General features: G+C 43.5%; 1 protein-coding gene across 1 annotated transcript; it reads right to left on the bottom strand.

The window, feature by feature from the left end:
* Positions 1-9,039: 9,039 nt before the first annotated feature.
* On the bottom strand, positions 9,040-103,511 carry AFF1 (AF4/FMR2 family member 1). The gene is made up of 21 exons (XM_030492946.1): positions 103,389-103,511; positions 73,924-74,044; positions 72,499-73,407; positions 50,942-50,986; positions 49,250-49,336; positions 48,480-48,516; positions 48,056-48,107; positions 40,254-40,308; positions 36,945-36,982; positions 28,682-28,826; positions 25,339-26,242; positions 22,761-22,851; positions 19,061-19,304; positions 17,861-17,952; positions 16,754-16,823; positions 15,872-16,002; positions 14,606-14,677; positions 13,899-13,992; positions 13,759-13,796; positions 12,159-12,379; positions 9,040-9,475 (listed from the first exon to the last, which is right to left on the bottom strand). Exons 1-21 carry the CDS (start codon positions 103,403-103,405, stop codon positions 9,354-9,356), a joined length of 3,585 nt encoding a protein of 1,194 aa, XP_030348806.1. The 5' UTR covers positions 103,406-103,511; the 3' UTR covers positions 9,040-9,353.
* Between the last annotated feature and the right edge of the window lie 9,267 nt (positions 103,512-112,778).

Raw genomic sequence — 112,778 nt, 5'->3', positions numbered from 1 at the left:
TACTACCCTGCCACTGTGGCTCTTGATCTGACTAGTAGGGGTGGTAAGAAAAGGTGCAAGTTCCCTCTGTGGAACTGAACAAGTTCTGCTGTGGATGTCCTGGCTAATGAGAAAACTTAGAAACAAAGAAAAAGACAGAGTAACACTGACTGTGAAACCCAGTGCTGCTTGCCAGCTGATGCGTTCCTCCTCCTGGGGGGGAAGTGCCAGCACCCATGGGTGCAGCCTGGAACTCACGCATCCGGGCCACGCCGGTGCCTGCAAGGTGCTTGCTGTCAGAGGGAGATGCGTGTGTTCAGCCGGGAGATAAAGCCACAGCCAATGCACTGGGATGCTGTACTGGTGGGAGGCGCGCTGCTGCGGGCCCTTTAGCTGGAAGGCAAATGGTGCTGAGTGATCCCGACCAAGAGACAGACATTTCAGTTTGCATCCCCTGCACCCCAACATCACCTGTGCTCAGGCTTCTAGAGGCACGTCTTTAAGGGCTGGCAGGAAAACTGCAGAAAGGTTTACACGGAACAGCCCTGTTGCCAGCAGAGCGGTGTCCACGTTATTAAACTTAGACGGCACCAGAACTACACACACTTTGTGCAGAACTGTTTTTAGAAACGCTATTGCTGGAAATGTGATAGTGATGTTAAAAGCACAGGGTTACTGTGGTAACCAACTGTAATGACTTAGCTGTGTCTGAACCTGTTCTGACAGCAAACTCGTTTTAATTCTTCCAGTACCGGCAAGAGGATGGTGATAAAGTAACACACAGACCCGCTCTGTGCTGAGGGAACACTGCAGCCTGCCCTGGTTCGCCGTGGTGAGGCAGCCCCCCAGCGGCAGCAGGCCCGAACTCCCACCACATCTAATTTAAACTTGGGACTTGTGATAGCAAAGTCTTGAACACGCAGGGTCATGAAACCCTTGCATCTAAATGTGATGCACATCCTAATGTGGAATAGACTCACAGAACGGTTTGGGTTGGAAGGGACCTTCAAAGCTCATCTAGTCCAACCCCCCTGCAATGAGCAGGGACATCTTCGACTAGATCAGCAGAAATTGTTGCTGCTTCTGTTAATGATGTTCTTCCTGCATCTAAAAGCCTTGACCTTGCCCGTAAAAATCATAGGCCCCAAGATGTCTACCATCCATTAATCACAGAGACAAAAATCATTTTGGAAGAATCAAGTGTGGTCCCGGTTACTCACATCAAAGTTTCCAGCCTGCCGATTAGAACCACGTGATGGGCTTCCAAAATGAGCAAGACCAGGCTCTGGACCACTCCTGACCAGCCCCCTTGGCCACATATCTCCAGTTGCCAGTGTTTCAGAGCCCTGCTGCTGCCCCAGCTTCTGGGACGTGCCCCCTCCCTGCCACAGCTCTCCTGCTGCCCCCAGCAGCCCTCATGCACACACTGCTTCTTGCCTCGGGACTCCAACTGTGGCTTCGCAATTCCTCCCGAACCACATCACTGCCAAGGGCAGCGCATCATCTGTGCCACCCAGCCAAAAGCAAAGCAAGCACGGCTCTGTGAGGATTAGGCATCCTGCTGCAGCATTCAGATGTGGACAGAAGACTTCAGAAGGTGATGCACACGCTACTTGCATAGTTTAAAATGGAAACAAAATATATGCATGCACTGTTAGTTGCATCGGGAAGAGCGCACACTCCTCCTGTTTGAGCACCAGCTGAGAGGAAATGGTCTGGCTGAAATGTCGCCTGTAGAGGGAGATGCAGCCCTGCACATAACCAAGCCTCCGCACCGGGCTTTGCGCACCGTATTTATGCATCGGAACCAACAGGCCATCGCCAACAGGCTGCTGCATGGAAGCAGGGGGTAACAATGATCCCAGCCAGGCACCGGTTTGCCTAATCCAAACAGCTGTGCCGCAAGCACGGCTCTATTCGGAATGAGCTGCCTTTGGGGAAGAGCAACATTAAAAAGTATTCAAAGCTGTGAAAGCACAGCCAAATTCTCAGAATCCCCTTTGAATGCAAATAGTAAGGTATGATTGCGGCTGGGGAGGGGGCAGTTTCTTGTGCAAAAGACAAGTGCTGGAGGTGCAGACAGTCCAGCAGCAGTAAGGCCAGCAAAGCCTCAGGGAATTTGATGAGGTTGCTTTGCTGCTCTGACCTTGTGAGCGCACTCACCTATAGCCAGGCTGCTTTCCTGCGGCCCGGCTGCACGACCTCAGCTCTGTGCCTTACCTCCACCTGCAGCCACAGTCTGACTCTGGAGTGATTCCATCTCTTGCAGGAGTTGGAAGCGAGCTGCATGGGAAAATTCAGGTCAACAGGCAAAAGCATCTACAAACGCAAACACTGAGGAATGTTGGGCAGGGAATCCTCAGGGAAACTCCTAGGTTTAGTCAAGATAAAACTGAGTGCTCAGAACACAACGCTGACTGCGCAGCTCCCCGACACCTCCAGCCCCACGTAACTGCCCCGAAACCACGACGAGGAACACAAGGGGTTGTGCTCACCTCGGCTGCTGCGTGCCTGCTCTGTCAGCTGAGGCAGCTGCAGGATGCTCAGCATGATCTTGTGTGACGGGAGCACCAAATGGCAGAGATTCATTTTACAAGTTGTCATCGGGTGATAAGAGTTCAACCAATTAACCTGTTCAGGCTTAATGAGAACAAATGGCTGGGAAGCCAGTAACTCCCACAGTTAACTCCAGATTACTCCCACAGTTCAATGGGGCTTTCTATCTTAATTCAGGCTGAAACTGCTTTCAAAACTCTTCTCAACACTGCTGCAGTGCATAGTTTTGCAAACCCAAGTAGTTTATTCCAGATGCTCCACTTAAATTTTTTGCTGGCTGCTTTTACCACATCTGTATTTGTTTTCTGAACCTCTGCATGTTCTCTCAACTGGAGCTGGCAGCAGATAAAGCACTTCTAGCCAAGAGATGACACTTAGATTTGCAATTCTTTTCTGGCTCTGGCAGCAAGGTTGGTGGTGTTGCTGCCACTTCGTGGCATTTCAACACAATTCCTTGGATTCCAGACTGTTTCATTTCAAAGCAGTTCCAGCACAAGGAAAGTCAACAGGAAGCTATGTGATTTCTGCCATCTGACTTGCCTGGTGTGCAGGGGTTGTCGCGTTCCATCACTTCAAGCAAAAAGCCCATGCCAATCCATACCTGACGCCAGTTTTCCACCAGAACAGTGGCTCAGGCTTCCAGTGAGCGCACACAACCTATGTCAGGTGGGGCAGCAGTGTCCTCACAGAGATCAGACACACACGTGCTGGGCTGTGCTGGAGAGAATGCACGTGTGCCTGCAGCTGCCTGCCTGGCTTCTGCACCACAGAACGGTTTGGGTTGGAAGGGACCTTCAAAGCTCACCCAGTCCAACCCCCCTGCAATGAGCAGGGGCACCTTCAACTAGATCTGGCTGCTCAGAACCACATCCAGCCTGGCCTGGAATGTTTCCAGGGATGACACATCCACCACAGCATCCCATGGGCACATTTCTTCCAGTCCCTGTCTCTGCGTTCTGTGACCTGGGCAGTGTGGCTGGAGCTCTTGCCAGTGAAGACTCAGGCAAAAGTCATTGAGTTCCTGGGCCTTCTCCATGTCCCAGGTCTCCCCTTTCCTTCTGGAGGGGAACCACATATTCCCTTGTCTTCCTTTTATCATTGACATACCTGTAGATGTGTTTCTTTTTGCCCTTAATGTCCTTGGTCAGATTGAGTTCTGTCAGGGCTTTGGCTTTCCTAACCTGATCCCTGGCTGCTCTGACTCTTTCTCTGTATTCCTCCCAGGCTACCTGTCCTGGATGACAGGGAACAACATTGCCAAATTGCTACAATACGAAACACTGCACCCAAAGAAAACCTTAACCTCAGCTATACAGAGTAGGAGAGGAAGAAAACCCAGTGGGAATTCCAGGAATCCCGTACCTTGACTAAACACATCACAAACCAGCAGTGCTTGTACGCTGCTGTTGTAACACGCCCAAGTCCTCATTTCAGAAGGCGATGGCCCAGGAACACTGCTGGTTTCGGGTAGTGATGGGTTACTAAAAGTGCCATTAGCATAAAGAAAGCACAGGCTGCCAACAGGCTATTTTAGTGTTTGGAGAGCAGCACAGGGCTGAGAAACTGCAGTCAACTTTAACACAGCTGCTTTGCCAAAAGTAACATTTGTCTTTGAAAAGGGTAAGCCAAGCCAAAGCAAGAGAGTTTATGGTATATAACAAATCTCAAAATAAATTAAACACAGTTGCAAAATTCAGTTTAGTCAATAAAGGCTCAATAAATAAACAAACAACAGCAAAATCTTATTGGAGAACAACCCCAAAGTATTTTTGGCTGTTTTAGCTGGGGATGGGGCCACTGCCATGGGCAGAGAGCCGAGCAGGGCCATGGAGGCTTGCTGCAGCCCCACAGCCTCCTGCTCCCCCTTTGCCCTCCCTGGCTTTTAGATGGCCTCCCTGCTGGCACACCACACCACCTCCTTCTGCATCCCTCCTTCCACTCCCCATCTCCATCTCACCTCCAAAATGAACCCTCCTTGCTTTAGCCCCAAGCAAAGAGTGTAGCAAACATACACACCTTTTGGGGTGCGAGGGGTAGGGAAATGATGGGACAGAGGATATGACACAGGAAAAGCAGCTCCCCCCTGGCCAGCAGACAGGACGGCTGGTGTTCAACTAACAAAATCCACACACGTATGGCCACAACCACAAGCTCCCTTCCCATGCTCCTCTTCTGACCTTCCGTGCATCTTGCAACCAGCCTGGGGCCGACCTGGTGTCACACCGCTTGAAACACTAACTGACTGCAGTGAACGAGCCCCAGTCCCACCTTGCCTGAGTAAATGCACCACCAAGCTCCTCCCGTCTAAGTCTGTAACCAAAATTCCCACCAGATGCTCACGTGGGGATGCTTCACATCCCTTTTGTTTTTACTAATGAGATATTTTTTTTTCCTTTACTCTTACTTCAATACCAGTTTTGTCATTGGGATTTTACGTGTGCGGTGAAAAAGTGCACTGACATACCCCCCCCAAAGTGTACATTTTATACAACATCTGTAACAGCAACATACCTAGTGGGTATTACAACAGGTTTCAGTATCCTCTACAATTTACATACCACATTAGGAAACCACATCCATTGTTAGCACACATCTTAGGAGCAGTGTCTGACGCAGAAAGGACCTGAATTATACACATGAATTATACCCCAATAATGCATAGAGAGATGCAGAAATCATTCTTCCAAGGAACAGTTACATTGCCCAACATAAAACAAAATAATGGGAAAAGCCCAAAACAAGAAGTGTAAGGCCACTGCAAAGAGCTCACCTTGCACAACCAACAAGAACCAGAGCTACCATGGGGCATGGAATCCTGTGGTATTCCCTGAGGAATCTATCAGCGAGCGCTCAGAGCCAGGCTCTGCTGGCTGTCAGTGGCTGACTACAGCACAGTCTTCCCTGAGTCCATTTTGGGAGGATAGCAGGCTGATGCCTTGAATTGTGACCCTCCTGCCACTCTGAGCACCTAGATTTGCACCCATTCTTGCTCCTAAAGTAAAGGGCAAGGGGTGACAAACATGGGAGCAACTGAAACAGAGACTTCTTGTACCTAAATTCGTACTTAAACCTCATTCAGAAGGGAAACACTAAGACCATTCAGAGAGAAAAGGCAAACTGCAATTTCTCTACAAGAACCTGAGAACATGAAGACACTTTCAACAACTCATAACAAATAGGCTACTTCATTTATTGTTTATTTCCCCACATGAATGAATCGACCATCTCGGAAACTCCATCACACACAGGGCAGAAAACATTATTTACAAGAGGGACATACGTCCCCAAAATAAGTTTAAGATGTACAGATTTATAATGGGAACCAAGAGGGAAGGGAGAGGACAAAACAAAACCAAGGACATCGCAGTCAGACTTTGACCTTAATTTACAGAAGAGATCTCTATCTCCATGTAAGTGGGGTTTTCAACTATTAAATAAATGGCATCTTAAAAATAGAACATTTGACAATTTTGACACATGTATTATTTCTTCTAAATAAATATTGCATGGAAATGATTCCGTTTTGCTACCATAGCTGCCTCCTTTCCTTATGGGACTTCACCATCACCTCTGTTTTAACTTGGATTCATGATTTTGTTCCTTAATGGCGAACGTTATTTCCTCCACTATTATGTGTTTTGGTTTTATTTATTCATTCATTCATTCATTCACATTTGTTAAGGCCCGAACAGGCCCGAGTGAAAATGATGAGCATCTTTCCTAACCCTTCACAGGCCTCTGACCTAGCTCGAGGTTGAAACATGATGGCTTTTAAAAGAACTATTATTTAAACAGTATTCTCCATGACCTGAAACAAAGCATAGCTTCCTATGTAGCTTGGTGCTGATGCTTCCTCAGATTGCTTTTGAAATGAAAGCCCCCAAATACTGCCCTGCATACCTGTGACATGAGTTGCCCGTGATCTCGTTTCCTCCAACCCCAGGGGAGTTTGCCCTGGGAGTGGGAGCAGCCCTTGCATGACCACTGCCACACGGCAGCAGAGCACATGCTGCCCTTTCCCAGTTGTAAAGAGGCAAATGCCAGTGCATCTGCCTCCACCAGGCGTCTTCTTACCGACTCTGCTCACGCCATGCACTTGCATGAGCTTTCCAGGCCAACAGATGATCACTATCTGGGCAGCAAAGTGCCTAAAGGGCAGGCAAGGAAAGGACCTGGTGCACCCATGGGTGGCAGCAGGCAGTTCCCTTGGGGTGGGCAAGTGGCTCTGGAACAGGAACCCGGTCTGGCAGCAGGGAGCGAGATGGGTGTATGCAAAATTACAGTACCAAGGGGACCTGTGTCCCTGCTTCACCTTATGCTTACCCATAACTGACACTCTGCTAAGGTTCTTGCAGACTCCCACAGTGGTTTTCAGATTCAATAAAGCTTCCTTCCTTCCTCCTCCTCAGCTGGTGATCCTAAAAATAGCTAAATTGCTTTGAAGACAAAGTCAGAAGAAGGCATCGACCCCCTAGTCTGGAATCGAGCTCCAAAGTGCATGTCAAGCCTTCAGGCTGGCCGGCCATCCCCATGCTTCCTGAGAACAAAACAGTTAATGTTGAGCCCCTCTGTGTCCCTGGCTCACTCAGAGCAGCCCAGGGAGGAGGAGTGCAAGTGAAGTTTGATAGGTAAAACGGCGCAGGGGGGACATGGACCTTCCCTTCCACTGGTTAGGACAGCTTATCCCTGAAATGCACTAAGGCTTTTAATAAAGTGAACATAAGACGACAGTCCCTTGAAGGTGCAGGAAGACCCAGCCAGGATCCCGGCAGTCCCGCACTGCCAGGGGAGGCGAGAGGACTCCAGGCTTCCCTGTGGCAGAGGCCATTTCTACAGGAACTACTTTTGGAAATGCAGACCTTTTGCTGTCCATTTTCGTGATCATCAAAACTACGAGCAGGTATTTTACAAAATACTGCTGCACACACGCAGACCTGTTCCTCCATCCTGAAATCGTGTGGAAAAGGGAGCTAATCCTTTCCTATAAGTACAATATTTTAGGAAACTATTCTTCATCACTCCCACAGGTCTGTCAGAGATAGGGCAAGGGATGCGAGAGGGGACCAGAGGGCTAAGGCACACTATTAGATATGAGGAGAGCAGGATGCTGCTGTCACACAACAGGAAATCTTTGGGTAAAGAAGGGTGTCCTCCTACTGAACACACGAGTGCCGCAGATGCTGCCTTCATGGTTACTGTCATCTGCAAAATCACATTTTCAAAATGCAGCTCCTGACAAGGAAAAAATGTTTGCGAACAGCTAATTATTCCCTTTGGTGTTCCCTTGACAAATTCCTAAGTTGCTGGGCCCACCCTATAGTTTGGTTGAGAAAGAGCACGAGTTACCTCTCATATGAAGGATGTCCTACTTTGGTACCAAATCCTGCTTTTAGATATTCACTGACACCAACTATGGTTACAGGCAGATATCCAAACACAAAATTTGTCTTATGTTCCACATTCAACCACTTAGTCCCTCCTTAAAGTGATTCCTCCCATGTAAGCTCTCAGACCCAGAACAATGTCCAAGCAATCACAGTGACCCAGTACAAGCCCAGTACCCCCTGGACAAGGAGTCCTCAGTGTCAGTGATGTCCCTTCACCACAGGAGAGAGGCAGAGCTGTTTCCAACCACACTTGGTCATTTTGCCACCCCAACTGCATTTGGCTTACGAGGTTTAAACCAAACACAACCCTAAGTAACATAGTTCAAGTGCTAAGAGCATGTGTGCGCGGCAAGGAGGACCAAAGCAGCGATGACTTGAGTGAACTTGCAGCACAGAAGGCAGTGGCTTTCCCCCAATTCTCAGGACAGCAGCTGGCTGACAAATGCAAAGGGGTGAGGTCGGAAAGCAGGCAAGGCAGTAATTTTTGTGGTTTTTATTATAACATAACGCTGTCTGGTGCTGATGAGGTTGTTACTTGCCAATGGAGAGGTAAAGACACCAAAGATTGCACCCGTGCTTGCAATAACACTTCATTCAGATGTCTTCTGGGCAAACAGCTGTTGCAAACTGTGGGATGTTGCATAATAACCTCTGGAGGCAGATTTCCTTCTTGACGGCACTTCTTCATGTGTGATTATTGTTCTGCTGGTTATTCATCATAGAAATGTTTGTAGACCATCAATACATTGAGCCATTCAGACAATTCATTGCACTTCGTTGTTTTAAAGGAAGGTGCCATCAACGCTGTGGCTTTCCTCCTGAAAACAGTTCAAAGTTTTTCCAGTGTATCCAGATCCATCCCACGATGACTTCTTTTCCTTTGCAGGTGCTTTGTAGCCAACAATTCTACAGTTCAACAATTGAACAATCTAATAATTCAATAAAGTTAGGCTGTTTGAGGCTTTGAAAGTGCAACAAAAAAACAAAAAAACAAAAAAAAACCCCAAGGGGAGTGGAAAAAAAAAAAAAGAGATAATAATAATAATAAAAATAATAATAATAATAATAATAATTAAAAAAAAAAAAAAAAGAAAGAGAAGAAGAAGTAGTTCCAGGTACTTAAGAAGAAGTTGTTGTTCCAGGTACTTAAGAAGTAGTTATTGTTCCAGGTACTTTAGAAGAAGAAGTTGTTCCAGGTACTTAAGAAGTTGTTCCAGGTACTTAAGAAGTTGTTCCAGGTACTTAAGAAGAAGTTCCAGGTACTTAAGAAGAAGTTCCAGGTACTTAAGAAGAAGAAGAAGTTCCAGGTACTTAAGAAGAAGAAAAAGTTCCAGGTACTTAAGAAGAAATTTCAGGTACTTAAGAAGAAATTTCAGGTACTTAAGAAGAAGAAGAAGTTCCAGGTACTTAACTAACTAACTTGAGCACCAGTTAAGGCATTTTTGTTTCCAGTCTCAGCCAGCATAAACCTTGCCTAACGTAGTGGACCAGTCTGATCAAGCTACTGGTCAGTGACAGCTCGTCCGACGCTGCGTCGAGATCTTCAAAAAACTCTGGAAAAAAGGGGGGGGGGGGAAAAGAGAGAAAACATTTGGTTGGTTTCACACAAGAGGCGCAGGGGGACAACAGCAGCACACTGTCAGTTGGGACACCCCGTTAAACACACTGTTAGTACAGAGCGCCCAGTGGCATTAGAAGGCTGGGAAGTGTAACAAGCACGCGAGGCAGGGCGTGTGAGAGGAAAAGGCACTCATGCGTGCATACACACTGAAGCACCTCCCCAGTGCTGGCTGTAAAAGGGCATTAAAACTCCACGGTAGTGGGCAAAAGACTGGGTGTTCACACCCCAGTCCCTGCCATGTGCTCCTCCAGATGTTACACAGGCCAGATTTGACTGTCTTTCTGAATGATGCCCAGATGCACACACAGCTGTCAGAACGGTCCCTTCATCCATCCTCAAACTTTGGAGCCACCATGATTTCTCAGCTGAACAGGTTTAAACAGTTCTATAGCTTGACAGGCCATACAGCTCTGATTTGAGTTGCTTAGAGCTGGGCATATGAGGCAGGTTTAAGACAGTCCTCCTATCGTCCCACCAACTTCAGGCACCATGCTGCTCCTCCTGCACAGGCAGGAGATGGCTCTTGTAGCCTATCTGAGCCTACTGGGAGGTGCTGTCAGGCTGCACGCCCTGCTCTGTGCTGCCAATCTTCTGTGCAAGTGACAGCAAGTTACGGGAAATTAGCACACCTATTCCTTTCCAGTCATGTTTCCAAGACATTCCTGCATGACCTGCCTTCCAGTCACATGGGCTCATCCCAGTCCCTCAGTCCCTCCACTCTCGATCATGTTGCAGAGCACCTTTCAGCTCTCCTTTTTTACACACAAAGATTGGAGGCTGAAAACTTCTGCCTGGCTGTGTAAGGAACATTTCAGAAGCAGAAAGCACAATGCTTTAATTCTAACACTTTCCAGTTCAGGAGCAGAGAACATATTTCCCCTGATCTTCCTGCTTTTGTTTACAAAATGGATATCCATTCCCTCCATTGGGAACACAACGGCTGCAAGCAGAGGCAAAGAGTCCAAACCCCCTGCCTGAGTAAATAGAAGATAATATGATCTGTGACCACAGCACTGTGTGAAAGGAGAGTGACTTCACATGCAGGAATGCAACCTCAGCTTGCCCTCACTGCGGAAGATCAGAGGCTGGAAGATGATCTGTTACAGCATCATGATCCATGGTGCTGCTCTGAATTACAGTGAGGAGCTGGGTCCTGCACCTGGTTGTGGACCCTGCAGAAAGCACGTCAGCTCTGCACAAGTGACTCAGACATCAGTTACAACTGCCTGCTTTCCACTAACTTATGACTTCCTTGTGTAAGGGAACTCAATAGCTGAAGACCACTGCTCTTTTCTTCTTATGCCCTATGAATTGCATAAAAGAATCGAGGATGTGGTCTTTTTAGTTTTATGTACTTACTCTGTACCTCTTAGCCTCTGTACTGAATACCAACAAGTTCCAGTTCTGAAACTTCTCCACTGACTTGAACAGTGACAACAACCTCCCGGCCTACGAGAGTATTTACTGTTCTCCTGCACACATCCACTTCCTTAGGAGTATTTACTACCCCAGTTATCAATCCCCTACACTGAAACAGCAACACAGAGCAGGTTTGAATTTAGTCTCGACTGATGCAAGATTGTGCTCAGGTCGCCTTCTCCACAAGTTTTCCTCCACGACTCATTCCTTTGGCTTACCAGCAGCATCCACCGCTCCTTTTATGTCACAGTCTTTTATCAACCTTTTGAGGATCTAATCCAAAACACTACACATGAATTGCTGCTGCAGGCAGAGATTTACTCAGAGGACAGCCAACAGCTGGAGTTACTTCATTCAAAGGTGACTTGCAAAGCCTTTTGAATTTCAGCCACTGCCTCATTAGTGTATTTTTACAACCTTCCAACAATTGAGCCAGGCACATTGGTCTTTTTTGTGAGTTTGCCAACACATTGTGGCTATACATCCCTTCACCCACAGCAGCTCAGAAAACTGTGGTTTATGGAAAATGGCAGTGCAAATGCCACGTGGAATGGCAGGTTACAGACTGAACTGCACCCAATCTAGGGCTTTTGCTTATTCACCACTGCTTGTACCACAGGATGGTACAATACTTTTAACAACAAAACTGTAAAATACAAGAAGTAGCAGCAATGTTAGGAAATGCTACTGGCAAATACTGATCATGTGCCCCGGAAGAACTCCCATTCAAGTGCCGCTCAGCCTCTCTGTTACAGAGGGAGGCCAGCCCACTGTTTTCAAAACAAAACTACCTGAAAGATTGACAAACAAAAGCACAAGGCTGCAGGCCAAAATGTTTCTAATGAAAGTGAACCCACTCAGCAAAGCTAAGCATCCTGAAGGGGAAAATAAACAGCAAAAAACTCCTTATGCTTCTTGTGTTACCATGAAATGTGAATTGGCTGGTTTCCTGCACTTGATACCCTGACCCCTTAGCTCTTAAACATTTGAGGATGCCAAGCCAACCTTTTAATTGGAACACTCATCAATATATCATCATCAAGTGTCTCTGCCAATAACCTGCCAATATGCCGTAGCTGTCTATATGTAATGCTTTGATCTTCAGGTATCGTGTTTGCTACACTGTTAGGATTTAAGCATGCACATACTCATAAACACAACACATAAGACAGAAAAGCCAGAGGGCAAAAACTTACTCTTATGCTTCAGGATCAGTGCATCAGCTTGTTCCCAATTAGCAAGTGCAGAGAGGACATAGGAAGTGATGGTGACGTAGGAATGGGTGATGTCTGGGATATTACAGGAGACAGTGCTTGGAGAGCACATGCTGTTGCCACTGTAGTTGCTAGCATTTGATCCTGGCTGAGAACTGGCAGGAGAGGGCATTGGAGAAAAAGGAGAAGCCATGCCTGTGCTTCTGCAGGAGAAAGAAACACCATCATGAACATTTAACTTCAGAGTTTAAAACCTTGCCACAGACTATCTTATGCCAGGAGCTATCCGGTATCATCCAAGCTTGCAGAATGGAGCAGGGTGTTGAAAACTGAGATGTGCTCAGCTATGTAGCTAATTATTGTCCTTTGAGTGCAAGGCCAAGGTTTTTGAAGTGATTTGCAACTCTAAGGACTCCTCTTGACAAAAGAAAATGCAGGACCAGGTATCAGGAAGGGCTATACATTCACCTTCCAAAATCTACACCTACTTTTGGAGGCCTTCAACAGATTATCTAAGTACTTTTTCCTAATGACTTCCATTTCAGGCACGCTGAAGCTCCCCACCTATGGAGGCTGGAGTTTTCTGACAGCCAGTCAAAGCAGCCAGGTCAGCCTACACGCACTTATTTATAGACCTAGAGAAGCTAAATGCAGTCAGCTGCCCGCCTTCCAGACACAGGCTGGCTTCATCACATTGCTTCACCTCCACCACTTCAACCAACCTAATATTAGTCACTGGTATGACGGGGCTTCCACCACTGCTCCTGGGAGACCATGTACTTCCCCATAAACTATACTGTGCAAGGTGGCAGAAAAATAACTGGAATTTCAGCATCACTATTAAAGACCAAACAACCCTATTGCAACTGCAGAGTTTAAAAGGGACAGATGTGGAGCCGAGTAGCTATCTGCCAAATGCAATTACTACACCACACAGAGAAACTCCTTCTAACTTATTGTCATTAAACCACAGGCCTGGTCTGCTGGGCATTGGGTCAAACACTGTTAGGTGGCAGCCTGCCTTTTGCTTTTGCTGCCACATACACAGCAACATTGCTGCAGATACCTAGAAAGGACAATGTGCTCTGTAACTCACAAATTACAAAATGAGTTTCTTAATTGGTGACTGAGCTAAAGAGACAAGTATTAACGTACCGCCTCAAAGTTATGCTGCCACAGGGTGAAGTCATAACGCTACCGGGCAGCAGCCAGGGAGATAGGGATGGTATCCTGCTAAGTCTCAAAGGATCTCTAACAGAACAAAGATGACAACAAGGGCTTTGAAACAGCATAGTGATGATACCTTCTTTGCTCCTCTGACCACTTCTCTGGTAGAGAACTGCTCTGCTTGATACACAGTAACTCTGCACCTCGTAACAAAAAAAAGCCTCATCCCAACGAGAAGAGATGGGAAAGAGAGAGAAGAAACATACTCATGCCCCCTAACAGTATGATTTCAGGTGGCAAGAAAGAGCAAATGGTGGGGCACTCTCAAATGCAGCTTGCAACTCAAATACTCCAGCTACTGTTTTCACTCACACCCTTACAGGCACATTATAACATACGTATTTTTAAATCTTACCTTGCAACAAACGGAGAAAGTGCTTTTGTGGAAAATCTCTGCAGCAAGAAATAGAACTCTTGTTAGATTTGGGCTGTTCAGCTGACATCAGTAACTACTGCAGCCATTCATCTGGCAGCTCAGTTACACATGTGCCCTACCTTGAAGTGGTCATTCAGAATCCTGGAATACTTTACTGCAATCTCTTTTTTGTCACGGAACATTGCCATCTGCAGAAGGGACTGGCAGCGCATGCTGTGAACGGAAACACACCCAAGCTTGGTCAATATTCATGCTCGCTGCTGCCTGCTCAGCAGTCACCAGCCTTGTGGGACGCACGCAGGCACGCCTCAGCTCTACTGCAAAGTCAAGAAAGCTCAGGATTTCTCCTCCTTCTGCTCATCTTTAAAAAAGTCACTGTGAAATAATCACAAGGTGAAAAAAACCAAACGAGGATAGGTCTGGTCTTTCATATAAACAGGTGCCCAGCCTCTTAGAGGTGCCACAGGCTCAGTAAGCCTCCATCCAGCTATGTGCCTCAGCTACGTTCAAGCTACAGCTTCAGTTACATGGCTCCAACATGGGCGGCCAAATTGCATTCTTTCACCTTAGGTGAAAGCCCTTACGTGCTCTCAGGTTACCAGCAGATCAAATTTTAGAGCCAGTGCCTTCCACGTGTGGCCCCTTGTGATATACCAGCTCATTTTAGAGATGTTCCAGTTCATTCTGGATTTTATATTGTGAGGTTTTCTTCCTTGCAGAACTCTGATTCCCATTTCACTTATTCCTTTTCCCCTGAAAGTAATGAGTCTTCCACTTGATCAAGTCTAAAAACAGAGTATGAAGGCACAGAAACACAGTTACGCACCATAACACGGCAAAGATTTCCTCATGTGGAGATGCTGAGGAGCTCATACAGTATTTCAATGTCATGATGAATCTAAGGAAACAAAATAAGGAGAAGCTTGTCAGCCATCAGTGATCTGATGGCCCACTCTTTATGAAAAAACAGTGCATGCCGTTATCTCAAACACTGGTCCAAAAGTCAGGAAACCTGCCCTGAGGTCTTAGTCCTGGCACCAAGTGTTTTGTATGATCTTGAGCAGAGGACTGTCTCAAAATGCCTTGTCTTCCACGCACCAGGACCAGATATAGCCCCTTATGTGACTCGCTCTCCTTTTACACCAATTAACAGGCAGCGTCCCTCCAAGCAGATGTTCCCCATGGGCCACCTACAGGCCTGGGGCCCAGAAGACATGCCCTCCAGTACTGAAGGTGAAATACTAATTCAAGTGTTTCTGGACAAGACAGAAATCTTAGGGGAAATGTTTCTTTTGGCAAAAACCAACTAAGCAAATCTCCTTTTTGAAAGCAAAGCAACATTAGCATCTTGGAAATACAGTCCATCAAGACCAGAAAGCAAACAATTACTTCAAGAAGTTTAAAGTCTATGACAGAAAAACCCCTGAAGTGGTTTCAGCTCTAAGGCAAGGCATCATCAAATCAACTCTCAAACACTCTCATACATCCAGTCACTTCAATATGAATAAACTGATACCTGTCTCTCTCCTATCCAACACATGGTTGCTCAGGTTGTGCTGCCTGTATATGTCATACTACCTGCATATATCTACTATGGCTGTGAAACTAAATGGGGAAGGTTGCTAAAAGAAACCCCAATAAAGTGCACTGGTAGAAAAACACATGGCAGAAACCAGTAAAATCTGCTTCCAATCAAGTTGCAAGACTTCTGGGGCATTAACTGCTCTTCCACGTGCTGTACTGTTGCTTTGCTTTTTAAAACTGAAATACTACTGAGCTCACATGCAAAAGCAACTTTGGACCTGGATAAAGTAAAAACCCCTTCATGTCCTTTCTTGTCATAACCAGTGTTCTCTGGTGTACCTCAGCTGCAAGGCTCAAATACTCAGGAGGACATGGTGCCTACTTCTTCTGATAAGCAATGCTGAAACATTTCAAAGGATATGTCTCTGGTGCCTCTGGATGGTCTGTCTCGTGCTTATACAGCAACCTGAACTCTGCTCCACGGCGGGAACCCAGAGCTGCCACAGTTGCAAACAAGCAGTGCAACTAACCCTTCCCCTCCAAACATGTTGATTTGAAAACTGCTTACTTGATGAAATCTATGGTCTCCTGGAATATTCTGTAAGCGGAGTTCTGTGCATCTGATTCCAAGGCAATTCCATACTCAATGAAGAAAAGGGCAGATTCTAGGTACCGAAAGGCCTTTGCAGTCTTGTCAGTCTATTGGGAAGAAAATTCTCATTTTTAGACTAAGACAAAAACTACTTCTCTCAAGTATACCCGAATTCCTTTTTAGTCCCTATTTAGTCAGGATTTGAAGAAAGAAAAAGATGCAGGCCCGGCCTCCAGGTGACAGTTAATGTGATCTTTGTGTGCTCTGGCTATTTGTATCTTTTCCTCTTGATCAATGGTTTTGGATATTATTGTCTGGTGTTGGAGGCCTGCCTCGTGAAAGGCAGATTCCCTCACTTCAATTTTCACAGGTAAACGGCCAGTAGCATACGTTAAATTATCTGACTGAGCCATAACTAGCAAAAACTATGTTAATTTATGCACACTGTTAAACTGCACATAGAGGAGAAGGCTGGTTACATCTGCAAAGGGCACTTCCAAGTCCTGTCCACCAGCAACACAATTACTGTCAGGATCCTGACATTTCAGAGTAAACTGTCCTAAAACTGTTCTGACAAGGGCTTTGTCACAGCTCTGCAAAGCAAAGAGGCCTGCTAACCTCAGACAATGTCTGCTCTGAATCCTGGTCTTGAGGCATATTCTCTAGGTGTGTTTATAACAAAGGGAAATGTCTGAACATTTGGGAAATAAAGACAGCATTCCCACATATAACTTGAACATACTCCAAACTTGGAGTATGGAAGTAATTTTAGCTAGTGAATCCTTATTCACATGCACACAAATATTGGCTCCGAAGGCATGAGCTGGTTTACATTTCTAGCATAGAGCCAAAACTTACCATTGCATCAGCTTTGTGTTTCAGCCTCCTGGCCTCTTCTAGGTAGTATTCTGCTGGATACTTCAGATGTCTGAATTGGGGACAGAGAGAAGAAAAACAGAAAATAGAGAAAAAGAATAGGACTATTATCAATTTTACCTTCATATCTAGAGGATGCTCCGAGTACAAACATCCTTTTCGGTAAGCCTGTTTATAGCCTTATCAAACATGTTACAATTATGATAGTCACTAAATAAGTGTTGTCTGCATGTTCAGAAACACACAGCAGCTGAATGCAACATTTGTTGATTGCTTGATTAAATCAACTTGATAAAATTAATTTATTTCTTAAAAAAAAAAAATCTATCTTACAATTTGAAAAGTTACATTTAGAAATTAAAAAAACCCCAGAGATTAGGCTATTATGAGGCCAAGTTTACTTCTTCACTCCCATGGAAAGATAATAGTAATCTTCTATCTTTCCTCAAGTACAATACCACAAATATATTTTTATTGAAAGGTACAGTAAACTTTGCAGTACCACGCACTTATCTCAGACCAAAAGACCTTGCATTCAACTTATCTGCTTACAATAGATATGGCCACCGAGGCTTCTACTGGTCTTGGTCTCAATCAACACATAAACAATGATGAAGTTGGAACACACACATTTCTGTGCAGTGGGATAATCTATTCACTGTGCAAGTGGCACACAACCATCTGTGCATTAACAAAATGAGCAAGTAAAGAGTCATGCCCTCTCAGAAAAAGTTACTTGCCTGCCCAGCACCTTGTCAGAGAGTAGTTCACCACTTGTCAAGAATCGGACAAATCAAAATCTATCATTTCTAGGCAGGCACAAGAGATACCTCCTCTCAGAGTTAAAAAGTAACTAATTTCTAGAGTAGTGGTTCTAGTATGAGAACTGTTGTAATTAGACCTTTGCTTTCAGTAGGTGGGGTAAGTCCCAGACATGAGAAGACAGTACAGGGCAAGTCACAGACACCTCTCCTCTCTTTCCTCCCCAAAGAAGTGCTTATTAAGAAGCAGAAGCCAGGGTGGCTGCAGGGCCAGCCTGGCCTGGTGTCTTTAGAAAGTACAGATGAGGGGTGTGAAACAAAAACTTACCTTTTAAACTTGAGTCGAGGTCTCTTTGGCTTGAACGTACCATTTGGCAAAGAAGGCACTGGGAAAGGTTTTGTGACATGTCCGGCAGATCCCTGAAAAATCACAGAGCACAGATAAATCTGGTTAGAGATATGTCTAAAACAATTCCAAAGCCTGGCTTTCCTAAATTTCAATAGAAAATATTTATTTGTCCCATGCATAGTCTATCTTCCAGGCTCTACCTGTCTTCTTACCTTCTTCCTCAGCACCCCCTCCAATAATGGAAATGGAAACCTGGCTTCTTACCTGACTGCTAGTAAGGCTTAATACCATTCAAACTTTTCCCAAGCATGGAGAAATTAAGTAGAAGGCTTCCTTGCACAATGGCTAAGATAGCAGTAAGGCTGCAAGCAGGAATGGGTAATATCCATTCACACTTATTTCCAGCTTAACCACACAATTGTTGATTCCTTATTACTAACTACATTATAAGGAAAAAGTAAGCAGTTAGAAGCCAGCTAATAGAGGGAGCACAGTCTGGCTTGACTCACACTACATACTAGACCACACACACCCAGCCACTAGTAAATAGCAATATAATTGAGTTTTATAACCCAAAAATGCAAAGATCCAGCTGCAAGGATCGTTAACTATTTTATAAGCAAACTATAAAACAAACTTAAACAGGGGACATTTAGGTTAGATAGAACGAGGAATTTCTTTACGGTGAGGGTGGTGAGGCACTGAAACAGGTTGCCCAAAGAAGTGGTAAATGCTCCATCCCAACCCAACCCATTCTATGATACTATGAAAACCTTATACCAGGTTGTATGTTTCTTATTTTTAAGCAGTCCACTTTTTCTTTTTGTAAACATCCTTATTTTACACCAATATTGTACTTGCGCTTGCCTACAGTCAGAAACAGTTACTACCATAAACATGACGCCTTTGGTTTTTACATGGGCACCCCTTCTCACTGTGCTTCACTAGTGAGATGAAAACAAATGACAGCAAATCAGCAGAGAAGTTACAATGCAGGCTTTCGGGCTAGCAACATATGGTTACAGCCAGCCATGAAAGGGGCAAAATGCTTCAAAGAGCTTTCTTGGTGGCTGGTTTATCTTCTTTCCTTTTATATATCCTCAGAGCATGTTTCTAAAGAGAATCACACAGCATCCACGGGTTGCAGGAAGCTTCCTGTCAGTTATAATAGATACCTACTTTGATATCCTTTGACAGTTCAGCTTGATTACTCTCCACTTTGCGGTGCTTGGAGATCAAAGGATCCTTGTCATTGCTCTTATTCTTGGCAGTGTTATCCATGGCAGTTGGCTGGTCACTCTCATTTCGGGGTCTCTTTTGGGCCACCTTGGTTGACTTTGGTGCAGGATGTGCAGGAGACACTGGTGATGGGGGTAGAAGATCTTTCTTCTGGGCTTCAGGTGAAGCTTTTGATTTTGATGCTCTGGAGATGGGAAGAGAATTCAGCAATTGCGATGAATACGGTGCCCATATAATGTAGTGATTTTTTAAAAACTTAGTTGCATCATGCACCAATTATGTTTAAATTTCTCTGGAAGTGAAGATGACACTAAGAATCCATCAAAAGCAAAATGAAACTTCAGGGACTTCATTGTGCATTAGATAGCACATCTTCAGCTGCTAACAACATACAAGCAAGTTGCTTTTCAAGTAGAATTAAGCCTCAGGAGTTGTCCTTGGAATAAAAACTTGTAACCAGGATATCAGGATGTTGCAAAAAAGGCATCCCTCCAACACAGCCCCTTTTCACTTAAAGAGGGAGAGAGGCAATTCCCTGGGACAAATAACCCAACAAGGCAAATAAACTGCAGCACTGCCTCTCTTTCCCCATTATGGTAAAAGGTACCTTCTGTGGTTAGAGATACTCACCCTGACACTTGATCCTGTATATACTTTGACAGAATTAAACTGAGTTGTTCCTTTAAGACTTGCCAGCTCAACTAGACAACATTTACAAAACTGAGGGGGTTCGAGTGAGAGAGACTTAAAATGCTGTGCTTTTAAATGGCAGGGACTATCATATTTAATAATATGGTGGCATATCAGATTTCTGATCATCTGAAGTTAGAAATACAAGGGAACTCCGGCAGCTTTAAGCAGCACCAAATAACTCTAAACCTTGTTTCACTACTGCTCATTCACACCATTTTTACTTAGCTTCTCAAAGCTTCCACAAAAACGCTGAGCAGTGCATTCCAACTCATGGACTGCAACATCAGAAGCAGGAAATTAAGCTAAACCCAGTGAAAAGACTGAAGTATAATGTTGCACATCTGGCTTCATTCTGCTGTGCATGGGACAGTCCTCTCCCCTGTTCCACAACCCACTTTTCCCATGGTACAGTCCCTACTAGTCACTGCACACATGCTCCCTAGCTTCACTTCCTTGGTACAGCTCCAGAGAGGATTATTTTACACAGAGCACAGTAGCACCCTCTGACCTGATGAAGCGCCCTCTCTCACCCAAAATGCATCTTCTCCTTTCACTCCAAAAGCGAGAACATGGGGTTTGTTTTCACTGAGAAAAAGGGAGGAATGAACCCCAGAGTCAAAGCCCTTCCATTATTACCACAGAGGAAATATTGCCCAATTAAATGTCAGCCCCAACATTTCGGTACTTTAAGAGTATGTCTGTATTTTCTCTGCAGAAAAGCCGTTTACTCGTATTTTCAGGCCACAAGCCTCAACACTATGTACCAATCCAAGTCAATGCCTCAAATTCAAGCCACAAGCAAGCAGGAACTGAATGTAGTAGCCCACGACTGATGCGCAAGCTTCCCATTTGAAGACATGCTCCTGGAAGCATTTGCTCTAGCAAAGATCTAGCCAAAATGCTGTCAGCACAAATTATGCAAATTATGGGGGAAACTGCAGTGCATCTATTAGAAGCATTGCAAATGTTATGCTGGAATAAAGGAGAAATTCCTGGCCACAAAGGCCAGCCGAAATTCCAGACAGAGTCATGATTCAAAAGACACATTTGTATGTCTGTTAAGTCACACACACAAAAAGACAAAAACAAGAAGATGATTTCAGTGGAGAAGGGAAATGCTCTCTACCTGCCTATACATACAAATCTGTTTTCTGCAGCGGGCTTTGCACATTTCATCCCTATACAAATTTGGGTCAGTCAAAGTGAAAAGCCTACTGGCACTGCAGCATCTTGGTTTGGTTAGATGTGCTTCCGGAGCATCCTGGTTCAGCAGCCTCACATGGCAGCAAAGTGAGAAAGCAGCTCTGCAATATCCATCACATTCACCTCTGTGTTCTGAGCTGCGAGAAGACAGGTCCCACCCAGCACAGGCACCGCGGGCACCAGCAGCCAGCCCTAAGAGCTATTCAAAGCCTATAACCAGTGACAGCACAAGCAGCTGAGGCAGCAGACAGCATCAGCATTAACACCCAACTGATTTCTTTCATAGGTACTGTCCAATTAATAAAACAGCAAGGATCACCAAGTCAAAATTTATGGACGTAAGAGTTACACTAAGTACAATATCTTTTCCCAAGAGGCTGCCAGAACTGTGTCTCTGCTGTGGACCTGATTGCTCAGCTACAGGAACAAGAACCATGACTTCCAGACCACACTTTTCAGCTATTTCACCTATTTGCAGCAGGAGCCTGAGCAACCAACTCAATTTGTCTGCATTTCGGTTGCTCCACATGCAAAATGCATTCACATCACCTTCTCAGCTTACAAAGACTGAGAGCTTTAACTGCACATGAAGTACCATGAATCTGACAAAAAGCTTTCTGCTGCTTTCCATGCAGTAAGAGCACAAACTTCCCCAAAATAAACACGACAGCAGAAGCCAAAATGAGGAAGATAGGGCAATGAAAAAGAAGTTCACAGAATTATTTGGAAGGGACCTTTAAAGATCATCTAGTCCAACTCCCTTTTTAAAAGTATTTTAAGGCTAGTTCTGTTTCTCATGAAAGCAGAAATAATGAACTCTCTGAGAGTTCAAATATCACAGAATAGAATAATAGAATAGTTTGGTTTGGAAGGGACCTTTAATGGTTGTCTAGTCCAAGTCCTCTGCAATAAGCAGGGACATCTTCAACTAGATGGCAAGTTCTCTTGCCATCCCCTGAAATGCCTCAACTATCATGCAGAACAAGCATATGCTACTCCCCATAGAACAGCTGCCACCTCCCAGATCATCTAGAGCAATCATCTGCTGACAGACTGCCTCCACTGAGGTTTGGAGAAGGGGAATGACTCCAGCATCCCAGGAGGCAGGCAGTCTACCACACTGCAACTCAACCAACAATTTTTTTTTGCACAGATTTGTCTCCTGCATCTGATCCAAAAGACAGCAGTGCAAATGGTTGCCTGCCAGCTTAAAAGCACAAGTAGTATGGGCACAACTGGCAATTAAATTTCCTGCAGCGTAAACAGATTTCCTGAGCTATGTGTAATATATGGATCAGAGCATGCAGCGATGTAAGGTGCCGGATGGACAAGTGTTTAAAATGGTCAAGTCTTCATGTCCATCTCAAAGGTTAGAAATTTGGACAAATACCACAACACTGAACACGTGGGCAGCAGTGTAAACCCAGAATGAGAGGATGACCAGCCACTGAAACATCAGCTTATTCTTGAATGATTAGAACCATAATCCTCAGCATTAAGAAGGGAGCAGAAACAGGTGACACCCAAGTATCACTTCACATCTGCAACAAATAAAAAGGTGAATAAATTACATTCCCACAGCCACATGGTCGGTTCCAGGATTTAAAGACAAATCTGCAGCAGATTAAGCTTCACAAGGCACATTACGTTATAAGCAAATGTATAAGGACAGAAGATACAGTTCCTTTTTTAAGAAAGACTTGCTTATGTGCATCTTCCTGCCATCCCACCACAGTATACTCACTTCAATTTATTGGAGTCTTTCTTAGCTGAAGATTTCAATGATTTTGTCTCTTTCTCTGATTTCACTTTCTTCCTATTCATCTCCTCCTCCTCTGCTTTCCTCTAACAGGAAGAAAGAAAACCAAATCACTCAGGTTTTTAAAGTTCATGTGAAGTATAAACCAACACAGCTAAGTTTGATCAATTCTTGTTAAAAATACTGAAATGATATTGGAACCGACAAAGCGGAAATCCCGAGCACAGCAGATACAGATTTCAGGCTCACTGACCAGTACTGTAAAATGACATTTTATCTACTTCTGCTTGGATATTTTGTAGTGGCAGGGATGGAACTCCTAAACCTCTTGTTGCTAATAGTAATCAAAATTAAGGCACTCCGTTGCTGAAAATAAGCATTGCATCTGTTCTGGATGGGCTTTTTTTCTCCTACTTGGTATGAATTATACAGAAATGTATTCAGATTCCTCCTGATAAAGTCATGAACTGCAAATGATTGTGGGTTTTGATACACCTTCTCAAAGGGAAGGAAAACACTGCATTCAGATGTGCACGGGTTTTGGGGTTTGTTAACAAAAATATGATACAGATAAAATTTTAAGAGTCAGTTAAAATTGCTGCCATTGTCTTCCAGAACAGGAACCATTAAGGCAGAGAGGTAATAAATAATACTTTTCAATTACACTCCATAGATGGAAAAGTACAATAGAAGATGTGAAAAATCATCAGCTCACATGAATGAAAACCTTCAGAATAATTTGCTACAAGCCAAGAAAATGTAAAAGAAACTGCACTTGTCAGTCAGCATTTTGGCTGTCAGTAGCCAAAAGCATTCTAGGACTTTGTGTCCCTCCCAAGAGTACGTCCAGGTTTATGTCACTATGACAGAGCTCAGGGGGTTGTGTGCAGCACTGAGTCTACCTCTGGCAGTGCGCTCAGGCCAAGGCTCCAGATCATGACCTTAAACTGTCTCTCAGGTCGAGCTCCACACTGCTGCAAAAGACGCCTGACAGCTGTACTGACCTAGCTGGCTGCGATGAGCCCCCAAGGACGCTGATGCATGCTGACATAATACAGAGAGTGAGGCTCTGAGGTGGGTTTTCCTGCAATCAGACACTCAGACTGCAAGGCAAGACATATTTAAGATCAAACAGCTCCTCCCTTGGGTCTTCTGAGGCAACAGGAGAAGTGTCAGATTTACTGCCTGTTTACTTTCCTCCCACTGCTCTGCACGAAGGGGACTGCTGGGGTCTCTCAAATTTCTCCACCATTTCCCTGCCCTGCTCAATTCTCCCCTACAACTATGGGAAGTTCAGAAAATGACAAGACTAAATGAAACCCACATGGGAACCAGGCTTATTCACCCACACATGCTAAGCTACCTGCTTGGTGAGGACCACCCAAAAGGTATACAGGCACAGAAATATCCACACTGAATACTTGTCCACCATAAGGCTTGCAGCCAACTTTCTGTGCAGCTGGCTAGAAGTTTATTCACAGTCGCCTTTGGGAGATAGCTTTCCAAAAACCACTTGTGAGCAATTACTATCTCAGCTAAATATAGGGCTGCCTTTAATTCAAAGGAAAGCAACTGTTACAGCTGAAGGACTCTGCAAAGGTGTCTCTGGAAAGCCCCTTATTAGACACATGCATCTTTTAAGCCTCAGCATTACTGCTAGAACCACAGCAGCCCCAGGGAAAGCCAAAGAAACTTTCTATGTATTTATCCAAGCACTGAGATCCAAAGCAGGGTTTAGGGATAGTTGTTACTATCAGCGAACCTGGTTCAGTTAAAAGTCTGCATTTATGGAAAAGCAAAAGGCATGGAGCTTCTGCCATCACCTCTAAGTAACAACGCAGTTCACACCTGCAGAATTCATTCCTCTTTGTGTAAGCAAGCAATCACAACTGTTTCATGGGAATAAACTACTCCACACAGGAAAGGCTACGCTACTCGGACTGATGTTACTTGGATAATGGCAGCAGAAGGTGCAGACATGGGCAAAACTGAAAACCACAGACTGGGATGGCTGGGTTAGTTCTCCTTCTGGGCACCCCCACAAACTGCAGGCAAGGTGCTCTCCCACAACAGACATTAAATGGATAGCACAAATGACTGCACAGTCTAGGAGGCACTTCAGATACTGTGCTGCTTTTAAATGGGTTGCAGGGAGAAGGGGTACTACAGCCCCAAAAAGCTCTGCTGGAGAAACCCAAAAATGCTACTGGGGAGGCTGGCCAGCCACATGCCAACACAGCCTGCTGCCCAAAGCTCCTCCAACACAGGAGAGCTGGGGTTTTGCTGTCTGTGAAAACTAGTCTTTCAAGAACACACAGCAAAAAAAGCATTTTAAAACACCAAAGCATTTGTTAGCTTACAGGGATTTTCATTTGCTCAGCAGGGGATTAGTGACCAACAAGAAAGATCAGTGGACAGTTTTGATTTACATTCCTTTTAGTAGTTTGATAACACTTTTACAGGAGAAGCATAATGGTTCAACTCCCAACCTATAAAGCAGAAATGAACTCTCCACATGGGTGTTTCAAACACCACCTTGGCCCTTGTACAAACCAACCTCCACCACTCACCTTCTTCTTCTGAAGGGATTTGTTGGGAGTGTCTGTGATTTTCCTCTCCAAGTCCTGGTTCCTTGCACCAGGGACTTCCTTAGCCTCTGCTGTCTTCTGCTGACTGCCTTCCCCAGGGGGCTGGGGGACTCTTGACAGGAACGGGAGCTTTATTTTCACTACAAGGTCAGGGGAGTCCTTCACTGGCGAGAGTGACTTCTTGAGAGGCAAGGGAAGTTTCTCCTTGTCAGAATCCTTTTTAGCCGCGACAGCAGGCTTGTGGCTACTAGTGCTGGTGGGGGTTGTGCCCTGGCTTTGAGGAGGGGGTTTGAAAGCAACATGCTCCTGGCCACTGCCAGGCAAAATGTCTCTCCTGAGCTTGGGGTCCCAGAAGGGTTTGGCGGTGGCCTTGTGAGAGGTATTGTGCTTTTCGTTCTCGTGGTCCTGTTGCAGTCCTGGCTTCAGGTCTTTTCTGTCACTGGATTTTGGCTTCTCTTTTGGTTTGGCTTCTGGCTTGTCTCTGGAAGACTGGTCTCTGACCTTGAAAGGATCAGGGCCACACTTCACCTTCAGGCCTCCCTCGGGCTCCTTGTGCACCAGGGCCTTGCTGAGCTTTTTGATACCCAGTGTCTGCCTGAGCGAGGTTTCCTCAGCGCACACGGAAGACTTCTGGCAGTTCTGTTTGCTTGGAAGACGAGTGTCCTGAGGAGCCCTGGCCACTTGGCCAGAGCTCTTGTGATTGGGCTCCCTTGGCTTAGCATGCTGGTGGGAGGAATTGCTGCTGATTCCCTGCTCCTTGCTCTTCTCATGTCTATCCCCGTGGGCAATTTCACGGAGACTCTCTGTTGGCACTGCTGGTGGGTTCACCTTGGTTAGCCAGTTGTCAAGCTGCCACTTACTGGAAGTTGGTGGGTCAGGCTGCAGACAAAAAGAGAAAGGAGAGATGCAAGACTGAGGTCTTTATGGGCTATTTCCATTCTAGCACAGATTACCAGAACCCAGTAAAATTTCCTCTTTTAACAGTTTAAAAGAGCTTGAAAGTGAGAGACCACGAGACAGTGGGGATGCTCTAGCACGTGCACATCAACATCTGCTTCAGAAACACAGACCCCATTTTTGCACAGGATCAGTCAAATGTGTTGCACAGCACTCCTGGATCACTGCTAGCCCTACCTGTCACTCAGTAAGAGACCAGTCTACATGAAAGCTTCATCTTGGTTTGCCACTAACCAACACTGCTGCACAATGAGAAAACATATATAAAAAGCATCAATTGTAAAAACCGATTAGGTGCTGTCCTCACAACACTTTTGCAAAATTTTCTGCACACAGCACTGCTTTCCAACTGACAAGGAGCTGTGTCAGCTATCACATCTCACTGAAGTCTGACAGATAGGCTGTCAGGCTCCTGTGGTTCAACCATGAGGAAACCATTTACCAGAATAGTATAGCACATCAAGTCCAGCCTCTTCCGAGTCCTCTGCCTACACAACCCAACACTCACTTCCCTCCAGGTCAAGCAAGGCATAAGCAATGACTGAGGTCTGAAGGCCTCCCAAGTCAGCCAGATAACAGAATGTGATTGCTACAAGCCCTGCCTAATCTAACAGTAGTCTGACATACTACAATAAAACCAAACTAACCCTAAAACAGACAACAGAAGCTGCAAATCAGACACGATTCTCTGGGACCCATTCTAAAAATACCATGTGTGTGTCAGCATCACTCCAATGTGTAGCTCATTGTCTGGACACCAGAGCACAGCTATGCTCCTGCCCACATCAATTCTCCTCAGTCACAACTCTGCTTCCAAGAAGAACCACAATTCTTCTCCAAAAAGAGAAAGTCTAGTACATGAAAGGTTTTCCAAGACTCCTGGGTCCCTTCCATTGTGATTTTCTTCTCTATCCAGATTCAACTCACTGTAGAACATGTGGATAAACAAGACATCCTCAACTTTGTTTGAGTGAATCTATCTAGAAAACTGGTTTAAAAACCAGTTTGTTTTCCCATGGATTTAGGGGTTTTCCTTAGGTTTTCCAAACAAGCAAGAGACTTTTTTTTCTGTTTAAAAAGAAGAAGGAACTATTGCCTATAGGTCAAAGTCTGTGCTTTTACATGGGAAGAACTAACTATAAACAAACAGGCCATGTGCACTAACTTGCTCCTCAAGCACCACGGATGAACAGTTTCCTGTATAAAAAAAGGATAAATGATCAGTGGCAAATAGCTGATCATTGGCAAACAGCGGCAAATAACTTCACTAGAGCAAGAAGGGTCTTACAATGTAGTATTCTCAGGACAAACCAGGCAGGATTTGGTAAAAGAAGAGAAGCATAACATCTGTTTCCTTCCAAAGACACCCAAGTTGCAAAGGACAAAGTCTGTAACTGAACGGCTGGATGGGAAAGTGCGTAGATGCAAGATGAAAAAGATGCTCCTTTTCAAAGCCTGTTTTCTGCACGTAAAATTTTCCCTGTTGATGTGCTTCTAAGGTAAAAGAAAGGAAAGCTAGGGCTGGGGAACAGGGAAAGAAATAAATTACAGGGTTTCTGGGCTTTGTGAGAGTACCTCAAAACTGTCAGCAGACTGGTTTACATTAGCTGTGGTCCATAGGATATAACCATGCACTCCTCTTCCCAGTGGCCTGAGAATGTTTTGTAAGCTGGAGGAACTGTTTGAAACCATGGGACACGAGCACTTCTGCAGCAGATTTTTAGAAAATGCATGGTCTCAATTATGAAACTTTAAGGCACCACATTCTGTTTGTCTGCTTTTCCCAATAAAAGCCTCAGAAATGCCAGTGCAGCACTATCTGAGCCAAATCCAACAGAAGCAAGTCTAAGCACATTCCAGCCCTTCCTGCAGGTCTGATCACTTCAGCTGCAATCTGGGAGAAGCTGAATCTGTCACTAATGCACAGGAGCTGCAGTGAGAGAGTGTCTCCTCTTAACCTATTAGGAAACTGGTCTTATCCTGAAGCAGTCCATAGCTTTGGCACCCAGAAAAGCTGTGTGAGCAGAGGCGGGTCCCAAACACCCCAGACAAGCTGTGCTTCTCATCTGCACCTTCCTTATGTTTTGCCAATGAAGTTACTAATTCTTCAAGGAGTGCTACACAAACACTTCAAGGTTGAGCAGGTAAAACTCTAATTATGCTGTAACTAAGGGTTATTTAATTGACAAACTCTAGAAGGGGAGCAAAAGGCAGGAAAAGTCTGATGATGCAGCATAGATGTCACAGGGACACCTGAACCATGACAGTATTTCAGGTCTCCTGTCCTGACTGCATTCAGACAGCAGGGAGTCTGAGGCAAGAGGCTGTATTAGGCAGCCTCTGCATTTTATCTGCATTCACCTCAGGCGATGATGCTCTCGAAGGTTCCTTGGCTTCACTGTCGCTTGACTCTGAGTCTGAAGAGCTGTCTGAGTCACTGGTGCTCCCTGACTCCGAGCTGCTGGAATGTGCTGACGCCACAGTCTTGGGCTGGGACTGTTGGGCACTGCAAGGCCACCACGAGATAAAATTAGAAAGCAGCATAGGTGAAGTTTCTTATTATACTGACATGGCAAGACACAAAAATAAAAGTGAAACCCTGAGTTTTGGCACTAAAAGGAGAAGGCCCAAGGAATGCAGTGCCATACTCAAAAGATAAAGCACTGGAACAAAAAAACCTCTGGAAGTAATAAAACCTCCAACTCTATAACCAGGTCAGACAAATATGTAAGCAGGACTGCTACAGTGTGAAGCTGCATTGAGCCAACCAAAGCTTAAAAAACAACCAAAACTGACAAGTGCTTTTCTGAAAGCCACAACCCTCAAAAGAACAGGCTGCCACGAAGGCTAACAACATAGACACAAACATTCCAGGAAGGTTTCTCTTTTCTGTGTTCTCCCCCTGGAGTTGTCAGTTCATCTGTGTTACTTGGTCAAGGTGCTGTAACTGTTTCGTTAACAGCCATGTCAGGCAGCAGTATGTTCTGCAATACCCTCCTCTAATCAAAAGTGTTTTCCTCCAGCACTGACAATGGGAGTGGATGGAACTGAGGAAGAGACATGACTTTTATGCACAGCCTCTTTTGTTTGGAAATGGGCTTATGATTTATTTTTTGTAACTTGGATAATTGTTCCATACATCAGAATCAACACATTTGTATGATCTGGAGGCAAGTTTCTTGCTGATCCAGACTGATATCCTAAGAAAGCTATTTTAAGAGCTTGCAGAGACACAGATTATGCCAAGAATCGGCGTGCCCTTCTGCAAATCTGACTTTGTAGACCATTACCCTGTGACTGAACAGTACACGGATCAGGCCAAAAGTGTATGTCAGTGCTCTCCTATAGGAAAAATTCTGAGCTTCTCCACCCTTCCTCCTTTAATACTGGCATTTGGCCTGTAGGTCTACCTTAAATATTGCTTCTGACTACCAACACGTGGCAGGATCTACTCAGAATCAGCTGCCTCCTCAGGAGGAGCTGAAACAGCCTCAGTGAGTCTACCCAACCCTTTTCTGTTCTTCACCTGCTTGGCTGTTTTGGGCTTCCTTCTGAATCAAAACTGGACTCACACCTCACCCACCACTACTACAACTGAGAAGCCCATTAGCTCCAGTGTGATCTACATATACACTGCTGGAGGGGAAGAGGAGTTGGGGAAATCTAATTCTGGTTCATAGATAATTCTGGATTATTCATTTCTAATTGGAGCTTTCTGTAAAACCCCACACAACTAAAGCCAATTGTCAACAGCAGCTTCGGGCTGCTGGAAACCAAAGCCTGTAGCTACACGAGAACCCAGGAACCCTTACCCATCCACACCATATATTAAAAAGAAGTTTTAGGTTTCCTCCTTACTTAGTCTAGCTATTAGTTTGAGAACAAATCTGTACCTTAGAGAAGCAAGTGAAGCAGGTGGATTGTCAGCAACCTGTTTTGTTCACAAAAAACAAAGAGGAGAAGGGGAGGAAAGGTTAGCTTAAGGGACTCTGAACAACGCAACAAGGCGTGCTGATTTAAAGGGATGTCTGTGTGCCTAGTGTATAAAGCATCTAAAACTGACTTGGTCGTCACCACTCTCTTCACTATCACTGAGCTGCAGGTCTTCCTGGAGCAGCACTCTGAAAGACAACCAGAAGATAAACGTCAGCCAAGGCAGACACACTTTCAAACAGCAGACCCTAGAAAGACTTGGTTTGTGCTTGCCAAAGCAAACCAACCTCCCACATTCTTTATGAACGTTTGGCAAGCTCAGTCTGCTAAACCCTGTCATTACCTGAATGAATGATAAAATGATAAAACCCAATCTAGGAGCTTTTTACTGTACTTTTCAACTGATCTCAGGACATTTTGAAAGGATGTCGGTATCACTGGCTGCCATCTACAGACAACAAAGCTGAAGTTCTGTGAGGGGAGTGCTCCTCGTTTAAGGTTCTCTAGCACACTAACACAGCAGAGCAGGGTGGAAGAAGTCTGACCCTTGGACAGTAAGAGACGAGCACGCTATCAGCCTGCACTGGCTCCTCAAGGGGCAGAAAGCACCATGTGTGCACCAGGAGCTGTGCACGCTCTCTGCTCTCAGGGCTGCAAATATTTCTTCTGTCACAGGGGTTTTCTCTTTGCTGCTGAAATGTTCTACCATCTGTACGTAAGTAAATGCCAGCGTCAAGTCTCCCTCCTATTTCTTCTCTACACAATGAACTTGATGCTACTGCACACCTCAGCAGTAACCATAACATGAAGCAGTTCAGATACTCAAAGTAGTTTCCAAGTGGGGGGCCACATACTCTGTTTTATTATCGCCAGAGAGCGGGCTGCCTCCAATGTTTCTAAAAGCATAATTTAGTCCTCTGCCTGCAGGGGGTAACTACTGCTTGCAGTTTCAATCTATTACTGACGTCCTCAAAAGGCTGGAAGGGAAGGATTTGTGGGCAGGGACCCAAGGTTCTCCCAAACTGTTATCCCCCTCTGGAAATCACACAGACATCCCAAAAGGAGCAGGGAGACACACAGGTAAAACTTCCGCTATTCGAAAGTACGGTGATTCAAATCGTGAAACCAGCTGGAGACAGGTTCCTCAACCCAGAGAATTACACAAGTGTCATTTGAAAATGGGATAAAAAGCTTGGGGACTGACACAGGGATTTTGGTCAATCAGTCAAAGCTGTGCTCATTTCAACCTCATTTCAAAGCAAGGGCTTTCTGTGAGAAATTTCTCTCATGCCCAAATAAAAAAAGCAAGCCTCCGAACCCTCATGACAACACATTTTATAGCAAGAAAACAAGTATGAAAGATTCCCAGTGAACCACACACCTTGGGAAAGTGGGGAGAGAGTTTGTGTTCCTCAGACTTGTTGGGAAAAGGAAAACTACACAAAACTTCATACTCTTTCAAGCCTTCATGTCAAATTATGAACAAAGCAAAATACATTTACAGCTCTGGAGGTCACCTGAGGTGACCTTTGCTTTCCCGATTCTGTGACAACAAAGGAGTGAAAACCTTGAATAAAAAAGTGATTCCCTTATTCAAGCTCAATTCCCACAACTAGACACATTATTTTACAGTCATACCAAAGCAGTCGCCATGCATGGAGATACTCTCGTTGAAATAGGACCACATTTACTGCCAAAGCTGGCCACGGACTCACAACAAACAATTCCACAAAGCAGATGTGACAACTCCACTCTTGCCCAGGGAGCAGGACAGCATGAGGAAACACCAAAGGTCTCCTGTGTCTACCAGGACAGAGCCAACCCTTCCCACACAGACGATGCCTGGTGCAAACCCCGCAGTCCCCGAGTACCTCACACTAACGCAGAAGAGGTTCTTGGTGCACAAGGACTCTGATTACACTCAAAGATGTACCGCGCTCTCTTTGCATTCTGCCTCTGCCATTGCCCTGTGACTGTCCTTCTCCATCCCCTAGTCACCTCTGCCTCATTTCCTCACACACCTTCTCGGTGGAAATCACCTCTTGCCTCCTCTTTTAGAGTAAACACTGAAGGGAAGCACTATGAGACACCACCTTGGAAAACGAGGCCCCTGAACTTCCTACAGAAGGCAAATGGCACACAGGCTGCAGCAACCCTGCACACTCCAGCTTCACATGGGGGCTGGAGCCGAAGCTCACTGCCAGTCCACCGAGGCACAAAAAGGAAAAAGGAAGAATAGCAACAATACGGCCACTTCTGGGCAGTTTGGCCAAATGGCTACTGGCATCTCTAGGAATTCTTTTTCTTTACTTTTCCGACTCGTTAAGGGAAATAGTTCTTCAAAATGATAATGAATAAACTTCCAGGGATACTGAAAAGTTCTGAGACTGATTTTGGTTTCTTTTAAGAATTGTGGGCTACACATGTATTTCCCTTAGAGGTAGGAGGATAATACAAAGAAATGTTACCTAGATCTTCTTTTAAATCTGACTTAACTGTTCGTAATAAAAAAGACTGCCTCTTCACCTGAGCTGCTGGTAAATAAAACGCATCGGCATAAAAGAACATTGCAACTACTTCAGTTCAATTTAGGATCAAGGAAGAACACTAAAACTTTGAATAAGCCATACTTCTGCAAGGACGGACAAAGCCAGTTTCCACAAAACAAGGTTTCAACAAATTGTTAAATAGCCTAGTTAAAGAAAATAAATCTGCTTCAACAATTATAATGCCCTAATTAGCTCCTGAGTTAATAGATGCCAAGGTTTCATTTGCAGGACCTGTTCTTTCGCAGCTTATATACACACCATCAATCTCCCTGTAACACTATTTAAAAAGAGCGCTCTCAGTGAGAGAAGCAGCACTAACATCAGTATCGCTTGCGAAACAACCCCAGTGAAAGCAAAGGCTGGTCCTTCTCTGCCAGCTGGGTTAAAGATGCATCACCACAAACGAGCGTGGCATTTCCCCTTTGAAAAGAAGGGCTCCTTCCATTCCAGCACAGCCAGGTGCTAACTTCGGGCTGTATTCAAGAATGAAAGCCATCTGGGAAACCCTTGCATGCTCTGTAAAGCTGAATGCTTAATTTGGGCACACAAACACACTGGGATTTCAACTTCTAATTAACCAGCACAAGCGCTGTTTGTTTTCAGCCAGCTACACTTTGTAACGAGAGCTACTCCAGGCAGCTGAATTTTCAGACAGTCACATGTGCTTTAAACAGCAGAGAAAGCAAGCCCTGTTGTGCAAGTGAAAACAAATACAAAACAAAGGAGAAGGGATGCATCAGTTCAAGGGGAAGATGGAGAGCAAGTCCCTGGGGAAATCTGTCTTGACTCCATTTCGGACACCAGCCTAAGCCGCCCCGTTCCTCCTGCTTCAACTGTCTTTGCTGACTGCGGGTACACCGGCTCTAAAGTGCCTGCAGGAACGCTGAGCAGAGAGGGGATGTTGCCTAAGGACAGAGCTAGGTACCATGCCAAATTTACAATTCTGGCCCTCTGGGCTGAGAAAGGAGTATCTTCAGATTCTTGTCTACAGTGGATCTCTTTCTCTGTCGCCTGAAAACTGACTAAAGCGCTAGAGGGATTTTTACAGGCAAATGAGAAGTGCTGAAAAAGATTAAAGGAGTAGCTGACTGCTCAGTAAGACACTATCCCACACTAGCAGCCAGTGAAGGCTCCTTTCTCTGCATGAGGTTGGAACAGTACGAAAAGGGTTGTTTTTTACAGATCTTACAGAGCTTGAGTGCGAGACTCTACAATCTCAACCAAGCTCAGGAGGTGCTCTTCCTTACTTGTGACTTGCTCAGCTTTGTTTGGGGTTTTTTTAAATTAAATTGTTCACGATAAGGAAGAGGAAAACAAGCTTTGTAGCCTTCCTTTGTAGGAAGGCTGGAGCTTGCAGCCTTCCATGGAACAACATATCATGGAGTAATACAAGACCTTTACATATCACATGAACTGATGGGCACTTAATGGTTCAGCAATTACGTTGCACACAGGCCCCTTAGCCTTCCAGACATGCAAAGATTTCGGTTTGTTACTCGAGTCTCAGAACCTATCAGTGCTGCCATCTGGACAGGTTAATCCTGAAAGATTAATGGCAGCCCACACAAGACTACTTTCAAGCCATTTCTCCAATTAACCTAATTAATAGATAACCACTTTCACCTACAAGGACAATACCAAGTTACTTATCCACCAACTTCAAATTTTCTATTGGAGCAATTAATTAATTACTCAGCACTCCTTCCCAGCCTTGTAAAACTTTTGGAGCCACTAGGCAGAAACATCTTACACTGAGACTCAAATTTTCAGAAGCCTTCTCCTAAGGGAAAACATGACAGGACAACGAAGAACTATGTAAAGAAAAGTAGAAATATATACATTCTATTAAAAAAAGCTATAGAAAAAACCTATAGGTCAAATAGCAAGCAGTAAGCGTGACAAGACGTTAAGTAGATGCAGATTAAAAGCAAAAAAAACCACCCTTCAATCTGGTACATTAATAGTTGGTGGTTTTGTGTTGTTTTTAATACAGTCATTATAATCATGACATGGTGTAGTCGCGGGCTTCGCAGAGTTAGGTTAATGGTTGGACTTGATCTAAAAGGTCTTTTCCAACCAAAACAATTCTATGATTCTATCATGAAACAGTAATGTTTCTGTTGGTGAAAAATTCCCTGCATTGAAATCTTCTTGAAAAATCAGACTGATAAAACCTTAATCTACCCAACCCTTTCTGTTCTTCACCTGCTTGGCTGTTTTGGGCTTCCTTCCGAATCAAAACTGGACTCACACCTCACCCACCACTACTACAACTGAGAAGCCCATTAGCTCCAGTGTGATTGACATATACACTGCTGGAGGGGAAGAGGAGTTGGGGAAATGTAATTCTGGTTCATAGATAATTCTGGATTATTCATTTCTAATTGGAGCTTTCTGTAAAACCCCACACAACTAAAGCCAATTGCCAACAGCAGCTTCGGGCTGCTGGAAACCAAAGTCTGTAGCTACATGAGAACCCAGGAACCCTTACCCATCCACCCCATATATTAAAAAGAAGTTTTGTTTTTCCTCCTTACTTAGTCTAGCTATTAGTTTGAGAACAAATCTGTACCTTGGAGGAGCAAGTGAAACAGGTGGATTGTCAGCAACCTGTTTTGTTCACAAAAAACAAAGAGGAGAAGGGGAGGAAAGGTTAGCTTAAGGGACTCCGAACAACGCAACAAGGCGTGCTGATTTAAAGGGATGTCTGTGTGCCTAGTGTATAAAGCATCTAAAACTGACTTGGTCGTCACCACTCTCTTCACTATCACTGAGCTGCAGGTCTTCCTGGAGCAGCACTCTGAAAGACAACCAGAAGATAAGTATCAGATTCAAAAATAAAACTGAAACCCTGGCACTAAAAGGAGAAGGGACAAGGCCCAAGGAATACAGTGCCATACTCAAAAGATAAAGCACTGGAACAAAAAAACCTCTGGAAGTAATGAAACCTCCAACTCTATAACCAGGTCAGACAAATATGTAAGCAGGACTGCTACAGTGTGAAGCTGCACTGAGCCAACCAAAGTTTAAAAAACAACCAAAAATGACAAGTGCTTTTATAAGAGCCTCCACCCTCAAAAGAACAGGTTGCCATAAAGACTAACAACACAGACACATACATTCCAGGATGGCTTCTCTTTTCTGTATTCTCCCCCTGGAGTTTTCAGTTCATCTGTGTTACTTGGTCAAGGTGCTGTAACTGTTTCGTTAACAGCCATGTCAGGCAGCAGTATGTTATGCAATACCCTCCTCTAATCAAAAGTGTTTTCCTCCAGCACTGACAATGGGAGTGGATGGAACTGAGGAAGAGCCATGACTTTTATGCATCTTTTTGTTTGGAAATGGGCTTATGATTTATTTTTTTGTAACTTGGATAACTGTTCCATACATCAGAATCAACACATGTGTATGATCTGGAGGCAAGTTTCTTGCTGATCCAGACTGATATCCTAAGAAAGCTATTTTAAGAGCTTGCAGAGACACAGATTATGCCAAGAATTGGCGTGCCCTTCTGCAAATCTGACTTTGTAAACCATTAACCTGTGACTGAACAGTACATGGATCAGGCCAAAAGTGTATGTCAGTGCTCTCCTATACAAAAAATTCTGAGCTTCTCCACCTTTCCTCCTTTAATACTGGCATGTGGCCTGTAGGTCTACCTTAAATATTGCTTCTGACTAACACCACGTGGCAGGATCTACTTAGTCTCACCTGCCTTATGGGGAGGAGTTGAAACAGCCTCAGTGAGTCTACCCAACCCTCTTCTGTTCTTCACCTGCTTGGCTGTTATGGGCTTCCTTCTGAATCAAAACTAGACCCACACCTCACCCACCACTACTACAACTGAGAAGCCCATTAGCTCCAGTGTGATCGACATATACACTGCTGGAGGGGAAGAGGAGTTGGGGAAATGTAATTCTGGTTCACAGATAATTCTGGATTAATCATTTCTAATTGGAGCTTTCTGTAAAACCCCACACAACTAAAGCCAATTGTCAACAGCACCTTCAAGCAGCTGGAAACGAAAGCCTGTAGCTACATGAGAACCCAGGAACCCTTACCCATCCACGCCAAATGTTAAAAAGAAGTTTTGATTTTCCTCCTTACTTAGTCTAGCTATTAGTTTGAGAACAAATCTGTACCTTGGAGGAGCAAGTGAAGCAGGTGGATTGTCAGCAACCTGTTTTGTTCACAAAAAACAAAGAGGAGAAGGGGAGGAAAGGTTAGCTTAAGGGACTCCGAACAACGCAACAAGGCGTGCTGATTTAAAGGGATGTCTGTGTGCCTAGTGTATAAAGCATCTAAAACTGACTTGGTCGTCACCACTCTCTTCACTATCACTGAGCTGCAGGTCTTCCTGGAGCAGTCTGAAAGACAACCAGAAGATAAGTATCAGATTCAAAAATAAAAGTGAACCCCGGAGTTTTGGCACTAAAAGGAGAAGGGACAAGGCCCAAGGAATACAGTGCCATACTCAAAAGATAAAGCACTGGAACAAAAAAACCTCTGGGAGTAATAAAACCTCCAACTCTATAACCAGGTCAGACAAATATGTAAGCAGGACTGCTACAGGTTGAAGCTGCACTGAGCCAACCAAACTTTAAAAAACAACCAAAACTGACAAGTGCTTTTATAAGAGCCTCAACTCTCAAAAGAAAAGGTTGCCATAAAGACTAACAGCACAGAAATATACATTCCAGGATGGTTTCTGTTTTCTGTATTCTCCCCCTGGAGTTTTCAGTTCATCTGTGTTACTTGGTCAAGGTGCTGTAACACTTTCGTTAACAGCCACGTCAAGCAGCAGTATGTTCTGCAATACTCTCCTCTAATCAAAAGTGTTTTCCTCCAGCACTGACAATGGGAGTGGATGGAACTGAGGAAGAGCCATGACTTTTATGCACAGCCTCTTTTTGTTTGGAAATGGGCTTATGATTTATTTTTTTGTAACTTGGATAACTGTTCCATACATCAGAATCAACACATTTGTATGATCTGGAGGCAAGTTTCTTGCTGATCCAGACTGATATCCTAAGAAAGCTATTTTAAGAGCTTGCAGAGACACAGATTATGCCAAGAATTGGCGTGCCCTTCTGCAAATCTGACTTTGTAGACCATTACCCTGTGACTGAACAGTACACGGATCAGGCCAAAAGTGTATGTCAGTGCTCTCCTATACAAAAAATTCTGAGCTTCTCAACCTTTCCTCCTTTAATACTGGCATGTGGCCTGTAGGTCTACCTTAAATATTGCTTCTGACTAACAACAAGTGGCAGGATCTACTTAGTCTCAGCTGCCTTATGGGGAGGAGTTGAAACAGCCTCAGTGAGTCTACCCAACCCTTTTCTGTTCTTCACCTGCTTGGCTGTTTTGGGCTTCCTTCCAAATCAAAACTGGGCTCACACCTCACCCACCACTACTACAACTGAGAAGCCCATTAGCTCCAGTGTGATCAACATATACACTGCTGGAGGGGAAGAGGAGTTGGGGAAATGTAATTCTGGTTCATAGATAATTCTGGATTATTCATTTCTAATTGGAGCTTTCTGTAAAACCCCACACAACTAAAGCCAATTGTGAGCTTTTGGCTGCTGGAAACCAAAGCCTGTAGCTACATGAGAAACCAGGAACCCTGACCAATCCACGCCATATATTGAAAATAAGTTTTGTTTTTCTCCTTATTTACTCTAGCTATTACTTTGAGAACAAATCTGTACCTTAGAGAAGCAAGTGAAGCAGGTGGATTGTCAGCAACCTGTTTAGTTCACAAAAAGCAAAGAGGAGAAGGGGAGGAAAGGTTAGCTTAAGGGACTCCGAACAACGCAACAAGGCGTGCTGATTTAAAGGGATGTCTGTGTGCCTAGTGTATAAAGCATCTAAAACTGACTTGGTCGTCACCACTCTCTTCACTATCACTGAGCTGCAGGTCTTCCTGGAGCAGTCTGAAAGACAACCAGAAGGTAAGCATCAGATTCAAAAATAAAACTGAAACCCTGAGTTTTGGCACTAAAAGGAGAAGGCCCAAGGAATGCAGTGCCATACTCAAAAGATAAAGCTCTGGAACAGAAAAACCCCTGGAAGTAATAAAACCTCCAACTCTATAACCAGGTCAGACAAATATGTAAGCAGGACTGCTACAGTGTGAAGCTGCACTGAGCCAACCAAAGTTTAAAAAACAACCAAAACTGACAAGTGCTTCTCTGAAAGACTCAACCCTCAAAAGAACAGGCTGCCATGAAGGCTAACAACACAGACACATACATTCCAGGATGGTTCCTCTTTTCTGTATTCTCCCCCTGGAGTTTTCAGTTCATCTGTGTTACTTGGTCAAGGTGCTGTAACACTTTCGTTAACAGCCATGTCAAGCAGCAGTATGTTCTGCAATACTCTCCTCTAATCAAAAGTGTTTTCCTCCAGCACTGACAATGGGAGTGGATGGAACTGAGGAAGAGCCATGACTTTTATGCATCTTTTTGTTTGGAAATGGGCTTATGATTTATTTTATTGTAACTTGGATAACTGTTCCATACATCAGAATCAACACATTTGTATGATCTGGAGGCAAGTTTCTTGCTGATCCAGACTGATATCCTAAGAAAGCTATTTTAAGAGCTTGCAGAGACACAGATTATGCCAAGAATTGGCGTGCCCTTCTGCAAATCTGACTTTGTAGACCATTACCCTGTGACTGAACAGTACACGGATCAGGCCAAAAGTGTATGTCAGTGCTCTCCTATAGGAAAAATTCTGAGCTTCTCCACCTTTCTTCCTTTAATACTGGCATGTGGCCTGTAGGTCTACCTTAAATATTGCTTCTGACTAACAACAAGTGGCAGGATCTACTCAGAATCAGCTGCCTCCTCGGGAGCAGCTGAAACAGCCTCAGTGAGTCTACCCAACCCTCTTCTGTTCTTCACCTGCTTGGCTGTTTTGGGCTTCCTTCTGAATCAAAACTGGACCCACACCTCACCCACCACTACTACAACTGAGAAGCCCATTAGCTCCAGTGTGATCGACATATACACTGCTGGAGGGGAAGAGGAGTTGGGGAAATGTAATTCTGGTTCACAGATAATTCTGGATTATTCATTTCTAATTGGAGCTTTCTGTAAAACCCCACACAACTAAAGCCAATTGTCAACAGCAGCTTCGGGCTGCTGGAAACCAAAGCCTGTAGCTACACGAGAACCCAGGAACCCTTACCCATCCACACCATATATTAAAAAGAAGTTTTAGGTTTCCTCCTTACTTAGTCTAGCTATTAGTTTGAGAACAAATCTGTACCTTAGAGAAGCAAGTGAAGCAGGTGGATTGTCAGCAACCTGTTTTGTTCACAAAAAGCAAAGAGGAGAAGGGGAGGAAAGGTTAGCTTAAGGGACTCCGAACAACGCAACAAGGCGTGCTGATTTAAAGGGATGTCTGTGTGCCTAGTGTATAAAGCATCTAAAACTGACTTGGTCGTCACCACTCTCTTCACTATCACTGAGCTGCAGGTCTTCCTGGAGCAGTCTGAAAGACAACCAGAAGATAAGCATCAGATTCAAAAATAAAACTGAAACCCTGAGTTTTGGCACTAAAAGGAGAAGGGAGAAGGCCCAAGGAATACAGTGCCATACTCAAAGCACCGGAATAAAAAACCTCTGGAAGTAATAAAAGCTCCAACTCTATAACCAGGTCAGACAAATATGTAAGCAGGACTGCTACAGTGTGAAGCTGTGCTGAGCCAACCAAAGTTTAAAAAACAAGCAAAACTGACAAGTGCTTCTCTGAAAGACTCAACCCTCAAAAGAACAGGCTGCCATAAAGACTAACAACACAGACACATACATTCCAGGATGGTTCCTCTTTTCTGTATTCTCCCCCTGGAGTTGTCAGTTCATCTGTGTTACTTGGTCAAGGTGCTGTAACACTTTCGTTAACAGCCATGTCAAGCAGCAGTATGTTCTGGAATACCCTCCTCTAATCAAAAGTGTTTTCCTCCAGCACTGACAATGGGAGTGGATGGAACAGAGGAAGAGCCATGACTTTTATGCACAGCCTCTTTTGTTTGGAAATGGGTTTATGATTTAGTTTCTGTAACTTGGATAACTGTTCCATACATCAGAATCAACACATTTGTTATGATCTGGAGGCAAGTTTCTTGCTGATCCAGACTGATATCCTAAGAAAGCTATTTTAAGAGCTTGCAGAGACACAGATTATGCCAAGAATCGGCGTGCCCTTCTGCAAGTCTGACTTAGTAGACCATTACCGTGTGCTTGAACAGTACACGTATAAAGCCAAAAGTGTATGTCAGTGCTCTCCTATAGGAAAAATTCTGGGCTTCTTCACCTTTCCCCCTTTAATACTGGCATGTAGCCTGTAGGTCTACCTTAAATATTGCTTCTGACTAACACCACGTGGCAGGATCTATTTAGTATCAGCTGCCTTATGGGGAGGAGCTGAAACAGCCTCAGTGAGTCTACCCAACCCTCTTCTGTTCTTCACCTGCTTGGCTGTTTTGGGCTTCCTTCTGAATCAAAACTGGGCTCACACCTCACCCACCACTACTACAACTGAGAAGCCCATTAGCTCCAGTGTGATCAACATATACACTGCTGGAGGAGAAAAGGAGTTGGGGAAATGTAATTCTGGTTCATAGATAATTCTGGATTATTCATTTCTAATTGGAGCTTTCTGTAAAACCCCACACAACTAAAGCCAATTGTCAACAGCAGCTTCGGGCTGCTGGAAACCAAAGCTGTATCTACACGATAAAACCAGGAACCCTTACCCATCCACGCCATATATTAAAAAGAAGTTTTGTTTTTCCTCCTTACTTAGTCTAGCTATTACTTTGAGAACAAATCTGTACCTTAGAGAAGCAAGTGAAGCAGGTGGATTGTCAGCAACCTGTTTTGTTCACAAAAAACAAAGAGGAGAAGGGGAGGAAAGGTTAGCCTAAGGGACTCCAAACAACGCAACAAGGCGTGCAGATTTAAAGGGATGTCTGTGTGCCTAGTGTATAAAGCATCTAAAACTGACTTGGTCGTCACCACTCTCATCACTATCACTGAGCTGTAGGTCTTCCTGGAGCAGTCTGAAAGACAACCAGAAGATAAGCATCAGATTCAAAAATAAAACTGAAACCCTGAGTTTTGGCACTAAAAGGAGAAGGCCCAAGGAATGCAGTGCCATACTCAAAAGATAAAGCTCTGGAACAGAAAAACCCCTGGAAGTAATAAAACCTCCAACTCTATAACCAGGTCAGACAAATATGTAAGCAGGACTGCTACAGGTTGAAGCTGCACTGAGCCAACCAAAGTTTAAAAAACAACCAAAACTGACAAGTGCTTTTCTGAAAGCCACAACCCTCAAAAGAACAGGCTGCCACGAACGCTAACAACACAGACACAAACATTCCAGGATGGTTCCTCTTTTCTGTATTCTCCCCCTGGAGTTTTCAGTTCATCTGTGTTACTTGGTCAAGGTGCTGTAACTGTCTCGTTAACAGCCACGTCAAGCAGCAGTATGTTCTGCAATACTCTCCTCTAATCAAAAGTGTTTTCCTCCAGCGCTGACAATGGGAGTGGATGGAACAGAGGAAGAGCCATGACTTTTATGCACAGCCTCTTTTTGTTTGGAAATGGGCTTATGATTTATTTTTTTGTAACTTGGATAACTGTTCCATACATCAGAATCAACACATTTGTATGATCTGGAGGCAAGTTTCTTGCTGATCCAGACTGATATCCTAAGAAAGCTATTTTAAGAGCTTGCAGAGACACAGATTATGCCAAGAATCAGCGTGCCCTTCTGCAAGTCTGACTTAGTAGACCATTACCATGTGCTTGAACAGTACACGTATAAAGCCAAAAGTGTATGTCAGTGCTCTCCTATAGGAAAAATTCTGGGCTTCTTCACCTTTCCCCCTTTAATACTGGTATGTGGCCTGTAGGTCTACCTTAAATATTGCTTCTGACTAACACCACGTGGCAGGATCTACTTAGTATCAGCTGCCTTATGGGGAGGAGTTGAAACAGCCTCAGTGAGTCTACCCAACCCTCTTCTGTTCTTCACCTGCTTGGCTGTTTTGGGCTTCCTTCCAAATCAAAACTGGACTCACACCTCTCCCACCACTACTACAACTGAGAAGCCCATTAGCTCCAGTGTGATCTACATATACACTGCTGGAGGGGAAGAGGAGTTGGGGAAATGTAATTCTGGTTCATAGATAATTCTGGATTATTCATTTCTAATTGGAGCTTTCTGTAAAACCCCACACAACTAAAGCCAATTGTCAACAGCAGCTTCGGGCTGCTGGAAACCAAAGCCTGTAGCTACAGGAGAACCCAGGAACCTTGACCAATCCACCCCATATATTAAAAAGAAGTTTTAGGTTTCCTCCTTACTTAGTCTAGCTATTAGTTTGAGAACAAATCTGTACCTTAGAGAAGCAAGTGAAGCAGGTGGATTGTCAGCAACCTGTTTTGTTCACAAAAAGCAAAGAGGAGAAGGGGAGGAAAGGTTAGCTTAAGGGACTCTGAACAACGCAACAAGGCGTGCTGATTTAAAGGGATGTCTCTGTGCCTAGTGTATAAAGCATCTAAAACTGACTTGGTCGTCACCACTCTCTTCACTATCACTGATCTGTAGGTCTTCATGAAGTACTCTGAAAGACAACCAGAAGATAAACGTCAGCCAAGGCAGACACACTTTCAAACAGCAGACCCTAGAAAGACTTGGTTTGTGCTTGCCAAAGCAAACCAACCTCCCACATTCTTTATGAACGTTTGGCAAGCTCAGTCTGCTAAACCCTGTCATTACCTGAATGAATGATAAAATGATAAAACCCAATCTAGGAGCTTTTTACTGTACTTTTCAACTGATCTCAGGACATTTTGAAAGGATGTCAGTATCACTGGCTGCCATCTACAGACAACAAAGCTGAAGTTCTGTGAGGGGAGTGCTCCTCGTTTAAGGTTCTCTAGCACACTAACACAGCAGAGCAGGGTGGAAGAAGTCTGACCCTTGGACAGTAAGAGACGAGCACGCTATCAGCCTGCACTGGCTCCTCAAGGGGCAGAAAGCACCATGTGTGCACCAGGAGCTGTGCACGCTCTCTGCTCTCAGGGCTGCAAATATTTCTTCTGTCACAGGGGTTTTCTCTTTGCTGCTGAAGTGTTCTACCATCTGTACGTAAGTAAATGCCAGCGTCAAGCCTCCCTCCTATTTCTTCTCTACACAATGAACTTGATGCTACTGCACACCTCAGCAGTAACCATAACATGAAGCAGTTCAGATTCTCAAAGCAGTTTCCAAGTGGGGAGCCACATACTCTGTTTTACTATCGCCAGAGAGCGGGCTGCCGGCAAATGTTTCTAAAAGCATAATTTAGTCCTCTGCCTGCAGGGGGTAACTACTGCTTGCAGTCTCAATGTATTACTGACGTCCTCAAAAGGCTGGAAGGGAAGGATTTGTGGGCAGGGACCCAAGGTTCTCCCAAACTGTTATCTCCCTCTGGAAATCACACAGACATCCCAAAAGGAGCAGGGAGACACACAGGTAAAACTTCCGCTATTCGAAAGTACGGTGATTCAAATCGTGAAACCAGCTGGAGACAGATTCCTCAACCCAGAGAATTACACAAGTGTCATTTGAAAACGGGATAAAAAGCTTGGGGACTGACACAGGGATTTTGGTCAATCAGTCAAAGCTGTGCTCATTTCAACCTCATTTCAAAGCAAGGGCTTTCTGTGAGAAATTTCTCTCATGCCCAAATAAAAAAAGCAAGCCTCCGAACCCTCATGACAACACATTTTATAGCAAGAAAACAAGTATGAAAGATTCCCAGTGAACCACACCACCTTGGGAAAGTGGGGAGAGAGTTTGTGTTCCTCAGACTTGTTGGGAAAAGGAAAACTACACAAAACTTCATACTCTTTCAAGCCTTCATGTCAAATTATGAACAAAGCAAAATACATTTACAGCTCTGGAGGTCACCTGAGGTGACCTTTGCTTTCCCGATTCTGTGACAACAAAGGAGTGAAAACCTTGAATAAAAAAGTGATTCCCTTATTCAAGCTCAATTCCCACAACTAGACACATTATTTTACAGTCATACCAAAGCAGTTGCCATGCATGGAGATACTCTCCTTGAAATAGGACCACATTTACTGCCAAAGCTGGCCACGGACTCACAACAAACAATTCCACAAAGCAGATGTGACAACTCCACTCTTGCCCAGGGAGCAGGACAGCATGAGGAAACACCAAAGGTCTCCTGTGTCTACCAGGACAGAGCCAACCCTTCCCACACAGACGATGCCTGGTGCAAACCCCGCAGTCCCCGAGTACCTCACACTAACGCAGAAGAGGTTCTTGGTGCACAAGGACTCTGATTACACTCAAAGATGTACCGCGCTCTCTTTGCATTCTGCCTCTGCCATTGCCCTGTGACTGTCCTTCTCCATCCCCTAGTCACCTCTGCCTCATTTCCTCACACACCTTCTCGGTGGAAATCACCTCTTGCCTCCTCTTTTAGAGTAAACACTGAAGGGAAGCACTATGAGACACCACCTTGGAAAACGAGGCCCCTGAACTTCCTACAGAAGGCAAATGGCACACAGGCTGCAGCAACCCTGCACACTCCAGCTTCACACGGGGGCTGGAGCCGAAGCTCACTGCCAGTCCACCGAGGCACAAAAAGGAAAAAGGAAGAATAGCAACAATACGGCCACTTCTGGGCAGTTTGGCCAAATGGCTACTGGCATCTCTAGGAATTCTTTTTCTTTACTTTTCCGACTCGTTAAGGGAAATAGTTCTTCAAAATGATAATGAATAAACTTCCAGGGATACTGAAAAGTTCTGAGACTGATTTTGGTTTCTTTTAAGAATTGTGGGCTACACATGTATTTCCCTTAGAGGTAGGAGGATAATACAAAGAAATGTTACCTAGATCTTCTTTTAAATCTGACTTAACTGTTCGTAATAAAAAAGACTGCCTCTTCACCTGAGCTGCTGGTAAATAAAACGCATCGGCATAAAAGAACATTGCAACTACTTCAGTTCAATTTAGGATCAAGGAAGAACACTAAAACTTTGAATAAGCCATACTTCTGCAAGGACGGACAAAGCCAGTTTCCACAAAACAAGGTTTCAACAAATTGTTAAATAGCCTAGTTAAAGAAAATAAATCTGCTTCAACAATTATAATGCCCTAATTAGCTCCTGAGTTAATAGATGCCAAGGTTTCATTTGCAGGACCTGTTCTTTTGCAGCTTATATACACACCATCAATCTCCCTGTAACACTATTTAAAAAGAGCGCTCTCAGTGAGAGAAGCAGCACTAACATCAGTATCGCTTGCGAAACAACCCCAGTGAAAGCAAAGGCTGGTCCTTCTCTGCCAGCTGGGTTAAAGATGCATCACCACAAACGAGCGTGGCATTTCCCCTTTGAAAAGAAGGGCTCCTTCCATTCCAGCACAGCCAGGTGCTAGCTTCGGGCTGTATTCAAGAATGAAAGCCATCTGGGAAACCCTTGCATGCTCTGTAAAGCTGAATGCTTAATTTGGGCACACAAACACACTGGGATTTCAACTTCTAATTAACCAGCACAAGCGCTGTTTGTTTTCAGCCAGCTACACTTTGTAACGAGAGCTACTCCAGGCAGCTGAATTTTCAGACAGTCACATGTGCTTTAAACAGCAGAGAAAGCAAGCCCTGTTGTGCAAGTGAAAACAAATACAAAACAAAAGAGAAGGGATGCATCAGTTCAAGGGGAAGATGGAGAGCAAGTCCCTGGGGAAACCTTTCTTGACTCCATTTTGGACACCAGCCTAAGCCGCCCCGTTCCTCCTGCTTCAACTGTCTTTGCTGACTGCGGGTACACCGGCTCTGAAGCGCCCACAGGAACGCTGAGCAGAGAGGGGATGTTGCCTAAGGACAGAGCTAGGTACCATGCCAAATTTACAATTCTGGCCCTCTGGGCTGAGAAGGGATTATCTTCAGATTCTTGTCTACAGTGGATGTCTCTCTCTGTGTTGCCTGAAACCTGGCTAAAGCGCTAGAGGGATTTTTACAGGCAAATGAGAAGTGCTGAAAAAGATTAAAGGAGTAGCTGACTGCTCAGTAAGACACTATCCCACACTAGCAGCCAGTGAAGGCTTCTTTCTCTGCATGAGGTTGGAACAGTACGAAAAGGGTTGTTTTTTTACAGATCTTACAGAGCTTGAGTGCGAGACTCTACAATCTCAACCAAGCTCAGGAGGTGCTCTTCCTTACTTGTGACTTGCTCAGCTTTGTTTGGGGTTTTTTTAAATTAAATTGTTCACGATAAGGAAGAGGAAAACAAGCTTTGTAGCCTTCCTTTGTAGGAAGGCTGGAGCTTGCAGCCTTCCATGGAACAACATATCATGGAGTAATACAAGACCTTTACATATCACATGAACTGATGGGCACTTAATGGTTCAGCAATTACGTTGCACACAGGCCCCTTAGCCTTCCAGACATGCAAAGATTTTGGTTTGTTACTCGAGTCTCAGAACCTATCAGTGCTGCCATCTGGACAGGTTAATCCTGAAAGATTAATGGCAGCCCACACAAGACTACTTTCAAGCCATTTCTCCAATTAACCTAATTAATAGATAACCACTTTCACCTACAAGGACAATACCAAGTTACTTATCCACCAACTTCAAATTTTCTATTGGAGCAATTAATTAATTACTCAGCACTCCTTCCCAGCCTTGTAAAACTTTTGGAGCCACTAGGCAGAAACATCTTACACTGAGACTCAAATTTTCAGAAGCCTTCTCCTAAGGGAAAACATGACAGGACAAAGAAGAACTATGTAAAGAAAAGTACAAATATATACATTCTCAAATAGCAAGCAGTAAACGTGACAAGATGTTAAGTAGATGCAGATTAAGAGCAAAAAAACCCCTTGAATCTGGTACATTAATAACTGGCGGTTTTGTTTTGGTTTTAACACAGTCATTATAATCATGACATGGCATAGTGGCGGACTTGGCAGAGTTAGGTTAATGGTTGGACTTGATCTGAAAGGACTTTTCCAACCAAAAAAATTCTATGATTCTATCATGAAACAGTAATGTTTCTGTTGGTGAAAAATTCCCTGCATTGAATCTTCTTGGAAAAATGAGACTGATAAAACCTTAATCTTTGGAATCATCAAGTAAAGCAGACTTTAACTAAGTTTCAGGGTTTTTTAAGTAACTGCACAGTAGATATGGTAACTGAGTCTGGTTACTCACGATATTGTTGTCTGAGGACGAGGCAACGTATCTGAAGGTGCATCATAGTGTTCTGTAAATCAAAAATGAATCAGTTGGGTTTATTTGCCTCACTTGTAGCGTATTTTACCCTATGGTCTCTGAGCATCAGATTAGAAAGTCCCTTTCTTCCAAGACACAACTGATTGCCATTGAGAGTATTTATCACTCCAGATGGGGTTTCCTAATGAAATACTGTTTGTTCTCTGCTGAACTGCTGCCTTAATTTCTAGGTAATCAATGTATACTATCTCTTTAGGATCTTCTAGATTCATCAATGTTTAACAAAGCACAGGAAATCATGTCCCTTAATCAATGTAAACATTTGATGTTCTCAATGTATAACACACAAAACTTTCTGACAATATGCACATAACAGTGTGCTTTCTTTAGGGTTTCTACTTACTCTGATTCTGTGCTACAGATCCAACATTCTGTGATTCCTAGAAAGAAAGGACAAAGTGCAAATTGAGAATAAAATAAATCATCTCTCAATAGCAGTATATCAGTGATCTGATTTCCATGCGTTTGTTACTGTAATAAATACTTCGAGCAACTTGTCAAAGAGTGACTCTGAAGTGTCCAATAGTCTAAGCTGGCCTGACGTGGCTTAGCGTGGACAGAAATGATATGTGCTACTGCTGCTAGCACATTTGTGGTATGTGCATTTTTGAAGAAATATAAAAAGTAAATCAAAAGAGCTACCAAACACTTCTGTTGAACACAGTGAATATTTTTGTTAACGATAAAATGCTTTTTTCGTTAACAAAATGAGATGCTTAAAATACTTCTGAAAAGCAGTCACATTTGAAGCCCACGATTATGTAAGTCATTGAAACATCATTTATTCATCCCCCCTCAAACATCTTACAAGTCTAAAAATATGAAGCTTGCTCAAAAAATAAGAAAGAGGAAAGATAATTATGCTACCATATAGCCCACTCGAAAACAATTACTCAGAAGCAAAATCTCATCTCTCAAGTAAAATGATGCATTGCAAGTAACCGTTATACAATTCAAAATCCATTGTGCTTTAATTTATCTGACTTCTAAAGATAATCTCTCCTAAAAGCCTTTATCTATGAAGGGAGGACAAAATCAGATGAAAATACATGCAAGAGCTGTAAAGCTCTCCTCTAATTTATCGAAAGCCTTGGCAAAAAGAGAGTGTTCTACCTCTGTTGGTAATGGAAATTTGGAAGGCTCTGCTGTAGGAGATGGAGGAATATCTGTCAGGAGAGGTGGCCATGATTGGGTCATTTCCTGCAAAGAGAATGAGAGAAGTGGGTTACAGTATTTTTGCTGATACAGGCAGCTGAAGTTTTACATTTAAGAGATTTATATGGATGTACCAAAAAAGTTGACCTGATCGTAAACCCAAGAGACAATACTGCAGCAAGAAGCCCTCCTTTGAGCTCAGCAAGCCAGACCATGATGAGGACTTGCTCCTTTTCTCTAATCATACCTGCATTGCCCAATTAAGCAGCAGTCTCAGTGAAGCTTGTAGAAAGTTAAATACTTACTATGTTTGCAGGATTAGGCTATCACAGTCAATCAAGGGAAAAGTAAATAAAACCTGTATATGAGTAGTTCTGGACTTATTCAGAGTTCAGGAGCTTCCACTTATGGGAAGTTCTTATATCCCCTTACAGCAACAACATTCTGATAGGCTTTTCAAAACTCAAGGAGGTCAGCCAGGGACCTCTGACTGCCAGCCATTCCTCATGCTATTCTCCCTGAAACACTGGCTTTTGCTCTGACTGACCAAGATGTCTTTGACGCAGAGCTTCAGGACATGGTTTCAAACCAAACAGAGAGACTGCCTGATGTGCTATGTCTTTAGGAGTCTTTCTGCCCTGTTGCCCTGCCCTAACTCTCACCCAGGTACCAGCTTGTTGGGCTAAGTCATGGTCCTGGTGAAAGCAGAGCACACAGACCACAGCCATAGGATAGGGATCAGCCTCCAACCTGCCTCTTCTGGCACCACAGCTGGACACAAATGAGTGTGCTAAAGCTTTGGCTTGCGCTGCAACAAACACATGAAAAGCCTAGCATAGACAAGGATCTTTGTCTTGAACATACGCTAAAATACTTTAATGGGGGTTAATCTAGACAAGGCCTCTGGGGAAGCTGGGGCTCGGAAATTCAGAACCACTTTGTTCAAATCACACAAGACAGACTTTTCTTGTCTCCCAATTAAGTTTAAATCCTGAAGAGTGTAATAGTCACTCCCAGAAATTAATGAATTCATATGGCCTGCCACCCTCACTGCCTTTCCTGGAACAGTTATCTTATTTTCACTCTGTGCTCAGTGAAAGGGTCACACATACTCAGGCCCAGCTACTGGGAGCCTGTGCACTGCCCACAAAGCCATCTCTGACACAGGTTACAGAGACAGTTTCGCGTTAGAGCTGGCTTAGCTTTGCACAAATGGACTATAATTACAGTGAAGGAGAAGCATCCCAGCAGCAGTGCCATGCACAGGCAGGTGCATGTTCCTGTTCGGGGCCACGCTGCTGGGGCTGGCATCATGGGCAGGAGGGAGCATGTCCAGCACTCTTGGAGGAAGTGCACTCAGTTAACGGACTTGATGGAGCAGCAGCTCTTGTTGTTTTGGATGACTTGTCAGTCTTGCTCTTGTACTACATTGGCCTGTATTACACTTACATGCTGATAGAAAGACTGGCCTTCCAACTCCAGCTGTATCCGAGGCTAACTATTATCTTTACTTCTCCACAACATAGATCAAAACACACTTTCAGTGACTGCAACAGCCACTGACAGAATCAGAGTGATATTTCACACACACACACAACTTTAATGTGTACAAAATACAAAAACGGAGATCTATTATTTAAGAGCACCTACCTTCAAAATTTCATCAACAGTGTGGACATCACAGGGGAAGGTTTGCTACAAGGAAAAAGAAGAAGGAAGCAGCATGAGTTTGTTTGTTTGGTTTTTTACCAACTGACGTGAGACAAACAGATGCACTCGTCAAACATTTGCTTATCAACAGTTCTACAAATGCCATAAAAGTCCATTAATAATAAAAGGCTAAAAAGCCCCATCAGAAGGGCAGTTTATTCTACAAAGCCTGTTGTTTTCAAGTCTTTAGTAGAAGATCTATTCTAATAAATATGAGAAAGCATGAAAGTGAAAGAGAGCTCATTAAACAGTGGTGTTTGTTCAGCTGTCAGGATTCCCCTTGTTTCATAACTTGTGCTCTTCTGTGCACCCATGTGCACTCAGCAGAATAAGAAGCCAGCCTAAAGCCCTAAGCTTGGAGAAGGCAAAGTAGATGTGGCTGTAAGTGGAGGAATCACCCACCACACTCTTAAATGCCAGTTCTTGGACTCAAGGGAATACCAGCTGTGATTAGAAAAGTTGAAAAGCAGTATGACTGTAAGTTAAGTTGTGCAGTTGAGAATAAAACCTTGCATGCAGCACTGGGTTAGAGTGACATGATGATTTTCTTTAAAAGCCTGCAGATGACCTGAATCTGCACTGATGCACTGCCTGTGTACCTCCCCAACCCATTTTGCTGGAGCCCAGGCAGTGAACACCACATGCCCGCCTGGCCGGGACTGGGGTTCCCCAGTGCAAGCATGGTGAGGACCTTCGGTGGTGTGCTGGCACTCCACCACCACCACCTGAAGGGTAGCAGGAAGCAGCCACAGCAGCTGCCTTCAACTAGGCTCACAAGCCCAGGCACGACGAAGCTCTGGGGAAGAGTACAAAGCGAAAGCAATGCTAGTATTTACCAGTTCCATAACAAACAGCAGGCACTGCAGCCTGTGCAAACACATAAACATGCTTTTAATGTATCAGCAAAACCACTGAGCACTCCCAGCAGGACAAGCCCCTGCACACATGCGACACCACGCACCAGCGGCGTGGGTACCACTAGGCAAGGGGCTGGGACAAGCGCAGCGAATGCCTCCTGCTCCCCAGGCATCTACATGAACATGAGAAGCCCTAGAAATCATGAGGAACTAGTATGCCTTTACTACAATAGCACAAATGCACAGGTGCACATACCCACAAAAGAAGAAAAGGAGTTCTTAATTTAGAAAACAATTTAAAAACCGCACAGGCATTCTATTCGAGCTGCATAGCAACTGTGTGACAAAACTCTCACAAATACCTCCGAGTCCTCACTTCATGGGCAATTCCAAAAAACCCACACACTTGCATAAGCACATGCCCTGCGGCTTACACAGCTCTGTTAGACACACTAGAGAGAGATGAACGAGGAACTCGGGATAGTAAGAATCACCCAAAACCAGGCTAAATTGCTTGAGGAACCACCTGGTACACAAATGAGATGCCCCACCGGGCACAATATGTGGGTGAGACACCCTCCCATCAACCAGAAGCAGTGCAGTGCCCCAACCAGACAGCAACTCAAGACAGGGACACCATCAACCTGCCTGGCACTGTGCTCTTTTCTGGCAGACACAGTTACACCCACCAGACTGTCACAGCAGGAGGGACCAGTAGCCTGCTCCTTGGTCTCAGTGTGATGGCTGGAGGGGGAAGGGGAACGCAAGAGAAACATTGAAAGAATATTTGCAAAAGCCCAGCTTTCTCCTCTCTGCACAACGCAGTCAACACTGGCCAAAGCTGGGAAACTAAGAAACAGGGCATCTTATTGAAAATAAGGTTTTGCCATAGATACTACAAGGAATAAGCAGTGCTTTGTTTTTTGGGGGTTTTTTTTTTGGTAATGAAGATGGGGTTGAAGAGCTTTTAAGGTTGCTTCTTTTTATAAAAGGTATTGCATTAAAAGTTACAGCACACATTTTTATTCCACTCTGCCACATGTGCCAAATAGAGCTGAAGGACCACACAGCTCTTGCGCATGGTGGAAGTAGGGGGCTGAAGCTTTCTCCCTGATTTTTAAATAGCTTGCCTCGTCAGGAGGCTGTAGCAGAATGGTTTCAAGCAGGCTGTCACAAAAATCATCCCCAAGAGAGAGTTGGCCATGCATTATTTCAGAAGTTGCCAAGCAGCACCACTGAGATGTGTGAGCTCAACCAAGGTCAGTGGTTGAGCTAACACATATGCTAACAGCATATAGATTGTGCAAAGATGAGGGCAGGAGGTCTGGAAGCAGATATTAACTGGAATGGACAAGGGCTGCGTTTCAAGCAAGCATTAAGGTGCTGCAGACCTTTCTGTTCCTTCTCATCTCAGTAATTTCCACTTGACTGCTTATCTGCCTGCCTCTGTTGTCACAGCTCATGTAGAGCTGCCCCTCTGACACAAACGAGCCCTGTGATTCTTGGTCTCTTTCACCTCAGGTGAAACTGGTGCCTGTAGATATGCAGGCAGTGTAAGTGAAGAATAGCTAGAGCACACATGCATTTCATATGTTGCCTGGTATCTCCTCCTAATCAAAATGGACTTGCAATGTGTGCGTGTGGCTCAAGAATGCCAGCTACTGCTCTTTGCCTGGTTTCAGGCTAAATTATTAGTGCCAAGGAAACCCAAGTGAGCAGTGCAGCAAGGATAAGAAAAGCCAGTTCCATGCCCTTCATTATGTTATCAGTTTTCTTTGCTTCCTAATGAGAGCTTTGCCACTGCAACTATCAACTACCAGCAAAGGTCATCTCTTCAAGCTGCTAAAAACATTTCACATTTACAGCTGCTTCCAATTTAATACTATATTTTAATATAAATATTTGGTTATAAATCTATTTTTTCATGTCAACTGCATAGGCTTTTGCCACTTGAATGCAATGGGGATCACAAAACTGCATATGCGTGAAGGGTTAGTTTGAAAACAACAGGCAGCGTGAGATCAGACCAAAACCTACCATCCTGTCCTCACTTCACCCGTACGTGCTTCACTAGCTCAGAGCAGGAGTAGATCTTGCATATTAGATGGACTCTCTACTCGCACACAAGTCACGCTAGGAATAACGCGCTAACTTACCCTTCAAAGTGATTTTTCACCTGCATTTTTGTGTTAAAATCTACCCTCTCCACACTATAGATAGATGCAAGAGGCACACCCATAGAGCATGTTTCCAAAATGACCCAGCCAACAAAAGAGAATGTATGTATTTTAACCAAGCCTCTACTAATCTTGATTATGGATGCAATAATGTTCTGCTGTGTATTGAAAAAGCCTGCCAAAATTTGAAGCTAGAATGAACTTGATCAAAACAAACAACAAAACACAGAAATCCATAAAGGTTTTTGCATGCTATCTTAAGGAACACCAGACACCAAAGCACATTCTCTGCCAAGGATTTTTAAGTGTTCCATGATCACTATAGGGATTATAATACATCTCTGATAGAAAGACAGGTCCAACGATCTGAAACCTGGCTTACTCCATCCACCTTTTTTTAGAGGATGTGGTGACAAAGCTGCTTTTGGGGAAAGCTGAAGCAACCATTCCTAGTTACCTATTCAGGCGAACACTTATTGCAAAAATATGAAGACTGTGTGAATACATCTGTGATTAAAATGATTTCTAGCCAGACAGGCACCATCCCGCAAGCAAACTATCAGCATGGGTGGTCCTTAAGCATGTTTTTAAAAGATGATTATAGCTTGCTGCAGACACAGTCCACTTATTCAACAGATCTCTTTCTTTCATCCACTTACCGATTCCCAGAAGTGCTTGATGCATGGGGAATGTCCACCCTTTCTTAAGAGGGCAAACAAAAAGTTTTTCCAACTCAACTAGCTAATGGTTTATTTTGCAGGCAGATAGGTTCCTTTTACAACCCTTCAAACAGTACCCACTCAATTCGACATAACTGCCTTCCCATGAATAACAATTGTTAAGATATGCTAGGAAAAAAAAGGGGGATACACACAGAGAAATATAAACCAAGATTAATTAGATAGCAATGCTAACAACATTATCATGCCTGTGAGCTTTACATTTAAATTCATCTTGTATTGATTTCAGCCAGCATTAAGCATGAACCTTACAGTGAGTAACGCTCTGTTTTAATAGAAATGAATCTCAGATAGAAAGCACAAAAGGAAGTGCTATAAAGTAATCCCACCTAAACCAGCAGCCTCAAGGTAAACACTCAGCCCCACAAGTCTTCCAGTGATCGAGTCAGCCGCCAGCAGAATCACTGAAAGCAGGACTCTGCTTTTGAGCTTTTTGCTTCGAGTGGGAACCAGGGAGGAGAAGAGGAGTCAAAGCAAAAATAATTCTGAAGCAGAAATAGCTCTGAGGCTGAAGGGTGAGGTTTGACAGCACAGGGAAGGCAATGCAGCCCTCAGTGGCTGCCAGGATAAGTAACTGTGCAGTCGTTGGCCACAGGCACCTGTCTGCCACCCTGCCCTTCCCCTGGCACTGGTCTGAGGCTGCACTGAGACAGTCCAGGACTTAACCTGGCAGTCATTCCTTTTCTGTTGATCCAGCTCCTTTGATCACCTGGCCACAGCACCAGATGAATACCAGAAGTGGTGCAGCTGAGGATGGAGAGTGCATTCTCACAAATGCTTAGCACACCTGGAGGGAACAAAGGTCTTAATTTTACACAGCTTCCAAAGTTTGGTAAACCCTTTGGATCCAGAGCCAACCACCTATGGTCAAAATTATCTCTGGAAGCACACAGTTCACAGCTCAAACCTGCTCCTACAGTGGTAAAAGTCCCATGAACTGCAGTGGAAAATGTTACAATTCTTTGCATTTTACAAAAGTGAAGTGCCTCTTATATACCTGCATAACTTGAACATAATAATTTAAAGTATTTCCAAACTGGGTATTTTAGATTTTCAAAAGGACACAAAGAAAACATGCAATCAATGTATGTTTTGCTACCAGCAAATTTTCTTTTCCCTAGAAAGCACTCAAACAGGTAAGATTGTGTCATGACACTCCACTTTCTCGCATACACTAACCTAGTCCAAGACACTGTTTTTGCCTCAGTACTCTTAACTATGGAGCAGGGGGGGTTAATTGCTTACAGCTAAACAGATTGGAAACAAAAGAAAGTGACGATTTGTTTTTGAAGTGCAGAACATGCTGGTGGAACTTATTAACCTCAACAGCTCTCTGGGGCATAAACCCACATTTTCATTTCCAACCCACAGGTTTTACCAGAATCCACCCCTTCTAAGAGAATGCAACTTGTTCAGATCTGGCACCACCAAGCACTTAGGTGAACCTGGTTTCACCTACCGAGGGAGAAACCAAACAGCTATCGTCTGCTACCATGCCAACCTCCCTGCCCACAGGTGGGTTCCTTCAGAACAACCTGAAGTCAAAAGCAAACCTTGCACCAATGTCGCTGGTGAGGATGCAGGAACAAGCAGGGGAAGCCAGTTCCAAGGTTGACCCAAACCACACATATATGAAAGCCAAAATGATTCAGATAAGTCATCTGCATGTGTAAACGTGTGGTTCCACAAGAATACACGAAGGGAAGACATTGCTATGGCAGCTGCTGGAGTAAAAAAGACCCCTGCAAACCACAGGAGAACTGACTACACAGGGGAAACTGCAACACTGGTGAAGAGCAAACAAAAGCAGCAAAATTGCATCAAATAAGAGAGGTGCAGGGAGGTACTTAATACAGGATTTTATCTTGATTTCTGTCAGGTTCAGGAATTGTAGGGGTTGAGTTTTTCATTTGTTTCTTTTTTAAAGTTCCTACAAAAAGAATTATTATAATTTTTAAAAGGAAAAATATAGAATTTGATCTGAAGCTTACTGAGTCTTTGCACTGTTGCCTGTGGGCTTTGCATTAAGCCAACAACAAATCAGATACAGTGTGCAAAGGCTTTGAAACAAGCTGTATTTTAAGGATGAGTATCCCTTCCCTGACTTCAGTGTGGGAATACTTGCATACACTTAGGTTTCCCTTGGTGCTATTTTTGTATTAAGCTCAAAAACATTTAAATCAGAAGCTTAAAAAGGGACTTTTATTATCTAGTCACGAAATCTTTGTTGATATAATTTGTTTAAAATCTCAAATTGCACAGAGCTAAATATGTCTTTGATGGCTGCTTCATAAATTATAGCTACAGATTTTAAAGGCCATTTTGTTATGTGGAACATTGCCTGAGGTTTCATTACTACTGCAAAATAATGTACAGATACGATTTGGCAGCAGAGTCCCTGTAACAGCAGCTTAAGCTGTTCTAGGAAATTGGGGAAGCTGCTGTCAGAGAATAACAAACCCATGAGCAAAGAAGGCAATTTTCTGAGCAGATTACCTAAGACTAGGATTAATTTTCACAGAGGGTTAAAAATCACCACAAGACACATCATTTTTAGCACAGAAAACTCACCTCATTTCATCAAAAACACAACGACCACAACAAATAAGACAAAAGGCGGAAGAGAGAAGAACCAAAAGGCAAAATGAAACACAAAGAAAACCGAAACAGAAAACCAACTTTAAAAAAACCTTGTTATCAGACTATCTTTGTGGAAAGAGAAGAAACTTGGCTCCAGTGCAGTACTAACAAGGCACTGCACACTGCAGCAGCTGTAAAATGTACGTTTGGGGATGCACTTGTTCAAGTTTTGTTCTAGCTTCAGCTTCAGGTAGCCAGCTGGGTGGGCTTAGCAGTGCAGGATGAGCAGAAACAAGCAACACATGCTATGTCTCCCCTCTCACCGACTTAATTCTTGACCGTAATGGAGCGAGACTGGAATAATTCCAGCAAAGCAAAGCAGATCTGCTTGCCATTGCTTCCAGCACTAAGTTTCACTTCTATATTTCATGAAAAACAAAAACCACGTTATACTTTTTGCTTTATGCACACTAAAGCAATACTGAGGCACCACAGAAATGTACAGAAGGGCTCTGCCTCTGTACATCCAGCAAGACAGAAGTCTTCAAAATTGCATTAAAATCTACTTGTTCTCATATTTGTGTTTATGCTGCTTGCTTGTTTTTGACACACAAGACTTCATGTCAGACTACAAATCAAATCCACCAGTCTCAAAGTCCACAAGAGCCTTCTAAAATAATTTATCTGGGTGCTATTTCAGGTGCTCTGTGAGCCCCAGTTTAACCAGCAGTTTGCATGTAGCCAAGTCCCCTGTGGACAGTTTCACAAGCACACTTAACCCATTTGAGTCCACTCCTCTCCTTTCCAAGGCAAGCTGAAGTTATGTCACTGAAGCAATGCCACACCACCAAGCACTCTCCTGCTTCTGCCCCAGCGCCAACCCAGAAGCCCCGCTCACAAGAGGAGACAGCAGCTCCAGCCTGCCACTGCCCTCATTGCAGGTTTGAAAACAAATCAAACCATTTCCATGAACTTCCACTCTTGCTTTCTTCAGCTGACACTGAAGGATCCTGGCAATTGAAACATTTTACATCAAAATGCTCAGTAAACAATAGTTGCACTGTCCTGTTCCTGCATGGGTGCCTGGAGGAAATAAAACATTCTTGAAAGATTTTACACGCTTTTCTAACTCTGAGATGGATTATTTTACTCAATCTAAAAATAAATGCATGGACCTCCTTCTTGTGTTCAAAGAGCTTAAAAGAAAAAAAAGAAATCACTGTTTTGTCTTCCTTTGTCTGAAGGAGCAATGGGGTTTGTGTTCTGGGGGAACAGACTGTTGGTATGTTCTAATAAAGGATTCTTTAAAAATCTGGAGTTGCTGAAAGCAATTCCTTGGTAGCCTTCATCTAATAATAGTATAATTGAAATCCAAACAAACGAAACATGAAAATTAAATACAGCATCACCTGCATATAGTCATGTAGACCAGAACGCCAGCCAAAGCTGATTATTTCACTAGTAAATTGCTCTAGATGAAGAGCCTCTAGACAAAAGCACCTCCCCATTGTAACTACCATCTGTACAGTACCTCTCAATTGTCTAATTCTGACCCCTTAATCCAGCAAAATTTTCTTACCTCCTGCCCCCTTTAAGTCTCTCCAGTAAATAATTAATACTGCTTAATGCGAATTTATAAGCATTATGTCAATAACAGGCTGAGTCTGTGTCCTTTTATTCCCTTCAGAACAAGCACAAGGGGTTTTTCAATATGTGTTGAAGGTATGAAAAGCATTTGACTGAGAGCAGTAAACCATGATTTCAGGTATCTTCTAATTTCTGATACCACCTTGTCAATTGGGTAGATACTTTTTACAGTATTTTGAATAGCCTGACTCCTTGCCCACTCCAGGAAAAAAAAAGCTGCTCACTGTAACTGATACAGATAAAGCTGTACAAGTAGCAGAGCTAAAGAGAACTCATGTCACAGGAGATTTCTGTTGATAATATCTATCAGCTTAATAAATAAATCTGTGCTCTGCTGACATAAGTGAATTTACATATGAATTTTTGGTAATATAAAATAATCACAAGGAAGGAGTAGGGCAGGAGGAGAAATCACAGCTTTGATATTATTCGAGGGGCTGGAGGGGAAAACAACTCAGGCAGCTCAGTAGAAAGATAATTATTTTAATGCTTTTCTAAAGAAAAAGAGCATGAAATCATGCATTAGGGTGTATCAAAGTTATCTGCAAAATTTCATATGATCATTAGTAGGAATGTTTTTAAGACTAATACATACATATGCATAAGTGATATATCCACTGCAGCAAAGCTATTTGAAAACCACAGAGTGCCAGAATTAAATAAATATGCAGCACAAGTTAGGAGATTCAAATTATGGGGTATATACTTCAGAGGTTTCAAGTTTCTCAGAAGCTCTAGCTGTACTTCCTAAAGTGATTTAACCACCTGAGGGTTTATGTTTTGCTGGAGGTCAGCAGGAATTGGGCTATTAAAAGCAAATGGCATTTTTGCAAATAAATCCTATTCATTTATGATCCAAACTGAGCATAGCTACTGTTTGGTTGGGTTTAGTTTGTGTCTTTTGCTTGTTTGTTTTTAAATCTGTCCATTAAGGTGCTTGTTAACAATACAAGTGAGTACAAAGGATACACTTTGGTTCTCAAATCAACTGGTTTCACCAAAGGAAAAAATAATCTAGCAACACTTGAAAACCTACACATTCTTCCTACACTCCCACTCTTTCCCATCCCATTCCTGACTCCCACTGTGCATCTTATGGACACTCAGTGCCAGTATTACAACCCCTATGTATTCATACTGGAAGTAACTTCCAATCACATAGGAACTACAGTCTTCAAGGAGGCTGACTTCTGATGTCAGCAATAACTCTGGCACTAGCATGGGTTTCCTTCCATGAAAACTGTAATGTAGTAAGCATTATTTTATTACAGCTAGTATACTTCATTTCTAAATTCCCTGATGTGAGCTTGAGATGATGGTAAATCATAATTGCATCTGAGTTCAACAAAAAGGTAAGAAAAGAGTAACTGCATTTGTTAAGACCATCAAGGAAAAAGGGTTTTTAGTGGTGAGAGGTGTCCTGTGGTTCTGGGGATCACCTCAGATGATTAACTGCTGACATCTCTCAGCAGTGAGCCTAGTTAGATTTATGATGGCAGTGGTGACACTTGGTACACTTAATGACTTGGCAAACACGACTTAGAGATGCAGGCTTTTGCACTGTTTTAGTACTTAACAGGACTCCTCTTCTGACAGAGACCTTTTATTTAAGTGTCTGTTTTGAAGAGCGCTACTGCATGCCACCTCTCTGCATTGCCACCACCGAAAATACAAATCTGGAAAACAAAGGAATTAAAGAGGCAGGCTGGAGCCTGGAGCAGCATCACCAGCTCTGTGCTGCTGCCTGGGACACACCACACAACTTGGAGGGGAGCTGGAAGGCATCAGCCACCAGCGTATCAACAGAATACAGGAGGGAAGCAAATAAAGGGATCTTGCTATTGGGTCCAAGAATAGCATTCCCAAAGGAAAAAAAGAAAGAAGAAAACACATGTGCTGAGAGGACTGGGGTTTTACCTCATTCTTTTAAGAAAGCAAAGTTCTTAACTGAGAAAGAGTGTAGGTGCTATTTTTAAACCTTAGTGGAAATTTAAGAAATATTTTTAAATGCTTCCAAACCAAGGAACTTGACCTTGGGAACAAAATAGCAGGATATCCTTTTGCTTGTAAAGGCAACTTTGGCCATTGTTTTACAACTGACCTACATGCAAACAAAATATTTCTAGATTTGATGTTTTGGGGTTGGGACAAAGTGCCTTATTACTATTAAGCAGTGTACGCTGAGCTTATGTCCCTGGCTGGCATTTGAGAAGTGATCTCGAAGTCAGGTGTGTTAGGAAGGCTATGAGCCAGCAGCCTCCCAGCTGTCAGAAAACAAAGCAATGCTGAGAGGACAGGAGAGGGTCAGTTCACTGTTTCTTTCCTTGTCTGTGTAATCTGGAGGGAAGAGGCAGCTTTTTTGCTATTTAACACACTATGTTAATGGCTTATAATTAAAATCCAGCCAAGAGGAGATGATTACCAGAATTACCATGACACCAGCCAACCTTTGCCTAAGGAAAAGCTTTCTGCATCTTTCCCTGAAGCAGCTTTTAGGGGCAACAAACTGGAGAAGACTTAATTACTTGTGGTTCTCGTCCACTACGCCCATTTCCAGATTTTCTGTATTACTGTTTCATTTGCTATATATTCCTTCATACAAAATTGCCTATATGATGGCAATATTTGTGTGAAAAGTTTCCATGAACCACTGGCAAATTACTCAAATTTGAAATACTTCCGGGATGTGAGCAGAAAGGTTCATAATTAGCAGTCATATGATCGACCAGGCTCGATACCTTGTGTACTGCAATTTGTTCTTTATGCCCTCTCAGGCAAAGTCTCTACATCAGGATAGTTTTGCATGCACTCCCCAGGCAAGCTCCTGCAAGCCGGACAAGTTGTTCCCCTACATGCACACCTCAGAAGGCTGTGGGCTGTAAGACTCTGAGGAAATGTCTAAGGAAACAGTAGGACATACCCAAGGGGTTACTGCTACCATAGCAAACAGAAAAATAAGTACCACACTGCTTCTCTTCTTGCTTTCATTATTGAAATATGTGTAGTATTACTGTGGTTAAATGAAGGCTGTATTAGCAGAGAGAGGAAGGAATGGAGCTGATGCTGCTCTGCAGTGCAGCAGACCAAGGAGGCAAGGGAAGTCAGTCTGTCCTCTGCACTGGTTAAGTGGAGATGGTATTCTTTCAGCACATCCAGCCAAGGATTAACAAAGCAAAACTGCAAATAGACAAGCAACATCACAGCCAAGAGCACCTTTAACAAAACGCTTACTTCAAGTGAAAACATTCAGGTTGAAAATACTGCACCTTCCATCTTTAGTGAACAGATGGCATCCAACCAAGTCTGAATTACAACTTAGTGCAATGAGCTGACAGGCTGATGAAAGAAACCAAAATATTCCTTGTGTAAGGAGAAGTAGGTTGGTAGGATCCAAATCTGACATAACTTTATCTCCTGTTAGGTGAATTCACCCTCCATCTTCCAAAACCTACAGCATTCTTCCTAAGCTACTGCTGTTCAAAATGCAATGTGCATAAGGCATATTTAAAAAAAAAAAAAGTTTTTTTTATTTTTGTTAAAGAAAAAACCCCAAATCCAACAAAACTACAAGCTTTAAAAGAAATACATACCACTGTTAACAAGGAATCACTCCACACATTGTTTTAAAATAGACTTAAAAAGTCACCCCACCAGTGCGTGCATTCTAGAGACACAGAAAAACAGTTGTAAATATATACAGCAGTTAGCCTCAGAAAATGTGGGAAGTGCTCACTCAAAATTTTCTGCATTTCTGCGGGTTTGATCTCTAAACTTAAGGAATTTCTCCCCTTGGCGGTGCTTTGTTTATTGAATTCAATAGTGCATTAAAACAAATACTTGGATTTAGGCTCTGATTCAAAAGGAATAAATGATCTCAAAATTATGCTAGTACAGAAAATTTTCTCAACATATCTCAAGGAAAACGTGCTATGTTGTTGCTCTCCTTTCCAAATTCAAGCAGTTGAAGAGGAAAAGAGATCCGAAAACTTTATGTTCTTCTTCTTAATGGACACATTTTTCTTTTGACTTAATGAAGTTTAATAAGCCAGCCAAGATAATATTTTTGGCTGTGGCACGATCTAAGCTATGCAACAATATATTGAAAGCAGTAGTTACTATTTATCTTGAAAGGAAAGTGCACATCTGGATAAGTCACCCAAAGTGGAGTTTCTGTAAGTAATGGGAGGTTAGGGGAAGTTTCACTTTTTACAGATATCGCAGGTGACTAACTGGTTAAAAATTAGTCCACAAGCCCAATACTATTGAGCTCTATTTCCTTAGCAGCCAAGGCAAACACCACACTTGTTCTGTCCTCCTTTGATTCAAGGAAAGCTCCATCTTAAGAATAGGCAGAAAGGCCGAAGTGATTAAATTCAGTATCCCAGAGAAGCAGGACTCAGAAAGCAGTAATGCCTTTTATTAGATGAAGGTAGCTGCAGAGACGGGAGGGGGCAGAGGACACTCAGCAGCATCAAGCCCTTACCTTACCTTACCAACACTGAGTCATGTCTTTAGGCAGCTGCAGTTTGCTTGCCAAAGGTACATGCAAAGGCAGCTGGGCTGACAGCAGAGCCTCTCTGGGAAACACACCCAGACCTTTTGCTCAGAGCAGGATGGACTGCCAAGATCATGTCTCACACTGTTTGCTACACCTGACAGCATGCAAAAAGAGCACTCTGTATCTAGTGACATTTATGAACCGCTTGAGCAATTGAACAATTTGGCAAGAAAATGTAACGCTGCTAACGCAATTTATAAAGAAATTAGTGTGTTGAAAAGCAGATTAAAAAGGTAGGAATATCACCTTTTCCAATTTAGAATTAAAATACTCCACCTCTTAAAACAATTAAGCACAACAGAGAACAAGAAGCAAGAGCAGTACCACCAGAATCATCATAACACACTCTGCTGTCCTAATGCAGATGATGCCTATGGAGCATCCTTAAGCTGCAAAAAGCTACTTCCGTTGTGGTTCACTGGTGTCCCACAGTGAACCTGTGAAATTCACTGTTCACTTCCGTGAGGTAAGAAAACACAAAGCATGTGCTCACCATTTCCTGTCACTCAAGTAATGCAAAGAATCAGATCAAAGAACAGAAGGTGCTCAAAATAGCATTAGGAGAGTATTAACATGAGGCCCAATGGAGGAAGACAAATCTGTGTTTTATTCCTGAAAACACACCTCTTGAAAAAGACACCAGAGGCGTATTGCCAAAATAATTCAGAGACTTCAAACAGGCAAATTCACTTTCTGAGGAAACATCTGCAGTGGCATTCAGGACCACCAGGAGGATGACCTCCAGCCTGGCACTTAGCTATGAAGTGCTGCCTCGTGGGAAGGAGTGCAACTATACAGAGGTAGCTCTTTCACCCTTCAGTAACTAGAGAAGTTAATTTACATGAGCCAGCCTGTAATTACAGGACTCACTGAAAACAGCCCTCTGGTCCCGCCAGGCCTTCCCCTTCAGCAACCTGCTCTCAGCCAGATGTGAAAGCTGGACCCAGGCAGTGCCCCCCTAGCTTCACAGGGTTCGGCTGCCTGCCTGGGTTTCACCTTCTCCCAGTGAAGCCAGCGCTGGCATCGCCCTGGCAGAGGCAGCTTAGTGCCGAGCCACATCTGTGTGGTGCACTTACCTCTGTGAACATGCCTTACTGCCTTCCTACATGGCAGGGGAGATTTCCTGTTTTCATCCATTCCCTTGTCAGCCCTAATCAGTGTCAAATAGGTTATGGTGTCCTTTGTGCTGGCGGCGGCAGCCCTGACAGGAAAGAACTTTTAATCTCTTCCCTCGCACCAAGCCATGAGAAGCTGTGAGCGCTCCCAGGCATAACTCCCTTGGCTCCTCTCCGAAAAACGCTCTCTCAAGCACACGGTTGCTTAGCAATATTTGCCTTCCCCCTGTATGGTTCAAATTGGCAACATCTGTCCCTTTGGCACTTTCCACTTGTGCAAGAAACAGCGCAGAGAGTTTCCAAAAATCTACAAACAGGTGGAGGATGTTTCGCGTGAGCTATTAGAGCTGCTTTGGCATTTTATTGCTGGTTTATTTCCAGCCTCGATAAAATGTGTGGCTTCTTCCAAAGGAAAGACACACAAGGGAAAAAGTGTCTTTCACATCCAGTGGGACTCACCCATTAAATCAAATACAAGTAGCTTTTTCTGTGTACATAATTACACCTGCATGCTATGGCTCAGTCCAGAAGAACAAAAAAACACCCAACAAACCAAAACACAGCACTGCCATATAATTCTCCCCTGTCCACTGGGATTGACTTTGACTCCCCCTAAGATACTGCATGCACATCAAGAGAGAGAAAAAAGGAAGCCAAAATCTGTATTTAAGAATGCAAAAGCTGTATGCAATCCTGACCTCGTAACCAGAAGTGTTCAGTCAAACTGCTTGTGTCTATGAAACCACCCCAAGCAGCAGTGGTCAGGGTCAGTGCCTCTGGATGTACCTGCAATACAGCTGCTACAGCCAATGAGGGGAAAAAGAAATAAAATTTATGTAAGAGCATAAAAGGTACCAACTGCTTTCACTTCTGAGAGCCAAAACGGGCCATGCAGGCCACCACAGTGACCTCCTCCTCAGAGATAAATGTCTGGCTTTACTTTTGAAACCGGCAGCGATAAGCTGTCAGTGGCTGTGTTTAAGCTCATTAACGTGCATGTCGCCTGCCACCTCTCCCTCCTTCAGTGCTTCCTTTGAAGTTGCCTTGTTGGAAGGTTTGGCTGTCATCTGCTCTTAGCCTTCTCCTCAGGCTTTCCAGATCACTTTGCTTGTTTATTAGTCATAATATTAGACAGTAACAACCATCATATTAGCAGCGTGAAATGACTCTTGTAATGCTTCTGCTGCTAATCACAACCTTCTTGGATTTTATTCATGAGGAGAACCCCACAAGCAAGGAACCCCACTTCCTTTTTCACTTGCTGTTTCTTGCCCACAATTCCTTGAGATGCAACCACACGACAACAGAGCTGCATACCAGCAGACACCACACAAGACCCATATGAACAAAGACACAGTTTCCTTGTTTCCACAGAGATTTTTAGGAGTGTCAGGCTATTACTACAAACTATCAACTATCCACACAAAAGCTTGAAAACAACCACTACAGCTTAACAAAAACAGTGAAAACCAACCAACCCCTTGCTGACACACTACCCCAGCAGCTGGTAGTTAATTTTCTCCCTTGCAAACTTACTATCCCAAATAAGCTGCATCACAAACCAGTAATGCTGATGCAACTGCAGTGTCTACTTGACAGTCAGGAAACACCGTTTCCATTCCCAAACTATTTAACAATTATTTATCTGCAGTCTACTCCCTTCACTGAATTTTGCTTTCCTTAAGTTGCTGTCGAAGCAACTAAGCTTCGCCTCCAAAGGCAGATGCTGCCTCTGCATTAAAAAGATTTGCGCAGAAAGTGTATTAGCTTAAAAAGTGAGAAATAATAGTTCCCAAAATTCTTCTAAGCCAGTTCTAGAGAAGCAGTAACATTCGTCATTCACCCAACTAAAATTAGTCTCCTTGCTATTCAGAAGTAAAAAAGCTGGCTATAATGCAACCACCTGCAAGGTGCAGTTAGATGCTTGGCTTTGAATTCAGAATACTGTTCAGGGTCAGGTAATTCATGCTGGCCTCCAGACCGGGTCCTGCTGCCAAGATTTAACTTTTCCTAAGTTTGCAAGGGGCTTTACCATCATCACCATGGGGGGAGGAAGGCAGCACAGGTTTAAGTAGTGACAGCAATGGTTAAGCCTTCAAGGTAGAAGATGGGACTCTTCTGGAAGAGCCAAAAATAATCTTTCAGAGGAAGGAAAAGAGCCTCAAGTAACTGCAGCCCCAGTGGCACATGCTACCTTCCTCTCGCTCTTGTGTACAAACTCACACAGCTGGCACTAGACAATCATGGCTTGAAAAAGAGTTAGGAAACCCGAGAGATCCAGCAAAACCATTTCTCTGACATTTTCCACACGGGCTCACAAGCCAGCATTCCTGCTGCCCTGCATTTCGAGAATATTAGCTTGATCATGTCAAGCAATCAGGAGTAATATGAGAATTTGTGTCATACAGACGTTTTGCCATTTGCTGTGTGAGACAGATGGAGCTCTACAGAGCAGCTTATAGCACTTGCTGGTTTTCCTCTCACTTCCAAACGATTGCTTCTTGCTGGACTTACCAGAGTCCACTACTAACACCGTGCTTTGAAGACAGGGTTATCTATTTCATTTTGATACCTTCTCAACAGTACTATATCTGAGCGTTTCTATGCATGTTTATTCACGCACCTTCATAAAACTTGTGGTTTAGTCCCTATAGTACAAGATGAAGGTTTGGGAAATTACTCAAACCCACAACTGCAGGGTATTAATTTTACTCAGTAACATACAGCCATTGACAGAAAACGGGTTAGTACACAAAAGAAGTAGCTGTTTACACACATAACATTTAACAAACACTGATTTTGATCTGCACAGCAATGGTAACTAAACCAGAAGAGCTCTTAAGTTCTCTGTCCATTCAGCTTGTTGGCTCCTGACTTTGCAAACTACAGAGGACCACAGGATTCTTTCCTTTTTTCCATGTTTGTTTTTTTGTTTGGTTGGGTTTTGTCCCTCCTTTTTAAACACAGCACTCTTTACAGTTGCCAATGAGAAAGGCAATGGTCTAAATGCTGTGCTGGAATCATAACTGATTCCAGTAAGGATGGCTGATCACAAGGCCTTCCTAAGAAGAAAAGAAGCAAAAAAGCCTCAACCAAAAAACCTCCCAGTGATTAATATGCTACGACAGCTCGTTTAAGCCCGAGCTTCCCACAGCAGTCTGGATGAGACACCGGCTCCTGAGTCATCTGGAAAGATGCAACACAGTTTATGGAAATTATTGCCTGACCTTATCTATCCTGCTCTTGCTTTCTGCAGGACTCACAAATCCCCACCTAACTACTCTTTCTCAGTCTCTCACTGCTTTGCAAAGTGGCGGATTTAGCAACCAAATTTGAACAAATGTTCTGCAATGGTGTCTAGAGACACTCTATGGAAAGAAGTCAGGTTTGGTGTAAGCCAAAGATCTAAAAGTCCATCCATACCTGATGGCAGAAGCTGGCAAGGACTCAACTGCTCTCTCAGAAACACTGTTTCTTGGCACCCTCTCTGTTCCCTCTTTGCCACACGCTCCAGGCAGATGCAGGATAGAATCATAGAATAGAATGCCTGGTCCTTTCCCTGCAGTGATACTCCCAATTGGGCTTCCAACCAGCAAGAACAAACACTAGCTATTGCTGGTGGCCTGGTTGCAGCACTATGCTTTTTTTGCCCCTCCTCCCTCCCCTTTAAAACAAACCAATTCCCCTATGATTTGGTATTCTGAAAAAAAGCCAAGCCCAGACCCCGGAGCCAAGCGAACAAACAAGGATCTCAAAATTTGAAAAGCCCTGCAGCTCAGAGTTGGTAGTTGAACACTGGGCCTGAGTGTACCTTCTCCAGTCATCAAAGAGGAAGATGAACAAGAGTACTTCTAATTTATGACCTCTGCAGTCTGACACATGAACTTTGAACATCAGAGTCTGGTTAAACTGAAGTAACAACACAAAATGTCCTTTTGGCTTTTGAATCAACCACCTGCTCCTTTCCCCACATGCCCCCACCCTCCAGCTTTTCCAGAGCACTCTTTGTTACAGAGACCATAAGCAAACATTTAAAAGATCTAGTAGTAACAATTGTCATTCCTGCTTGATCTGCTTCTTCAGCAGTCACACACCAACAAAAAGACAAATTTACACAATGCTTGTGGTGAAGCACGGACTCACCTTCTCCAATCACATTAGGCATAAAAGAGGGCAGCAGAAGAGACACACGTTACACCTTGTTACTTACCTCTCTGGGTGCAAAGCCGGGGCGAAGAAAGAAATAACAATAATAAAAAAGGAATACAAAGGGGAGAGGGGAAATAAAAGCCCAATCTCTCTTCTATTAATGATAATATATGATAAATTATATGAATAAATGTAATAAAGGATAATAAATATAATGTTGGTAGAAAGACAACAATTTAGCTTAATGCTAAATAGTCAGTATTCATTAGGGAAGACCAAATAACAGTGCTATATATATTTGTTAAGATTTTCATTTTTAAAGGATGCATTTTTAAAGGATGCTTTATATATTATAAAGCAATATATTTATTTCTAGTTTACAGGGCTCACCCGTCTGACCACTCTGGCCAGTAGACAAGCTTGCTTGCCACTGAGAGAAGTCAGAAGTTACTTATCTAGAATGGACTTTATTTTTGTCATCCAAGCTTCTTTCTAGGTATTCAGTCATTACTATATACTAAGCAACAATCATGTTTTAACTGGTGACTGTTCATAAATGAGGTGAACAGAACTCTACAGCAGCAATCCCATTTTGAACACAGAGATCTTTGTGTGTACCTTGAGCTTCAAGGATAATACAATTACCAGAAAGACTTCACATGTATGGGCTTCTTCATTGTTCGTTGCTGTTTTGTTTTTTTAAATGGGTTGCTTCCCAGTTTGCAGGTGAAAGAGGAGAGTCCAGTGAGGTCTCATTACATGAGATAAAAAGGAGCTACTCCCTAACATTTACAAAATTGACAGGAAAACAAAGCCAAATCTCCAGTGAGCATCAAGTGCTATACATTCCTCCAGACACTGTGCCCGACTGAGAATTTATAAACACTCTCTCTCAAACCAGCCTCACTGCTTCTTGGCCCTGCTGTCAAGCCAATTCCCTTTAAGACATCACAGTCTTTGTCAACGGAGGTAATACAAGGGTCTCTGTTGGTGCTGTGCGCTTCTAAAGACATGAAAAGAAAGAACGGCTTTAAAAGCATCTTTGTTTAGATGCTGGGGGAAGAGGTAAAACCTGGCACATTAGCTGAAGGGATACATCTAGGCTTCACGTATGCTATATTTTTAAGTCTTCTCACAGTAAATCTGGAAAGATGCCTTAAGGAGATGTTTGAAAGTAAAGTTTTTTATTTGGGGAAGGGGGGAAAGAGCTGTTCAGTTTCTTTATGTGAATGCAGAGTGAGTCACTGCACAGTTATCCACTGTGGATTAATTCACTCTGCAGTGAATCTGCTTGTCTATTCAGACTGGAAGGCTTAACTTGTCAGTGTTGCTATGAACAGAAGCTGTCAATAGTGAATTCACAGCTGCAGGTGACACATGCCTTAGAAATTCAATTAGCCAAAAAACATAAGGTAGAGGAAATAGTTTTCCTAAATGATGTCAAGACAGATGACAGGAAAAACTGTATTTGGCATGTGGCTGTTCAGTACAACTGGGGACAAGCAGTTTAAATGAAATTTGTAAAACCATGCTCCCCAGTTGCTGGAAGAGGGCAGAAGAGCAGAGTTTCTGCTCGTCTAGACCTATTCACTGTCAGGGTCAGGGGAGGGCAGGAGCCTCCCTGGAGCTCCTGTTTCACCAAAAACAAAAGGGAAGGCCAACCTTTCAGCCAAGGGACTCCCTCTACAGCCTTCCCAAGATCCTTTCTTTGGGCAGATCTTTCACCTGCAAACGTAACTCACTGGATGTTTCCTAAAAGCAAATCAGCCCAGCTCTGTTCCTCAGTCACCTCTTTTTACTGTACATCCAGCACACAGGAAATATATCCAGGGGTGCAACCACACTGTTTCTTCCTCTTCACTCTCCAGCCTTCAGCACTGAAAGACTGTATCATCAGATATAGGTTGATCATTGAAATCAAAAAGAGTAAATACTACAATGACAAGCCTGAAACAAGCAGAAATTGATGCAATGGATTTTTCACTAGAGCTTACAGAGCCGTTATCCAAAATGCTTATACACAGGACAGAGTCAGAGGTCACAGCCTAAAGATACTTACCTCAAATGAGGATCATTCCAGCATATTCACGAAAGGTTTCATCTGTCAGCTTCAAAATGGACTAAGCATATAAGGAAACCGAGGGGTTTGGTTTGTGCAGACCCATTTCTTTGTCTTGAAATCCCTTTTTATTATGTTCTTACTCTGCTACGGATCTGATAGCACTCTTGCACCAGCATGAGTAATGCTACTCGTGTTCTGGCAGCTGTAGGATTTTTATAGGCATTTGTATTCAGAGTAATGTGCTCAGTGGAAAGGGAGAAAGAAGCTTCATTCAGCATATGGCATCATAGATAATGCTGCCCTATCTAAAATCGTATAAACCCATAAATGCTCTGGGCAGTGCTGAAGGTAAGGCCCTGCACTGCTTTACTTCTCACCCAGGAGTAAAACGTCCAGTCAAGCAAATAATGAAAGGTAGACCACACTGCACTTCCTATTTTGAGGTATGATGTGCACTGCCAAGCCTACTTTGAAGCAAATAAAGTCTCTCAGCATGAAAGTATTTTCACAACTTCTCAACAATGTCATTTTGCCAATTTCCTCTCATTTTCCACAAGAAATTGCCTACGGCCCTTTGCAGCTGATCAACACCCTCTTCCACGAAAAGCAGACCGCACCCACACCCTCCCTTTTTATTACAAAGGCAAAATACAACCCGAAAACTATCTCCCTAGCTCTCCTTGCCCAACTGCCTTAGGTCTCAGCCCTTGGCAGAGAAAGGACAAGTGTAGTGACTAGAATGAAGGTATGCTCGAGCTTGCTGCCCAGGCTGCCTTCTGCTGACAAGAGCAAACACACAGCAGAGTTCTGCTCCTTTTGCTCATAGTTGGGGGACAAGAAAGAGAGTACAGTCTTTCCCTGAATGCAGAATTTTACAGGGCTTTCAGGATCTTGCTCGTGATTTAGAATTCCACTTCTGCACTAAATTGACTTAAAGAAGTTGCTCAAAAAGCATTTGATGAAGCGGGACACAGAATGGTGTCATGCTTCCCAAGGGCTAAGTCCATCTGGCAGAAATCTTCAGGATATTTTTTGTTTACATTAATACTTTCCTGAGGGTCTACAGTGAGATCTTACAAACTTACTTAGGAGAACCCTGTGGTGTTCACAGTCAATTACCCAAAACCCCAAAAAAACCCCAAACTCTTCAACCTACCAGGTGACCATAGAACTCACTGCACAATCAGCTGCCCCAGTATTCAGTGAAGATGTGAGACTTCTCACCAGCACTCAGACTGAGTACTGATGCTCCGCATGTACTAACTGCAGGTGCATCACCCCTTGACCTTCTCAGCATATCATTTCCCCCTTCTTCTTTTCAATAATCTTCACAGGCAAAGCAAAAATCATAGCAACAGAAGCAGTCTCTCTAACCATAAGGCCTGCTGCAGCCTCACTGAAAGACACAGAATCCCGGCAAGAGCTGCATTTTCACCATCCAGGTATCTCACCCAGATATTTTGGCAAAAGGCAATCTCAAGATACACCTTCTAAACACAATGATGTGTGCACAGCCATCAATGCTGCTTGTAGTCTCTGGCCTTTGGTGATGTGTCCTCCCACAGCTGAGCTTACCCTGCCAGCAAGAGAGCCCCCAAACAACGACACTCACCTTTATGGGCTCAGAAGGGATTTCCGATTTGGAGAGTTTGGCTCTGGCATTCACCTTCGAATCTGAGGATTTTTCAAAGGGTTCTCTATGGTATTCCTCCAGGAGAGGTTTGAGATCCGGTGATTCCTCTGGCGGCTGATCTTGGCCATCCATTGGTTTGACATAGGCAGTTGGTTTCTGCTGCATCGCATTGGTTTGTGATGGCAAAGCTGAGGGAAAAGTCTGAGAAGAAGGCCAACTGATGCTGTTTGGGTTAATGCCTGAGCTGTCCTGACTTTCCTCTTTCTCTGATCCTGTCCCTAGGTTCTGAAATGATTTTGTTTGACTGTAGGTCAGCTCATGACTTTTGTTGCTGTTTCCTGACTTAGAGCTGACATGCTGGTTGGAACGCTGAGGTGACAGAGGTTCCAGTGGAGAAGGCAAAGGTGTCAGAAGTGAAGAAAATGTGAAAATGGAGTAGTCCCGTTCATTAGCATGACCTTCACCAGCTGCACGCCTGTCACTGCCCTTGTGATGAAAACCTTCATAACTTTGCTTGTCAGCACAACTGCGTTCTTGACTTTGGCTCTGACTGTTGGATAAGCTGTGACTCTTGGCATGCAAACTTGGAGCTGGTTTTGTTCTTGATTGTGCCATTTCGTAGGGAGCTGAGTGGCGAGGAGGAGGAGGAGTTACAGCCGTAGGTCCCATGGGTGGTCGGTGGGTTGTGTGGTGGAATGAAGATGGTAATGTATGGCTGGTATTTTCAGGGAAGTATGGGCAACCAGGTGCTTCTTCTGGGATCAGAGGAAGAACTTCTTGAAGCCCTAGGAAATCCCTTTGGGTTCTGGCACCGATGAGCTCCTTGACCTCCTCATAATTGCCCAGCATGTTCTGAATTCGGTTTGACAAGTCATCTCCTTTATTAGTCTGCAACAGAAGAACAGAGAGGCAGAAATTGAAAAAGCATCTTAATTTCACCCCCATGTATCACCACAAGCAAAGTTATGCAAGCTCATCTTGATCCTGCATGCAGTCTCTCCAAAGCAGGTGGGACTGCTCTAGTCAGTGTTAGTTCTTCTGAGCCAAGCTTGTAGGTGTGCCTGCAGTCTTCAGGAACACTAACTAACATCAGACCCGTTTGTTTCTATCGCAGCTGCACACAGACAGGCAGCCAAGCTGCTCTTGAGCACTCTCTCTCAAACTCCCAAACTATAGGAAGCAGCCCTCAAATGAACCTGCCCAACCCAAAGACCTTACTGTGCTTGCACCATCTACAGAGCTTTAAACACATACTCTGATGAGTTTAAGTTCAGCAGATGGGAAGATGCTGGTTCTGCACCTATCATACTCGAGTCTGCCACACCGTATGCAGAAGCCACAGCTCTGCTCTTCCACTCCAACCATCTTTCCTCCTCTCCCCCCACTACACCCCCCCACCATTACCTTATAGGGTGCTGCAAAGAGGGGAGGCTTCTCAGGGAGCTTGTTTTTCTCCTGCTGAGCCTCCCTATTTCGTCTCTCTCTCTCTCGAGCACGCAGCAGGTTTCTCTCCTCATTGTACAAGCTTCAGGAAAGAGAGAAAGAAAGAATGGTTAACACTTTACACCACTGTTATCAACAAGTATCTACCTTGTGCAGAAGCAGTGTTTTTCAGACAACAGTTTATGTCCAGCATGAAAGTAATTTTGAACAGAATGCTTATAGCTGACAAATCAGTTATGTCATGTTATCGCATGGTAATATAATACATACAAGGTACAGCAAGCATCCTTCTCAGTGGTTTCTACTCTTGATCCCACACATCAAGAAAGGTGGGAAGGGAAAAACTATCCATTCACTGAATTGTGAAACACTGGTTCCAGACTCTTTTCAGTGGTGCCCAGCGACAGGACGAGGAGCAACGGTCATAAACTAAAACACAAGAAGTTTGCTTCACCTCAACATGAGGAAGAACTTCTTTACGTTGAGGGTGGCAGAGCACCGGAACAAACTGCCCACGAGGGTCGTGGCGTCCTCCTCTCTGGAGACATTCAAAACCTGTCTGGGCATGTTCTGTGTAACCTGCTCTAGGTGGCCCTGCCTTGGCGGGGGGGTGGACTAGATGATCTCCAGAGGTCCCTTCCAACCCTAATGATTCTGTGTAACTCTTCACCTGAGAGTAAAAAAGAATCTACTATTTTGAGGGTGTTGCCACTTTCGGAGATTGAACTTTGCCAGCTTTATAAACAGGCTTGAAAACTTAATCTCTACTTTAAATGGGCAGTCAGAAAGCTGCTCAACTGCCAAACCATGCAGTTGCATTTAAAGCAATCATGTAAATGTATTTAAAATGGTGGTCTCAGAAATTTGGAAAGCACCAGGTCAAATCCCCCTGTTCCTCCTCAACCACATGTGCATACACTCAATTCCACCAGCCCCACATCAAAACAGCAATAAAGCTGTGTCACGTGCACAGCAGAATAACTTCATGGAAAACCAGATCCTTTAAACTACACCACCTCTGTGAAGTACTAGTGCAAAATAGGGGAATATGTACGGACATTTGTGAAGCAGCAGCATGTAGGCACAATATGTAGATGCAGGTATTTGCCTCCTCTCCTATTTCCTCTCTACTCACAGGCATAATATGTGGATGCATGTTTTCCTCTCCTCTTTCCACTCCACTGCACAGTCTACTGCATACATACAATTCCTATATTCTTCTTAGTACAGTCAACTTCTCGAGCGTCTCAGTTTGGAAGGGAAGAGCCTTGTCTTCCCCACCAGTGACATCTTCTCAAATACCACACCAATGATCATCTACTGAAAGTCAAGCTAGAGGACTGGCTTTGCAGAAACAGTTAATCAAGAGGTCCAATTACTGCAGAAGTGGTTTCCTGACACAATGTGAGCTACGGAAAACTATGCTGTCTGATGGTAAACTTCTGTTTATGGAACTTCTGCAGCAAGGATGTACTGTGCCACTAAGACTGAAAAACATATTCAGGGTTAGACTGTGCACATTTAAAATAGTTTCTTTGTTACTGCTGAGCTGTTTCCAAACATAGCAAAACAGAAGTGTCCAGTAAGCTCTTGCGTACCTCACTTCTGCAAACAAAAGAAGGAATCACAGATCCCTGATTCAGTAAATATACACTAACAAATATAAATCCTTTGTTACAAACAACATATAAGAAGCATTTCCTCTGTGCATCTAAGGTCATTTTGCATGTGAGCAATTTCATTTATATAATCAGTTAGTTGATCATTTGCCCCGTGTGTGCCAGGAAAGCTTTGTGCTGCCAGATATGGCAGGTACCAACTGCACAAGTCAAAAACTTAAGAAGAATTATAAGGCAAACTAGAAGGAATCTTGGTTACATCTACTACTTGAAAATGTACATGCACGAATGGTTTTTTAAGTGAATGCATTTCAAGTTGACCACATTTTTTTTAATATATCTGAGTTATCTGTAAAATTTTTCCTGAATGAAACACCATTTTCCAGTCATTCCAGGAAGTGAAAAATTATTCTGTAAACGATGGTTGGACTTGATGATCTTAAAGGTCTTTTCCAACCTTGTTGATTCTATGATTCTAATTTAACCGGGATCAATAAGCTCCTCTTCCCTCACCAGTTCCCAGTCCATTTCCCCCGTGGCTGCACAAGCACTCGAGCCAGCACAGTGGAGAGAGCAAGCAGCAGTTCTTGCTTCTTGCCAGCCTCTTTGTCCTGCGGTCAGTACCTTAACAAATTATACAACTCTCTTGCAAGGAGCTCTTCTGATGCGTTTGGACTAAACAAGACTTACTGCAACAAGGTGCTCAGCTCCAGCTCCCTCCCGCCGCCCCGACTTGTTCTTTTGAAGCTACCACCAAGTATGCTTTTGAGCCCAATGATAGCATTCAGTGCAATGGGGATGGCACAAAAGGACAATTCCTCCTCCTTGAGCATCAGCTGTTTTCCCTGTCATTTTTCCCCCTGTCAGTTCTTCAGCCATAATTTTCATCGCTTGATAGAGGAACATACAGGAAATTAAAAGACATGGTGGGGATCTACTTGTGTGACCTTATCACTTTAACATCACCCCATCTCTTTAACACACTGTGTTAAAGAGAGCAAAGCTCCTTCTCTCACTAGATGGCTTCTGCTACATGTACACATTTTGGTCAGCACAACGCTGCTGACGTCTCAGCCCGCCCTGTGACTATTTCTGTCTTGATCCACACCATGAATGCCAAATACACAGACCTACACAGTACTTTTCAATACAACTGCAACATTAAATACACATACTTGTTTGTTTTCTCCCCAGTACTTATTAAGCTACTCATGGTGTTGGCTGGAGTACACAGCACACACAGATATTATACGCTAGCTTTCCCCCAAATACATTTTGTTACTGCAGTTTGCAGATTGTTGCGGCACCCTTCAGATCCAGGCCTCCTGCAGACAAGCTGTTCCACTGGCATAGCTCTCTGCTGAAGCCCAAGATGATAAGAAATGAAAGCAATTTTAAATGCTCATCTAAACAATACATAAAGCCGCAGCCAATCCATCTCTTTTTAAACCAGATTGTTTTAAAATAAGCCAATCTCATTTTTATCTTTCCAGTTAAGAGATGGTTTGCCTCTTTCAGAGGGGACAGAGAAAGACCCAAAAGCCATGAGGTTGAACAGAAGTCTCTTGGGGAACACTGTCAAGGCTAAGAGAGTAACTTCTCTTCTACAAGACTTATTCCCAGCCTTCCTAACAATCTCGGTTACCTTTCAAAAACTCTTTAACTTCCATCACTTTATAATCTGCATGATTATTTAGTAAGGCACATGCAATAGGACTGGAATACTTGAGGTCTTTCAAGGTGCACGCTGGTAGTAGTGGCCATTCCTATAAAGCACTGAGGACTTTGAGCAACAGCCTCAGCATGCTACTAGTCATCCATCTTATCTTGTAATGACTTCACTACCCCCTACTTTTTTAGCTTTCAACAGTAACCTAAAATTTGTTTCCCTGATCAGCTTCTTCACATAAAATTTATTGGCAAGGAGATAATGTAGATCAACTTTCTTGAACAAACAACAAATACATACAATACTTCAGATGGATCTGGTTAACAAGGTGGGTATAATTTCCACACACCAGATGGCTGATGTTGGGAGTCAGTGGGGATCCACGTGTTTATCTGTGTTCTCCCTTTGCATGATAAAACTACACAGAACGTGACTTGGTATTAACTGGTTTGGTTTTTTTTTTCCTATGCTTGCTGGATTAAAAGGGCAGGAGCTGTAAACTATTCAGATTACTATTCTTGCAGGAAAATACAAAACAGCATGCCACTATCAGCAGTAAACCTAGACTGAAAATCATTAGGGACGATCCACAAATATTGGCATAACCACGTGGGTATCTCCCTGGCTGGAAGAGCACTGAGAGGCTGGACCACTACACAGTGAGACTCTGCTGAGAAACAAGCAAGTGGAAATTCTGACCAAGAGGTTTTGTGTTTTGTTTGGTTGTTTCAATTTGCAGATCAGGAGGGTGAGCCAAAGCTCACTGAAATTGCCAAAAAAATTATCGGTTTCAACGAGCCTTGTGTTAGGCAATGAGAGCTCATTCTTCAGTCGTGCAAAACAGGCCTGACCTCCGGCACACATGAGCAAACCTCCAGCAAAATGAAGGGAAGCCATCATTTGGACACCATACACCAGCTCACAAGGTTCATCTTCTGCACCTTTCAGAAAAACCCCAAAAAACAACCAACCCACCAAAAAACCAGCAACCCATAAACTACTAAACCAAAACACCCCAAACAACAACAAAAAAAATCAAACCAAAACCTACAAAAAAACCCCACAACTCCCTCCAAAAAAACCAAACAGCCCTCATATATTACAAGTTTATCCAAGTTCATAAATGTTAATCATAAACCAAAGCGTTAGCACAGCTATTCATATTTCATCCTCTTTACCACAATTTCCCTTAACAATAACATGAAGTCTTAATTAGTAAGACAAAACAGAACATGTATTGCACATACAGGCACGAGCACAGCAAAATGTTGCTGGAAAGAAGGCAAGCAGGACATCATTCTGACACGTTGGAAGACCCATGGAAAACCTTGTGCGCTGTTTGTATTTGTTCTCCCAGGCTAAGATCTGCTGTCAGCTCAGGTTCTTGTTTTCCATTATGCCTTGCTGTGAACATCCCACTAGATCTCAACTTAGAGCAAGAGTTTAAAAACTAACAGAAAAAAAACCCAAACCAAAACCCACCCCAAACAGACACCAAAAAAAACCACCACGCATTATGACCCTGCAAATTGTTCTCTACTAAAATATTGTGCTACGTCCATGTGAATTAGGGATATCCGTCTATTTCTAGGCTGGCAGGCATCCAAATTCAGAGCAATCAAGCTGTTTTGCTCAGACATTCTGATTAAAACAAAAGGAAAACCCTAAACAACTGTAACTTGTGTCTCTTGCAACAATAATATTTACAATGAGAAGTAGCTATCTTTCCTATAGGTATCCCAACACTGAAATTAGAACATCTTACATGCTGCTTGCTGCAAAAACAGCAGCTGTAATATCTCTAAAGGCCTTTTCTTTCCCTGAACCTTCCCTGACCCCAAGCTCTCTTCCCAGCAATAAATTCTTTTTAAAGAGTGTGTGAAGAGAAAGGGAGGAGGGATGGAGGGGAGGGGAAGGGACGCCGCCTTTTTGCCATAATGCCAGTTCCTGTGAGTTGAAAAGAGGATGAACGTGCCTGCTCTGGGACAGCCCGGCAGACACGGGTGCTCTCACACGTACGGGACTCCGGGGCATTGCTCAGCACGGTCAGTCACGTGTTGCTACTACTGCAGATCTCTCCTTGTAGTCACGGTGACTAGTGGCCCAGGCTGCTGGCCATGCACAGCCGACATTCCCTGCCACGTTTTGCTGTTCAGGATCACTATCCACCCTGCCTCCCCTTCTGAAATGCATCAGACCAACTTTCATTCCGAGTTTTCCTCCAACTTCAGTGTACAGAAGGAGGTGCAGAGTTTTAAAAGCAGAAGGATATGGGAATAAACACTGAGTAGCTGCTTATTTAATCATGCAGTTGAGAGCACCATCCCTTCCACCTGTAAGTTACAAACTACCTGAAGACAACAGCTAAAGCTCATTTCAATTTGTATATTTTATCATGCAGGTGTCAAGCTTCCATGCACACAGTCTCATCGCATACTGAGGGGCTTTTATTTAAAAACTAGTTGTATTGCACTAGATGGCATTCCTAATTTAGAGCAGAAGCAGCTGCTGTCTACTGAAATGTACACTTTTTTTATATAAGCTTGTAGTTATCCTAGTCCCAACATCTGTGGAGACACCATTTCTGTCCACCATTAACCTGACCATTCAGGGTATGTGTCAATATGCTCTTCACAGCTTTTGAAAACCTGGGCTACGCTGTAACTCATAACACTGCCCAGTTTCCCCACATCAGTGTTAGGAAGCCAGGCAGAAAGCACTGGAGCACCACAGCCAGCTCAGGCCTGCATGGGCCTGTGCCAAGAGGAAAGGAGGCCTCTATGGCCTGCCAGGCGCCGTCAGAGGAAACCCTGCCAGGCTCCAGTGAGGTGTCCCTCACACATCCCCACTACTGCCAAAGCTGCAGGGTAAACCCTGTTCTTCTCCACATTAGCAGCTCTGATATTTAGATTTTCCTAAAGTGGGAACTCAAAAACCCTCAAAAAGGCCCGCACAAGCTCTTCCTTACTCATTTGTGGAAAAGCTTTGGGAAACTGCATCTCCAGGCTTAGCATTCACATGCCAAGAACATGGGGACTCCAGGGTCCCATCCTGCCTGTCTTCATGGGGGAAACCATTCAAAATCTGAGTAAAGAAACAGTGATGCACTCTCTGCAGCTGGGCTACGTGTCACCAAGAAAACCCAAACACCCTGTACGTTCAAACAGGCAGGTGAGACTGTCTGCCCTGAAGCATTTGTTCAGTCTTGATCTTCAGACATGCTCCACAAGAAGTAAACATGCACAAACCCACCCCCCAAAATACGCAGATCATGTTTTGCTACACACTGAAGCAGTAAAATACTTCTCCATGGTAGAGAAGGTAGTCCACTGATTCCAGTAATAAGATACTCGGTTCACAGAGCTCAGCAAAGTACACGCCCTGACCCATGACATCATGTAGGCTCGGGTCTGTAACAGAAACCATGGAAATACCAACGTGCTCTGAAGCCACTCTCAGTGACAATCCTTACTCCAGCGTTTCAAACACTGCTGGTATGTGACAATCCAGCCCAGGACAACGTTTTCAAAAAACAGACTGGTGCGGGAAGAAATTCCACCTCTCCTCCTGTCCTGCGTGTTCTCCGAATGAAAATTAAATCAAAATAAAGATCTCCTTTGGTTTTAATCGTAATAAGATCTGTTGCTGGCTCCCTAAAGGAATTATTCCAGCAGCAGGGAAGGGAGCATAGAAAGGCTAAAAAGCAAACACATAAATGACACTCGCTTCCTTCTGAGTGCACAGAACCTCTTCCTTCGAAACTACTTCGAGACAGAACATTTCCTTTCAGTACCCTGCAGGAAATCACACATTTATTGAAGCTGTTTTGTCATTAAAATGTATTCTTTTTATCCTGAGAAGCTGCTGACCAACATTTCTCAAGGCTGAGACACATTCTTGTTTAATTTCAAGGCAAGACACATTGCCCCCAGAAAATGGTTCAACACAAATCACATGAATGCACTGAAATAGCCCTGCTGTAGTGCCCCAGCCTTGCTGCTTTAAAAGTCTCCATAGAAGAATTGCCACGAGTTTATACAGCCAGGATCACATCTACAAAGTTTAAATATGCAGTCTCATTCATCAGCCCCTTGAAAAGAAACGTGGATAAACGCATAGCACAAAATTAACGAGCATCCCAGATGTGCTCAGCTCTCACACTGTACCACCTAAGCAGCTTGCAACAAGCAGATGAAAGGACAACATTAAAGTTAACACCAAACAGCATCAAAAATGCCACATCTCAACCTCTGCTTCCTCTTCTTTATGGAAACATCATCAACTTGTGACTTGTTGGATATTTTTAAGTTCTGTTTCACATCAACCACTTTCACAGAACATAGACAGTTTGAACAGAAACATGGTAAAAGAAAAACAGATGGCAGAAGCGCAACAGATGGTACAGCTAGTCAATTATTTTCTGCATCATCATCAACCAGCTTTGGTACATGCTCTCCAAAAATACATATCTTCACACTGGAGAAATATGAGATGAATTTGTTCTTCAAGTTTTTCTTCCTCTAGTTCCTCCAACTCATCAAGTCTATTCACCCCTGCTTACTAACTGTATGATAGCATTACACTGCTGAGCAAGAGATCAAGGCCTCACAGCCCATCTCTACTTCCACAATGGTTGTAAGAAACCTGGCAGATATTTTTGAACAAAAATAATGTTCGAGAAAATCCAGTACTGCTGCAAGCTTTCCTTCAAACCAGATGGAAAAATTGAATACACCTCTTCCTATGTTTTAAAAACACAGCCCTCCAAGTAACACCAAAAAAACTGAAGTGGAGAATGGATGGAATGTTATAACAGGCAGCAGGGAACTGCCAGTTTGCTTAAGTAGAAGCTAAGTTGGCTTTTGCCAGAAAAAAGATCAGTTCTACCTACGTAATATTAAGCATCTTCTCACTGTGCCTCTTCTATGGTAATCTTTGGATTCAAACTTTTACTGATTTGTTTCCTGTTGCTGTCACCAAGTTTAAAAATATATTAATTACTCAGCTATTAAAAGGTTTTTGCTTCCTTTCAGCATCAATAAGCCTTTCTTCATCAAGCAGTTCCCAGGAGTAAGCCTGAACATTTCCTGAGAAGAGCTGAGCCCTGCAGTGCCCTGTGACTGGCAGGAATGGAGAACTCTCAGATATTCTTCAAACATGATAAAACCTTCACAGAATTGAGCCTAAACCCTCCAAATCCTCAAATGGCTATGCACTTAAAAAACACACCCGAGATTCAGAATACTATTTCTCAGCCTATGGTCTATGATCCACTGAAAGCTCAGAAGAGGAAAAAGATTTGTGAAAATATGCAAATAATTGATGGTAACAATCTCCACCTGCTCAAAAAAGGCTAACAAAAGGTTTATGGCTTGGATTTCCCCTCAGGCACCAAAATGTTTAAAATCTAACCTTTACTTAGTCGTAAATGAAAGCCATTATTGCAATATTGCATTAGACAGGCCTTGGATACCTTCAAAAAAGGTGTGATGCTCTCCAGCTGAAAGTGCTTCCACTAGGAGTGCTCCAAGCTGCAGCACTCTCCTGAGCAGCAGGGCACCCTATTTCTCCTCCCCTCCACAGTGACAGGAGCTTTCATGCTCGAATCAACCAATCCTCAGTCTCCACAGACACACACATTTACCCTATGAGCAGAAAGCTTTTGATTGCAAGGGGTAAGAAAGCCTCATGATGACTATATAACACGAACAACCTGCTCCCAAAATGGTGAACCCTTGAGAGGTCAGAATACAGCCTGCAAACAGTCAGAGCCTGTTAGCAGAAAGATGCTCCCGACAAAAAGCAGGAGCTCACGCTGAAGGCCAGCCTCACGTAACAGTTGCACACAACAGCAGCTTAGAAAATTTGGAGAAATGTGACAATGACTTCACTTTATACAATCTTCACTTAATCATCTTCAGTAACAGCACCTAACTCTGTTGCCATAGTGGAAGCACCTGAACAAACCAAGAGGCAGCCTCTTCGCTGCAGAAATCAAGCCTCTAAAGAAACCCAGGCTTTCAACCTCACCCCACATAGGCTGATGTTAATAGAACAGTGTCAGAAAAGGTGTTAATTATAAGTTAGACAGGGAATACGAAAGCTGTTGTTCTCCATCTAAATGCAAATATATTAGAAGGGCTTCTAAGAAGGTGTGGATGCATGAAGTGTAATTACAAAGACAAGCAGACAAGGCGTTGGAACAATGATGAATTCAAGGCTTTGTTTGATCTGGATGTGGCAGGCGAAGGAGGAAACGTGAAAAATTTAAATCACCAGGTACGTGCAATGAAAAATCCCAAGCACTTCACCTCTTAGAAGTGAGGCATTCTGTATACAGCAGCCTAACTCATCAGGCACACATCTTGGGATTTCCCCAAACTAAGTGGTCCAACTGCCTTTCAGCCCTGAAGGCAACTATGTCTTTTTGGGTAGGTGAGTAAAGAGCTGCAACTCGAGTGCTATTGCAGTAATTGAGTATGCACAGAAAGATTCAGATAAAGCTGCTCGTGCCTCGGCTGCAGCACTGATGGAGCAGCTCTAGATGTGTGGTCTAGGATGGGACATGAGTCCAGGACTACTTCCTAGGCTCAAGAGCCCCCTTTCAGCTGCACACCAAGTATCTTTGATTGTGGTGACCCAACTGTGACAAGACTGAGCTTACATGTGAGCAGCTTTTGCAGGCAAGAGGAGCCTATCCATGCCTCTTCTCGCTTCATCAACAAGGATTGAAAAGTTAGCCTAGTCAGGATGCAGACAGACACATGCCCAAATGAGTGGGCTTAAACCACGACAGTGAGGTTACTTTGCAGAGGAAACGCTGAAGAATTAATTCTTCTAAACTTCACTCTATCAAAACAGGAGACTTGAGTTTGCCACTAACACAGTTACACTCCTCTGTTGCACAGTTAGGCATTTTCACACAGACCAAAATGCCTCCAGAGGTGCTCCCACAGCACACTCTCAGACCCAAGAACAATCTAGTGAAGCTCAGCTGGTACTCTGAGAAATGCACACCCAGACCCCTCTGACAGCGTGTGACATCCTGGCTTTGAGAATTGGTCTGTTTGGAGAAATGGCATTCCCTGCTGAGCAGACCCTGCTCTGACGGGGAGGGGACCCATGATCACCCCGAGACCTGTCTGCAAAAGGGTCTGAGGAAACAATCGCACAAACAGAAAAGACATTTACCCTTCAAAGGTACTTACATCATGCCTTTCTAGATCAAAGGCTGATGGAAGTAAATACAAAGCCTTGGCACTATCAACAAACATATAGGGTGTAGCCGTTCTACCAGAAAGTAAACCTTGGGTCTGCTTGGAAGTTTAGCTCAGAGAGAAAATATCTACTGACAAAGCACAGGAAAACCAGATTTCAAAGGCCAGGCACTCTGTTCCTCTTGCTGCCCCCACAGTGGTCGTGCAGCTAATTCACATTCTTATCCCACTCCAATATACTTGTCTTCTTTAAAGTGGTCCCACACTCACACTATTTCTAAACACTTCCTGCCCCCCTCCCAAAACCTGCTTCAGCATGCAAGTTCATTAGCTATTTAAATAAGGACTTCTTAGAAGACTCCAAGTGTAGCCTTCATTAAGCACCATCCAACACCACAGTGACTGCAGGATCACGTTCGAGTTTTCATTCATCATTCTTCTTTCTTCTGAATTTGTCTTGGTGTCATCTTGAATAGCTTAGGCTCCATTTTGACAAGCCTTGGATGTTGCCTTCCTGACGGTTTGTCTGTGCCAAGGCAAACTCCTTCCATGTTAGCTTATTTTCCAGTGAGAACAGCCATGCTGCGTAACATGTCTAGAGCATCTGCCTTCACACCACCACCTCACGTGCATCTACATGACAGAGCAAGCATCAGCAACATTTCATGTTTCTCCTAAGCCCCAGCAGGTCCACCAAATGACCAAAAGACACAAGCTGTCTGGTCGATCAAGCTAAGGGCAGCTGAGCTGAACCAGTTAGGAAACATTGTTGGTTCAAGGCCACAAAGAGCTTTTCATATGAGCAGAGCAGAACTTTTCACTTACATGCCTGATGGCTGTAAGCACCTTGGAAATTGCTCTGCACAGACTTACTGTAGTAACTCACCACTCCTTGCAAATACTATGCTGCTTATAAATTCATCTGGATTGCCTTAGAAACAGCCAGATTCTGATGTTAAGTGGACAAGCAGGTAAAAGACATTGCTAAATAAGTTTGTTCAGTTTACAGGGGAGCATATACTGGGTGGATGGCTTTACAGCCTTCCACAATTCTGTCTTTTCCCTACTCCTAGCCTGAAAAGCATGTTTCCTGAGTTGACATTGTCTTTTTTTTGTGCCTTTTTTTTTAGCAACTCCAACATGTGCTCATTATTCTAAGATAACAAACAGAAAGCAAAGCAAGATTTTTTTCAGTAGAGCATAGCATGACGATCAACACAAGAATTCCATTTGTTTTTTCTTTTCCTTCAAGACAGCTGTATGAAAAATGAGTGCAGGAAAAGGACAGAAGGTGCAATCAATTTTGTGTTTAAAATACTGTCCATAGAGTCATTTCTGATCAAACACTTTATATGCATATACATTGACATCTCATATAAAGCTACACCCCAATAGCAAGCTTTCCCCAGTGATGAACAATGTATTAATCGCTACGGAAAGATACCCCTAAAAGCCTATGAGTCACCTTTATTACAATAAACAGCTATTCCTTTTTTATGGTTCTACATACCAAGTGCCACGCACACGAGGATAGCAACCTTACTAGCACTTACACCCATGAAGATGAACACATTTTTACCTGCCTTCCTAAAGGCAGCCGAGCTCCCATGTAAGAACTGTGACACATTTCCAGATCAAAGACTTACAGACTTCTACCAAGTATTATACACACACACAAATTGTCACCAAGCCCTCACCGAGTGTCATGCACACCTCTCTAGAATTAATGCAAAAATGATGCAGGGAAACAATAAGTAAACAACAGAGGAAAAAGACAGGGATAAGCGACAATCTTCCCCAGTGTTTCTTCCTCCAGAAGAAGAGAAAGTTGAGAAACCTGCCAAAAACCCCTCTGTCAAAGGGCAAGGGAGACATTATCTCTAATGATATACACTCATTTTGATTTTCTCAGATAAGGAGGAGAAAGAGACAGCTGAAAAACACATCCACTTTCCACAGCTGACCTTGCTCCACCGATTCTAAACATCACAATACAACAAAAACGTAAAGTAACTTTAAAAGGAAATGACCTAGGATCAAACCTTGCTAGGGAAAATGTGTGTTTAAGTGACCACACATGTACTGTAGTAACCCAGGGTTGCAAAAGAACTGCTGTCACAGTACACAGCCTTCTGAAAAAGTAACCACTCTTTTACTTAAGGGTGCTACCTACATTATGATTTTGTTAAAAATGTACTGCACTTAAGATAAATCTTCCTGTAACCAGAGTTCAGCTTTTAAACCAGCTGTTTCACATGCAAACATTCTGAACACAAGATCAAGATCTACTTTCTCAGAAGTGACCTCTTCCCATTTTTATGGATTTAAAAGTCAAATGCCATCCCATCACCAAAAAACATTATTCTCTTATTCCAAACTTGCCACAGAGCAAGCCCAGGCACGCTGGCAGCAGGGTAACTCTTTCAGTGGTATTCACCCTGCCTCTGCAGCACCTAGAGCTTGCTGCAAGGTGATTTTTCTTATTCCCCTTGATGAGAACAGGGGCAAAGCGCTTAGCAACTGCCACAAATTAAGAATGTGTAAATGAACTCCAATGTGGCCACGTTAGCGCAGCAAAGTGGTAATTTGTTCGGATAAGCTGGTGTTCAGACAGCATGCAGGCAACAAGAAAAATCAAGGTGAGTACACCCTTCAAGAGACCCAGCTTGACACCTTCTGCTCCCCACCAGGATTACAGCACCCGGCTCAACTCTCACTGCTCTGGAATGGACCGCTGTGCAGCATTATCCCCTCCCACAATGCTTCTTCCTCTTCATTATCTACATGCCACTCATAATAAATACAATCGTGCACTTCTCCCAATTGTTTAAGTCAGCCTGAGACACATAAATAAATCTAACTCGAGTGTCAGCTTACAAACCCCAGCTCAGGAAAATGATGTGACTGAAGTATATTTGGTGGAAGAGTGCCAGAACTCAAGTTTTTGTTAAGCAAGGCTGAATCCTCTAGCACTCTGCACTTCAGTGCAACACTTCAGCTATTACCTGTATGCCAAATCTTTCTGTTGTAGCTCTAAGTTAGTTGTATGAGCACAGGAACAAGGTAACTACTACACGGTAAGCAACAGGCCTTTCAGAGCAGGGTTAGTCTTTTGCTGCATGCGTGTGCACAACTGCCCAGCACAGTGAGAAGCTGTCTACAGCAGAAACACAAAGGCTATGACTGTGATATCTCAATTCACCCACCACTAGCAAAATATCACTGTTTCTAACATTGATAAGGCATACTTGAACAGACAGAAGTGGTTATCGGCTGCTGCCCAATCAGTCTGAAGGCTTTCTTAGCAAAGTGCTGCATGAAATCTCCCATTGTACCCATCTGCCTCTGAATTCCTCCTCTCAGTGGCAGAAATCCAGCACCTTGGATGAGCTGTTCCAGGTTTGCCTGCGAAAATACGTAGGGTAACAGCTACATTCTACCCTTTACGAGACCTGTCCTCCATGTTCATTTCCTTTTGGTCTTGAAACGCCTTTGTTGTTGTTATTTTTGTTCCATTAAATCAATTTATTGTTAATAGGTTTAAAGGCAGCAAGAGAGCTGTGCATTTGCAGTAGCAACCTACAAAAAACGGAATGTAAAAATTAAGTTGGCTTTCTATTTCTTCAAAATAGGCTCCAAAAGAATGCCTTTAACTGGCAAATCTTAGAGATCTGAGATATCAGCCAAAAAGGCCGTTCAAACTAGTACTGGTTGAGAAAGACCTATTTTAATTATTTTTTTCACACAACTACAAAATTGGATTCACACACATACTTCCATCTTACTGATTGTAGGAAATGAAACTATGATTGCTTAGACCTACTGTTTCTTCACACCAACTGTCTCAACATTTTATTCCTGACCTAGCATAGAAATACTCAATAAAACAAGTTAAATCATGGATTCAAGTCTTACGACCTAGTTTTCTACTAGAGTTCCTTGACTATACTGACTAAATGCTTACTGCAGGTGTGAGATGTCAAATGCAATAAATTTTCTACTTTAAGACTACATCCAAATTATTCAAGCGGATGTGCCTTTTGTTCACTGATTTTATAGAAGTGGCTTCCTGAATGCTGTTAAAATCCCACCATTATGTTCTCTGCTGCACCAAAGAAGAATTTTAGCAAGATACATAGTTAGTAAAAAAGAAAACGAAATGTTTACTGGGCAGCTGCTTCATGTGTCTGCATTTTAAATCTCACATAGTACTCCTCCTCACATAGCTAACATCCCTTGTACATCCAGCCAAGTGAATATGCCACTGGTTTTCACTAGGAGCTTGACTTTGTCCATGCTCTGCCAAGCAGCTCCTAAGTCCATCAGCCGCGTTGCCATGTGATCCACAGGTGCCACATCACATCTATTCCCACACAGTGCATCACATTGTCATGCCACACACAGTTCACCTTCAGCACCATTTCTCCATGGAGAGCCCCTGCACCCTCCTCACACCACGTCACGCAGGCAGAGCACCAGTTTCAGCACTGTCTTGCTTTGCATGACACACAAATACATGCATATACGCCTCAACTTATCTTTTATCAATTCTCCTCTTAAGGCAACAGAGCCACCCATACCATTGTAGCACATGTAAGCCTGTTCCTTAAACACTTCCAAGAAGCCCTATGCTTTTCACAGGCCTGATTTGAGCCAGCCTTTCCCCAAAGCTGTCAGACAGTTTGCAAGGCTGGCATGGCAGTGAGACTGCTGCAGAGCCCAAGAGCCTTTCACCTTGTATTTCCTGCACAGTCAGAAGCGTCCTCCTTTCTACCCTCTGCTACCATCCCATCTGCAGGCAAACATGTACTCCTGAAGTCCTACAGCTTAATGCAAATAAAGCCCAATGTAAAAAGGAATGTAATATCAGCCTTCACATCTGTTCCTTTCGTGATTGCAAAGCTGAAGTTGTTTAAACTACACATCAAATGCTATCAGTGGTTTAATTTGCTATGAACCATAACAAAAGCAAAACCTACCAATATAAGCATTTGAAACTGTTTCAAAAATATGGATATGTGCAATTGTGCCTTCTGAATCTTTATCTCCCTGCAACCTATTAAGCACATGAGCAAATCTGTAATATTTTTTTGTGAAACATAATCTGTGTGTAAAATCCTTCCCAAAACAATTGGCTAAATCAGACCTAATGTGCTATGAACAGGAACACGACAGTACTGTAACTAATTTGAGATTAAGAAAAATTTAAGTAATATTAAAGATTGTTTTGTACTTTCATAGGAATTAGCAGTAAACAAATCATGCATGAATGAAAAGGTTCTTTTGCATTTTCCACTTACATAACAGCATGTACTGAGTAACAGGTTGGACAAGTCTTATCTGTATAGCAAGGACTAAGTAGGAACAGAAAGAGATTAGCAATGTTTGTAGAAAAGATCTGTTTATATACTGAAAAGCCTACTTAAAAATCCTTCCTGCAGCCTCTGCCAGACTATAATTATTCCAGAAGTATTTCCCAATTTTTCCATCTACACACACAAGTGCCTGCTAATTTTCCTATGGTTTGTAACTGTTGTTCAATTTTATTAGAGGCACACATGTCCTGTATCTGAATAAGCCTCCATGGTGGTGTTTCAAACTGCATTCAAATCATTAGCCTGATGTCTATATAACAAAGCATCTCATTGTCATTCAAAAGGACTTGGAAAGCGTTCAAACATGCAAGAGCAATAATCCATGACAGGGCGCATTAGGCAGGTACCGATGCATGCCTAATGCTCGCTGCAAAGCGTATGCTGCTCCAAAATACACTCTGAAGTATCTTATCTTTCCTTTTTCCTGCTTTTTAAAAATATTTACATGCAGTTCATTTTATACAAGCTGTTACTTTTAGAAACTACAAGAAGCTACTCCTTTAAGAGAATAATAATTTAAAAAGCTGCAAATACGTTTAACTTGCAATTCTGAACATATTTATTCAACATCTATTTTCCAATTAAAACCAAACCAACAAACTAAAATACTGTCCTTGCATCATCTGAGCCTCTGTTTGAAAAGCTCCCATCCTTCACTTGGTATTGGAAGAAACAGGGAACTGCTTGGCTTTACCATCGTTAGCAACACTTGCATGCAGCCAGTGGGAACATCACTCTGGCTTAGATCAAAAGCAACAGCTAGCTCCAGTTCCCACGGGACAATAGCGTGGGTTTGGCAGCACAAAGACCCACTGCAAACACTGGAAATCTCTCCAGCTTGGTTGATGTGGGCATGGCACTTGGTCTGTGTGCACCAGAGAGAAAGAGTCCAGCAGGCACGTGGGATGTCCCAAAACATGTAAAGAAAGGCTTAAGGAACAGAGGGGCTTCTGCAAGCAGATGAAGTCAGGTGTCCTTCCTCGTTTTTAGAAAACATGGGGAAACCATGCAGCAAACTGTGGGAAATCGAGTGCTGGTGGGAACCAGTAAGGCCACTTCCAAAACACTTGCTTTGCCTTCCTGAGCAGCATATGCTTTTGGAGCAATATTCCCTAATAACCATACTCTGTTCTGGAAAGCACACTGCTGTACACCAAATCAACTGCCAGCTCAATACAGAGCTAGTACTTTTTTACTTGCTGTCCCCTAAGCTAGGTGAGATATTTGAAGGATGGATACAGCTTCTACAAGGACTTGTGTCTTGGAAAGCTTGCAGCAATACCAAAATAGATGATAACGTAAATGTGCCTCTAAGCACATCTCTTTTGCTGCTTAAAAACACGAGGTATTTTTTTGTGCACCATGTAACACTACAAAAGCCATGATTTTTACAGGAAGGCAGAGGGACAATGAATTTTCTAGCTGAAATGGCAAACTCCTACATAGCAGGAGTTATCTGCCAATAATTGGGCAATGTGCTGATTAATACTTTTTCTGGGTTGCCTAAGGACAGTGCATGCATGAGTATCTCGCCACTATTAATTAATCACTCTGTGTGCATTTATCCTGGTAGAATTTACATGTCTCATACACTGAATACCCTGAATGAGGCAGTTTCTACCTCCAAAAGCACTTACTATTGTCAGTTTATTTGCCCTGCTTAGGCTGATGATCAGATTGGCAATAAATCATCGTTCTTAGCAGCTGAAGTGTTCAGTGTCTTTCATTCAATATTCTTTCCTCCCCACTGTCCCCCTTGCAAGTACAGTAATCATGTGCTGAATAATCATTTACAGCACTGCAATTATGAGATTATTCCATTAGGCTTTGTATTTCTATCTGGTTTCACGTTTCCATTAAAAGCATTTTGTTAAACAATTGAGCAACAAATGTAATGCAACCACCAGTCTCAGGAGCAGATGCCTGTCAGGCAGCACCCCTGTGAAGCAGCCCAGCAAGGGCAAGCAGTGCTCATGAGTCAACAGGAACACCCTTCTCTCATGTGCGATCCCAAAATCAAGGAGAGGACAGGTAGCAGCTTCAGTCAATACATATGCCACCTAGAAAAGGTGGATAATGAAGTATGTTTGATGCTTCTGTAGGTGGTTCCTCTCATCCCCCCATTTTACAGTTTGTTGTTTGGTTTTGGGTCTGTCTTCCCCCCACTTCTTTTCCTGCAGCATAGCTCTGCTGCTCTTTCCTAAGTCCTTGCCCTACTCCTGATGTATTTTAAGCCCATGAGAACCAGAGGTTATTGGTGAAAGAGCCCCTCTTCGTCACCCGTGCAGTTTCAGCCCCTGGCAATGGTCAGTACCAGCAGAGCCCTTCCAAAGACTGCGACAAATGAGGAAGGTGCTCTTCCTCAGACCTTGGCAGGAAGTGCAGAGTGAACTGACATTAGATGCAGCTCCTGCAAATTAGAAAGGAAGCTCTACTTTAGTCATATTAAAAATATGCATATGCCTGTCTCAGCTATGAGAACACAGAGTCACATCAGAGCAACCTTTCTTTCCTTCTTCAAGGAGCAAAACCTGACAGCCAACTGGTAAAAGGCAACCAGTCAACGTACTTATTAATTACATTATAGCTCTTCTATTTCATCGGCTGCCAGAGTCTGTATAATTTTGTTTCCAGTTTTAACCTTCTAGGGGATTGGTATCTTTCCAAGACTGTTCTCAACTGGCTGTCCTTTTGTCTGGGGAAATTACCACTCTTGAAGGAAGTCACGTCTGCCCAGACAATAATAGTGGTGATTTCATGCCAAGCTTGCGACCAAGGCTGGAAAATTATACCAAAGTGCTGCAGGAGTACCAGGCATATGCAGCATTTTGTCCACTCAGCAGTGACTCAGGACATCTTTCAGGGACACACCACCTTCCCTGATAAAATCCATCAGACCCTCTGCCCTTATGAGTATGTTCAAGGTAACAACCAATGGTTTCTTTGAGTCCCTGCCCTCAATGCCGCAGTGGCGACATAAGGTTTGAAGGAATGAATCAGGACTGCCTCTCCCTGCAGTTCCTCATGCCCTGCCCTCCCAACACACACTCCCAATGACACACACTGCCTTCAGCACAAGGCAAGAGGGCTGCACTTTGCTCCCCAAGGGACCAAGCAGATGCATGCCCTACTGTAACCAGTGCAGCCAACTTTTTTTGGAGGAGGCTTTACATTTTTATGTGTAGGCTGCTGCGTTTTCCCTCACCCCTGACTCTATCTGTCTAGAGCTACAACCAGTGTCAAGCAGGGTAAGACTCTCAAACAACCTGCTTCCAACCAGGCAGCTTCCTGCGTCACCACAGGGACATGCTTCCCCTGGATTGCTTCATCTCTCTCATTGTCTCAGAGATTCATTAATGAAGCATCCATAAACACAGTGAATAACAACTCCAACACACCAGCTAACACCCCAAATAACCCCAAGTAACACCCAGCCAGGTCATCTGTAGAAAGCTAGCTACTTTCAAGAAAATGCAAGCTGACCGTAGGGATTTGGAATAACATCTTTTTTTTAACCACAGGATGGCTGTATCTCCCTAAAATCTAGCACACACTAATACATTCTGTGTCTTCTCCATCTTACCCAATTGCTTAGTTGTTGCAGCTACTTATCATGCAACCACAAAAGAGCAGACGTCTTGCACAGCAAACTTGTTTTGTGTAAGTATTTCTGGAAGCCACTTGAAAAATGGGAGGAAGGAAAGAACAGAGAGAGAGTTACTATGTCTGCATTTTCCTATTCCACCTGAAACTTTCCTGTTATCCATCCCTAGAAAAACTCTTAGAATCCTTCTGGGCCAGCATATTCTGCCTCAGCCGCACTTTTTTTTCACTTAACACAGCCCTACTTAGAAATATGATGCTTGTAGCAATACACACGACAGAAAAAGAACAAATGAAATGGTAAGGTTAATATCCCCCTCCCCATCTCTTTTTTGTCTCTGTCATGCACACACGCGAGAGTCATTCCTCAGTTTCAAGCTGTGAATCAGGAAACCATTTTGAGTACCTGCTTACACACATGCTAAAGCCATCCTCCATGTAAATATTCCAGCTCAGGAACTTATTTTGAGCACAAGCACGGCTCTTTAACAGGAGTACTTTCTTGAATTGGACTTGGAAGCTTAAAGCCAAAGGAAACCAGAAAATGAGATACTGGTCTAAATTCCTCCTTTCACTAAAGTACTTCATTGCCTTGTAACACGCAGTTTAACCCTCTCAAAAGATGTAGAATAACAGATCAGGTGGCACCGAGTGTACATACTGAGGGCTACAATCTGGCCCTGAATGAGACCAATGGAGAAAAACCCAGAGGAACGCATGAAATTCAAAGCAGCAGCTGTAACACCACCTTGCACATACACCCTGCTGAGCCCTGGCGTGTTGCCTCTCACCACCACCTCAGCTTCCAGCACAGCCTTGGCAGGATGAACTCACCCAGACCATTTCAACCCTGCTCTGGCTTCCTACTTTCCACTGAGACTCCACTGCACATCAGCAGGATCCAAGATCTGTATCTAGTCGCTGCCTGTACCTCCATCTTACCTGTGCTCCACCTTACTTGCACTTGCCAAAACAAAAGAGGAAGGGGTGAAAGGACAGTTCAAGGACTTCCTAAGAAAACCGCATGACTTAAAGACCTTTTAAGTACAGCATATTAAATCCAGTGACTGCTACTGAGTTTTCAGCCCTCGCAGTCTGGTTCTTGTGTGTTCAGGGACTTCTCTAGGGGAAAGACAGACATACTGAACAAAGAAAAATCAGTATTTGCTTGGCAGATTACTGTACATAAACCGTCTTTAAAGTTTTTACACTCAAGTAAACGTAGCTTTTATCAATATCATCTGTACATTTCCGTCATTAGGCTGAGAGGGAGGAGGATGGCCCGTTTTCAAGGAAGCAATTTTTTAAAGAGGAAGCCATTAACTTGATATTTAATCAATGTCGAAAGGAACAGGGAAATAAAGAAGTAATTTTCCCAGTATTTCCTCTGTCTGTAAGTTGCCTACTTTTCACCTGCCCCATGCATGACACTCCTCACCCATATTAACAGGTAGAAAGCAATGGACTTCAGGAAAAGAATAAAAGAACAGCTAATACAGAAATCCATCAAAAGAAAATCAAAAGTTGGGGTTGGGTCACAGAAAGACAAGAGCTTTCTTCACAGAACTTTCTTTTATATGGCATTTCTAGCAGAATTTTTCAAGGGGGGGGATATTTTAAAAAATTTGTACTTTTGAGGTTTTCTTCTGCCATAGCTAAAAAAAAAAAGGGACTTTTTCTCATCGTGCCTACTGTTTTGGCTAGCACAAATGATTACTGCCAAATCAGAAAGCTACAAGAGTAAGTATTCCTAAGGGAGCTAAGAGGAGATGGTACTGAATGCAAGACCTTGACTGAGACTCTGTGCTCCACACACGTACAGCACAGATACCAAGTTGCTTCTTAGGGTAAGGACTGAAACAACTGTATTTGGCCACAGAACAACTCATGGTTCAGCCCAAAGGACAGAATGTCAACTAAAAGTTCATTAGATTTAAAGATTAACGCAGATCACACCTGGCTTTATGAACATTACAGGATATGGTTTTTCTCTGTGTGTGTGTGTGTGCATGTGGTTTTCTTTTTCTTTGTGGGCTGTTTTGTTTTTAAATAGCATAGGTCCTAAGTTTTCATAAATTCTCTCATAATTTGTTCAAATTGCAAAACAACATCAACACACAGCAATAGAGCTGCCAAAATAGAGCCTGAGAAGCTGCAATTATCAGATTATGTTATAATTAGAAACTACTTTCATTTGTTTAAGAATTACAGAAAGAAGGTTCTGGCTGTGAAAAGCTGTGCTAGACTACATCAGCTGTCTATGCAGCAAGAGAAAGGAACAGCAATAGAGTCCCTGCACATACATTCAGTCTGTCCCTCCAAAGATGTATGAAAAAGTGATGTGTAATGAGAGAAACCTGTCCACTGTAGGTCAGTTCATCCAGTTTACTTAACTGACTCGGAAAGACAACACGCTTCCCAAATCATTAGGAACCAGACTGATTCACATATTTAAGTAACAGAAGTAGCAGCTTGAGAGCCAAGTTTTAATGTTATCATTTCTGCAGACTACTTTATCCATCCACTTTAACCTGCTGTGGTGCTACTTGTGCAGAGTTGCACTGTCCGTACACCACTGCACCAAGCAACAGCACAATGCCACGCTCAGCAACATGGTAAGGTAGGTACACAGAATGGTCTTTTCCAACCCTAACCATTCTATGATTCTATGTTATTAAAGGTTCCCCAGTAAGCTACAGAACTGCTCAGTACGAACACTGGTATCCTGCTGGGAAAGCCTAGACAGCAAAGCAATTTCCCCAAATGAAACTTGCTGAATGATATGCTAAAAATAAGGGGCTTTTCCATAGGTAACTTATGGGAAAAAACCACTGTTTCAGCTAGACAGCACATCTTTACAGCATTACTAGTGTCATCCATGTTCTCTTTCAGCTTTCTTATTTGCTGTTTCTTGATTACATTGTGCCATCTAACTTACAAACTCTGGGTTTTCTCAGCAGGGAAGAATTTCTGCCAGCTCCTTCATACATCACAACATTTTTATCCCAATAGTTTGCCTATACCTAGAACAAAAGCCATATAGGTATTGCTTTATCAGCAGATGCTTTAACAGAAAACGCTGGGAGCACTGGTGTTTGTAACTTTTGTTACAAACAAACAGAGAACTGCAAGGGAAAGCTTTCTGGCACCTAACTGACTAAATGACCAAAAGTCTTTTTTTCAAAGGTGAAACACTGAGTTACTGATTTTTTTCCAAGTTAGCCAATTTAGGAAGGGGGTTTTTTTGACTATTATCTTTAATGCCTTGGTGTGCAAGTCAACTGCTTTCCATGCAGAAGGCAATGGGAAAAAATCCTTCATGTCTCTGAATACCACATCTCATTATTACAGTGCTTCTAAAAGCAGATTAGGCTTTCCCAAAGAACAGAACACAGTTCTACCTATTTTTCTGTCTCTCTGATTTGTGCAGTTACACAGAGTTTTCTTAAGCTCTAGACTAGTAGGTTTTTTTACTCCTGTAGTCCATCACACAGGACCAGGCATTTCCTCTTCAGCTAAGCAAAGAAAGCCTATTACTAGTTTGCTGAAACCAGCCCATGTAAAATGGATAGGGGTTTGCAAGCAGATAAAGATGGTTAATGGTGTTCCAAAACCTCGGCAAAGTGCTCACATTCCCTTTAAATATTAAGGGACTCATTCATCTTGTTTCCAGAATGAAAATTACAGAATATCATGGGTTAAATCAGAAACCCAAAATCAAATCCAAAACTTCATATATTTAAATATTTCTGAGGACACAGAGCATCTAAACGGTTGAACATAATGAGCTTTCAAAAATGCATGTGCATAAAACACACTCACAGGCACAGGAAGACACATTGTGGTATGAAATCTGGTGGTCCAGAAGAGCTCTTCGGCCAACACAACTTGCATCCACCACTCCATGCCCATTGCCCTAGAAGCCATATGCCAGTAAAAGCTGCCTTATTCACCTGTATCAAAGAGTTTACACTAAGCTTTGGCCAACACAGTTATCTCGCCTCTGCAGTATATTTATTGCCTGTACTTTTAGCTATGCCAGCAAAACTTTTCACAGTAAACAAGGAACGAAGCTGTAGTGACAGATACAGTAGCCATCAGGAATAGGGGCCTCTCAGTAATGGCAACACTAAGGCAGTCTTTTGAAAAAGCCACGCAAACCTCCCTGCTCTGCAGCATGGCCAGCCCATGGCATCGTACTGTTAGCACACGTTATTTTAGCAAAGGTATGAAGAAATAGATCCCTAGACTGACAGCCTCTTCTCAGCAGAACCACAAACTTACTGGCACCAGGAAAACAACTTTTACTAGAACAGCTTGTTCTGGCGAGGGCTGTGGGGACAGAGAAAAGAGAAGCATTTCACTAAGGCACTTCTAAACTGCCAGCACATTCCCCATCTTCAAATTAGGATGATTTTTCCAAAACAGCCTACTGGGGGAAGAGGATTCTTGAGAAATAGCCACAGACCAGTTATGAGGAAGAGTTTCTGAGCTGTGCTTGCAAAGATGAATTATCTTGATAATATCTTTTTAATTACAATCTAACAAACTTCAGAAGCACAGGAATACTGAAAGAAATTTCTTACCGCACTCTAAAGATGTAAATATCCCTTTACTGCTGTACATTTTAGTAATTCATTTCAACTTCAGACACTAGCAGATACCCCTATTTCAAACTGTAATGCCCACAGCTCAGGGAAGAGGCACGTGCACTCATGCTCTCACATATACACACCAGCTGCTAAACACTACTGTGCCATGAAGGAGCTGTTTATATACTGATGAACACATCATTTGCTGCTTATAGATTACACGGTATATGGGATTTCAAGCAAAAAATGTATAAAATAAAAACACTACCATATGCTTGTGAGCTTGTTCTTTTGCTTCATTTTAAAAAGGGTTCCTGCTGTACTCTTCCTGATTAGGTTTTGGTGAACTGGGGGTAGGGGCACTTTTGTTATTTGTGGTTCTTTGTTGCGTGGTGGTGTTGATTTTTGCTGCCCCCACCTTTTTTTTTTCCCAAGTACAAAAATGAAACCCCCATTTTTACCGTTCTGAGAATGAGTTTTACTGTTTTCTCTGAGGTTAAACATTAAGCATTTGCTTATTGAACTTTCCCTAAAAATTAAAGCAGAGACACAACGGACAGCATTGAAAAAACAACACTAAAGGAAAACTTCAGGTCACTGCTACAATAAACACTCAGTACAACTAAAAACAACAACTCTACACACTAAGCAATATGTAAGTCTAAACTAATCTAGAAGACAAACACCTCCATGAAGCATCTGGCATCCAAGATGAAAGTTCCCTACTCAAACCTGCCTAGATACCTCAGCTTGACAATGTTGAAAACAGTATTAACATTGGCAGAGCACCTTCTCATGTGCAGTTTTGTTTTTCCTTCCTGACTGCCACCTCTACCTTCCCCTGCCAAGAATAAGGCACCACAAGAAATGCACTTTAAAACCTGTGCATCAAGAATTTCTGCACCCCAGTGGCACACAAGAGAGCGGGGGGCTAGCTCTGCATGAAGCAGCCATCACAGCCAATAGGAAAGATCTGTACAAATCTAGAATGTAGCTTCTCTTCCCCAAATTGTCTGCGAATATGCAACTGTGGAAAATCTGCTCATCCAACATGCAGTAGCTCTTGTCTGTTTCCCATAAAAGCATTCTACTGGAGCAATGAAGCTCTCTCTTAATCCACCTGTGATAACAATACATTTTGGCATGATATCTGCCCCAGCCAGTTGCTCCTACCCAGCCAGCACTACATGTGTCTTCTTGTTTTTATCATGGACACAGAAGAGCTGCAGCAGCCAAAACTGCAAAACATAACCAATACTATTTTCACCACAACATACCACAAGGGGAAAAAAAAAATCTCCGTGCTGTGTTCGAGCCTGAACAGGATGAGTACTTCTCCCCCCCCCCCCCCTTTTTTTTTTTTGAGGCTCAGGCATCTCTACATTAAAGTAACTATTTCCTCATGCTGCTTCCAAGCTAGGCAGTAAACCAGCCCCTGTGCTCCTGGCCTCCCTGTGCGTGACTCAGGCTTTAGGAGACACCCTGCACTCGATGAACTCCACTTCACTGCAGACTATCTCATGAAGAACGATGCCATCGTAGCACTCCTATGCACTATACTGAGCTTCTCTATCATATTTTAAAGACATTTAAAAGCTTTATGCTGTCATTCACTATAACTGTGCTCAGAAAGATGGCACTGAGAATTTATGCCCTTCATTAAAAGCTTGTTTCCTGCTATTTGTGCTGCGTCTTCACATAAAAAGCCATGAGAAGATGCCTCTCTCTCCAGATTCAGACCCTGGAAAATTACGTGATCTAAGAAAATATTCTCTTCTACACCAGCTCAGGTATACCATGACGATAGTACTTTCAAAGTTTTCAAGGACCTGTTACAACTTGGAACCCCCATTGAAGAAATGAAATAAACCCAAACCCAACAAACCTACTTGAAAAATCCACTTCCCTGTGAGCATTTCTTCTCTGTGGGGGGGGCTTCAGCTGCAGGCCTGTCCCAAAGCAACAGACTCCAGGCTTGGGAAGTCCAGGCAATAAGGAACTGTGAACTGAAAATCCCCAGCAGCCCGCAAAACATGCTGTGGATCAGCTAGGCATTTTGCTCTGGAGAAAACTGGGTTGTGTTTCTACAAGCAGTGCTAGTAGCGGTGCACAAGCAAAACTGACAGGGGTTCACAGGATGTTTTAGCTTTCAATGGACAGGTAAACTCCAACAAGACGTTGTTTCAGCCCTTCTCCACCCACGTCAGCTGACTGGAATGCAGCATCACCAATTTGCCTGTATCAACAGGACTCGCAAAAAAATTAGCTATGAACACGTCTTTAGACCTGGCCTGGAAAGCTGTGAAAGGCATGGAATGAAATCGAGCTGCATCATTCATCATAGCTTCTCCTCAGGGAAAAGCCTCAGCGTTACTCCCTTTAGAAGAAACTGTTTTGCTGCATTTACCATGTTTTAAATGCGGATATGGCCATATTTTATTTCTGCACAGCACCACCTTCTTTTTTTCTATCAAAATGAGCAGTACAGCCTCTTTTCAAGACTCTTCTGGGTTTAGCTGCGAAGACTTTGCTTTAGGGGCAGGAACAGAGGGCTTCCCCGACTGCTCTCCATCACTTGCCCTTCCCTGCAGGGCTGACTCGAGAGAAAGAGCAAGGGGAGCCCAGCAGGGATGCCAGCACAACACTCAGATTTCATATTGCTCTGACTGTGCTACTGTATTCGCCTACATACCAAGATTAGCAAATTGCATTCATTCTGCATACCTGCAATCCTACTGATCACGGCCACTTTGAAAGCCAAGTTATGAGACAACTAGAAATTCTTAGCATCCATAACAACTAAATATTTATTTATCCACTAATTTTCAGTAAGTCTAACTGACAGGGTCTGCAGGTAATTTAATTCATCTGAAGATCCTCAGTTTGCAACTGCTGCAGCAGAGCAACGCTGTTTTAATGAAGAAGGAAGCAGAAGAGAGATGGGCACATCAGCACATCATGACTATTACAGTTTTAAAATGCTGAAGAGCAGCAACAGGCATGTTTTCTCACCTTGTTTTCCTTGCCCTTCCACCCTTCAAAGCAGTGAAACCCAAACACACTAGGTGAGCTGCCCAGGGTCGCAGCACTGAAGCTGGAGAAAGGATGCAGGATTTTCTTGTTACCAAAAAAGCATCACGCCCAATGTCACATCCCTTTCACTAGCTGAAACATACAGCATGTGAGAAATAACAAACCCAAGCAGATGGAGGAGTGCCCAAAGGCCTCATACAGAGTGATACCCAAAACACTACAGTGCTCTGTATTATACCACCTCATCAGTAATTTACTGAGCTTACAGAAAGTGTATTTTTTACAACAGAGAAATGAACACAAAAATTTTCACCCACATTTTTTGACAGCTACCTACCTAGCAGAGTAAACCCTCCAACACGTTTTGGCAAATGAATTCTGGAGACATGCGACCTCTCAGTCCCATCAGGATAACTCCCATTATTTATTGTATTAATTCATCCTTCACTGTTGAATAAAAGCTTCTACACACCTACAAAGTTGAAATCTCCTGGACTGAGATGGATACCCCTGCTGACCTCTGCCACCAAAACAGAAATACCACAAGCACCAGGCTTTCTGTCAAATGTAACTTTCTCCAGCAAGAGTTAATTTCGGCTGCTGTATTCACTCCTACTCTCTCTTAAATGTCTTAAAAAGAGCAATAATTAGAGACTTTATCACTGATCTTTAAGCATACAGAGGTTTCCTCCTTACTATGCTGAAATGCTCTGATGCCGTTTTACAGCTTGAGCAGCATCCTTACAAATGAAAAGCCAATGCACATGATGGAGGAGAAGGGAGGGTACAGAATGGCAGGTGCACATCGTGTCTCCATGCCTGCCCCAAACAGCAGTTGTGGGGCATGGTCCTTTTGCCTACCCCACAGGACTCAGCCCTTGGTCCATCTTCCTCACATTCAGTTTTGAACCATTCAACATATAGAACTTTATTCTCTGCGCCATCCACCTTATAGGTTCGGGATGAGGTGCACTGACCGCAGTGCCAGCCTTGCCTTTTCCCAGCCAGTTTGCTAAGGCTGGGGGGTACGGCTGGGACCCAGCTCCCATGTGTCCTCCTACCACCCAAGAAAATGGCTGTGCGACCTCTGAGACATCAAGCATGTCCCTAGCCTCGGAGCCAAGCCAAGCCCAGCCCCACAGCCAGCCAGCAGCGCTAAGATTTATGCTGTATCCTCTCTTAGCATGCAGCCTATTAAAGCAACGTGCTGATACTGCAGGCCGGTAAATCATGCGGATAAGTGATCATAAAAGGCAAAAGAAAAGATGCTGCAGAATTAAACCTTTGCCACTTTAAGTGCTGCCAGTCTCCCCACATGCAGAGAGGGTACGTAGTCAGAGCTAGAGAAGAGTTCAGCTGTTAACGAAGCAATCAATCTTCCCATCCTTCTTCCCCAAACCTCAGGGCTCTGTCATTTTGCAGTTTGTAATTTAAAGCCATCTCTTGGCTTCAAACCTGCAGAAAAGCACCACTGTGAAAACACACTGCGGAGTGCCAAACTTCTGTGCAGGATATGCCCCCATTTTTAATTGTATTTTTCCTCGCCTGGAGGAAAGGGGAACAGGGTGATAGGGGGCTAAAGAGCAACGAGAGGAGTTTCTCCCTTTGGCATTTCTGAAATGCTCGTTAAAGCATCATAAAAGCTAAAAGGCATTTAACGGGTACCTTAAGTGCTTCATCAAGTACCTTGACTTAAGAAAAGCTGCCTCCCCCATGCTGAGTGTGAAATTTACTTTAGACAGGATGCCCCCCGCCCCCCAGCAGGCAAAACACAGTCAGCTGAAAAGTATTTAACCGGGATTGGTGCATTCGCTTGAATTCTGCTCCCTGACAGCAACGACATCGGACCATTCTTTTTCGTATTCTTCTCTACAACCATCTCCCACCTATCCAGCGGACCTGCACACCAGCAGGCGCAACCTCCCATTTACACAGCCAGCTCTGCAACCCCATCAAACATAAACCATTTACCACCTTTTTAGACACCGCTGCGGGCAATCACAGAAACCTCCTTACGCTGGGCTGGCTACAGGGAAAACCACCAAAACAGATACGGACAAGTCCGCAAGGGAGGAGAAAACCAGTTTCCAAGGGTTGTTAACCTGGTGGGGAGAGGTTTGAAAGGGAGAATTTGGTTTTCCTGCTAAAAGAAAGTTTATGCTGAGCGGCGGCAGCGGCACTTCAGTGAGCAAAACTCATCAACGGAATCCAGCCAGGACGCATCTCCACACACACTGCACCAACAGCAAACGGTGCCTGGCAAGGAGGGAGGGCATCATCAACACACCAACAGCGACACAAGTTCTTTAACGCCGTACCTCGACTGGGCAGCCATCGCGAAGTTTAAAGCGCCAAGCGTCTTCTCTCCATGAGCTCTTTCCCCAGCTACCCAGGCTCTACCCGACTGCCAACACCTCCTCTTCCATTTGGCGGCTGCCGCGCCGCCCGCCTCCCGTCAGCGTGCGGCTCCAACCCGCCACCGAGCCCCTCGCTCCCCGCAGCCCGGCGCCCCGAGCCCGGGCTGCCTCACACTCATCTTGACAGACATCCGGGCACCCGCGCCCTCCCCCGGCGCCAGGCATGCCCGGCCGGCAACGAGGACGATGCGGACCTCGGCACTTTCAGCTGGGAGGGGGGTACTGAAGGAGGGGGGCCCTGACCACACAACCCCTTACGAAAACCCAAGGTCTAGCTCGCAGCGTGCGAACATCAGCCGCGGCCCGCTGCTCTTTTATTTCTCTGCCGCTTTATGGGGAGCGGATCTTGCGGCAGCTCACACCCACCGCAGGCACCCGCACTGTGTTACACCGACCCCCCTTTTTAGCAACGCCCTCATGGTACGACCCAACCTCCTAAATTGGGCATGTTGTTCTGTCAGTGCAGCAGAGCGGCGCGATTGGCGAGGAGCGGGCGGGCGCTGCCGCCGCAGCCAATCGGCGGAGCGGCCCCGCCCGCGCACGAGTCTCCTCAGGCTGCCCGCTTGCTGCCGGCGCTCTGTGGAGACCGGGAACAGCGCTCGGAGCGCCGGCTCCGAGCCCTCCGCCGCATCCCTCCCAGCGGCTCGGGCGTGTGCGTGTGCGGGCAATGCGTGTTTGCTTTGGTAGAGGAAAAGAGGCTCGCATCGCTTTTAGTGTTTTCAAAAGCAAATACAGAACGCACCTAGGTATGCAGATGCAGCGAATGAAAAGCTGAGTCTGCTGCTAAAGTTGCAGGTGCCCCTACTTGAAATTGCAGGCTAAGAAACTTGTTAAAAATAAAATCTCTTACACAATTTCTGCTGGGCTCTAGGCCTGCGGTGTGGAGACTCACTCGGAAAGCAGCAATACCTGTCTTTTGCTCTGGGTGTTCCTTGGCACAATTATAAAAACAAACTGCTCCTGCAACTCCTTTCAACCAGTAATTAACCAAACATTTATCCAACATCCCTTCAACTTCTTTCAGCATAGCTAAGATTTAAACCAACACTGAAACAACGTTACACTCTGAATTTTCTGTTTCAGAACACAGGTTCCATCAAAGTACTCAGCAGATACCGGGAGAACAGTTTATACCCCATTTATGGCAAATAATAAATTACAGTTTTAAAAGGCCATTTACATAAAGCTTCTCCAAGCATATAACTTTTTAGTACATAGTTTAAAAACGTAAAAACAATCAGAAAATGTTTGGGATTTTCCCATTCCACGTCTTTGCCCAAAAAGGAAAGATCCCTCAGGGAGGACTCCTCACACTCTTCCCCTGCTCCAGCATGGGGTCCCTCCCATGGCAGACAATCCAATGTGAATCCTTCCCAGAGGCTGCAGTTCTTCATGAACTGCTCCAGCATGAGTCCCTTCCATGGGTGCAGTCCTTCAGGAACACTCTGCTCCAGTGGGGGTCCCCTGTGGGGTCACAAGTCCTGCAGCAAACCTGAAGGTAGCTGAAGTTGCCACGATTTTCTTCCTCCCCCCTTCCTAAATACATTATCCCAGAGGCACTACCACCATTGCTCATGGGCTCAGCCTTGGCCAGCAGCGGGTCTGTCTTGGAGCCAGCTGGCATTGACTTTATTGGACATGGGGGAAGCTTCTGGCAGCTTCTCACAGAAGCCACCCCTGCAGGCACCAACCCAATACAACTAAACAAAGCTTTTGCCTGTACAGGCTGCACAGACACGCTGCTTAGGAAATTTTAAGGAGTGTGATTTGTCATATGGCTTGCAGCAGGCTCCAATGCTAGATGCGGACATAACATACACTATCCAATATCATGGCATTTAAAAAATGCACTGCAACGCAGCAAGCCAACTGTATCTACACACCCCCTTGATGTACGCAGCAGTCTTGCATTTGCTCTGTGCTCTGAGGTTTAAACACACATTTTCTTTAACGAGTCAATGCACTAATGTTTTCCTGCATATACAGTCATGTAGCCATGGAAGAAGCCAGGCTTTTGAATACGATACTGAATACAGTTAAATTTCTTATTTCTCCATGCCATTATTCAACTTCTATATTTCAGTGCTTGTCTCACTAATGCCTGTGAAACCCTCTGAGACAGTAAAAGAAAATCTAACCCTGCTTCACACTGCCTACCATCAATTTCTTCAAAGCACAGAGCAGAGACCTCTGCTGAGGCTCTGAAGAGATTGTGAACCTGCAGATAAATCAAAAAGATGACCAAATAAAACTGTGGCACAGAAATATCTGCTGGCCTTTTTTTAACATATCCCTTAAAAGGCAGATACACTGTGATGAAAAGGATGCTGCTATTTTTGCAAAGGCAAGCACTTAAGAAATGTTAGCATCACTGACACTCAGGCAATGATGATACAATCTTTCAAGACATGACCATGAACCACTGTTAGTCTTCAGGACAAACCTATCCTGGGAGTGAAATACCTGCTTACAAAAGAAAGGGATTTAATGTTCACAACAAGCTCTTTGGGTCTTGTTTCTCAAGCCTCTACCTCACTGCTCGCAGTCCACAGCTCAGCTGTGCTTCCTGTAGCAGTACCATTGCTATCCTGAGCAGGTCCTAGACACGGCCTTCCCAGAGCATTGGTGCCATGAAAAGCACAGTGCTGGTCTGAGAGGCTCCTGCAGCGGTGACACTGTGCTACCAACCCTGATACCTGCTGCTGTACCTGTCAGAAAGGCTATTTTATTAGGCAGTATCTAAGCAACAAATGCAGCAGAAGTCATTACCTTCTAATCATCTCTAAACCTCTGTGCCTCATTGCTTTGTGACCTCCTGACTTCTAGGGACCTACTCTATTTACAGGATTTAGTGGCAAAGCTGGTAGAGAAACCAAAGAATGGGTAAAAGCAAGCACCCTGGAAATCCTGCCTGTGTCACTAAATTGTTACCTGAACTTATATCATCTGAATCTTCATATATGGTATTCTCTACCTAACGCTCTCCTCCCTTCTCCCCAGTTTGTGTCACTGAGTTTGGTTTACCAGTTAATTCAAATAAAAAGTGGGTTAATATCAACTGTTAAAAAAGATTAACAAAGTCACCATAACATCATGCTACACATAGCCCCTGAAAAGAGCTTGTAAGTAGAATCAATACTCAAATGTTTGAAACCTTAGCACAAAAAAATCACACAGCATAGGTGGGGAATATCAAGATCCTGTCAATTACTGGAAGAGAGGAAAAACATTATTAATAATTGCTAAGCTGTGCTGGCAGCCACTTTCCATTTTTAAGGATGGGGAGAGGGGGCACAGCACTGAACATCCCAACCAGAACAAAGCCTCAGAAATCCTATGCCACAAAAGTTTGATGTGAAGCAAATGCCATTCTGATGCCATTTTAGATATTTCAGGCACACAACCAAGGGAATGGCCTCGCAGCCTTGTGTCCCCCTCCTCTGGTTTCTGGCTCACAGGCTGCCCCAACAACAAAATTAATGCCATTTTCGTTGCGAGATTTGATGAAAAATGTTAAGTTCCTGTGGAACATTTCAAGTCTGATAAATGAGTGTTTCCCTGAAGAAAGCTTTCTGTCAGAATATATCCTGTAATCTGTAGACCCCTCCCTTGCATCTGTTTTCAAGATTAGCAGACTGCAGCTTTTCCCACCTGTTTTATTATTCCGTGATCAGGGATACAAGTGTCCCCTTTTTCAAGTCCTTGTCTCTGAAAGATGTGTTGCAAATGAAGGAAACTGGCCCCATTAAGTACAGTGCAAACAAAATAAACCAATAAAATAAGCTTTTTGTACTCTTCAGCTTATCGTAAACTCAAAAGGGCACTTCTGAGGTGAAGAGGATTACCAAAGTAATACTTCTTAAAAACCTAACAGGAAGAGCTTCCTACAGGTGATCATAATTCCAAACGTATTTAAGCTATTTATGAGCATGTTAATTTTAGAAGATCCATTCTTATCTACCTGGGCGCTGAATAAAAACGGAGTGCTCCAGAGATAAAGCTTGTGATTTAAACAAACACTGCATAGAAATTCAAATCCAACAGAAAAACAAGGAAATGTGTGCAGGCAACCCGGATGCTGTTGTTTCTTAATTCTGAATTCCTGAAAATGCCAGACTATTGACCTCAGGCATCAGTGGTAAAGCACAGGATGTGGGTACATTATATGCATTTTATGTACACAGCACCATCTTACCTGGCCTTATACTTACCCCCATCTGGACACATTGATCAAAAGCAAGCTGAAATTTTACATGGGAAAAAAAGACTTGGAAGTTTCAATCATAAAGTGACAACATTTCCATATAAAGTGCAGATGCTGATACACTGCCCAAACCAGCACGTACAGAAGGAAGTTTGGTATCTCTTTGCTCTCACCATTTAACAGTGTCTGCCATACCTGAGTGTTGGTTCAGTCCTACTCACCTCACACGCCCATTGATTTTCAAATCTCTTACCTTGTTCCTCTGTTCAACTTAGTCCTCCTGAAGCACCTGCAAGTTTTCCCCATCTCCGGAGAGCTTGGGGAAGTGAGTAATTTTCACCTGCTGTGAAATTTCATTGCTCCTGGGTCTTTTTTGTAACAATGCTACTTAGGGGGCTGGGTGGGTAGGCATGCATGGGGGTGGTGTTATTAAATAAAACTTTGCATATTGTTGTTTTCAAGAAGCATTAAATAAAATAAACTACAACAACAAGAAAAACTTAACAGCAGCAATCAGGACCTAGCTTTTGTTGCAAGATTCCAACAAAACTGAATCAGGGACTGTTCAAAGGGGAATACAGCATCCCTTAACTCAAGAAAAAATGCAATATGACATTATACTAATAAACATATGGCAATCCATTAAGTTTGTGGGACAAATCCCAGAAGCTTAACTATTGTGAAACAATCAAGCATAGAGTACCAATGAAGAAGGAACAGATACCAAGCTATATTAAAATAATTAAATACATGGCCAGTAAGCTTTCCTAAAATCTATTTGCTGTAAAGTAAAACATGTATTTGTTTATACACAGAAATAGGTCAAATTCATGCCCTTACCAAGCTTCTCAAAACAACTCATTGCTCTGTACTGCATCGGGTTTTTTAAACAGGCACACACCCCTTTACTTTCAGTCTTCAGGAGTCACTGCTGTCCTTTAATTAAGATGTGTTCTCCCAGCTCTGTTGACAAGAAATCCATCTTACTGCTGCCATTTATTGCCACTGATGAGTTGTTCGCCTTTGGAGGTGAAAAGGGTCAAATGGATATTGTGATTCCTGGCCTGAAGTAGCCGCTTGGCAGCCTTTCAGTTGCAAAGGGGACTTCTGCAGCAGGTCAAAAGGCAAGAACCATGCTCCATAAAGGCTCTGCTGCCCCAGACCAGCAGGACAATTCCTAACTTCTCAGCCCCAGGAGAGCCTTCCCAGCTGTCAGCACCCTTCTTCCATGTATCTCCTTGCTGCCTCAACAGAAAACCAACAGCCACATGCCTACAGAGAGGTTAATCTTTAAAGAGTTGCTTATGTTCTGGCAATCCCACACCCTACACAAACTTGTCAGGGGCTTGATCATCTTGTGTCTTTCTGCATCAGTAGTCGAGGAACTAGCCATGCAACCTGTGCTACTGTAAAGCACAGGTTATAAACCATAAACCATAGAATTTTAAGGGCTTCATGTATTTAGAGAAACAGACTCACCTGATCCCCAAACTTTTGCCTCCAAAATACAAGCAAACTTCAAAAACCCACATGTGGAAGCATACACAAAAACCAGTTTACCAAGGTGAATGAAGCTGTGCGCTGTAAGCAATGGCAAGTCTGAAGAAGGCTGAGGCAGCAAAACTCTCTGGTGACTCTGATTCAGCAAAGCACTTCTACATAGCCTTGCTTTATAGCACCTTCTTAAACTTAGCACTTTCCAGAGCCAAAGCTGACTGCCAGCAGCACATCCTTGCTGGGCAAATCATGAAAAGCAATTAGATTTCACCACACAGCATAGCTACAGTGAGGCTAGAGCAGCAGCAGGGCAAAGGGAAGAAACTGAGTAAAACACTTGAAAGAATTAAAAAAACAAAGCAGGGAAGAATATAACCAAAATGATATTTCAACTTTAACAACAGAAGACTAAACTGGATGCAGCCTGTTATGAAGGAAATTGCCTTACAGATGTTAGGAATCAAATACTTCTGAGAAAAGAGATTAAAACAACTATTTGTCCTTCAATATTTAAATTGATGAAAACAGATTTAAAAGAGAAATCACCTTCTCCCAGGAACCAGACTGCAGTAGAGGCTGCACCCTACTAGCTTTTGGCAGCCATCAGGAGCAATTTGCATCATCTTCCTTGGCATTATTCACTTATCACTCTGAATGCCACAAAATGTTCCATAACCAGGATGAACTTTCACAAACAGTTAAAAACAACAGAAAGAAGTTTATAGTCCTTGTTGGCTTTGGCACTGGAGCTGTCAGAAACCACACTGTGAAAAGTGTTGAATATCCTGATTTATATTCCAGTTGAATCAAGATAACATCTATGTAGAGAACACAATGTACCCTTCAGATGCACTACAGCTGTCAGATTAATTTTGTGGTGATATCCAATCCCTAGATGAGGCAGAGAGGTATGTAGAACACTGATCAAGCGAACGCCTGTGATTTTGGTTTGCTTTTTGATCAGGCTGCTATACACGGTATTCCAACCAGAAGCCATCCAGAGAACAGATTTTTTTTTTTAAGGTCCATTCCTTGCAGAGGTATTGTCCAAAAAAAAAAAAACCAAAACCAAAAACACCCAAACAGTTAAATGTACTTTGGAGAGTGATAGCAGAGGACATGCAGTAGAGAGTTTCGATGTCTTCTCAGTATCTGCCCACCCGTGCACCCTGCCATAGTGTGACTGTGCAGTGAACGCTGCCCTTTCATGCCTCATGACAGCATGTGTAATAGGGAAAAAGAACACTTACCTGTGGTATGATGATAAAGCATATTGGCAGTTGTAAAGAGCTAAATGAGAAAGAACTGGGAACTGAACTGCAGAAAAACAACCCCTTCAGAGGGAGAGAGGAACAATATACATTTTGCAAGTTAGGTATCAAAGTGTAAACACTGCATTGTCCAAACTTCCAAAGATTTGTATCAGCAAGACTCAGAGCCCTGAGTCAGGTCAGCATTGCCTTTCTCAATCCAAATGCGTGCAGAAATCCAAGTGAGTGCAGAAATCCTTGCTTTAAGGGCTGGGTTGCTTCACACAGATCACTGGGATGGCAACATTGCCCCCTGCCATGCTGAGGGTGTGAGCAGGACAGGATATGCAGCAGTGGGGCTGCTGCATTAGATATCAAGGCAGGGTGTGTTGTAAGCAAACACCTCAATTCCATCTGATGAGTAGTTTCCATGGGACAAGGGGCTGCTCTCACCAGTGAGAATCACAGAATCATTTAGGTTGGAAAAGGACATTAAGATCATGCAGCCCATCCATTAACTAGCACTACCACGTCCACCACTAAAAAGTGTCCCTAAGCGCTACGTCTACATGAGGGTCACGTTGATATCCAGTGTTAAACACTGTCTGTTTCGCAACAGATTCTGGTTTACCAAAGAATTGATGCCTTTTGTAAAGACAGAATGTTAGACATGAAACTCCTCCTCTCCCACTCAGTCATTATGATGCTTGCATTGATGGGGGGGATTACTGGTTTTAAACCTCTCGGAATTTGTCACAGCACCTGGGAAGCCACGAATACATCAAATTATTCATACCGATTGCTGCTGCTCTTGTCATCCTTACGTTCCATTATGATGCTTTCAGGTGAGTCAGCTTAAGAAACATGTAATATCTTCAGCTGGAAGAGAAAAAAAGATAGTCAACATCTTTTTTACAAAAGAACAGCACATTGTACTCCGTAGATGTCACCCAAGCTTTGCTTCAACAGTCGCAAAGGCCAGCCCAGGAACATCCTTCCTCAGAGTCAGCAGAGAGAAAAAAGGGAAAGTCAAACGAGCAAACATTAAAAAATCATTGGTTTCCAAAGCAGCGAATCATTACAGTACAGTGATGTCCAGAATGTCTGCTACAGCGAGCAAAACATGAAATCTAAATGTTTCCTTTGTCTGTGTGTGTGTCTGCGCACACAGTCTCCAAAATTATTTTTCACTGCAAAATTTAAGAGATACACAATACTCACCGCCCTGCACTCTCCTGCAGGCATTCCAGAGTTGTGTGAATCCCTCAATTCTCTCTAGCAGTCTAAATCATCTTTCAGTTACGTTCAGGATGATGGTGTGAAATACTATATGACAGGAAGGTTAGATGCTTACCCAAGACAACAAATCATTTGAATTTTTGCTGTTCACTTGGTTGACAGATTTCTCCCCAATCCTCAATACTGATAGGCTGAGGCACAATCTCTGCATCAAACACACAGTTCAAGACACTGAGTTGTGGAAAAGCTTGTAAATGCTGGGAATGCTCCTGTAAACACTTCTGTTGGTTTCAGAGAGACCTGTTAGACCCACAAACAAGCCACAAACACTCATTACTGTATTGTAATGCGTGTTTGCAGAGATTGGCCTTAGCTGTTTAGGAACAACAAAATACGTTTAGTAATCACCTGTCTGGAACAGCAAGGCAACAGGAGCCCCCATGTGACACTGACTCTCATGGCAGGTTTCTCAAAGGACTAGCAGCTCCCTAAGCCGGCGTCTGTGCCAATCTCTGCTGAGCCCTTCACCATTGAAACCAGGGAGCTACACGGCAGCTGGATGAATACGTGCCTCAAGCAAGGAGTCTGGGTCAGGATCTCCAGGGAGCTATGCACAGAGCCTGGGCTGTCCCACTGGCATCCCAGGAATGCCAGGATGAATGGGAGAACCAAGATATCCATTTTCCCCTTCCCCCAGCAGTGACGCTGCATTTCAGGTCAGCTCTTAAAGAGAACTACAGGCTTGGCCAAGAGCATGACAAACCAGGCTATAGGCTCCAGGATAGTTGGTTCTACTTTAAGAATAAATATGCCATTAGGGCACTCCCTTCAGCCAACCAGATACCCCTCTGATGAATGGAAACATTTGTGGAAAGGGGAAGGAGTGAAGAGGAAGAACAAGCATTAAAAACACAGCTATAGATTAAAAGGTAACACCAAATAAAAATTCAAAGCAGTGATGTTCAGGAAGCAAGGAGGAAACAGAAAGAGAAGGATGTCGCATCAATTACTGCAAGAGAGCGACTCCCTCGTGTCACTACCAGCAGAAGAAAAGAAGCCTGGAAACACAAAGAAATGGAGAGCAAGCCTAGATTAAAGTGC

Source organism: Strigops habroptila, chromosome 7, assembly GCF_004027225.2.
Source record: "Strigops habroptila isolate Jane chromosome 7, bStrHab1.2.pri, whole genome shotgun sequence".
NCBI classification, from domain to species: Eukaryota; Metazoa; Chordata; class Aves; order Psittaciformes; family Psittacidae; genus Strigops; species Strigops habroptila.
The sequence above is the reverse complement of the archived record's forward strand: the minus strand, read 5'-3'. Positions and strand labels throughout refer to the sequence as shown.

Excerpts from the sequence above, each read along its gene's own strand:
- AFF1 (XM_030492946.1), bottom strand. Across the intron at positions 28,827-36,944 it reads GCTTCACTTGCTCCTCCAAG|TGCCCAACAGTCCCAGCCCA; the intron begins GTACAGATTTGT and ends GTGGCCTTGCAG. Across the intron at positions 22,852-25,338 it reads TCAGAAGAAGAAGGTGAGTG|AGGAGGAGGAGATGAATAGG; the intron begins GTGGAGGTTGGT and ends AGAGGAAAGCAG.